This window comes from Ceratosolen solmsi, unplaced genomic scaffold, assembly GCF_000503995.2.
Source record: "Ceratosolen solmsi marchali unplaced genomic scaffold, CerSol_1.0 scaffold4, whole genome shotgun sequence".
Classification (NCBI taxonomy): Eukaryota; Metazoa; Arthropoda; class Insecta; order Hymenoptera; family Agaonidae; genus Ceratosolen; species Ceratosolen solmsi.
In genome coordinates this window covers 884,516-1,013,739 of record NW_011948449.1, presented here as the reverse complement: position 1 = coordinate 1,013,739, position 129,224 = coordinate 884,516, and the positions used below count along the sequence as shown (strand labels likewise).

The 129,224-nt window shown below is 22.7% G+C and overlaps 4 protein-coding genes across 6 annotated transcripts; 2 read left to right on the top strand and 2 right to left on the bottom strand.

The window, feature by feature from the left end:
• Positions 1 to 40,222: 40,222 nt before the first annotated feature.
• On the bottom strand, positions 40,223 to 42,999 carry LOC105366496 (uncharacterized). The gene is made up of 4 exons (XM_011504954.1): positions 42,762 to 42,999; positions 42,370 to 42,693; positions 41,406 to 41,790; positions 40,223 to 40,383 (listed from the first exon to the last, which is right to left on the bottom strand). Exons 1-4 carry the CDS (start codon positions 42,997 to 42,999, stop codon positions 40,269 to 40,271), a joined length of 1,062 nt encoding a protein of 353 aa, XP_011503256.1. The 3' UTR covers positions 40,223 to 40,268.
• An 11,995-nt stretch (positions 43,000 to 54,994) lies between these two features.
• Tk (tachykinin) lies at positions 54,995 to 67,993 on the top strand. Its single transcript, XM_011504911.1, has 5 exons — positions 54,995 to 55,149; positions 56,927 to 57,181; positions 58,819 to 59,025; positions 60,609 to 60,741; positions 67,642 to 67,993. The coding sequence occupies exons 1-5, from the start codon at positions 55,030 to 55,032 to the stop codon at positions 67,653 to 67,655; spliced, it is 729 nt and encodes a 242-aa protein (XP_011503213.1). The 5' UTR covers positions 54,995 to 55,029; the 3' UTR covers positions 67,656 to 67,993.
• Positions 67,994 to 74,119: 6,126 nt separating this feature from the next.
• On the top strand, positions 74,120 to 75,606 carry LOC105366461 (COMM domain-containing protein 4). Of its 3 annotated transcripts, none has more exons than XM_011504909.1 (7): positions 74,120 to 74,236; positions 74,310 to 74,373; positions 74,454 to 74,522; positions 74,588 to 74,627; positions 75,027 to 75,227; positions 75,292 to 75,438; positions 75,508 to 75,606. In XM_011504909.1, exons 2-7 carry the CDS (start codon positions 74,371 to 74,373, stop codon positions 75,549 to 75,551), a joined length of 504 nt encoding a protein of 167 aa, XP_011503211.1. In that variant the 5' UTR covers positions 74,120 to 74,236; positions 74,310 to 74,370; the 3' UTR covers positions 75,552 to 75,606. The 3 variants fall into 3 exon arrangements, with proteins under 3 accessions (XP_011503211.1, XP_011503210.1, XP_011503212.1); XM_011504908.1 differs by having other exon boundaries at positions 74,302 to 74,373; XM_011504910.1 differs by having other exon boundaries at positions 74,310 to 74,522.
• A 5,907-nt stretch (positions 75,607 to 81,513) lies between these two features.
• Positions 81,514 to 103,487, bottom strand: tinc (transmembrane protein tincar). Its single transcript, XM_011504907.1, is given in 13 exon segments — positions 81,514 to 82,032; positions 82,640 to 83,364; positions 84,097 to 84,323; positions 84,951 to 85,083; positions 86,746 to 86,959; positions 87,468 to 87,973; positions 88,095 to 88,291; positions 88,411 to 88,598; positions 88,796 to 89,085; positions 90,130 to 90,442; positions 101,197 to 101,328; positions 102,125 to 102,349; positions 103,167 to 103,487. Coding segments are annotated over 13 exon segments (3,897 nt in total). The 5' UTR covers positions 103,486 to 103,487; the 3' UTR covers positions 81,514 to 81,604.
• Between the last annotated feature and the right edge of the window lie 25,737 nt (positions 103,488 to 129,224).

Here is a 129,224-nt window from a genome sequence, read left to right as displayed (position 1 = left end):
AGTTAATGATATTTTTCAAGAATAATAAACAAGTTGATAAAAATCATATAATAAAATAATCAAGCACTATAAAAAAAAATTATAATCAATTAAAATTCAATGACATCACACATAATTAAATAGACTTTTATTTGTATAACATTTATAATTATAATTTCAAAAACTATATTTTTAATATTTTAAATACGATAATTTATTTCAAATATTAATTATAATAATATATACGTTTGTAAATTTATTCATTATAATTCCATTTGGTTATTTAAAATTTCTAAATTTCATGAATCAAATATTTAATAGTTATATCAACCAAGATCAAGATTTAATTTATTATGTTTCCAATTTGTAATTGTTTTATTAAAACATTTTAATGAAAATACACTTTAAATAGTTCGTTAATTTTTAATATTAATCCAAGAGTAAAATGATCATTAAATCTCATTTAATGCATTTAAAAATATTTTAAATACGAGCATAATGATATTTTGATGTAGATTATGCGTTTTTATAAATTAAAAAGCTCGGCATACATACAAATGGTATTGCACAATAATGTTTTATTCTAATTACTAAATTTGGAAATAAATATGTTCTTTTCTTTAATTACTAATTTATAACATAATCATAAATGTTTATATTAATGTATGAGAATCAGAATCAGTTTTAATTATATATTTTCTTTTAAAATATGTAACATGTAAAAATACATCCATCCTATAAATAAAAATAAATAATAATAATAATAATAATAATATAATTACATAAATGAAAATAACTAAAATTCTCAAAAGAAACAAATGTTATTCCATTTTTATGAATTTTCCAATATATACCGAACTATATCTAGAATTGCACAGAGAGAATTTGGTATATACTATATTTTTATATTGAAGATAGTGATTAGTATACTATCATATTACAAACGAAATAATACAAAATATTTAAATAAATATAATATTAAATTTCTCATACAAAATTATTAAACATATTTTACATAGCCTCATATAAATTATGATAAGATAAATACTTTTTATACATAAAATAAAAACTTTTGTAGTATGTTAGATTAATAATACATAAGTCAAAACACCATACTCATTTATAATCCGGTTATCTAAATCTATAATAACATCTAAAATCAATTAAAAAAGTTTCCTCATTTTGTCCATGAAATTATCAACTCAAAATATTAAATAGCTGGCCAATATAAATGTTAAAAATACATTTTGAATAATAAATAATCTGTAATATATATAAACTCTATAAAATATTTATTATATATAAATGTAAAAATGATAGATTATATCAAATAACCGAGTAATTCAGAAAGCTCCGTAACAAAATTTTGGCTTCAAATTGGCTTTTGATAAGTAGACACTAATAAATTTCTAAAAAAAATTTGACCAATTTATGTATACTTCACCTATATACTCTAGTTTAATTTTACCGTTATTTAATTTAATCATGTTCCTTCAATGCCTCTTTTCATATGTTATTCTTTTCAATAATGTAACATTTCATTTATTAATTTTTTTAAAAAGTTTTTACTGGAAAATGAATAAATATGAAAAAATATGTTATTTTACAATCTGTTTAACTACTAAAGAAAATGGAATAAAATTTAATTAGAAATTTCAAGTCCTAATGTCCATTGTATAAGAATACTTTATTTTAGTTCTGAAGTTTTAATTTAAAAGTTTTTTGTAAAAGCATTTCAGTTAAAAAAAATTGTAAACATTTTATTAGTGTTACTTTATTTCTCTAATTTTTTATTATTTTAGATGTGAAGTCAAATATTATTTCGAAGGGATGAATAATAATAAACTTTTGTAAGAGTAAAATTGGTTGATAACTTTTATTCGAATACACCAGGATAATTATCAATTTGGGAATAAATTTTATATTAAACATTAGACTATATTTACACTATAATACAATTATGTTTTACAATTTTTAGTGTTAAAATATAATTTATAATAAACATAAAACAATGAAATTAATTATAAATAAACGATTGTAAATATTGTTACTAATTTTGTAAAACAATCGTAATATAAGTTATATATAATACAAATAATAAATAATAATTATGATATAATATAATTGTATTATAATAATTGTGATATATAATAATATAATATAATTAAAGTAAAATAGAAGTCAAATAAAAGATTAGAAATAAGTAAAATAAAATACTCAAAAGATGGCAATTACAATTATTAATAATATTATTGCGGCTACAATAACATATTGTAATGAAAATTTTTAAATAAAAGATACAATGTCATTAAATTATTATATATATCTATTTAAAAACTTTTATATAAGAAATATATCAGACATAATAATTTAACGTAAGACCGTTAATGGCAAATTGTTCCAATATTTTGGGTACATGGTAATTAAATTCTTTATTGAAAGATGCGGTGTACAAGTAGCTGTCGTTTGAGAACTTTATGTATATAGTTAATTCCGTGTTTGGTTGGGAAACAAGTCGCGCATAATGGAAGTGCTCGAAGAGGAAACAACGGCTTCCTTTTTTTTTACAAATAAAAAATGAATAGTAGATGTCTTAGATCGTTTGTATTATCTAAGTACTAGGTAGTCACAAGAATTATATAAAATTACTTTGCAGCTACACACTTAGAAGTAAATCCGGCTCCCGCGTTCATTCGATTGAAAAGGATTATCAGAGTTTATTACACAGTTGTGCTTATTGCGACTATATATTTTCTTTACAATACTAAAATACAACTCCAAGCTTCTGATCCATAAGTCAATTTGAGGATACTAAATAATATTTTAGTACTATAAGAACGTAATTAATCATGAGTAAGTTTAGGTTAAATTTTCGATTAATAAAATTAAATAATCATAATGCTATGCATAAGTTATGCTCACTAATATTACGTTTACACTATCATTTTGTATATTACGATGATTCAATTATTCATCAGTATATTTATATAGGAAAATACAATTTATTAATAAATATTTAATCATTTGCACTCTAAATACTGTATACAATATTTGAAACTTACCAATAAACATCCATGCACTCGGACTTCAGATCTCATCTAAATTCATCTTAAGCTGGATTTTAAATCAATTTATTATTTTCAATTCTCTTTTGAGATGTAATATTTATGGCTGCTGCAATAAGACGCAATATAGCATAAACTATAATATGCTATGATAATACTCACCTCTACCCCTTTCATAGCTTCAGTCTTCACCAACAAATCTCCTAGTATAAAGATTTCGAACAATGCAATTCTCTATTGTAGGATAAGACATCGTTTCTCATTTCAGACTATAATCTCCAATAGCAATAGCGTCGGTAAATCCAAGACGATGCAGACTTTATTAAAGATGCCCGCTCTGAAGGTTTTTTGTAAGCGTAATTTTTCAAAATTAAACAAAATTGTCAAACATAAAAACTCCCAATATAAAAACTCCCCAAGCACATTTTATTCCAATAATCACATTCTTCATTTCTTTTTATTTATTTTAACTGTGTGGAGCTACTGAAAAAAGTTTTGAAATTTGTATTGGAAATTATTGTATTGAATGTTTAGTATTCTTAAAAAAAACATTGAAATACGAGCACATTTATTACATATTGAAATATACATTTTCTAAAAAAATCTTTTTCAATGGAATAATTAAGTTAAGTAATAATGTACAATGAAGATTTAAAAATTTAAAACAATTATAAAGTCATTTTAATATATTGCCGATATCCATTATAAATTGTAGGTGAAGCTTAATATTTTAATAATAAAAAAACTAGCAATATGAAATACATGATTTTTATCTTTAAAATTTAGAAAAAATTTATATTTATACGACACATATGTGTAAATTTAATATATATTTTTTAAATTATACAATAATTAAGTTAAATGACTTCATAAATCTATATAATATTGTATAAGTTTACATACATTTAACTTCTTTCTATTATATTTTTTGAAAAAATTACCAAACAATCAAATTCAATTTGTATGAATAAATAATCAAAGTATTTGCCAACATCAAAGTTTTTTATTAATTCGAAATTTTTTTACACTTCTTGTGGATTAAAACGTTAAACTATACAATATTTAATATTAAAGACATTATAGAAACAGTTATATATATACATATATCTTTACCATAACAAGTTAAAAAAAAGTGTTAAAATCACACTTCCTTGCTTTCAACGATAACAGGGATAATGAAGGATATAAGTTATATCTTTAATCAATAAAAATCAGAAAGATTGAAAAATGATTTGAGAACCGAATAATTAATAAAAACACATAAAATATTTCATAGATTGTAAGAATACTGTTTGAAATCACTCAAATGTACTTTTGAAAATTAAATGTAAGTAAACAAACGCAAGTAAGTGCACATGCAAAAAAGGGGTGATGAGAAGAGATTCTATTATATTAATTTTTTACAACTGATATTTTTCACAATTTTACACGAATTTTGCCAAATATTATTTCATAAAAATAAATAATTTTTTTACAAAAAGGTCTAAATGAATTTATAATAGATTTATATATATATAATAGTAATTAATAATAGATTTATAATATATTGATTTATAATAATACATAGGTATTACATTTTGTTTTTAAATATGGAAAATTTTATGAAAAAATGTTATTTTATATTGTTTATAATAGTATTTATAATAATTTTTCTAAGACTGATATAATACTTTAAGTAAATTTTACAAAATATATAACACTGAAGTTAAATTAATTGTTAATTATAAATAATTTTCCAAGTTTAGATTATTAATACATTAATATACTGTATTAATTTTCTAATATTTATTTTAATATTCAATTTTTCTATTTAATACATTTTATAGTATTTCATTCAAAACATGTATGAAATTATAGTTTTTACAGTTATAACTTTAAGTATGTAATTTTCATTAAAGAGAAATATTTAAATGGATAATTATATAATTTAATAATTAATTAAATTAAATATCCAATAAAAATTGTAATAAAATTAATATGCAATTAATTGAAATAGCTGTATCATATTATATAATTTATCAGTATTTGTATCTTTATTCTTATAATTTCTTCTGTAATGGTTTAAATATTTTTTTAGAACTAATCAATCTTGATTTAAATAAGAGTCATAAAATAATATAGATAATTATCAAAAGGAAACGAAAATCTGACATATTAACAAAAAGAAATTGCATGTTATTCAACTAAATTAAGATTATTGATTAAAGATTTATTATCGAATTTTAGGAATAAAACTTTTTCTGAACAGTCATTGTAGTTATATACAAAACAAGTGCATATCTACAACGTTCTCATTATTAAAATCAATGTATATAGATTATATAACATGTTGAAATATTAATATTTCGAAAAATGAAACATAAATCATATACATTTAAATAAAATATAGACATTTTTTAAATAAACAATTACGTTTAATGTGTAGGTAATATAAAAATTTCGATATCACTCCGAAAATAAATGATGTAAACAAGTACATAAATAAAAGACGATAACAAATTTTTTTCAATCGATTATGATAGTAATCATTAAGTTGGACTGTTAGGCGTTAATAAAATTGATGTAATAATGGTATCGTTAATTTGCGTTAATACATCGAAATCTGCAAAGCAAAATGAACGAAGGATGATGATTCATTACCAATAAAATGACGTCACATTCAAATTTATTAATGAATACATTTAGTGATCTATTTATATCGTTAGGCTCACGTCATGATATTTGTATACCAAGTTTTCATAAATTTTTTTACAATTGAAAAAATCGCTAATATTACAGTTGTAATATTGTAAAAAATATAATTACATTTATGAAGTCAAAACAATCAATGATTTCAATGTTATACCCACTACAACATTACTTTATCAATGCCTATCTATAACCATTTATTCGCATATTCATGACTACCCTTTGAATTTGAAAGCATAACGAAGAACATGCTTTAAGCAAAAACGATAAAGATCTGTTCGGCATTAAATGTACATAATCGATTAAATATCTATTAAATATACAAGGACTTTAAATATGAATTAGAATTTTTTAATATTTAATATGGCTTTTTTGAACTAATAGCACTCAAAATTATGTAATGGTTAAATTTCATTTTAATATGAAATAAATTCATTATACAGTTTAAATATTATTAGTAGAAATTCGAAACTTTTTAACTTTAGCTAATTCTGTTTGTATTTACCTTCATATTGTGATATAAATTTTATATTGCCGGTCAAAAGCACATTACAAGGTTGTAATTCTATTGTTATTATGTACACAATATTACAACGACTGATGATTAGTCTATAAATTAAATACCTATATAAGTACTGATTTAAATTAGTGTTATAAAACAAAAGATTCTTATAGTTTTTTTTCTACTTTTCATACTTATAGTATAATTATAGTTATAGTTATAGTTATACTATAATATTATAGTATAGTCTATATATTAATACTATAGTAATACTATAATTATAATCATACTTATAGTTGCCCAATAATTTTTTATTTATAGTAGAAACAGTAAATAGTGATCCGAAAATCAATAACTTGCTTTTATATAAAAAATATCAGCTTACTTCTGAATATATTTATAAAATATAAGATTTTTATATGTTTCCTGATTAGTAATATTCTCTACTTAACAATAATTGCATTGGATATCATAAAATATTTACCAATTAAAATATTTTATCTACTATAAAAACATATATTAATAATAATGTAATTATGAAACAACATTTCATATATGTAAATTTAATAAATTTGATAAACAATTTTATTTAATATAAAGATTTACTTTATATTAAAAAATATTTTTTAAATTTTTTGTTAATATAATATGGTATAATATGGATAATATGATAATTCAATATCATTGAAAATTGTTTAAGATTATAGATGTTTAACGTGGACGTAATTAATAAAAAATTAATTATTTTATGTTAAATCTTTATCAAACTTCAAATACTGAGAAAACAGACTTATTATTAATAAAAAATGCAAAACTGTATGAATATTACAATATTCATTTCAAGAAAAACTATACATTTTTATAATTTTGATTGATTTTTAATAGTAAAGTTACATTAATTAAAAGTAACAATAAAAATAATTAATTATATGAAAAAACTTTATCATAAAAAAAGTAAAATAAATATGGTTTTAAAAGGATATATTAAATTTCGACCTCTCATTGGATAATAAAATAAGTCTTTTAATAAATTATATATTTTTTAATGAATTTCATATAAACCTATAAAAGTAGTATTATAATAAAATTAAAATCATAATAATAAATCTAAACTGTTTTTTAATTAATAGAACTTTCATAATTAAAAATTACATAAAAATTAAGTTTTATAGAAATATTGAAATTGAAAAAAAAACAAATATTTATTATTCTACTTGTATTGGAATATGATAAATTAATCATTCATCAAGGAATATTATTAGTAAAAAAAATAAATGAGTTTATATTTATTGTTTTCCTTAAACTATTGTTGTATGAATCATTATATTGACTATGTAAATCTCTAGTTAAAAAAAATTTACATTGTGAATTATTTTAATTTATAGAGGTATTAAAAAGAGGTTTAAAAATGGTAATTTTATTTGGAATACTTGAAAAGATTAACTGGAAAGTAGAAAATGTTAAAATACATAATATTATCAATGTCGGACTTTATCCTGATTATTTCTACTTCGTAATACCTATGTGTTTATTTAATTAGAGCTTTAATTTTGAAATGTATTTAAATTCGGTCTCTAAAAAGGCATTTGTTATAATAAAGTTCATACTTAATAACAAAAATATGCGCCTTAAAATAAATAAATATAATCAATTTATTTATTTCAAAGCTTTGAAAAATATTTAAAATTTCTTTAGTGCATAAATATGATTTTCAGATGACCTATTATAAATTTTAATAAGTGTGCATACGCACGCATTCACACAGACGCAACTATAATGTGGATACGCGCGTGTGTGTATGTGCTTGCATGATCCGTGCATGTGTGTGTATTTGTGTGTGTTACTATATAAACTTAAATGTTTTATCGTATAAATAAAAATTATACAACTTATACATTATTATCACAGATACATATACGCATTATTCATATACAACGTAATATTTCATAAGTATACTTAAAATTATAAATTATCAAGTATTCGGTTATTCTGATTTTATATCCATGATTTTCTTCTTCAAATGCATACTATATTGAATTATTTTACAGAAAGTTCTAAAACATCAGTAATTAAAAGTTATGAAAATGCAATGAACAAAAAAGAAAGGGAAGGCCTTGGCGCAATTGAGGAGTAGCGAGGGAGAGGGCATGTACAGGGGTGCGCAACGCCTGGTGCTACTTGCGTCACACGCGCAACCGGTTCCATATGTATGGGCGTTGCGAGCACGCGGATTCTCAGTTCGCCTTCGCCCATCACGCAGGTTCGTGATTAAGTGTGGTGCTGCTGAGAATTTTCCAACACCGCAGCGCCTGGGTGTCCAGACATCTGATTTAGTTAAAGCCGATAAGAGCTACTAAAGATCAAGGTGAGTATGAAAAAGGAGTTCCGGTATTATTCAATTTTCATTATTTTATTTGATCATAATATTTATTAAGTCTTTATAAAATTTCTATATGATAATTTAAGAAAAGCATTCAGAGACATTTAAATTTTTATTTATATAATAATAATAAGTAAAAGAACATTCTCTTTAAGTGTATCTATATAGGGCTGCATTATTTGCAACAAGAAGTTTTTTTTAAAATTTTAATTGTATCGCATTAAATTACATTAAACTATAGTATGAATATAATGGTATACAATTCATTTTATTTACGATAATAATGTATTTTGAAGATTATTTTTAGTCTCTTACTATTACTGTTATGACTATTGATTATCAATAGAATTGATAAAATTAATATCATTAGTCATATAATAAATCTCACCAACAAAGAAAACAATCAAAATATGAAATTTTATGTGAAATTTTCAGGATTATGCACTATAAACAAATTAATCATATATCTAATCATGAATATAAAATTATATATCTGTCTAATTAATAATGATGACGGAAAAAATTCTATTATAAAAGAAAATTGGAATTTAATTATTTTAGTTTCAATTGCTTACCATTCGAAAAAAATAATGAAAAGAATGAAATAAAATTAACAAAAATATTCAAATTGACATAATATTCGTTTCACATTTATTTTTATTCCAGTATGTGTCGTAATTTCTTCTTCTACTCAATATATAAAATGACTGAATATAAAAATTAAATTAAATTTTTCTACTAAATTTTTTAATATTATTGTTGGAATTTTTTATTTTTATAATAATTCTTTGAATCAAGCAACATATTTATAATTTTTTTATTAAATGTTGCCCTACTTAAATCGTAATAATCAATATTAAACTTTATTAATATACCTTCTTTAAAACTTCAATTTTATATTAATAATATTTTCTGAAATTATAATTTTTAAATAATTTTAAAATATACAAACTTAATTTATTATAAAACTAAATATAATATCATACAAATGTTATCAAGGCTTTGTAAGTGTATTAAAAAAAGTTACTAATTCGATTTAATACATTTCGGTTGACATTTAATGTTATATGAAACAATTTAAATACAAATATATTGTAAATTTTGATATTTGTTATAATATTATATGTGGGAATTAACTGAAAAAGAAATTATTTTATTTTATCATATATTTTTAATTCCATCAGTTATACTATATTTAAAAAATATTATTTATGTAACAAATAGTTTTGGAAATTGTATTCTAAAGATTTGTTTTGACCATTTAAATTAACATATATTTTTTAGATATATTTAACGTAATATTATATGTTCATTATTTTATTAAGTATTTTATTAAGTATGATTTATTAAGTTTTTATTAAGTGCAAGTGATGTAATTTTGTTATAATTACAAGGAATTTATTTTATGATTTTTTATAACATAATATAAGAATAAATAAATTTAAATATTTGTAAAAAATGTTCAATAATACTTTGATTTACATATTTCCATGTTATATTGAATAAGAACAAAAACAATAAATATTATAATAATATAACAATAGAAATTTTTTAATTATTAGACTTGTTTCCGTACATAATATAAAAAATCTATGTACATTGTAACAAAATAACTAAAATGAGTGAAACACGTATTAGATTTTAAAAATGCAATAAATATGAAAAGTGCTATTCGTACAATTTTTTCTATTATTGCAACCATTTATAAAATTATATTGTAGAATATATAATAATTATCTATTTTTATATAATTAATTATACATTATACATTCCTTTTCTTTTTACATTCAACAAGACAGTTTGAGTTTTTTTAAAATGTTAATACTTCATTAAGATATATTTTAGAATCGATTTACGAATCCTTTTTCCTTAAAATTAATTCATTCAAATTAACACATCATTCAAAATTAGTAATCTAAAATTAAGTTATTTTAATAAATAATTTATATATCAAAATTTAAATAAAAATGATGAATATTTTACAATTGCCTTAATTTTTAGACAGAAAGTCGATGAATTATTTTCTTTCATAAAAGGAACTAAAATTTAACAAATACAATTCAAGACAAATCATAAAAAAATGTGTAACTTACACGAATGAACTGTATTAAGTTAAATTATGAAGACATCCATTTAATTTCAATGTTTTGAAATAAGTAAAACTGTAAAATGATATAAAAATGGTACTGATAATTAATACGGGCTTTTCTTCTAAATAACTTTAGTCATTAAATTCGTTAACAGTGGTGGCGGATGATGTTCTAAGATTCGCACACTATTTGTAACTTTAAAGAGCTACAAATTTTCTAGTAATTCCTATTTGTGAAACAACATATAAAACAATTATTAGTAATCTTCAAAAAAGTTTCTAGTTTTAATACTTAAAAATTGACCTTTTAATGCTTTCTAAAACTTCAAGATATTTCTGTCAAATGATAATATTAAGATCATTGTTATAATGGTAAGTAGAACGGAAATTTACTCAATCTATTCCAAAAGTTTCTTATTTATTCTATTTAATTTTATGATATACTTTGTAATACAGATATTATCCATTTAAGTAAGAAAAATTTATTAATTTATTTTTAAACAAATATTATGAAATTGTTTATTCTTCAAATAATTAACTCTTTTGTCATTTCTAAAATTTCTAAAATAAAAAATAATAGACTTAACCAAAAGATATATAAGAATTATGAAAAATCATTAGTTTTAATAGAAATGTAAATTAAAAATATGTATTAACATACATATTTGCACATATTAAACAACTTTTAATATTTTAGCTTATATATAACTTTTGTTACCTTAAATTAGCTATTAATTTTCTATCATTTAATTGAAATGATTTTCATATTTAATTAACAAAATTAATTTTTTGTAGATTCTGTATTAATTTCATCAATAATAGAAATAATGATTTATAATTAAATGTATTAGAAAACACATTTAAAAAATTAATGTTTTAGAATTTGTTTACATTTTGTCATTTCTCTACTTTATTATCCTCATTTATATACAAACATATATGCATGTATACATGCACGATATGTAAGTTAATTATTTTAATAAATATGTGCATAATAAGACCTATTTAAAATTTCGACATAATCAACTACAAAATTTTAATGTAAATAAAATTAAATAATTCTATTTAAAAATATAATATTGTAAAAAGCAGCTTTTGAATTCTTAAAATATAATTTTTGTAGTTTTACCTAAACGACATTAAATGAAATAAATTAATATTGTATATATTATTATAATAAGTTTATAAAATATTGAAACTAATTTAACAAAGACATCTGATTAGTTATGAAATTCTAGCATTTGGTCAGATTTGATAACGTCTTTCAAATGTGAACAAAAGAGAAAGTATTAAAAACTTTTTGTATTTGATAACAAAATTATTATGAATTTCAAATTCCTGAAATTAAATGTAAATTTAAATTGCATTCATTTACATACTTTTTTATATTTTGAAATCATATTTAAAGATAGGAACTTTTTTAAAGTATACAACTCAATATTAAAGATAATTAAGCTAAAAATATCTTCAATATTAAATATATTAAAAATTGATTATTTAGACTTGAAATAAGAGACAGCTTTAAAAAAATAATAATATTTATATAAATTAATTAATAAATTAATTTTAAAAATAAAATCTTGTTTAAAATTAACAAATTACAATTACAATTTATATGAATGATGAATTTTAACTCTTGAACTAAGTGTAGAAATTTTATTTTTTTAAAAATAAAATTCTTAAGATGTCTAACGGATAATTCAATAACAAATATTTTAAACTGTTAAAAAAGTTAAAAATCTTACGATTTTTTAATTTATGTGACATAACTTAAAAGATTTAGTTTTGAAAATAGTATAATTAAATGCATGGAAAATATATATACAAAAATATAGTAATATATTAAATATAGTAATATATTAAAAAGTTAGTAGACAGAAAACATTTAAAATCTCTAAAGAAAATTTGTTATTTTATATGGATATTAAAATTTGCAAATAAATATATAACTGAAAATTTATTATAATATAATATTAATTTTGGAGTTTAATCATTGTTAATATTGAGTTTTTATACATCTAAGTAAAAATGAATAATCTATTAACTCTAGAAATATTAAAATAAAATTTTAATCTACATTCTTCTTCAATTAAAAAAAATTTATTATAGCATTTATAAGATTTTATTGATATTAAAATTTATGAACTATTTTAAAAAATGTTAGAAAATAAAATGTAAATGAATAAATAATGATTAAGAGAAAAAAATAAATAATAATATTATAAATATTATATTTTAATATTTATTTTTCGTATAAATAAATATTAAAAGGTTAAGTCCCTTCTTTTATTTTTTGTTTAGAATTTTTAAGTAGCTAGAAAATTATCATATTTGACAATTTATAAATGTATGCTTGTAAAACTATGTATAAATTATTATTTATACTGTATAATGTAATGTCACTTTAAGAAATTATTTTTCTAAAATTAAATATCTTATATATAGCTTTATTTTCCAATATTTTCATATATTTAACAGTACAATATTTAATATAATAAATATTTTTTCAATTTTATTATTAATATTAAAATTTTATAAGCTTAACAGGTCACTGTATAATAAATAGAGTGCTCGTATTTCATTAATAAAAATAATTCTATATTTATCGTACAAACAGTACTAAGTTTATTTCGTATTTTATATAAATTACTTTATAGAACTAAAAGAGTGTTTTAGCTAATTCATTAAATATTATCTTTTCTAAAAGTATATCAACTTTTAATCCAAAACTTAGTCGGCTGCTTGTTTTTATGTACGTGTCATTTTATAACACTTCTAATAATCTAAGATTTGAAATTTGTTTTTGGAAAGAACATCGATGATCTTATAAAATATATTGCAGAATATATAATATACTTGCAAATAATAGATGAATACTCCTTAAAAAACTTTATTTCCTTTTAAATTAACATAATTCTTATAGTTTTTAAAAAAATTGTAAATCAATATATGTAGTTTTATCTATTTATTTTCAGAATATGCCGGATTTAATGTATAGTTTAGGATTTTCTGTTGTAATACAATAATTAAACAGAATTAGTTTGTTAATTTAAATTGTCAGTTATATTCCGTGTATAAAAAAACAAATTCTTCATATACTCTCAATAAAAATTGTCTGTGAAATTTTAAAGAATCAGTATATTTTGAGTTAAATATTCTTATTTTTATCCCATTTGCATATTATACTAAATTCAAAAATTGTTAGTTTGTTCTACATTCCATATGTATTGAGATGTTACGTTCAAATATTTATACAAATGAAGTATTTTTAAAAAGAATATGATATTTTCAGTTTTTATGTGATTTATTACAATAGATTTTGTTTTTCTTCGTGAATTCAATACTTTTATGTTAGTATTGATTAAAGAATTATCATCTTAATATTTATTTTCTTTTTCTACTAATAAATGTAAGAACTTGTAGAAATTGTAGTCTTACTTTATCATATGTGTACAAGATTTATCCTAACATTATTTTGATTTATTATCAAACTTGTATTTATATTGTAAAAATTAATTGGATTTATTCTATTCATAAATACCGATAACATTTTTAATAAAAATTTATGGTTTGATCATTAATTATGAATAATATATTTTATATTATTAATTTTTATATTGTTTTTATTTGGTGCATTTTTATTTAATTAGAATAAATGTTTATTAGATAGTATATGACTTATTAACACAAAACAAATAAAAAATTAAACTTTTTTTTTGTATTTAGATATATTAAGTAAATAAGAATTTATATTAGTGTACGCACTTATTCTGAATGTGAACGATAATTTGTTATATTCGAATGTTAAATATACAAAATTTATATCATGTATACAGAGTTATGTAGAAATATACATTTTTATCCTTAAAAGTTACGATGCATTAAACTATTATATATTTAACAAATTGATCCTAAATTGTTCATTTTATAATCAAATATTTAATTGTTCAGATTGTGAATTTAAATAAATAAACAAAAATTATTTGATTCATGAAAATAGCATGATTGCATTTTCAAATATTATGGAGTATAAGCAAGTAACTTATCTATTATCAGTTTGTTATAAACTTTGACAATATAGTTGTTCAATTATCTTTTTCTACCTATTATACATCGATTCGATTAAGATAAAAGTGGAATAAACATTTTCAATTTAAATAAGTTATAAACATTTTGATGTTTTTGATATATACATACATTTAGAAGGTAATGAATATTTTATTAAATGTATTAAATAAATTTGTTTCATTTTATTAAAAGATTTTTCAGAACTATTATCAATTCTGTAAAAAGTTGAAAAATATAAAATCTTTATTTTTAAATATATATTCATACATAACAAAAAAATAACTTTAATACTAATCTGTACAAGCATTATTTATTTAGATGTCTTAGAATTAAAATACTAGATACTATTTAAATTTAATTTGAAAGTTTTTTTTAGAAGTACGTGATTTAAAAACTCAAAGTTTTTCTAACCATTATATAAAAATTACATCTTTAAAAAGAAATAACAGAGCAAAATTTTCCATAATTAAATATTGATAAGTGCAGTCAAATTTTATTTCGATGGCTATAAATTAAAATAAAGAGTTTTGTGTAAATAATAAGAGCTTTGAAATTTGTATAATTTGTTTTGTGACGAAAAGATGGACCGATATTTTTGTAATTATTGTAATGAAAACGATATAAAAGAGCAATTGACGAAGAGCATAAGCTCGAGTGTGTTTTAAAAATAATTATAATAGACTTATAGCATTGAGTACAATATCAACGAAAATGACTTGAATCTAACTTATACGGTGTATAGTCACAAACTTATTGTTAGATGATTTTAAATGAAACCATTCAGTTACATTATTATCATTCAATTTTTGTTTATATTATTTAATATTAACAAGTTTATATACTATTAGTACACATTGCACATTGTAAGTGAAAAATTATATAAAAATGTTAACTTTTAAATTAAAACGATTCAGTCATTCATTTATTTATTAAATTATTTCTTAAATTCATTCAGTTTCTAGGTGTAACATTATTTACCATACGTTATCACGGTTATACGGTATACATTATCACGTACATACGCAAGTACAAGTATTTTTTTTTACTCTATTACAAATTTCATTATTCAATATAATAAATAATAATTTCATAATAATTTAAGAATAATATAATTGTTTTTTTAATAATAACATTTCTTTATGTTCAATTCGATCTAACGTTTTTGCACATTAAATTTCATAGTATTTGTATGCACATGTATATAAAGGTAATGATAAATTTCCATAATATTATATTTAATTTTTTACAATTATTCTACCTTAAAGTATGAATCTCCACCTGCGGTTTTAACAAGATGGATTGATACAACAAATCAATAATATAAACCCGCCGTAACAAAACTTGTCGATCAATTACATGTACAATAATACTCAGAGAAAGAAATGAAATTTGAGTAGTAAATTTTTATCGAAATCAATATAAGCAGGTGGTCGTAATCGATTTTTTTTTTGTAATGCCTGAAAAATATACATAAACGCCATCTGAAATATTTATGAAGCCGAAGATGCTTCATTGGGAATCCCATCGCGTGGGTTTATTTTCATTTCCCCTAGAAAGTAGGATCTATAAATGTAGTTTTTTTCTATATTTGCATTAGTTAGTTTTCAATAAAAAAATAATAATAGAGTTTTGTAATAAATCGAAATTTATTTAGGCTATGTTTGAATGTTTAAATTATAAAAAACTTAATTTATAGCAACAAACAGAGAATAAGAATACCAAATTTAAATTCCATCGAATGTGATAATTTATTCAATATTTTATAAAATATATTATTTAATAACATGATAATGCAAATTGCGACTTTTCTTATATATTTAAAAGATTTAAAACAAAAAAACTTTTAAATTAAATAACGTCTTTTCTTCTACTTTGGTTGTATACACATATAATGGAGGCAGCAAATGAAATGAAAATGTTATTGCAGTTATATATATATATCCATATGTGCTGAAAATGAAATAGCTATAATGTGTAGGCATTAAAAAGAAAAAATTTACATATAAGATATCGGGGATTTGCAATACTTTATTAAAAAAAGCTTTCAAATGCATATTATAAATATATAAAGAAAGCATAATGAATCGAGAAAATATTCGCAATTAATAAAGTGATCATGACCGTAAAATAATGGAGCTACGCATCGTTATCTAAAAATAAAGATTTTGATCGGTGGTCCTTGTGAAAGAGAGGAAATAATCCCAAATATTGATTCCGATCGTGGATTTTATCAGGCTATCCGGACCCTCTTAACCAATGGCAATTGGTCTAATATTGCCATTGGACGGCTTCTAATGTATCTTGGATTATGAAGATTACAGAAATCAAGGTTAAAGAGACTTTTAGTAATATACAAAGTGAAATCAGATACGAATAACATCTGAGAGAAAAAAGTACTTAAGATAAGAACGGTTACTTCTTTCATTTGTCTCAAGATTTATTCTTGGAAACTTAAATCTTTGTACAGCAGAACAAAAGTTCAGTGAGCCTACAATGAGCTAATTCACTTCAATGAGCTAATATTTTCAAATAAAACAATTTTTTAAGAAAATCAAAGAATCTTTAAAGGCTCTTATGAGTTTATATTTATAATTTTATAATTTGTCAACTTTAAACGTTATTCATCGAAAAGAATTTTAATAAAATGAAACGTATTCAATAATTTATATAATCGCAAAAAATTACAACTCTTATTGATAGTTTTAAAAATTATGATAAGTAGGAAGAAGCTTTTCAAAAATGATTAAATTAAGTCAAAGATAAATAGTATTTAAGAGAAATAATTGCTCAGTTTCATTCATTACAAATTATGAAAATAATATATTTTATATTTATTAAAAAGTTAATTTTTCTATCCGTGTTATATTAACTATGATTAGTATTATCAAGAATTTATTAGATTAATTAAATTTATACTATAAATAATTTAATATGTAAAAGTTTTTTATGTTAAATTATTCATTCATAATACATAGTCGTATATACGCGAAACTTTTGTGTCCTTATAAATAATTATTTACCTTCAGACATCAGTTTCATGTGTATATATTTTAAAATATAAATAAATCATTTTTCTATGTGGAAATTGCCATTTTCTAATCTATTATTTAATTACTATATATTTATAAGACGATTATATTCAATAATAATAAATTACCTTTTTATTGCTTTAATAACTTTTCATGTATTTAACATTTATTATATATGCGAAAATAAAACTTTTTATTAACTTTTTTTAATAACATAGATTTATATTAGATATTATAGTTCTTTAATTAAAATAATGCAAAATATATAATATTTAAAAACAACGCCTTCAATAAAAATATTCGTTGTATGTGTACTATTTTTACAATTATTATACCAGAATATTCTATAATAATAAAAGAAAAGTTTACAAAGTGTATACAATTTTTGAAAATTGTCACAAGAGTAATATATATATATATATATATATATATATACATATATATATATATATAAAAGCTCAAGTAAGTGATACAATATATATTTTATCAGCCGTAAACGTATACCCGTATATATAAACCTGTGCAGTTTCATGTGATATTGGTGATGCAATATCTAAATTCGATGAATATTTTTCATCTTCTGTTTTTGTTTTACGTTGTTTTTATAATTTTATACTCATGCGATATATAATTACACTTATCATAATTTATTTTGTATTTGTTTCTTTAATTATAGTAACTTTTAGCCATTTCAAATATTGAAAAGAATATAGTAATAATTATTTACTAAAATTTACTAATTTGAATGTTATTCATGTAATTTAGAGATGCAAGCTTAAAATGTAATATGTCTCTATTACAAAATAAGTTTATTTTAGTCACACTAATTAAAACTTTAATGAATTTTTTTATTTATATCATTATATTAAGAAGTCAAAAAGATAGAGAATTTTATATTCATTGTTTCAGAATAACAATGAAAAAGTTTAAGTCACAAATATTATAATACCTATAAAGTATAAAGTATTATCTTACAATTTAAATTTCTTTTAATATTTATTTTAACATTTTATATACTTGAATTTATCCAAGTTAAAGACTTTTATATTTAAAAATCTGCATTTCAGAGATTTAATATATTATGCTGTATTTAAAACATTGATGTACTTATAATTTACAAAGTAATTATAAGTTACCCATCTTATAATTATATAAAAATGGATAGTTTATATTTGAATACTAAAATATTTACATTCAAAATAAAAATTGTAAGTAAATTTTCACAAATTATAATTTTTAAAATTTAAAACGAAATAATTATAAAATACGACTATAATTTAATAAACAATTTGAATAAGGAAAAATAAAAATATTATTCAATAAATTGTAACTTAATATAAATTGGTCATGAATTTAACTTTTATATAATTGATTATGTTAACGTATATAAAATTAATTTTATATAATAGAAAATAACTTTCTTTTACAAATCATTTGTTATGTCACATATTAATCAGTTGTTAAACAAACTTTATCTCAAGTGTGAATCTTGCACAATTATTATAATTTTTGTTCTATGCAAATTACTTTTATGTTCTTATTAATAATTTAATTAAATATAATTACATAAATATATTGTATGTTACTCATGTTTGATTATATGTTTTCTTTGATTATATGTTATATGTTTATGTATGTTAGTTATATATTTATATTTCAAATTGTATTATAAATGAATATATAATTTCAGTACTTCATTACATTCTGAATTGAAAAATATCATAACATTCATGTTAATTTATTCTGATTAGAACGATGAAAACATTTAAAATAATATTTATTTTATTATTAAGTTATTATTATTATTTAAAGAATTATATAAAAGCAACTAGTTACACACTGCATACCAAATGCAAATTATACGATTAAATACAAACGTAAAATATTCTACTCAACTTCGCGTTGTTTTTAAGTGTAATTATTCTTCACATTTTATTTCTTGTTTGTTTTTATCTCCTAAAATAATAATAGTAATGTAATAAACAAAATGTCTTCAAGATTACTATAGTAACTACGAGGAACATAGCTATATATGAATATATAAAGTACTAAATCTAGGTACAATTGCTGAATTATATACGTATTTTATTGAATCATTTGTTTTTTCCATTTTAATACTCAAATCACATGATAAAATATTCAAATATTGTTAGAATTGTTCATATTTTGAAAAAATATAAGTAAATTGATGATTCCAATATAAAATCTTTTGTTTATTTTGCTTCCAGAAAATAATACGCTTTAAAAATAATATAATAATTTAATATTTTGATTATTCTAAGATTATGTAAAATATTTAAATACGTTTAATTAACGGATTGTATTTTTTCTCGTACACTGTACATGAATTTTCTACTTTTCAAAGCTGAACTGTATCGTCCATCAGAATATTTCTATATTTTAAAATGTTAGTACAACTACTGCAATACTGAAAAATGCATTTTCTGTATACGTATGTATACTCATATGTAAGTATAAAATAGTATAGTGTTTTAATATATTTATTTAATTTAAAACCTAATTAATTAATGGTACATAATACACATTTAAAATGTAAATTTAAAAATTTTTAATATCATAAACTCTGACCTTTTTATACAATGTATTGTAATAAATAAAAAGTAAAAAGTTTATGGTTCTACATAATTGGTTTTTAACAATTTTTAATTCAATTATTTTATCCGTATCTTAATAATATGGTATGTTTTTTATAAACAAATTATTATTTAAACAAATATAATGTAATGATTAATTATTATAAAAATAAAAAATAATTAAATATTTTAACCTAAAATAAAAGTGAACATTTTTTCTTAATATAATAAATATAGAAAAATAATATAAATGATAATATAAAAATATATTTTCGAAAAAATAAATCTAAATATTACGATTATTTACTATTATTTTTCATATTTACTTTCTTCTTACGCTAATATACAAATCATATAACTACATAATATTTGTAAAAAAATACAATCATAATCTAAGAAACTTGAGTGATCATTATCTCTGATATAAAACAAAATGTGAATCAATAATATTATTTACAAATGGTATAATTAGTCAAAAATCATAGAATTATTACCAATAAACAATAGTATAATTAATTTTATTATGTTATATAACTTAAGTAATATTATTTTTCATTAGAATTTTATGAAACTAAATTAATTTTATAATCGTAATATTTCATTATAGAAGCCAATAATTATGAATAAAATTCAATCGAAATTAAAATTACAGTTTGAAACTAATACGTTTAAATATATTTAATCAATGGTTAATTAATCCATTTAAAATATTTTAAATATATTTAATCTATAATAAATTACAATATAGTATTTATAAATTTATAAAATATAATCATTTATAATATAGAAGTCTTTTCATAAATAGATATTTTGTATAAAGTAATCCATTTAAGTTAAACATTTCATAAAATTATTTAAACTTTCTATGGTATCCCATAGTTTATATAGTATATATAGTATATATTGTATAGCAGGTGAAATACTATCTGTAATATATTATTTAAAGTGCATTTTAACTAAAATCTGAATATGAAAAAAAAGATAATTAATATAAAAACATTCTTCTTAAGTTTTAAGTAATATATTATATACAATTCTATAATATTTTTTAAAAATAATTATTGTTTAAAATAATGTGATTATGATTAATATTATTATTATTTATTTCAAACAATTACAGCTCGAAATATTCTAATTAATAATTATAGTTAATTTATAATTTCTATTTAATAATTTTTTTATAATATTTTTGGCATTTTCTTTTCATTATCTACACAAATTTGGTAAGAATAGCAATATACAGTATATAACTGTGTATACTTTATGATTATATATATATATATATATACATATAATTTTAATAAAAATTAATTTTATTAAATAAGCGTAAGCTAATTAATATAATTCATTTCTATGTATATTTAAAATATTATCATCAATGCATCTTATTATTTATTTTATTATGATCCTATTTCATACATATCCTCACTATTATTCTGTTATTCAAATAAAATAATGATCAATGATAAATACGTAAGTTTATCTTGCATATTTACACACTTCTCTATTTTTGTTACCAAGTTTTACCTTTCAAGCGTTGTGTCTGTTTGACTATGTTGAGAGTTATTATCTGCTTACACGTTAGCAACTAAATTAGATTGTGTAGATTTATTATAAAGGTTGATCGGCTAATAAAGTAAATTTTCAACAATTATATTGTCAAAAGTTTATTTTTGTGATTTACGGTAAACATTAGAATGATTCTATATCAATTCATAGAATGATTAGTGGCAATATTTTTTATTGTCTTTTTGTTAGTGAGTTATGTGCCTCAAATTCCTCGAATTTGATGTGGTCATTGAGAAAATAAAACCACCAGTTTTGAGATAAGCTTCAACCAAAGAAAAATAATGAACCTTAAATCACAAATCTAATGCCTACATTACATTTAAAAAATCAAAAAAAAAACAATTTGACTGTGCAAGAGCCGATAATTAAGCGATTTCAAATATTATTATTATTCAAAACAATCAAGAGAACTATTAATAATTTTTTTTTAAGCAATAAATGAATATGCAACATTTTTTATATTAATCGATTCCTTCTGAATTTCTAACGAAGCATCACTAGAATACCAATTAATGAATAATCAATTATAATAATATAATATAAAAATAATATAAAAATAAATAATCAATACTTGTATAAAAATAGCAAAAGGAATAATTGTGTGAATTATCAACATTGAAAAAGAAAAGTAGTTAAATGCATTAAATTAAAGTAATGAATTAAAAAATTTTAATTTGTAAATTATTTTAAATCAATTATATGCATTAGATTAAATTATTAAACTTTATACAAATTTTAAAAGTACCTCATTTTGTTTGTTTAATTTTTGTAATAATGATTTTTGTATTATCATAAATAATGTTTCAACCCGAAAATCATAATACCATAAAAGAATATAAAATTGATCGCGAAACAAAATTATTCCCTGATCAAATGGATAAAACACTAACCAAATGCTATAAATATGCTATAAATTATTAAAACTTTACAAACCATATACAATATTACAGATAATTCATTTATATAACAAATTTAATAACTAACGTCAATTTTAAATAATAAAAATTATAAATATAAATAAATATATAAATAAATAAAATAATAAATAAATATATAAATAAAAATTATAAATTATAATATTTCAACGTAATAAAAGACTTTTCACAGCGAGTAAAAAATATATGGCACGCAAATTCTATAATAAGAATTTAGATATAAGTCTTGTATATAAAGAATAACAAATTTTGTTATTTAATTTTTATAGAAACATTTTTCATTCTTATAAATAATTAAACATAATTTAGCATAAATTTTTTTATAAAAAGTAATCTATGTATATATTTGATTTAAATTTTTTATGTAGATATAAAAAACATAAATAACTTATAAAAAAAGTTATACATTGTTAAATCGATAAAGTTCACATGAAAACCAAATAAATACGACTTCTTTTTCAGACCAAAAATAAATAAGCCTTGATTATATTTGATAATACCAACTACTCTTCGTACGATAATAATAAAAAATGCATTCATGTATTAAATATTAATATAATTATAAGACCGAGTAAAAAATTATTACAATAATAATGAAAATATCATCCAGGGAAAAAAACTTGAAATTTAAATATTTATGTAATTAATATAACTGGTAATTTAATATTTTTCTTGAATATTTAATTTTTCCTATTTCATACAAAATTTACTTTAAAAAATATTAAGAAAAATCTTCAAAGATAAAAAAATAAAAGTATTGTTATGAAAAAAAAGTGAAAATATTCTTTAAAATAGTATTTAAAAATATACAACTTTCCTGATCTAAAACATTAAAATTAAATATTAATTTATTAGCTTTAAATATTACAGTCATTAATATGAATGTATAAAGGTGAAATTCTTTATTATAAATCATAAATATTAAAAAATATATAATTTAAGTAGTAAAGTGTAATTTTTAAATAAAAGTTTTTTAATTGAAATATATATGGAAATAAATTATAATTAATAATACTAATTATCTTTTTTTTTTATTTACTTAAATATAAATAATCGTTCTTTCTATTAAGTTAATGTTATTGTATTGTTGTAATCTTAATTGGGTTACATTTGATAGTCTGATATAAATATATTCAAGAATTTCATTACAAACATATAAAAAAGAATTGTAACTGTATTGTACAATAATTGTAATTGTTATGCAATAAAAGTAAACAACACTAATTTTGTTAATTCAATTCTAAAATTTAATCTTATTATCATAATAAGATATAATGATTATACGATATTAATCATTAAAGATTTTTTTCCACGATACCTACATACAATGAATAACTCATTACAATTCTTTTATTTTGGATAGTGCTGTTATATATTCACGTTTTTATTAAATATGCAATTAAATATGAAATACATTCTGTTTATGAAATGTAATCGATTTATGAAAAAATTTTGTTATTTTTATATGAAATATTTCCCGGTTTCAAATCAATTCTAAATATTACATAAATATTTTACAGACTTAATTTTATATAAAAAATGCCCTGTTTTATTAGTTATAAATATCTTATTCGCTAGTTAATCAACATTTGTTTGTATTTATATAAATGAATTTAATACATTAAATGAATTTGCAAATTAGAAACCTTTTTGTACAATATTTTTAAATGCAATCATATTGTTTATTTTGGGGAGGTAAATTCATTGTAAAAAAATTATCAGAATAAAGTAATGTGTTTCGCTATATCAAACGGTAATCTTCAAATACGCGTATTATGTCCAAACTTTGGTTACTGCTCTTTACTCCCATTGTCTGTTGAGGTTACTCCTGAACTAATGCTCTCAAGTTTCTTTAATGCTGATTTCTTCTAATACTCGATTAGTAGATAGATTATCTTATATTAATTAGTTTTATATTTATACTCATATAAATTGATTAATTAATTTCTTCTACTGATTCTGATGACGACCTGATCCGATTGAAACAGTTTCTATATTATTAATTTTTATTCAAAATTGATACGAAAATAATTATCAGTAAAATTTTTTAAACATTCTTATCTAAGGTTTATGTAATAGATTTTCGCAGAGAAATTAACATAATTAATTAATGATGAAAGAAATTACAGGAATTGAGAATAAATTGTTTATCAATTTATTTTTAAAATTGAAGCACTTTGCTTCATATAAAATCAATGTCCCAATCACTTAATATATTTTTCTATTACTTCAATGTAATCAATGTAGACGATCTAATAACAAAGGATAAAAAATAATTCCTTCTTTTTTAAAAAACAAATCTGTAATTCTTTACGTACATAAGCACTCTTACTCGTTAATAACCGTTGATTAAAGTCAAATACATAATATATAACTAAATCGTTATATTAAGAAACCACAAGATCAAAAACAAAATTAGAAGGTCGACAAATAATTAACGCCGAGGTAATTTTGTGAGAAAATTGAAAAAGGAAAGGTAGTTTTAATTCAGAATCCCCGGTAACGCCGACAATTTCCTGTTCTGAAATTACATCGAAATTAGGCCACAAGTCTAAATCACGTTCATTCGTTTATCATCAAGGTTACAATTACTTTCAAACTCTATACCTAGTTGTTGACTTGCAAAACCTTTAAGTTACCGCATTGTTGTACTTTTGTTTCTATCGCTACAGCAACTTTCACTTAGAAATGTACGTAATAAATTATTATTAATTCAATTTTACAACTCCAACCAGTAGAATATATTTAATCACGTAATATATTTATTTGGAAAGAATTATTATTTTTCGAAGATGAGTTATGTAAAAAATATATATAATTGAGAAAAATGTTTTGATTATTATTATTTAATCGTATGAAATTTCAAAGCTCTTTTTGGTTTATGTTCTTTAATTTTTTGTACCTATTATACATCGATATATGAAAAACAATCATTAAAATCAATTAACTGTAGGTAGACAACTTTTTTAAAAATAGAAATAAAATCATGAATAAAAATAAAAATAAAAAAAAAATATAATTAAGTAATCATTCAATATATAGAAGCTTATTAAAAAATATTTCATCCATAATTGGTTAATGGAAAAAATTAAAGATTTTTTTTAGTAGGTGGAATTCAGTGTAAAAAATCATTAATACTGTTATATACGTTTGTGAATTCAAAATTTTTTCTATTAGTTTCTATTAACTTAATATATAATTTTAATTTTAAAAAATTATGGAATTGTTTATTTGTACTTGGTTAATATAAAATTAATTATGAATATAAAAATTAATTTGATGGAGAAACTAAAGAAAGTTTTAAAAAGTTTTAATAACGTTTATTACTTTTTACTGTATTAAAACGACTACACGTTATTAAGACGTTAAATTATATACTAAAAACAGATTTTTATACCTGATCTTTTATATCTAATTGAAAATATATCTTTTGATAAAAATTTTAAATGATAATAATTTTATATTCTATTATGTAAAGAGTGATAAACAAATTTACTTTCATCATGAATTTTAAAAAATTCTATATTTAAAAAAAAATTACTTTTTGAAGACATTTTTACTTTAAAACATATATAATTAGATATTTACGAAATACTTATTATAAATGCTTTCAAATATATATGTGTCAAAAATTAGTATACAATAATAAAATGAGGGTTTATTCTCAGTAAATATAGTATTATATAACTTTTATTATCAGTTATTAATTAGACCTGTGAATTTCTATTTTTAAATTTCAATATAAATTTCAATCTGCAATAATACTTTCCATTTTGTATAATTAAGAAGAATTATTTTATTGTACGCCTCAAGTCTTTTTATTTTGCAATACAATTATCCAATACAAAGATTAAAATAGACTTTATAATCGATATTCTAAGTTTGAAAAGAAATGTATTTAATTTGTATTTAATTATTTACTCTTATATAATACAAGGAATAAATAAAATAATTAATTTAAGAATATTTGATCTCGACAGATCTATTATATTAATGTATGATTTTTGTTAAATTAAATAAAAGATTTATATTTTATAAAACGATGTGAATTATTAATAAACAACAAATGTTATTATTATTTATTCATTTCAAATTGTAGTTCTTTTATTTATAATAATTATAAATCGAGTATTTTAAAATAATTTGCAACCACGCATCTTTTGAAAATAAATACATAACAAATAGCTTAAGTATGAAATATAAGCATAATATATTATATAGAAAATTTGAGGTCACAATTTCGTAACTTATTTAGATATATTACAGCCAATCAGACTCACTTGGAAAAGAATTAATGTATTAATTACACACCCAAATAAATGATAAAAAAATGTATAATTTGCTTCTTCGTTTTTCTTACCTAATTTCCCAATACTTATGTTATATGTGCATACATATAAATTCGAGTAATACTAAAAATGAAATTTGTTTTGCTTTTACATAATAAAACTAAAATGATACATTATTCAATTAAATCAGTATTATCTGTAAATTCAAACAGCTATTGAGTGAATTTATTTGAATAATTTTTTATTTAAAAAATGTGCGAGGAAAAGTTTTTCTTTAGCAAGAAATTGATAGCTCTAAATTTTTGAAAAATCGAGTAAAACTTAACAAAAAATCATTTATATAGATTTTATTTATTTTTAATTTAAAAAGGTTAGGAAATCAATTTTGTTTCACTAGGAAACGTTAATATGATACTTATGGGGAATTTTTATACAAAGGCTAAAAGTATTCATTAATACGTACGTAAAAAGTGATTTTTAAAAACTTTATAATATATTAATATTTGTTACATTACATAATATTTATTTATTATATAAAAACTGCAAATAATCTATCAAACCTGATATTCATAGAAAATTTAAAATAAATTAGTTTATAAATGTACAACTACAATGATTTATTATCTAATATTATTTAAATATACTTTTTTAACATATATCTGTGAATATTACCCATACCAATTTTGTATATGATCAGAATACTTATTCACAATCCTGACTATATTGTTATTAGTATTTTAATTCATTATGAGAGATCATAATAGGTTTATTCCAGACTTCTTTGTAAACAGTTTGACATTAATATATATATATATATATATATATAATTTATTTTAACTATTAATTTATCTATATTATACAAAAATATAATCATAATGAGGGTATAGTTTTTCATTTAATTGAATATCATTTTTAATATTTTTATTTAAATTTAAACTTTTGAAAGCTACATTCTGTAATTTGTACAAATTTATTAATTTTATATAATATTTACACTAATTGAATATATGTAAGTAAACATAAATAAATTAATAAATAATTACTCATGTGTATTATTAATGAATTTATAATTAATTCATTATTGTGTGAAATAATTTCAGCCTTAAAATATTAAAAATATCTGAAATAAAAGTTGAATATATAATTGATTATATACATTCCATATATAAACTAGAATTAAAAATTATTTTGATATTAAACAAAATCTAATATTAAACATAACATAATCTAAAACAACATGATAAATAACGTTGAATTTATTATTCATTACTAATACGCGTTTTAACCCTTTTTAATGCATATATATGATTTCTTAAATGGTTCCAAAATCGAAAATGTACTTGTGATTAAATGAAAAAATCATTAAATGGAATTCAAATTTAAAAATCATAAACGCATTTCGAGGAGTTATCATATATGGTAGTGATTCAATGAAAATTTAATTTAATTTAATACTTGAAGGTATACAGTGATAGTCATATTCGTTTTGAACACACGTTCCTGTAGCTTCTAACACTATATTGAGTACATGATACTTCTTCTCATGCAAATTAGTGCTCTTCTGGCTACAGATTTCAGTTTTCTTATACATCTTTAATGTGAGTTGGTACTGAATCGATTAGAAATGGGGTCATATGAATTCATAAATACACGATATTAAAAATTCAATTTTTAATTCTAATACCTATTTTTTAATGAATATATCAATAACTACTTTCATGTTTGGAATGTTTGTTCCTTTGTTCTTATTAATGTTTTTTTTGGTAATATACAAAAGATACCTTTGATAATATTAAAACTGTTGATATGTAAACATATTGTTATTGAAAAAAATAAAGTAATCAAATAATGATTACATCAGACAAAAGACTGATTTTAAATTATTAAATAATTGTGTTTGCTTATAAAAAGACAAGTTATTTTGTAAGGAAGCAATTCAATTGATAAGTGAACTTGTTTAAAAAGTAAAAACGAAAACTAATCAAAGAAACCATGTTTTTTATTCAAAAATATAAGCTTGTGTATATTCTGGTAATATAACTACAGATATTATTTATTAAATCAAGTACTATTAGAAATTGATCAGGCTTCTTCTTTATTTAAAATAAAGAAATATATTTTTAATTTACTTAATTTCTTTATCATGTAACTTCATAATTATTATATAGAATCTTACATTTTCATATCTTAAATATGGAATTTATGACTATGCAACTAAATTTAGTAAAAATTTAAAAATTGAATAGATTTTAGATACTGCTAGTAATTAAATATTACTATCTATACTTTCAAGTATAACAATAAAACACGTCATATACTGAACATTACTTGTGATATACTGATATTGTGGAAATTATTCAAATAAATAATCGGGATAGCTTAAAAATTAATTATTGCAAATTCAAATTTTGATACAAACTTCGTTTACAATACTGTAAGAATCAGAAATTATTTTATATCAATTTATATTACTACGCTATTTTACTATAACCTATCATAAGATTATAACATATCATATAACATATCATAAGACAAATTATTATTTTATTTTATTCGCTAATTGAACTATATAAATAAATAATTAAATATAAAGAAATAAATAAATTATTAAATATAAATAATTTAAACAAATATTATTTTATGTTTACATGTATCCGTTATACATTAGAAAAATTAGTATATGTGTATTAAATTCTAATCTACAATTTTATGTTGCTAAGAAATCTGATAGTAATAATTACTAATTTGAATATTCACGAACTTGAAAAAATAACGATCATAGGAAAGTTCATTTATGAATTACTTTCATGATTTTTCCATTTAAATTTTCACTTAATAATTTGAATAATATATATAGTTATTCGATTAAAAATGACATGTAATTTTTAAATATTGAAATATATTTAACATATATATCTTTGTAATTTTATACGAATACCAAAAATTTAAGAATTCGTACTTTTAATGTAACAAAATATAATTTTCTGTTATAAAATAAATGGACTGATATTATAATTTAGTCTTATACTAGTATATATTAAAATAACAAATATTGTAAATAAATATTTCTTTTCTAAATATATTCATTATTAATAAGATTAAATAATTAAATAATATATCTAATATGTATATAAAACTATAGAATAGAATAGAGTATAAAGAATGATTCACGCCAAAGCAACCTTAATGCTTAATCTTCAAGAATAAAGAGAAAATATTGAAGTGTATTTAAAAATAAAGTATGTTTAAGAAAGCTTTTGATTTTTATTTTATTTTTATTTAAAGTTATGAAATCAGTGTAAAAGATTCATAAAAATACTAAAAATATTTACTTAATATTAAATTTTTTAGATATTATGAAAACAAGATTTTTAAATTCAGTTTTATTACTGGTTTTATTTTTTATTGCGAGCTTACTGGTTGTTATATTTAAAGATCATCAAGTCTATATTATGTATTTAGTCTTGAACTATTTCATTCTTATGCATATAAATACAGTAGTATGGATTTTTTAGTAGCCGCTCTCTTATATATTAAAATCAAATGCAATAAAAATTACAACTTTTTATCCATAAATCAAAAACATTAATTCAAATAAATATTTATAAACAAAAATTTAAATCAGAAGAAAAAAAATGCTGTAGGTATACATTAAACTTATGAAATATACCTTCATATTCCAAATATTCAATAAATATATACTTAGTTGAAGTAAAAAAATAAACAGAACGTGTAAATGCAATATTAGTAAGAGTATTTTAAAAAACAGTATCTTTAATAAATAATAAGATATTTAAAGTCTGCAGATTTTAGCCAAGTACATTACAACACTGAACTAATAAAATTTGTGATTTAAATATAGCAGTCCAAAAATAACCAGATATACATTATAAAAAAAAGAACGACGTTCGTACCAGTAGTCAACATTGTTAAAATTGTAAGAATTTTCCTAAAAATAATTTTTTGTTTTTGTCGGGAGCTGGAAAAATCTTTACCTACAAGCATTATTCTTTTTCTTATTTCTTACATTCTGCAAGCATCCGCTTACTCCTAGTAGTTTACTTCAGGGTGGTCAGACACATATTGTTTCTACCTTTTCTTCTTTTATCAGAAGTTTTCATACAGTTTATGAACATTGGACATACTAGATTAAGTTTGCGCTCTGAAAATATAATATATTTAATTAGTTTCTATCTGAGCGTCAGGCTTTTTTTCTCAAGGAGGATATGGTAAAATACGATATTTTTGATACATTCTAAAATATTAATATTATTTAATATTGTGAAAAAATCGGTTACAAATTTATCGAACGATTTATTATAGAGTATATGGATAAATTCTTAAACTAAATAATTTATTGTACTGTATTTATGAAGATTTCTTTGTATTCATTTGTCTCTTTACCTTGTTTATTAGATACTAATTAAACATACTTTTTAACCGCTTCATTTTTTTTATAATATTACGATTAATAATTAACTATTCTGATAGTACACAGAATGAGAATTTAATTCATTACAAAGTTCAGAAAAAATTTCTGAACCATTGTTATTTATGTATTATATAATAAGTTATTTTCTACATTTATTCAATAAATATTTCATAAGATTAAAAAATTAACCCTTATTTGAAAAGTTATAAATATACTAAAATTTATAATCCTTACTGAATTAATATTATTAAGTTATAACATTCAGGGCTGTTTCTATCTTTTAATAAATAGGTTAATTTTATACATATTTTAGCTAATTATTATATCTTTTTTCTCAGTTTAATATAAAATTATAGGCTTGTATATTATTACATAATCAAAAATATTTTTAGTCTACTGGTTTACTAAATTACGTTATTTAATTTATTTGTAATTTATTCAATTCATCGAAGAACTTTAATTTTGTCGAAGTTCATTTAAAGACCAATTGTTTATTCGCAGTGTCAATCAATGAAATTTTTAAATACGGTATAAAAAATTACATTTAATTACAAAAAAAAACAAGGTGAAGTAGATGTGATGGCGTCAGTATTTTACGAGAGAGACGTGCATCTCATCATACTAAAAAGTGCGCGTGATTAAAGACGCGCATAAAGTGCAAAATATTTACTTACACCTTTATGAAGCTCGGTGTGTGCATTAACTTAATAAAACCACTTTTCGTGCTAAATTTCTCATTACACAGTTTGATGATCCATCTTCTGGTGTAAATCTGTTAACCCTTTTTATTACTTTCTAAATTATTTTCGATCATAAATGCAAGCAGTGATAATTCTAAAATAGATTAATTTTTGTACTCATTTTTACTGCATCCCATTGAAAGAATTAATTACATATGTTATAATTATAATATGGTTTTAAATATAATTATATACATCATGAAATACATGTAATTAATGTATATTCATTCTTTTAGATAAAATTTAATTCAAATTATAAATAAAGTTCAAGTATTAATTATTTATTGTTAATAAAATATTGTGATTTTAGCTAAGAATTTTTACTTTATATAAAAAATTTAAATAACATGACATGAATTCAATTTATCATGGAAAAAAATAAAAAAAAGATAAAAAAAATAATGTTGCAATGTAGCACATCATATTGCATTATGATACTTTAAATTATGTAAGTAGCAATTTCAGATTTAGTAAGGAATATCTAAAAATACTTTTCTTTATATTGAATAAAATTACCATGATTTACATGAACTTGAGTTTCAATAGTTTTTATCATCTAATGAAACGATAGTAATCAATGTATACGAAAAGAACAATTTACTTTCTTTTTAAAAATATTTTACATTATCTTGACTTGTAGAAAATTCATTAAGAAAAAGTATATTTCTTGAATTTATTTTACTATAAATATTACATCGTTACTATTATGCTCGGTATAACTGAATTTGAAGTAAAGAAAATGTTGACATTTACCTTTCATAAAAAATCATTTAAAATAAATTATTCTTTTGACATATAACTATAAATATTTATTTATCGAAATTTTCCATAAATAATTAATTTGTATACATTCTAAAAACAAATCCATATACAAGTAAATTAATGTACAATATGATTAAATCATATCTATATTGTGTTTTCTATTAATATTATTCTCTTTATAAGGTAGGTTTTGTGAATTTGAAATATTCACAATTTTATTTTATTCTTTTCTTTAAGAAAACTTGTGCTCTAATGAAATGTAAGTTTCGTGTAAGACTTTTTATTTTCATAAAAATTTGAACTTTATATGCAAAGTATGAAAATATATTTATTATATTTTTATACATTCAAACTTTACGCAAATTGGAACGCTAAATTTGATTTGGATTTACACTCATTTTACTTGTAGCTCAAGAAAAAAAAGTATATTTTATTTAAGAATGTATAGGAAAGAAATAAGTTTGAGATAGAAATACTGAAATCAATTTAGTAGTGATGTACGTGTACACCATCTCCAATATAATACTATAGTTATTCTAAACTTATTGCGCATATAAATTTTTAAAACTAATGCATGCATTTTCTAAATAATTGTTTATCATAGTATATTGTTTTTTCTAATTAAATAAATAAACTAAATATTATACAGATATAAATTGATTCCTTAACTTTCTAATAAGAATATATTCTAAAAAGTTTAATATTTTTATATGTATTCCAACTATAAGTCTAAAGTAAAATCTACTTAAACTATTCATTTTCATTTATTGGTAAATTGTTATTGTAAACCTAATAATTTTTATTGTAATAATGGAGATTAAAGATACTTTAAATTTAAAAACTTAAACAAACGTATTAAAAAAATTTATTATATGTGTGTTTAGTAAATTTATTATATGTATATAATTTATTAAATTGAATAAATATCAATTTGAATACGAAAATATGTTAGAAAAGCGTAAGAAATGGAATTAGCTTGATTACAAGGAAATGCAATTATTTAAAATATTTTTTATTGTATTTTAATTAAGTAATACAACTTAAAAATATATACAAATATATACATACCATTATGCAAAATGTATATTAAAGAAAGAAAAATGAATGTTCAGAATAAGGATAGATGTAATTTTTTACGTTTTTCAACTATTATTTTAATATATAACCTCTGGAGATCTTTAATAAATGACACTTAATTTAATAACTGTTTATTTTCAATTCAAATGAGTATCTCATTCAATTCGATATAAAAATAATTGATTTTTATTTACATTGTCACTAAAGATAGATAGCATATAATAAACATTTTGTAATATATGGTTTGAAAATTTAAAATAATATCATAAATGTAGTATTATTGTTAATAAAGCTTTAAAATAAATTTTTACATTTAATACGTCAAATATTCGTTCAAATAATTTTTTTTGGTTAATTTATTTTTAAAAGCTATACAAAATTAATGATTAAAAATTTATTTTCCTTTGTAAAGCTTAAAATATTCAAGTAAAAACAGTGTAATTATGAAAAATTTACAATTTTTTTTGCAAAATTAAAGATAAAATATATTTGTGCTATTTTAATGTTATAAACCTTAAATGTAACTGTTTAAACATTATTCAAAATTGTTAAAAAATATAAATTAAGCCAAATAATAAAAATTTCAATTTATAGAACAAGATATTATTTTTATCTTGTCATATACCACTTTCATTAATCAAATGTTTATGACATAAATTCTGACCATATTACATATTTTAATTAAATACTTTTTCCGTAAGCGTTGATGCTATTAAAAACAATTGCATCGAATCTTTTTTAGGAAAAGTTAATCTAGAGAGATAAGTATTTTTTGAGACTCTTTTGAAATCTACTTGTCATTTGTCAAATGGCATTGCGATAGCTTAATGTAATGACTATGAAGTTAATCGATTCATTATAATAAATTTCAGTCTTTTATGTATCATAAAATAATTCAGATAAGTATATTTCCTTTATAAATAGATTTATTATAGCAAAGTAAGTAGATTATTATTACATATTAAATAATGATGACATGCCCTTGCATTCTGTGATTTTATAAAGTAACACAGTGGTTAAAATATTTTTTATGATTTAAAAAGATTTATATTCATGAAAAATAAATATTCCTGTTTTCGATATTTATTTTCAAATATTTTACATCATTCTATAGAGTATTTTTTGTTTTATCTCTTTTTACCCACATACATGCTTTAACATCATTTTAAAATTCAAACAGACAAAAATACTAAAATGTTATATCTTGCATTTAACTGATTTATGATATTTCCATAAAGAAAATTTAGAAAAGCAAATTTAGATATCGTATTTTAATAAATGTTTTTATTGACTTTTGTATTGCTGTCGGATATCACGCAACTAGAAATATTCGAAAATTATTATAACTTTATAAAAAATGAAGAGTTTATATATATATGCTTTATAAAAAATAGTAGTAATAGCCTCATGAGTAATTAAATATATCTGAAATTCGATCTTTTGTATAATTTTATGATTGTTTAGTCATTCATTTAGCTATTTTGTTTGGTTTTCAATAAAATGTTTTCAATTGTGAATTTTCTCTTTTTCTTGGAATACGATATTTATATATTCTAGAATAATATGAAATATCAATGAGAAATTGGTAATAATTTTCTATTTGAAAGTATGAATTTTTTTCAATGATTAATAAGATTTTTTAATAACGTTATATATTTTTCACAAAAATAACAATAATTTTATTGATAATATATCAAACTTTTATTGTTTAAATATTCACAGACCTAATAATATATGAATAATACAGTATTCATAAAGCATTTTAATTACTTAATAATATAATTAATTTATAGAATAAATTGTTTCTTTTAATCTCTTATGCGTCTGATAATACATTTTATCTTTTTAAACTAACATCCTAATTTATACACGTCTGGCATACTTATTAAAAATAATTCAAAAATTAAAAACATCATACATTTTATGTAATATTTAATGTAAGTACGTGTTTAATGTAAGTATATTTAACTAAAGAATAACATAATTTTATTTCAGTTAAAAATTCGATTATGTGAATCAATATAAATTAGCAGATGTATCAGAGAATTATACTACATTAAATTAATTTTAAATAGAGTTATTTCATATTAAAATATTGAACTTATTGTAATAAAATTATAGTGTTTATTTTAATAAGGTAAATATACAGTTAAATTTAAAGTAAACTCATTATTTTGTTAAATAAATAAATAACTTAAATGAACTTTTCTTTTACAGGATATAAAATCAATTTTATAAACACTAGTTACCTACTTATATATTGTATTCTAGCGCATCATTAATATTAAACCTATTAATTTTATTTTAATAATAATTTTTTATTTATATTTATCTGACAATATTTTAATTTGCTAAACTTAGCGTATTTGCATTAAAAAAAGTTGAAATACTAACGAACCAACAATTAATTTTAAACGCTTACTTTTTTTCAATTTAATCACTTTATATATATTATAATTAAAACTCTTAAATAAATTTACAGGAGGAGCATCTCTTTGATAAAATTCTTTTAATCGCAATAATAGTGAGCATAGACTATTATATTAAAATAGTGCTTGAAATATAATAAATTTTATTTTATTACACAAGCTTATAAATATTTTTTGAGTTCCTACTATATATTAAAATAATTACAATAAGCTTTTCAAACGTTAATTACATGTTGCAGTTTCAAGAATGTACATCACTATAAAAATACTTTTAATTATTTTACTTTAAATGATATATTATTAAAATATTAAAACATATGAGAAAGACGTCACTATTATAAAATTATTTATTAAGGAGATAAATTAATTCTCTTTTTATATTTGAAAAATTGATCATAATATTAAAATTTATTTCAAAAATATATTTTATAATAAATTTTTTATCTTGTTATTCATAATAGGAATTATGTAATAAATTATAATTAAAATAATACATATTTGTAGAAGAAATAAATATTTTATTAAACGTAGATGAGTGTATAATCTTTTAATATTTTACATTATTAAAATTTAAATATTATTATTTAAATACTTATTTTATATTGTATTTTATTTTTTAATTTGTATATTTTGAGACTTAATATATTTGTACATAAATAAATATATTTCATTAATGTATTTTCAATGATGAATTAAAAACTCAATTGGAAATTTTCCTTGTCTATATAAGAATCTTGAATTATTGTAAATAAATGTGGAATAAATACAAAATGTTAAACTAAAATATATTCTTTCAATTTTATCGGCAATTGGTAAAGTAAATGCAGTTAGTAGGAAATTTCCTTTTAGCTTTCAATAATCAAACCTTAACTTTTTCTGTATACAGCAACGGGTCGCGTGACGGTATTTTTCTAGCGCCATTCGTTTTAGCTTCTGTTTTCTTGTAGCACAAGAAAAAAGTGAAAAAAAAAGGAAAAATCAATGTTGAACTCAAGGGCGGCAAAATTTCTCATTCAGTCACAACTATTATGATAATAATCAGAAAAAGTTTCTATTGTTCAACATATAGGTTGTTATTTCAATATAATCTCATATATTTATACAAATGAATTTCATCAAACGTTCAGAAATTTTTTTAATTTCTCTTTCCAAAATTAATTAAAAATAAAATAACTTATTGACATTTCTTTATTTATAACAATTAATTGTGTTTTTGGATTAAATCCTCATCAATAAAGGATGTGGGCCATGAATTTTATAAATATTTTTCGACCATTTATTTAAAAACTAATTATATTAATTATATAAAAAATTAAGTTATCAAAGTCATCTGAGAAGTAATGATCATCTAAAAGAAATTATTTTAGTTAATTTGACAAAATAACGAACATGAATATTTTAATGTTTTTATATAAACTACTTTATTAAAAGCTCTGTTTAAATTTTTATACATATTTAAATAATTAATTCTTATATTTTAAAATATTAGCAATTAACTGATAAATAGTACCGCAACTAAAATATTCATTAAATTAATAATCCACTAGTTTCTGCTATATGTAAAAAATTTGAAATTTCTAAAAAAAATATACATCTGATACACTTTTTACTTGAAACGTAAATTAAACGATTAACAATAACTTCACCGTTCAAAAAAATATTCAAAATAAGATTGAAGAAAATTTAAGATACAAAGCTAAATAAAATATGTCGAAACTTAAAACTTCTTATATAATATATATCAATACCGAATTGAATTTACCGAGTCTGAATTTGTATCAATCAAGCAATGAAAACAGCTAATTTTTATTAGTAATCAGGCATCGTGAAAGCTGTCACTAATGATGTTCTCGATGCAAACTGTATTTTCACTTCAAATAGAAATAAGATTTTAAAGGAAACAATTTTCCTGTTTATTTTCATTCATCTTCATATTAATCTTAATAATTACATATTTAGTGCCATAATTGCCTAAGAAGAAAATTTAAAGTTAAAAGTTAAAGTTTAGAGTTAAAACTTTGTTAAAACTTTTGAAGACAATTCTTAATGAAGAATTGATCTAGTGTACAGAGTAAGTAAGATAATTTGTATTGTTTCATATTATTATAAATTTCATAATAGTCGGCAGCACTTATTATTTTTAGATTATTTTTCTTTTTATAAAATGAAAAATAACATTATTATATGTACATAGATAAATAATGAAAATTATTTGTTATGTATGCTCGTATGTATATATACATAAATTAATGTGATTACAACTTGTCAAGTTTTCTATGGTTCAGAAGCATACCTTAATATTTTATATACAAAATATGTTATGAAATTTTATTTATAGATATCGCCATTTTAAAATGTAAAAGTTATCTTTAAAAAAATTTCAAAAATAATTGAAATAGATAAATCTTAATTTGAGAGTAACAAAACAATTTAAACATCATAAAAACATGTAGTTCTTATTTTTCAAGTAATTATTTTAAATTTATATAGAAATTACATTTATGTTACAATATATTTCAATTACATTTATATAAAAAAATTTAAATAATATTAATATCTTATGTTATATAGATATTACATAGTTTTTCATTAATTTTTCAAAGTAATCGGCTTGATTGTATGTTGAATATATATATTTTTTTTATTTTTCATGGTTTTACTTAAGTTTATGACAGTAAAAATAAAAATCTTATATAATATATCGAAAATAAAAAGATAAAATTATACATTTTCTAATTATCACTAAATTTTTATTTCAATTTAATTTAATTTAAACAAATTAAAATATAGGAAAATTATATCACGATCAAATATTTTATGAAACTTAAGAATTTAAAGTTTTTCCACATATTTAAAAAAATAAACAAATAAATTAAAAGACTCAATAAATAAATACCTAAATCTTATTTTATAAATCAAATAAATACTCGATGAATCACTTAATTTGACTATGTATTAAACAGAAGCATATGAAAAAATACGGAATGTAGATTATTCATATCACAAATTCAGAAAATAATAAATCCAACCCACCGTGAATACCAAATAGACTAACTTTGCTGCCATTGATTGCTTCACATATTTATAGTTCATTCTATGTTGTATGGTGTTTATTTACAAATTCAAAATTACTAGTATAAACAGACCATCCAAAAGCTAACTAAATATTCACATTGTATCTTATGAATATTTATATTTTTCAAATTTTACTTCTTCTGAAGTAAGCTGTATTTGATCAATACAATTATAAATAAGAACCTACGTTTATTTAAGACGTAATTTATAGTTAAATTATTAAATTTAATATTTTTTTATCGTTTTATATGGTTGTACAGAAAATACTTTTAATATAAATTACGATTTCTTTAAAAATATCAATGAGTGAATAAATAATATTTTTAAATAATGAACAATCGAGAAAAATTCACGATGCATGCAAGTTAGAACAGCAAATGAGGTCTCATATTATCCGAGTTAAAAAATGTTAACAATAAATCATTCTTTTTTTTTTAATTTATTTTTATAACTTCCGTTTAACATAAAATAAATGCTCACTTTGTCACATAATAAATAAATCTCATAACAAAAACATAGATATCAATTCTTTTTTTGAATTTTAATTTCTAGAATATAGATTATCGTCAGCCATAATCCGTCGAGCAATCAGCATCGTCTTTTTTGCGAAATGGATTTCCGGTTTTATCGTTTGGAAACCACTTATCGCTTTCGAACTTTTGGATATAATATACTTTGTACCTGCAAAATTAAAAATCTGTTTAATTATAATATCAAAAACAGATTTGATGTTTCAACGACAATTATATAAATATTATTTTAAGATATATGCAATAGTAAGTTATGTTAATAAAGAATAAACAAAGCTAATGTAATGAATATGTGAAAATAACAGGTTATAGAAAAGAATATAATAATAAATAAACATTAATATTGTTATTTATTTTTAAATAATTAAAACAAATCGAATTATTAAAATATAAATATCGTCAAACAAATGAACTTGCAAAGTAGTATAAAGTAGTATACATATCTAATGTAGTATACATATTGATTAGTGAGAAAAATATTGTGTAAATATATATGCGCAAGCGTATAATTTCTATAAATTTATGTAGTAATGTAGTAGTTTTGTTTGTTTCTCAACAATCAGTAAAACATTACTTATTATTTAATCATACATTACTTATTATTTAATCATACAATATATTAAAAATAAATATATTAAAATATAGAAATTAGTATAGTTTATTATTTCATCTCTAAAAAGATTCTGAAACATTCTTGTATTCAAGTTATATTAGAATATTATAGGAAGATTATAAATCAATAAATGATGAAAATCAATTTTTTAAATGTAATTTGCTAAAATATATTATATATTTTACTAAAATTAAAAATATTAACAGAAATATAAATAACAGATTAGCGTATGTTTCCTTTGTTTTAGTAAATATAGGAGCATTCGATACTCTTCTTTTAGCTACTAGAATTATACAACAGGATTAATAATAAAGTCTATCTTCAATTCAAGACTTCACACTTACGTCACGAAATACAAAAAAAGCAATACTTTATATCCTGTATTCATAATAAATTAAAGTTTTAGATTAACCTCCTATGATGACCACGCAGAAAGTTGACGCACGCATGTACACACATACAATTTTCAATTTTGTGTGTAAAATTTTTGTGTCAAATTGGTCTGAGAGGTTGTTTTGCATATGGTTTTGTATTTTAATATTAAAGCCTTTCAAACATACCTGAAACCTTTACTTGCACTACCCCTGACCTGACAGTCAATGTTCGACCAGGTCTTAAAAAGGGTCAAGGGTGAACCCCTTTGACCCTCAGGTGGGTAGATAAGCATTCGTTTGAGAGCTGCCCTCTTGAATCCGTCGCGTGGTTTCATTACCCGAGGCTTCGGAGATATTTCGATGTTTACTGCTGAGGAAGAGCATACACTTGAATTCAGAGACATACGATTGAGGACCTGCTCGAGGTCTTCGTCGACGTTCGTACCCAAGGATGAACCGGAGGAAAGATTACGATGCGATTTTAACTTGGTTGACTTCCTTCTTAACTGCTGCTTCAACACCGATTCAGTGAAAGGATGCAAAGGACTGCTCATTGCTGTTATTTCATGAATTTACTTGATACAAAAAAAAGTGCAATTAAGGATAATTAAAGCGTGATGTAAAATCCTGATCGATGCTACATTTTTTTTTGTTGGGAATTCAATAGTTGTACTTTGTTAATGTTATCATATGCTATGACATTTCATGCAATATTAGAATACATGTAATTCGGTTAGTTTTAACTATACAACGTGTAAATTACAATTGTTATTGCATTATAAATTTAATGTTAATAAACAAAAATATATAAGAAATGTAATTTGAATATAAAATTACAGCTTATGCCATTACGTACAAAACTGTTTATTTAATGCAGACATTTAACATACCGAATAACATCGTGTAAAACTATGTTTATGTTAATGTTTATGTTAAAAATAATTTTTTCTATATTAGACATTATAGTAATAAAATATTTTCAAAGTTTAACATAATTATCTTGACATTTGTTAAAATATTTACCAAATGAATAATCAATTTGAGAGAAGCACGTAAATGAATGTTTTTGTAATTAGTTTTTGTAATTAATTTTAAATAAAAAGTTGTTTTTCAATTAAAAGTTAAAAGAATCTTAACAATATATTCTTACAAGCAACAATGTTTTGGCATTTGATAGGCTGTCTTGTACTCTGTAACACATCGTTCTTGAGTTTCTTCGTAACATACTTCCTAATAATTGGTGATCGCCTAAACGAAAGCGCCTTCTCAAATGGTTCATCGGGACTATTTAATGCACTCTTCTTCCAGATACGCTTGGATTCGCACAGTTCCTTGTTTATAGTACTTGAACTCTCATTTAATAAATTATACTGCGATGGTTCATAGTAACTCGAGGAATTAGAAAATTGAGGTGAAACTTGCTGGTGAAACCGTTCATCATAGAAATTAACCCGCTTCTCCAGGCCGTTATTCTCTGTCACGCAAATCGAACCAGTTAAGCTATAGGTTTTAAAATCGATTTTATTATTTTACTTTTATTACTGCCGATAGATTTTAGACAGGAAGTCGGTGATGGTAAGTCAGAATACTGCTTTCGTCGTTTGAAATTTTGAATGATTGCACTCGAACGGAATAGAGCCTCACGATCACTCGATTGTGCAAGTGGACTACTCGCTATATCGCGTTTAACCCATTCATTTCTCTCATTATTCAACGATGAATAATTCCACGAACAGTTCTTACATATTCTATTGCAAAAGGGGTAAGTAAATAAAGTCATGTCCAAGCTCAGAAGTCAATCTTTCATTTAATTTATAATATTTGTACCGATATATCTAAATATATAGTTACAAAAGGATTTTAAGTTCTTTTTCATTTCTTTCCGTAAGAAATTAATGTTTATCGAGTAGTTCTAATTATTAAAAATACGATCAACTTAATGTATATCGCATTGTACACAGTATTATCTTTGTATTGTAAATCTAGTTATATTATTATACAGAACTTACGCCAGTAGGCTGATAAATATAAGATACAACTTGATTTTTATTATATTTTTTTATTAGTTATTAGATAATTTTTTACTTTAAAATATTAAAATTAATTTATTAGAAAAATGTATCGATTAAATTATAATCAATCTAATGAATTCAAAAGATAACTAACCTAGAAACTTTCCACGGCAAATTACATAATTTCTTGTGTTTATCACAATGACTACAGAGTGTTCTAATGGACGAAAAATTATCTATATGATTTTTCTTCATATTTGAAATTCTAGAATCTCCAAAAATTCATCATTAGCTGAGCTGATTTTCAGTAGAAATATTTTTTATTGCCATAACATGGTGATAAAACTATCGGATGATTGATTTAACTTTTAATAAAATATTTTCCTTAACAATGAGAATTCGTATAAATAAATATATAAAGAAACTTCAAACTTATTTAAAAATTAACCAAAATGTATAAAACTAGGCACATGAAACTTCATGTGTTCATGTATGATAATCATTTCCTTTGTTTTTTTATTTTGTAAATGAAAATATACCATTTCTATAGTTAAAGAAGGACAGTAAGTAATGCAATAAGATTTATTGATCTTTACGGCTTTTTTTATTTTAACATAAAAATGCTATTTAATTTCGAAATTGTTATGCGAATGGGGAAAAAAGTTATGATAATCGTATAATCATAGCTGCAAGGCTTCCATGATGGAGAACGCATATATTTGCAGAGACAATTTTCTTGAACATTAAAAAATGGTAATAGAGATAAAGATTTACGACTTGTAGACAAGAAACCTCATTAGATCCTTCTCTGCATCATAATAGTTAAAACTAGCAGAGGTAAAATTTGCCATTTTACAACATCTTTAAGATGAGTAACATCGAGATTGAACTCATCCTTGTCATCACTATGTTCTACTTTAGTATAAAAAAGAACAATGAAAGACATTAACTGACATTCTACTCTATCTCAGGTTTCAAACTCTCTTCGACTGTTTTTTACTGTTATGAAAATAGAACTTTTATTATTATAAAATTTTGAAATAATTTCATGAAAATAAACTAGTTTTTCTTATTTATTCTCAAAACTATAAGCGAAAAAGTTTCTTTTAATTTCAAAGTAAAATTTAATCACCATGTATTGATAATAATACGATGTCAACATTCAATCGTGATTTTTTGCATAAAAAATTTCTTTTACGTGTTTTCAGCGCATCGATTGTTGTGTCTAGTTTTAATATATCTATATATATATGTAGGTACGTACAGCTCTGCTTTATGTAAAATCGAATACATAGTTTATAATTTATGCATGCATTCTTATAGGAATTCGGAAGAAAATTTAATATTAATAAACAAACTAATGTTAAATTTAAGATAAACTTAGGAGATGATGTATTTTATACCATTCAATTATATAGATTATTACATTTATAATGTAAACGTCCTATTATTAAGAATCCAACCTTTTTTTCAAGATGTACTTAAATATCAAATAAGGGAGCTGTAAATTAAATCATTCTATACAAAGTCTGTTCAGCCCCGATACGCTTATGTCCTGAAGTTTTATTCGAAGCTTTAAATTTTATAATTATAATTAATATACGTATAGTTACTTTAAGGAAGAAAGATTTTCCCTTACTCGAGCTTCCATCGTATACAATAGTACTTCTAAATCTATTTTTCTATTTAAACCTATAAGAATATCTTACAATCTACGATAAAAAATAATATCATTTTAAACAAATTTATTTTGAATAGAAATTTGTACTTTCATCACTTTATTTTATAAGAAATGTATTCAATATATATTTGTTTGTTATTTGTTTTGTAATAATTTTTTTATAATAGAAAAATTATATTTTTATAAGATTTATTTATAAATTTACTGTTTTACTTGTTTAATATAGAAATTTTATTACATTCTTCTTAATGAATACAAATTACAAAATCTTTTGTTTTGGTAGGTTTTATCTGCTTAATGTTATAAAATAATTATTATTTAATGTTTTCATTAGTCGAAAATTTCTACATTTTTTACTATTTTATTGTCTTAATCTTTTATAAACAATTTCAATTTCCTTTTTATATTAATATCATATTGGTAAAATTAACAAATAGCTCCAAAAAAGAAATATTTTCATATTTTTATCATTTTAGCATACAATATTTTGATAAATAACGCGTACGATTAAGCAACATAATACATATTAATAATAGACATAAACAAGTAAATAAAACGCAATCACAATTCGTTGAATGCACCTCATACAACTTTTGAAGAAGCCTGAATTGATTGATTTCCATATTGCGGTTTTGATGTTATCGGTACGAAACAACTAAATTGACGAACTTCAATATATAACTTTATGCAAAATAATAACCATTTACTCACTCCCTTCTGACAAATCTTTGATTTGCTTGATTTGTGGCCATTATCTCTTTCTACCTACTTAGTTTTGCTTATTGAATGTTTGCTTAATTTTTTTTAGAAGTTTTTACTTTTCAATGTAAATATTTAATTTATTGAAACAGCTATTTTATTGATGATCAATTCAATAATATGCAATAAAACTCCAGCTTGCAATATATGTTTTAATAAATGTATTAGAATTTATATTAATAAATATTATATTAATATATTAATAAATATATTAATAAATAACAAACTGTGTATAATATTTATATACAATCAAGTATTTTTTTATTTAAACATTTAAAAATTAGGAACATTAGTATTTTCGAAAAAGTAACAAAAATGATAAAAAAATTTTTTAAACTTATACTCTATTTCATTCGTTGAGTAGTAATCTTAACTATTTATGAATAATATGATATATGTTAAGACAAAAAATTTCCGTTTTAATAACAATATCTACAAATATATTAAATATATAAAAACCTATATAATATTTTCCATTACTTAACCTAAAAGTAGTATTATGATAAAAATATCCCAATGAAGCTTCATAAATTTTAATAAAACGTTTTGATTTGCAACAAATTCTCTAAAACATATATAAAATAAATAAAAGAATTATTTATTTTCACAAATCTCGAAAATAAAAAGAAATTACGTTCATTTACTAATATATATTCATAACAAAATTATATATTTTAATATTTATTTTCACAAGATTTTATATTTACTTTAAATGTTAAAAGAGATTAGAATAATATTACAATATAATTATTTCTAATAAATATCCAACTGAGCCCAGAAAGGATTAAAAATATTAAATTATTTATTTTTATGTGTTTGAAAGCTAAATTCTATTATATCTATTGATTATAGATATAATTAATTTACTCAAATATTATTTATATTTTAAGTAACATTCTCAAAGTAATATTGTATGTATTATTCAGAGTAAATGGGAACTTAATTTCAATTAATGATTTTTAATTTAGATGGTAATTAATAACATCAGATGGTAACTGCGATTCTTTACAAAAAATTATGAAAGATTATGGAAGATCAGAACGTAGAAAAACTTAGAATTATAGCTAATATAGTTGGATAAATAAATTGATAGTTTAAGCCCTACATTAAAAGTCACTACACAATGATAAATTTATATTTACAAACATTTATACACTGAATACCATTTAAAAACTATATAATTTTATAACATTTATTAATTATATATTATAATATTTTAATAAAATTTCATTGTTTTTCAAATAATATTGCTCATAAATTTATTTATAGAAAATGTTTATTAAGATCTTTTTTCAAGATTTTATACTGTCGCACTTTGTCAAAGTTATTTTCTATTTAAATTTCAATAAATATATAAATCCTTGGATATCTTTTATGTTTTATCCTTTATTGGATTAATCTGATTATATCTAGAAACAACGTGAATTTAGTCTGAAATATTTATTATGCAGTTCACCATTATTTTGATAAGTTTTCAATATTTTCTAGGTACAAGTTGGTATAAATATCATACCAACTTCTTAATTCAATAAACTTGTAACATGTTTCTAATTGAATAAAATGTTTGCATGATGATTTAAAAAACGATGGAATTGTCTAATGAAGTAATTATATAGATAAAATAATAGATGATTTTGATAATAAATATTATGATAAAAAATTGTAAACGAATATCTTAGTAAAAATGAATATGAATTATTATTTTAAATTGAAATTTCAAACAAATAATTTTGTTAGTTTTTTATAATGTATTTTCAATAATTTTTTAATCAGCCATGTCTGATTATAAGCAAATTATAAATATTTTAAGATGAAGTGAAATGTTAAGATAAAATTAATTCTAAATGTGTTTATATTCCTTCTTAATAATCATATTTTTATAAATCATAGATAAATTAAATAAACTTTGGCAATTAAAATATATTTTTTTATGTTTAAAAAAATATTATTTATAATTTTATACATAACTACAAATATCGCAATAAAGACTTAATCTTAACTTTACACCTTAATAAACAAATTTTCTTTTATTATTTAGTCATAAATATTTAATAATTTAATTTGTATTTTATGTAATAATTAGTAATAAAATATACCATAATATGGAAATATGCTATACAAGTATAACGAATAAAAAATATGTTTATGGAACCCAACTTATAATAATATGTAATACATGGTTCTGTGATTCAGTTATGCAACACTGTATATTGGTAATTAAATCTATAAATAACAAACTGTATGTATATCAAATGTGTGAATACAATATCTTTAACTCTGAAATCATATAATTATAGATATTATTCTGTCTTTTATCTTTTTTTTATGTGAAGTTAAAAATAAATTACTGTTTCATAATTTATGAACTTTTTATTTGATAAAAATTTTATATATATATATATATATATATATGTATATATGTAATAAAAATTATGAAATAATATTATGTCTTAAGCGAATATTTTTTAATTCGCTTTGATTTAGTAAAAATTTTAATTCGATATAATTATGCTTTGTATCTTTGTAAGATACAAAATAAATAAAAAAGGTTATTAAAATTTTCTATTTACATGGAAATACGCTTTGTAAATAAAATCAAAGCTCCTAAGCGATGTAAAATTATACGTACTTTTAAAACAATATAACATGCAATTCACATAGAATTAAATTTATTTTCAATGCAAATATTTGTATATACAACATGAAAAGTTAATAATTTTGAGATATGAATTTGGGACACTAGTTAATTTTTAGCCTCTGTTCAATAGATATGAAACGTAAAAAAGAATACCAAAGAATTTTAATATATATATTATTTGAACATATAAAGAAGCTTTTATATACAATGCACCAATGAGTTTGTAATAAATGTAATACCAATGCAAAGAAAAAACTATGTAAGACTATGTAAGAATCAATTACTGAGCAAACTAAAATTATTCAAGTAAGTGATTCAAAATTGTCTAAAGATCAATTTAACATCCTATGTATTAAATTATTAACAAAACAACGTTCATCTTTTTTTATCATTACAATTAATAAAATTTAAAATAGGATATATATATAATTAATTACGATTAATTAATATGTTTGAAAAAATTTATTTATCCATTTTATCGTACGTTAAATTATGATTTCAATTGAACTAATACTAATAAGTAATATATTAGATCAATTTTTACTTAAAAAATATATAACATTACAACAATTTAATTGGTTCATTGATTTTTATAAGAAAGTATTCGATCGCAGTAACTGCAACCAAATAATATAAATGGACTATTCATTTTTGCTGTTATATCTTTTTTTTGTAATTATTGTAAGTATATCTTTATTTAATCATATATTAATGAAATAGATTATAAAGAATATACATATATTAAGCGAAAAATAAATTTAAAACAAATTGTATAAATATAAATGATTTATCAACAAATAATATGTTTTAATAAAATAATTTCTTTATAATGCTTTTTGCATTCCTATTTTATTGCATCTTAATTATCATCTGTCAAAAAAAAATTTATTTATTCTATGTTATGTTTTATTAATTTATTATTTTATTAATTTATTAATTATTTTATTATTTTATTAATTTGTTTACTTAATTGTTAATATTTAATTAATTATTCAAATATCTGAACAAACATTTATTTTATCTTAGATAATATAATACTTCTACTTCAATTTTTAATTAATAAAATTAAAGATTATAAAATTAAAGATATATGAATACAGGGTTATATACATTTCACAAATAAATTTTTGAGATATATTTGAAAAAAGACAAAATTTTATGTGACACAAATATAAGAATTCAACTTTCTAATTTATATCTACCAATCAAATGATATAAATAATAATTTACCTCAAAGAAAATGATTTTGCAAATTCGTTATTATATACTAATAACACTTAACGAAATTTGTGAAAATGCTGCTTTAGATTTCTATTTTGTCTGTAACAACAATTAAACTTAAAAATAATCGTAATAGGCTAAGTAATAGATTAATATCTATCATCAATTAAAATTGCATCAATTAAAATAAAGAAAATCAATATCTCTATAATTTTATTAATAAGTTAGAAGACTATCTTTTAATAATAAAAGAAAAAGTCAATCGCTCTGTAATCTTTAAAAACAAACATTTTTATCCAGACATAATTGAACTATGTTGAAGCATGAAAATTTGTGATCACCATCTTTGTTTTCACTTTTTTTTATTTGTTGCATTCACAATTTGTGATATAAATTTCAACATCGTTTTATTCATTTGATATCTCTTCAAAATATTCGAAAACTCCTCTACTTATACCTTCATTCAATTCAAAAAACGTATTCAAATTCATGAGCATTATAGAATAGTTAAAATTCAGATTTTATTAAACAATATCTGAATTTAAACAATTAAATGATAATGTATATTTGAAGCATACCTTTTGAAATATAATAAATTACAATAAAGTCTCGATAGTACTGTATTAACAAGCTTAAGAAAATCACAAATGTTTATTAAACTCACTATTCACAAAACATGAAATATAGATTTCATTGTTTCTATGCATTATATTAGTGTATTGATAACTATTATATTTATATTATAAACAATTTTTCTATAACATTTAATTGTATTTTATCACTCATTTAATAATTAATAATGATATTGTCTTACCTCAAATGAATTATATATTAGGTAGAATTATATATTATGAATTTAATAAACGTACAAAGAATTCTTAACACTATTTTTAACAAAATATTATATTTTTATGTTTATCTGCCCATGTCCTTAAAAGTAATCAATAAAATCAAATGTATGCAAAGATACATTGTTATATTGAAAATATTGTTTTAATAATCGATAATACTTCAAAGGAATTTTTATAAATAAGGCCATTGTATATAATATAACTTATGTATCCCGTTACAGGTAAGTAGTAAAAAGGTTCTTTCCCAAAATTTCTAGGCGATTAATTATGCGAGATGACCTTCGAGGAGTGAAAGCTGCATTGTTATTTGTCTGCTTCTCTTCCTTGTCACTCTACTTCGAAGTGATCTTTTTGCATAGGTGAATGTCATTATTAATTTTAATAATAATATTAATTTATAATTTAAAAATAAATTTTTTTATTTCATGTAAGTATTAGGTTAATTTACATATAGCTGTATACAAAATATGACTTAATGTATATTTAATACTTAAAAATTTACGTAAATACCTAAAGATATAAATAAACTTAGTAAAATGATATCAATAATAATGTATCTCTATATGACCCGTTGTGAAGCTCATAACATACTCCTCTCTCTCTCTCTCTCTCTCTCTCTCTCTCTCTCTCTCTCTCTCTCTCTCTCTCTTTCTATCTACAATTCCTTAGTTTAATATCTATGTATTTATTGTTTGGATCTCTTTTCCTACATGTACGCTTGGCTGCCGTGAAGCTGTGCGACTAGGCGTGTTAATAGCCTATACAGAATGTCGCTCCAAACATCGAAGGTATTCTGTTTTTTTATCAGAACCTCTTTTTTCTACAGTAAATTATCAGTAAACTAATTAATCAATTAATTATTTTAGGCGTTTTGTTTAAATTAATTTTATAATAAATAAAAGCAATAGTTTTATTATGACTTATCGTAAAAATGCATATCTTTCTTATTATTGTTTTATAATATATTAATTTAACTAAATGAATAACTAGTAAATCCAAAAGATAATGATATTAATAAAACTATTGCCAACTAATACTTCTAAAGTGCACTGACATTTATATTACTTTATGTGTGTTACTTCATAATACACGCGAAACAAAATTGTATAAATTTATATAATTAAATCACAGGCTAAGAAAAAACCGACCGATAAAAATTTAAAAATAAAAAATTATTTTCTTTATTTTCTTTGGTTCATTCTTACTCAATTCATTCTTAAAATAATACATACTATAATTAAACTTTAGAAGATGAAATAAAAATTAGTATTCATACTACCATAATCTATAATATATATACTTAAAAGTATAAAATTAATACTCAAAATTTTTGATAAGATACATACATATGTTTTTTTATTTAACTTATCACTAATTGATCTTTATAGAAAATTTAATAGATCATTTAATTTACAAGATACTTTAATAGTAATAATATATTTATTGCATGAGCAGTTTTAATTTATATTTATATTTTAATTTATACTTTGTAAATGTAATTTACCCTTCCGTAAATTATCAGCTTCTATTTTTATATTTTAAAGGCCAGTAAATATCAAGTTATACATTTTATTTGCTCCTTTTTTAAATAAAATGTTGAGCTTAATTTTATCCACCATCTTTTATTATTCTATTATTAATCTATAACGCTGAAAATACAAGTTATTGATTTTATTGTAAAATTCTACGATAATAATTATTATACACGATTAAAATTTACTTTTAGTAAAACTATATAATTTTTTTTTATACATTTTTTTTTAAAAAGGCCATTGAAAGACAAAATTGATGGTACAAAATTTTAAGTGTAATAAAAATAAATAAATGCTTTAAATAAAAAATCTAAAAACCCTTTTATTTAATTTAGAAATATTTAATACTTATACTGGATTATAAAAATAATGCAGGAATCAATATAAGATTATCTTTCTTATTATTATTAGTTTACTATTAATAAATGAAGATAATAATCAAATTATTATTTAAGTCCTAATACTTTACTAACAAAAATGCAAACATTGCTGAATAATTTTTTATTTAAGATATCCATGTATACATGATATTAAAATTGTAAATGAATATGTAGTATAAGAAGAGAATAAAAATTTTTTATACGTTTATAATTAAGAAACTAATCTATTGTACTTATTATAAAGTATATATTGAATACATGTATTAACCTTTTGTTAGAAGCCCACCATATTAACATTATTTCATTCATAATACATAATTCCTTGTACTTATATCACTTCACTATAAAACACGCTCCAATATATGTAATTAAATAAATGACATTGTAAAACACTTTAGCCTTTTCTTTTTTAAATATAAATTATACATATACATTTAGAAAATTAACCACCGATTTAACATAGTCTCAGTTTTTTGTATTATTTGAAATTTATTTATTAATTTATATTTATATAATAATATACATGCATAAACATGACTATAAAATGAGCGTAAATTATATATCTATTTAATTTTATAATAATATATAAAGTATGTGAAAATTTTTATATTCATTACAAAAGATAAATAATAATATTATTTCAGGTATTAAATAATAAATTATTCAATTAATTAATATTTTTCTCTCATAACAGTTTTTGTAACAAAACTTCTTTTATTTACTTTCTTTGCTACTTTTAGAATCTATTTTTCTCTATCATCTATCATTACATGAAAATTTCTTAGCTTATATAATTTAAAGTTAAATATTCATCAAGGTAACATCTATATTGCATATATTATTATATAGAGAATAAATATCAATTATTAATTATTTGTGTACTATAATACATATGTACTAACGACTTACCCTTAAAGTGTTTAAACTTCTTTTAAACTTATCAATGATATTAATTATACTTTTGAAAATAATATATTTTTTGAGAGTAATTATATTTCAATAACATATCATAATAAGTTAACTTAATATTATATTGTTAATAATTTACAATTAAAAAAGTATATTAACTTAATTTAAAGGCGATATTGAAAATCAATTGATATTTACAACCATCATTCTGAGAGCAATGTAATTCAATTAAAATATTAAATTACTATGATTGTCAAAAATATTTACTACAGTCAAAATTTACTATTTATAATAATCAAAAATCCAATTATTTATTTTATTTATAAATGCTTTCATGATTATTTGTTGAAATTTCATATTATGATAAAGAAATTTCATGTTTATTTATAAAATATCCTTTGATAACATAATAGATATATAGTACTTCTTTATTATTAAAAATTTTAATTTAAGAAAATTGTCAAAGCAATAACATTATTTCTACATTATTTCAACAAAGCACACTAATTATTGTGTTTATTATTAACTATTTATAAAACATGAATAATATCTTATAAACTATTTTATATTATTTATAAAATGTAAAATGATCAAATTTAAAATCTCTAGCGTTGGTTATATATTTTATTGTTAACTCCAGTCATTTATGTTTGAATGTGTTATTATTATACTTAAATAATTTTATATTTCTATTTACTCAATTAAATAAAATATGAATATATTTTTGGTTTTACTGTACTACAATATTATTCAGTTCAAAATAAATTTCTTATAGACAATTTTACGTAGAAAATTAAAAAGAAATGTTATATTATGAATAAATTCCTTCAAATTTCGATGAAATTATAAAAATCGATTAATAAAAAATTAATCGGTATATTTTACTTGGCATATGTAACTCTGAAGATATAACAATCTATATAATATAATTAATTACCATTTACAAGATCAACTATTTTATCATTGATATTAATTATAGTTGGAAGCAATTAAGTCGGAATAATTGCCAAATAATATCAAAAAAGGACACGAATATAATTGTATTTAATGTATAATTTAATATTTAATTTTTCATATATTAAACACATAATATAAAAAAAACTGGAAGTTCTAAATTATCTATTTCATGATACATTAAAAATTGTAATAGTATTTTATTTTAAATTATTGAAACAAATAAATAATAGAACAAACATATTTTATATATATAAATTTTATATAAAATTAATTGTATTGATGTTATATAAAAAATATCTTAAATAGAATAATGTATAAAATTGAAGTGCATATTATCAATACTTTTCTAAAATTAATATTCTCAATAAAATAATTGTTATTTTAATAATTGACCAATATTATCAATAAATAATACTGAATATATATATATATATATAAACTGCGGTTTTATTATAAAATAATAATATATATTTGTTATAATAAAAAAAATAAAGGATAAGTCTAATTGTAATTTATTAAATACAAATATTAACTACAAATATTAGAGTAACTTTATTTTTAATAAAGAAATTAAATATAATTCAAATTTTTTTATGTATTATAAAATTTATTACTGAAGTCATTATATTTTATTAAGTACTTGAAGAATGTATACATTTAAAAGACAGTAAATTTGATTTTAACCACTAATGTATTATACGGCATATCTTTTATTTGGGTTGTATTTACTTTGGGTGAGTAAACTGTCGAATGCAAATAATAAAACGCATTATGATAAAAATACTTTTACAAGACAAATAGAGTAATCGTGTATATACTTTTTACAGAATGCACATCACTGGTACATCGTCTCTTACGTTTGTGGTTTTCATGGCATCTGCCCTCGCTGAGCATTCAGCGCCACAGATTGTCCAGAAAATCACTAGAGACCTCACTCATGTCGAAAGCAGCAAGCTGCCCGACCCCAGATTCGATCTGAATAAGTATCAGGTATCTGTTTATTTGACCTTTTTCCTTTACCCTGCAGTTGTAAGTACATGTTGAAAGTATTATGGATATCAATTTATATTATAAATAGTTTATAATAATTTATATTATGAAATAGTTCACTACAGTATATATGTGCGTATTTATTTATTAGAGTGAATATCATTCTTCTTTTTATTTTTATTATAGAAATTTCTCTACAATGTTTTTAATTTATATTATAAATATGTCTAAACTTTTAGATTAGAAAATTAAAATTAAATATATTGAATTTAAGACATAAAATTTAATAAACCATAATGAATTGTGAATAATAGTTTATAATTATTATTTTGAACACTTTACCAATAATAACAATTAAAAATATTTGCTTATTTAATTTCATACATTTTCTGAAATAAAATAAGTCTTTTTTCAATATTATTATTTATCTTCCACTTAAAAAATTGTTTAAATTTGATTAGTAAAACTAAGCTCTATAATCTATATATATATTACTCTTGAATTTCATAATTTAACAATTAATAATATATATATATATAAATCTGTAAAAAATTACAAACCAAAAATTTTACATAAATTTCCAAAAACTCCATCCAGTTTAAAAATATTCTAAGATATTTTTAAAGTTAAATTCTATATGTTGTGTTCTAGAAAAATTGTCCTGAATATAACGACATTTTTCTATTTCACATGAAACTAACAAACTTTTTTCAATTTTATAATAATTATAATATAAACAATATGTAAATATTTGTCATTAACTAAATATATAAAAATATAAATAAAAAATATATAATTATAATATTCTTGTTTATATTTCTTGATTATTAAAATAACGCGCATTGATGTTATTTTTAATTATTATGTTGATGTTAATAATTTCATGAAGAAGTGAAATTTATTTTTAAGTATATTTTAAATAATTCAAATATTTATTTCTAATCATCAATTTATTGATCAATCAATCAATCATTCAACTTCATGAACCTTTCAACAAAATATTTAAATTTACAATTTTATAGACAAAAATATTAAAAAATTAAACTTTGAATTCAAAGTTATATATAAAGTACGCTTTGTATTTTTAGAGTTGTTTTCTTGCGTATTTTATAATTTCTTTAAATACACATTTGGAAAAATATTTAGAATTAGTTTAAAATATTTTGAATTTGCTAATTTAAAATATCTTTCAAAATTAAGAAAATGTTTTAAATATTAAATTTAAGCATCCAATGTAAATTGAATTGTATTACTTTCTTTTAATAAAGATATTTAAATTTTATATTTTAGTTATAATAATTAAATAAAATAATTGAAATAAACAATAAATTAAATAAACTGTACGTACTTACATCTGAAGATTTTTAACTTATATGGTGATATACAAAATGAATACTTATTTCTTTAATACTTTTACTACGTAGGAATTAATTTAGTGACAAATAGAAGCCAAAAATCATAATAGATTTTGAATAATTTATTCTTGCGCCTTATTTTTTGAATTTAAATATCTGTATATTTAATTAATTATCCAAAAAAAATTAAAGGTATAATCTTGATGTTGCTACTCCGTATAAATACTGAGTAAGGCAAATAATTTTATATCTTAATTGACGTAATTAATTGAGACTCACTGACTCGTCTAATATAATTAGGTACAGGTTTTCCAACAAGCCCTTCGCCTATGCATTATTCATTATGCAGTTGATAAAGCAGATGAAACGAGATTGAAAAGTACAAAGCATGAAAAAGAATCTGATGCGCTGGTGTTAAATAGGAGCTGCATGAGGCGAACAACAAGCACCTGAGAGTCCCGGACAGCTACCTGGAACGTCTACTCTTGGAACGGATGGAGAAACGATCATCCATGCGTGGATTCCAAGGTATGCGCGGCAAAAAGAACGAGTTTGATTTGCCTCCATTCTTCGCTGTGCAGATTCCGGAGTCTTCGTACAATGGTCTCGGAAATTACTACAATAAACGAGCACGTATGGGTTTTCAGGGGATGAGGGGCAAGAAGGACCTTGAGGAGGTACGTTTATCTACTTCGTTTTAACTGTATATAACCCCAGTTATTTTTTAATGTATGTCAGTAAATATATAGCTATTCTTTAAGAATGCAATAGCAATTTTGCTTTGTACTAAATGTATATATATATCGTAAATCCACGTAAACTATTCTTCGTGGAATTTCTAAGTAATACTATGTCAAATATATCAATTCGGTTCATTAATTTGAACGAGTATGTGTTTTTTATTATTTTTGTAATCTTGGCTTGAACTACAAATATTGTAGAAATAACTATTAAGTAATGAAATTTTTATCTAATACTAAAAATATTTATTATTAAATTAAAAATTTCTCTAAGTTAAAAAATAAGTAAATCAAATGTGTAAATATATGTTGTATATTATAAATGTTTATAAAGCTTCAAAGACAAATATTCATTTTTAAATTATACTAATTCAATTATACAGTAAAAAATTTATATATATATATATATATATAAATATATGCATATATGCTAAGGTACATAAAAAATAATGTTAAATTTTACAGTTAAATCGTATAGGAACACAATTATAGTATAATATTGAATTTTACCCATGAAATAAAAAGATAAATTAATTAATAAATTCAATCAGATAACCAATAAATTAAATTTGTATAGTTTCAAAGTTAAACATAATTTTTAATTTATTTGTTTTTCAAAACCTTATATATACGTATTTCTTGAATAATATAAGCAATTATATTTTCTTAAAAGCGTACTCGGCATATCTAAAAAAAAACATAATATAATAATCAATTATTCACAATTTTATTTTAACTATTCAATATAAATAATAAATTATTTATGATTTTATTTGAACTAGTTAACATAATTTAAACAATTAACTTTCTTAAATTAAATTTATTTATTATTTATTTCATTTTATTATATTGATCTTAATGTTTTTCTTCAAATCATGTCTACATAAATATCGTTCTTTGTATACATCTTTAGACATAACTCAAAATTCTTTTAATTTTTTGTTTACTACTTTTTGTTTAGCTATATAATTAATTTATTTAATTTAAAATAATAAACATATACATTCCTTTAAATCGAATCAAAGATGTTTTTAATTTTATAACATATTTTAAATATATTTTATAAAAATATAATAGAACCAATGTGTTACGACATATAAATAGTGATTATATAATTAGATGTATAAAATATTTTATATTTTAATAATAAATTTTATCTTTTTTGCTATATTTTTTAACGTTTTATATATGTTTTATTCACGTACATCAGTTAAAAATTTATCTATATTAAACGAATGAATGAAATTAGATAGATGTAATCAATAAATGTAATAAAAATTAAAAATTTTGTGTAATTTTTTTATACAATTGCTAAGTATTTTATTTATAAAAAAAATTAAAAAATCATAATTTCCATTGAAAATGAATACAATTAATCTTCAGACTTCCTTCATAATATGATATATGATGAATATTATATATTATTAGCCTTTATATTGTATACAATGAATGTGACATGCACCGAATCAAAAGATCTTTTTTTTTACATACAATGAAGAAGGCGAACTCAAGAGATCAAATACTTGAAAATTGAATGTTGATAATATAAAAATGAATATAATTCGATTCCACAGATGCTGAATGAGATGGAAAAACGTTCAAAAATGGGATTTCAGGGCATGCGAGGAAAGAAATCTGAAAATTACGAGGAGCAGGAACCACAGATCATCGAGGAATACCGTAAGCGAGCACCTATGGGTTTCCAGGGTATGCGAGGTAGAAAGAGTAGCTTCCTCGAAGAGCTTGATGAACTTGAGAAACGAGCACTACTCGGATTTCACGTAAGGATGATATTAGTTAATAACTTTTTTACGACTGACTTTTAATGTTATTATCTTTCTTTTTATTAATTTGTAGTTTCATTGCTGCTAATGTATGCCGTTTCAAAGCAACTCTGAAATAGGCTATGAAGCTATTTATAATGGTTACTTTTTAAAAATTCTATATAGATACTCATATGTAAACTGAATGAATAATTTATGACCACACTTATAAAGAATTTTTTATATGAAATTTCATATTTCACAGATAAATACGGTATAATCATTTGAAAATTGAAGCAGTATGTAATAAAATGAAAACTACTTCATAAAATTATATACTTCTATGAAATATGAAAATTCTATGAAAATGAAAATATGAGTTCTTCTTAAAAAATTAATATTTATTAATAAGAATTATGAAATGTGGTCACACTAGTATATATATGTATGTATGAAATGATAAAAGTAATAGGATAAAAGTAATAAGCATATTTATCATTTGTATAATATCATTTATATATAAATTCATTATTTTTATGTAGATACATTTATAAGGAAAAATTTATATATATATATATCATAATTACGCAGCATCTTTAATTTCATTTTATTTTTTAAGATTTTCTATTCATGGTACTATCTACGTTCTTTGATATATTTGATTTTTAATTCTGATTATAATTCAAGAATCGTATATAAGTATTTATAAGTTTTTAATATAATGCAATATGTATTCTGCAAAAACAATTTAAATGTGATGTAAATTACATCTTAATAATAATATTGAGTTAAAATAATATTGAATTACATAAGATTATACACTTTTTATTTAATTTAATATTTAAAATAACTTTATGTTATATCAAGAAAAATATGGTTTCTTTGTAATATAATGTAATAATTATAATAGAGAATTAAAATTTTTATTAAAATATTGTAATGATGTAGTATAAGATATTAAAATTTGCAAATTAAATTTATTTTTCATATTTCTTTGTATTTATTTATTATTAACTACTTTTATCTACTTCTTTTTTCATTTTTTCTTATTTTTTTGATCATTTTGAAGATTTAATTAATTTCTTATTTGAAATCATTTTTTTTAATTTTCTAAAAGGTCTAATATATATTTTTATATAAATATTAACATAAAATAATTAATTACTATAGTATTCATATATATACCGTATGCAAATAAACTTGGTTACAAAAATGGAATTGATATCGATTGTATTACTTGTTACACGGAATTTTATATAGAACAAATTGCATTTAAAGTTATAATCGTAAATTAATCATATTACATACTTTATAATTACGTTATGAAATATGTTATAAGCTGTATTGTCATTAATTTCATTATTTTATTTTTAAGGCTGGAGAAATAGTTATTTTAAATTGAGTGTTTTAATCTATAATATCGAAAATTATATATATATATAAATATATAGATAGATAGATAGATAGATTTAATAAATAATATTGAAAAGTTTTAATATTCATTTAATTATATTAAATTGAATGCTATATGTAATCATTAACTCTTAAACGTTTTCAAAATACATTACTTACAATAATAACCGGAATGATTATTTTTATAGGGTATGCGAGGTAAAAAAGATATACCATATGAGCGAGAGCAAATACCAATGGATATTGATGGTTATGTAGAAAAACGTCCAATGATGATGGGCTTCCATGGAATGCGCGGCAAACGAAATACAAATTATTACGGTAAGTCTGTATATTGATATAAAATAATAGATTTAATACAAATTTGAATTCACAATATAATTGAATTTCATAGAAAGAAGTAAAGCTTATTTTAAAAAATTTAAATCAATTAAAAATTATATTAAATTTTTTAATTTATACCAGTATAAAATGAATATTTAAAAAAGAACCTTAATTGTATTGATTAATTGTTCAAGGGTTTACAAATTAAAGCATACTCTTAGATTGTACTATAAGCAGGCATAAATAATTTTAATAAAAAATGTATGAAATATATATTTCTTTATGTTTTTGATAATTTTAAATTAGTTTTAAAATTTATGTCAAATATAGAGACAAAATATATGAAGTGAAAATATATTCAGAATTATTTTTCAGTTGAGCTTCTCTTAAGTAACTTAAAATGGTATATGTTTAGCAAATATTGTTAATAAAATTTTCTTTTATCATCTTATCTTATATTATATTTATTCCAATATAAAATACCGATATTTCAATTAGGCTATCTTAGTTAAACTCATATATTAATTTCTCTTATTATTGATTGTCATAGTTGCATGCTTACATTAAACATATTTGTTTTAAATACATCTAGTATAATGAAAAAGCAGTATTATTAAAGCACTATTATATAACTGTATGCAAATTACACTTCTGTTTAAAATTTCTATTTAAAGCAACGAAAAAATAAACTACGCAGTTAATTGCTTATTAATAATCAGAAAACAAGAGAAAAAGAATCGTTGAGCGAAAAATAAGCAATTGGAACTTTGACAATCACGAAGTTGCTCGGGCGCGGCTTCGACCAGATATTTAAACAACATATAGCGAGAATGTGTTTTGTGTACCTCGGACGCTGGACCTGGCAGATGGCCGCAGGTACGAAAAACGTTCGCCCTATCGTTATTTCGGCAACCGCGGCAAGAAAAATCCGCGCTGGGAGATGCGCGGCAAATTCGTGGGTGTACGAGGAAAGAAGTGGACAGGGTCACCGAGACTGACCGTGCCGGTGAACATCTATGAAGAGCTAATAGAAGAGCACTAGGTAAAGCGAGTTAACGATTTAACCATTTTGTATTCTTTGCCAAAATGTGGCATCACGAGATTTTATTTTTTTCTGATAAACCATTGTAAGTCCTCAAGAAACGTATGTACAATTTTTACCAAGCATGGATTATTGAGCTCTTGTAATTTGGAGTCTTTCTGAACTTTTAAATACCAATTTTTTTCTTTTAGTAGATGGCGTGTAAGTGAATAAAAATATAAGTAATAATTATAAGTATAACAGTAGTAGTATTCTGCTTCGAAATCATTCGATAGGCTGCCCATTACTTATCGAATTTTATGTGCATTTACTTTTGAAAGTTAAAACGCTTTTAATACTTGGTAAATCTTTAATAATATACAACTCATTGCTTTATAGCGCCATTTTCTTCCGTGAATTTGCAATATTCATTTGATTGGCTTATTACTTTTAGCTATATTATAAATGTATGATTTGTATACGACTATATACACAAAAACTGAAAGATAGATTTTTAAGATAGGGCCGGAATCCCATGGTTAAGTGCTTTTTACTAGTACCTTTTCATTAAAATCTAATCGAACTTTTAATAAATAATAGTTTCATATAAGCAAAACATTATTCATAAACCTTAATCATAAAAACCGAAAGTTACTTTAGAAAAATACGAAGAATCTGATTAAATATTTCAAAATATTTCGTTGTTGCCTATTATACAACTATGAGAAACTCACCGTGCTACGGTTCTTTAATGCTTCTCATAAGCTGTACAGTCTAGTTACTTAATTTAATTATTGTATTTATAAATAGTAATACCCTATTTCGAATGCATTATATGTTATAACTTTGCAAAATAAATAATGTAACTAAATCCTTACATATTCTAATTTTAAATATATAGCCAGAGTAATGAAAACTAATTCAAATTACTGCACTTACACGACTGAATAACATTCAAAAAATTTAAAATAGGAATAAATTCCATATAAAAAATAAAAACTCGAAGCGACTTATGTATGGCCCAAAAGAAATAAAAGGACTCGCATTTTAATACAGAATTGGTTATCGATTGTCCACAAATGTGGCTACGGAGAGGATTGAGTGCCAGTAAGAGCAAGTGCCAGCGTGCGTCAGACATCGGGCGCCGTACAGTCGGATATATCTTCGCCAAAAATCTTTGCCCTCACATCATTGTACCAATTGACCTTCTCCTGTGTGATTCCTTCCTTTCCGTTCCCTTTTTCGTGCTGTTCTGTGATTCTTTACAAATACATGTCAAATTTAAATGTTAATAGATATATATGTATTATATTCTCCCTTTTATTGACCTTTGGATCTTTTTTGTAATCCAACAATTATCTTTGGCTTTTTTAAAAGATATAACTCAAATGTAATCAATTTAGTTTCAAGTATGTTTGATGTTTATTTTTCGTAAAAATGTTCTTTAATTATAATATTTATCTGTAAAGTTTGTATTTTTAACAAAGATTATTTTTATACTCGATATCCAAACTCGATAATTGATCATTCATTAAAAAACAAAATGTTCAATAATTTCTATTTTACATTTCCTAATATAGAACAATTATACTATAAATACATAACGATTATGTTATAGATATATGATATATTTTGTTGGCAGAAATTCGTAAATTCATATTTAATTTTACTTAGTATAATATTATCAATTATGTACAATAAAATAATATATAATATTAATAATATAAAATATATGATAGAAAAATATTATATATATAATACATATACAATTTATATTTAATTTATATTATGAATATATTATAATTTTAATTAATATTATATAAATAATACTTTTAATTCTGAAGTATTTTTTAATAATCCAGAATTTTTAATTACATTTTATTTACATTTCATGTAATATTAAAAAGTTTTCATAAATTAAAAAAATTATATTATATATGAATGAACATAGATGTACTTAAAGAAATAAAATTATATGTAATAAATTAATTTATACTTAATATATAATGGCAATTTAATGTGTCTATAAAAGTTGAATATATTAATATCCCGGTTTAAGTCTCCTAATTAAATAATATCCGTACGAAATCACTACTTTCATAATTTTACAAAAACTAATTTAATTAATGTGTTACGTATTTGTTAAACTAATCTTATAAATGTTAAGATTAAACTGTATTTAATCTTTAAATTTTATTTAAATTTTATTATTTCTTAACGATTCAAACTTTTATCTATACAACAGTCTATTTATATTTTTCTTCTAATAGTCTTATGCAATTATCATTTTTCTATAAAATCTTAGTTAACATTATTAACTTAATTAACATTATTGTAATTTTAATATTATATTAATTTTATTTCTTTTTAATCATACCCAGTTCAATTAAATATAATTGAAAAAAATAAATATATTTGTACAATGAATTAATGAGTAAAATACAATAAATGAATAAGAACTTTTAATTGTATATTTACTTGTATACCGATCTTTGATTACAAATGTTACATTTTTCATTCATGCAAATATTAAAATAAAAAATAAGTTTTAAATTTATTTATAAATTTATTCTTACGTCTATATATTATATGTTCCAAATATAACATTTTTATTTATAGATAAGTCAGATTTCTAACATACGATTCAAATAATGAATAGAAATAACGAAAAAAAATATATTATAAATATTTATGGAAAAACAAAATAAAACAGTAATAATCAAATATACCTACGAACTATGTAAAAAAGGTAAATTCCATTAATTTTAATGTACTAAAAATTTATTATAATATTTAATTAAACGAAAAACCTTATATATTAAAGTATATTACATAAAATTTATATATTATTTACAAAAACTCTACAAGCATATAAATCGAAAATTTTATTTACAATTCATTTTCTATAATTGATTTTAAGCATTTACTTAATAATGAATATTATTACATAATATGTAAATAATATAAACATTACACATAATATTTTTATTTCGTTGCAGTAATTTTTATTGTAGCACAAAATTAATATGAAGATTTTTCATTCAATATACAAAGCATCTATTAAAATAGTTTTTAATTTTATTTCAAGGAATGTGCTTGAAATTTATTATACGTATTTTGCGTGTAATCAAATAATACGTATTGTACGCGAGAAAATTTGATTATTTGTAAAAAAATAATTATTATTCTAAAATATGCTTCTGAAGTTTTTAATTTTTACAGAATAAAAAAATAGTTTTATTATTATTATAATTTCATATATATAGTCTCATCGATTTCTTGCCATTCGGAAAATATAACAATGAAAAGTAAAATATTTAGATTTGTGTGTTTAATCTATACTAGTAATTATAGAACTATATTGTAAAATAATTGAAAGAAAAGTATAGACTATATTAACTTATAATACATTAATATACATTTAAAGACAATTAAAAGATTTGGACTAAAAATTAATTATAAATTTGTATAAAATTAAAAAATAATCTAAATGGAAAAATTCATGACGATTAAAATCTATATATGAATTTTACTTATTATGGTATTGACTAAATACCTGTATATTTAAAATTATTTAATCTGGGTTGGAAAAGAGAAATGTAAATGTTATACCCGGATACAAAAATTCCATATAGCTTTTGTTTTTATATGTATCATTATTTGTCTGCTAGATAAAATTAATATATTAAACATACTTTGATAAAGAAGATCAATAATATAGTATTGACTATTCTTATCAGTTTTTTTATTAGATAATAATTAATAATGGGTTACAGTAAAAATTACAATAATAATTAATATTAATATGACATGAAAATTCATAAGATTTTAATAAATATTGCTATATAATACTTGAATTTAAATTTGTATGAAATTATAATGCAATTATTTATTTTGAATAGTAAAAGCATCACAGACTGGATAAAACACTTAAACAATAATTTTACTACTTAATGAAAACTGTTAACTGTTTTAAATAATTCTTTTTAGTAGATATCTGTTTATTGTATTAATTATATTTAAACTTTATTTTTATATTTTTTATGTTATTTATAAAATATGATTTGTATAATAAAAATAAGTTAATTTTATTCTTGAATTCTTTAATAAAGAAAAACTTTTCAATTAATTGTTGTACAGTCATTATTTAAAAATATTTTTTACTATTTAAATTTTGATAAAGACTTTTAATATCTATCGTATTCATGGAAATTTTAAATATTTAATTTGAATATTTTATTATTATAAATTATAATATTTCCAGATATTTTGCATTTATTTCAGCTCCATTTGTGAAAATAGAAAATATCAGTAAAAAATAAAATATTATTTCTAAGTACTTCAATAAATTATTAAAAAATAATAACTACAATATTTCTTGGATCATTTTATTTTTTCTGAAATCTTTGATTATACGTAAAAACTTTTTTCTTATCTCTAATTATAGATAACTATTAGATCAAAATATCTTGTAACTGTAATCATTTATCTCTTGATTTTTTTAAGATATCAAGATTTTTTGTTAAAAATGTTTATAAGGCATCAGTTTCTTTTAAATATAACTAAGTTCCATCTAATCTGATTCATATTCTGAATAAGGATTCATGTATTTAAGGCATTACTGGTTAATTAATGCTATTAAGTATAATACTGAAAATCAATATTAAAAAGAGTAATTATATTATTTCAAAATTCGAAACAGTGATTTTAAAATCGTAACTTAATAGTCGATATTTAATATATGTTTTCAGACTTTTTTTCAAAGAATAAAGTATAATTTCTAGACCATTATACTTTGGAAATAATCTTAATATTAGTCAAGTATTTTTAATTATTAAATTTCCACTAATTTTTTAAATAAATAATAACCAATATGATGTCTATAATTATTTAAAAAATTATAATATTATTTATAAATGAAAAAGAAAAATATGGAAGAAATATTAAATCAATAAAAAATTGTCAGAGATTTATTTTTATTACAACGATTTAAATGTCCATAAGCGATTTTAACATTTATTTCATTAGATAATTTGCATTCTAAAATACATCTGCACTTAATGCTATTGATAAGGCAGTTTAGTAACAATTTATATCCGTGATATATATTTTATAATAAGCAAGCGATCGTTTATTATTTACGTGAGCGTGTGTTATGTATAATCACGAAAAAGTTAAATTAAGTCTTACATATTTTTATTTATGAAATGTTGATATAGAATCATGCTTTTTCTATGTTATAATCTACATTGTATAATATTATTTTTACATTTCTGAATTTAGATCTAGTTATACGTTAAGAAGAAAAAATTAAATTAATTAATAAAGAAAATATTTTTTATACTAGTTATTCTTGCTTAAATATATGAAACATTTATTATCATTTTAAGAATAATTTACATTAAAAACTGAGAAGGCAATTAAGGTAATAAAAATTTATACTTTTAATCTATTTTCATATACAATATCTCTTTTAAATAACTAAGAAGTATAATAAAAAAACCTCTTAGATGCATCATTGATCAATAAAAAAAAATAAATAAAAAGTAAATGAATACTGATAGCAATAAAATATTTCTAATATATGTAATTTATTAGATAAAAATTGCTAGTAATTATGATTTATTACTGAAGGACACATTTATAAAATGTTCAACAAATACTAGTAGTTCAAAAGTAAACATTTTAAAAGCATCATTTTTAACATTTTATAAATCTTATTCCAACCTTACTTGAAGATAACAACATACTTATATCCTTACTTGTATCCTATTGAAGTAATAATGCTTTTAAAGAAAATGCAAACAAACAAAATCCATGGAGAATGATGAACATGCAAATAATTAATCCTCGTTTACTCTATTTTTCTGTTATAGAACAGCAGCAGTGAAGTTGCACTATGGACGGCTCTGAACGATGAGTAATGGCGCCGAATTTAGCACTGATCCGGGAGGCAACGACGTGGCTGGGGGCGAATTACGTCACATCCGACCCCGGCCTTTGCCCGCTGCTCTCTCAACGACCCCTTATAAAATATGTTTTTTAAAATTTCAGTTTTTTTGTTAAAGACTTTCAAACACTATTCACATTCGATTCTTTATAAGTCTTTTCCTTTTGTGCCTCTGAACTTTTCTTTGAGATATCCAGTATTATCATGATTCGTCGTCGATATATATTGTTAATATGCGGTTCAATATCTACTTGAAGTATTAAATTTCATAAATGACCTCTCCCTCCATGCTTAATTTTATTTTTTATTCGGTTCTACTTATTATTTTTTCAAAGATAATATGTGTATTTTGATTATTAGACTGTATTCGCATCTTATTGAGTTTATTATAAACTTAATTTATTTTATATCATACTTTGATGAAACTGAATAAGATAATTTACTATAGAATATTATTTCAATAAAGAATATATCGGTTTAACATGATCATCATATTTCACTTTTTTATTTCTTTATATTTATTGTTAACATGTTTTTAAAATATAATTAGATACCAATTGAAGCTAAATTTTGGAGAACAATATAAATAAAAATTTTATTGAAACAATACATAGTTTTCTTTTTATGGTGCGTGATTAAATTGGAAAATATTTTCATACATCTAGTAAAATTATTTTAATAAAAACAAAAGTCAAAAAGATTTTTTAGTAAACAATACATATATGCTGATATATCATTATTGAAAACTTAATTTATAATTTCGTATCATCTTATTATGTTCAATTTCAAAGATTAAATAAACCGATGTATCATTTATAAGCAATGCAATGTGAAATATAATAATCTAAGTGAAAAAGTTTATAACTTAAGCAATTAAGTTTAAACGTAGAGAAATAATTTATTAAACACATGCACACGCATACACACATAACTGTTATATGCATACATAGACATGAAACTATAAATGTTTAATGATATATTTTTCTCTAAATGTAAACAACTAAACTACATCCTGTAAAAGAATTGAATTTTTTCTACACAATATCATCAATGCTAATCGCCTTTACCATATTTTAATTCTTTTTATCCTACCGAATATGATAATCAGAGAAGAACATTTTTAGTCATAAACAATGAAGAATAAATAAATAAATAAATAAATAAATAAAAGTATAAATAAAAGAAGAAAGCATGGAAAAAGAATATGTCTATTCATAAATAATTTATTTTATACAAATATGTATATTTTAACACACTTCTGTACTTTAAGTTTTAAAAGAATTATGTCTAATCAGGCATTACTAAAGTCTAAAACATTAATTCTTTTATTTCCGATTTTAAAAAATTTCGATTAGAAAAATTGAATTGATGATTTTAACTTTATTGATAACTTTAATTTTAATATATATATATATATATATATATATATATATATATATATATATCAAAATTAAGGTCATCTATGTATTTTCCATTTTTTAAATAGAATGAATGAATTAAAATTATATAAGCTTATTTATAATGATATAACATGTCCCATATATGAAATTAATGGTTAACATTACATAGTCGGTAAAACCGTTATATATCCTTTTACTAAAACAGTATATCCTGAAATACACAAACACTTTTATAATATCTAATATTAATTAAAATATTTTCTAAATTATTTATTTAAAATATCTTTAAAAAATTGAAAAGCAATGGCGAATTATACAAATTCACAATTAGTAATGGAATAATTACATAATTAATTATTATTTTTATTTTAATATAATCCTTATTTTGTTGTAGGAATATATATTACTCAAATAAGTAAATATAATGAATATATGATTAATCTATTAGCATTATTTATATTTCAAATCTAATCGAGTTTTATGAGCAATAAACATTATTATTTATAAAAGGTTTTTAAAAAATATTCAAAATCATGTATCCATAAATGTAAATGTTTCTATAAAAAAATCAATTCAGTTATTTACGTATTATCTTTTGCATTTTTTAGTTAGTATTTGTCCAAGTGTAACATGATATAAAATGAAATTATTTGGTTTTACTAACAAAAATTACAGATTTATATTTAAAAAAATATTAAAGATACTTGAAAATATTATATTTATAATAAATGGTATTTTTTCTCATATCTGAGCCAAATCAGTACTGGATAGCAACGTTTTATGTTGTATATGTTGTAATATTCAAAAACCATTTGAGTGGAATAGTTTTATCCACTTTATTTTAATTCGTTTTAATTTATGATATATAAACTACAGAAAAAAACAATATAAGTTCATAGAATGAACTAGAATTTCACAGAGACGTTATTTAATATTTGAAAGTCTAGTAAAATCAGTAAATTTTTCTTAATGGTTCCAATAAATAATTATATAAATAAATGTTATAAATTCTGTTATATATTTTTAAATTATAAAATATATCTGTGAATATTTCGCCAACAGTTTGTTAAACCATTTTACATTTATTTGAAAAGTATATTGTTTTAACATTCGTAACAAACTAGAATGAATAAAATAAATTGCAATTATTAGATATACTAATGCATAATTATATCCAATTTCATACTCATGATTTCACATTTTTATTCATATTGTAAATTATCCATTTAAATTCACTATATCAGTGTTTGAAATCATATACTAATAATTTATTATATTATAAGCAGTTGCTACTGCAGCTTTAATACATGTAATAAAATAAATTTTACTAATGCCTGATATAATATATGTTATAATATATGATATAATATATGTTAATATATATATAGGATTTATGATAAAAATATTTTATTAATTAGTATTTCCCTTATCGAGTTGTTGATTAACATTTAATTTTATATATGGAAGGAGGAATTAACTTAAAAGAAAAATTCGATATACTTAAAACATTATTTTAAATATTAATAATGATATATCTCAATTATTCAATATTTCATAGTTACATATTAAACTATAAAGACTTAAACAAAAATCATTAACTAGATCTCCAATCTAATAATTGAAGTATCACAAGAAATAGAAAAATATTGAAACGCACCAACTGAATTATAAACATAAAAAACAACGATCAACAATGAAAATTTCATATTATTATCATGCAGTAAATAATTAAAAGAAATAAAATAAATTAAATTAACACTCTTTAACTACTCTTTTTAATGAACTTCTTATATATTTTTCCAATGAATGAATATGAAATAAAAGCGAATTATCATTTATATATAAGAAATTCTCACTTATCAATTGAATCCAGTACCTGGTTTATGAATGAATTTGTATTAAGGCTTTTAAAAATATATAATTTCAATATTTTTCTTGTGAAGCTAAATATGCTATCGAGTTTAGAGCCGAATCATGAGTGCAACATTCTTCTTTTCAGCACTTTCTCACTTCACTCCAAACACATATGGCTATCAATTATTGTCATTCATTTCAAGCTTTCCGTCCAATGGATACCTTCATCTAAGCTACTGTGAGAAAATGAACAATTTAATAACAGATTAAAATTTAAATCAAACTACAAAGTCATGATAGAGGTGGCCTCTGTAACGTGCATCTATGAATCGAATGCAAATTAAAATTGCCGAATGCGTTAGTATAAATAAAATATGTATAAGTGAAGAACTTCGTCAACTGCACAATGTAAATACAACCACGCTTATTCGACATATGATGCGACGGTAGAATTTCAAGAACCCATATATCAAACAGTAATTTTTATTTTCCATTCTTAAAATGCATGCAGAAACAAATAAAAAACGTAAAGATACATTATTCCTGTTCACATATCGATGTATACTGTATAGAAAGAAGTGAGAAATATATGTGTCTACAATACTTCAAATGTTTTATACTGTCTTTGTATTTTTATTATCTCGGCCCTAATTATAACGGTATTCCTAGATCGTAGATTTGCCTTTTATTATTATTTTCCTTTTACAGAATCTGACTTTACATACCTTTAATTGACATTGTAAATATAAGTAAATTATTTGAAATTATGGATCAAACTTAATCATGACATAAAACAAGTTTGTACATATTATCTATGAATATGTTTAATTTTGAATAATACATATACATACAATTTTTGATATCTCAATAATATATTCGTACATATGTAATTAAAGTATTTTCATTTTAAATATTTAAAATAAAATAATTTTATATTTAGACACTAACATTGAATATTGTTTCTTTTTGTAAAATAAGATTTTTATTTTTTAAAGATTATAAAATAATTATATACACACACGTATAAATGTATAAATACACAAACAAAATGTATAAATACACAAACAAAATGTATAAACAATTAAATATTACAAATAGTCTAGATACTAAATGTATGTAAAGTTAACGCACGTCACACGCACGGCACGCGCGCTCGGACCGGGACACGCACTCGGACGAATGTTTATAAACATTACTCGACAAACCCGAGCAAGTTTTACGACATGAAATCCAATATACTATCAGATCACACAAAGGAAGAACGCCTACGAAACTTCTAGAAGTTTCGTTTTCTTACCCTACAAAGAAATTTTCGGCATAACAATAAACGGCGGCACTGTTGCCGGCGTTACATTCCGCTGCATGTATATTTAAGAACAGCTTGCCATGCGGCGACGCTCATTGTAATCCTACTTCGCGCTTACTCAACTGTAATTGCCGCTCAGTGTTTAGTATAAACGGTGACGAAGACACGTGGCCATAAATTCAGCAGCCTAGTTAAAAATACACGTGCATAATTAAACAGGAAATCGGCAGATTTTAGTAGTGATTTACAGTGAAGCCAGTTGGAATAGTAATCAAAGAGCACATCAGCTACGCAGCAAATCAACACACCTTGTCAGTAGTTTATAAGGTACATTTTTTATATTAATAAATAAGCTAGTCACACCTCGCGTAAGAATAGATAGGGCAAACTTACGCTCTCTCGAACTAACACTTCGAAACCGTACAGGCCCTCAACAGTCGATACAAGTGCCGCTATGCGTTAAGTACATTGTCAAGGACAGACAACAATAGATCGACTAATCGACTATAAATACTATCATTAAATCATTCAAGAGCTCGAAGGATTATCATTAATGACTCTTACCTGTGACTAGACTTTTTTACGACATAATTGATTACTCACCAACTTCCATAACCATCTTCACCATATCAAGTATAATTATTCCGCATATCAACATACTTGATTCAAACACCATCTTCTCATGCTGTCACATGAGCATGATTGACTACACAGACTAATGTTTACATCAACATAACCTCAACTTCAAGACAGTCATATCCATAGAATCTACGATAATCAAGACTACAAGGACACCCCCTCATTACTACAATAGAATAATCTTCTCTCAACAGCATTGCAATATTATTATTATTATTAACAACCAATAAACATTGTTTTACTAAAATACATAATATTTTTCAGCCCTTCCACTTATTATTTCCTTTAAGGTTATCATGACGAGAGACTAATCCACTGAACTATTGAATTCGCAGTTCGAGCCATAAACTAAATCTTTAAAATCGAACAATAGATATATATATTAAATTTATACTGAAAGTATTACTATTTAATTTTAAACTAAAGTTATTTCTAATAAAATTTGTTACAGTATAATTTTATAAAATGTTCACCCAGCACTCCAGTGCTTTAACATCAATGAATAATTAGCAGTGTGAAAAGTAAATGCCTATTGAAATATTATCTAAGAAAATCGTTATTTAATTTCTTTAAACAAGGTTTTCATATTGTTTATGTATCAGAAGCGGCTTCCCTTTAATTTTTGTCCTATTATTTCCTACTTTTTTCTAGTTATGTTATATATATAACTATTATGAGATTTTGAGCTGTATCATATGATACTTTTTAGAAATAATATATGATAAATTCAATAAAATAGCAATGTAGCATAACTATAGACTATATTTTATGTACTATTTTAAGACTTATTTTATTATGCATTTACAGTTGCTTTTTATATTTGCAATTGCATGTGTATATATGCAAATTTAAAAAAATTAATATGCACACCTTACTAAGGCACATTATACAATATATATATATATATATATATATATATATATATATATATTGAATTTTTAATGAAATACTAATTAATTTAACTAATGCTTATAGCAATTTGATATATTCATGGAATAACAAATTATGTAATAATAAATAGTAATTTTCGATGTAAAAATTTTGAGTATAGTTGCAAATTCATGACACAGTGGCGTTGCTTAACAGTGCGACCGCGCACACAATATTTAGATATCAATACATGATAAATGCAAATCGACAAATTATCATTATTCCAGAAAACTGAATAAATATTGGTATTTTATAATTTTTAATACGAGAAAACGTTAGTCAAATAATTATTGAAAAAATTATTTTTTTCTAAGCTGCCAAATAATTTAGTTTATGGAAACTATAAGAATCTATTAGTGTAGGTTATCAACTATTGTACATCTTTTAAAATGGTACGAAATTTTATATTATTTATTATCTTACATAAATAAATTATTTAGACACAACTATTATTTAGAAATTTAGATTTCTTGGAGATGTTGACTGCCCTGATTGGTTACTTGCTGAAATTTACAATCTGTCTCAAATGGTATATAAATAATTATTTATCTATACATATTTATCATATGTATTACTCATTTCAAACAAAGAATATCAACTTTTTTATAGTCAGCCTCAAAAATGAAAATCATAAGTAATGTTGTAATTAAATCAATTACAGAGGAAGAAATTGTTGGTGTAAGTTATTTTAATATTTGGACCAATTAAAAAATAATTTCTGATTTTTGTTTAATTTTTTATAGGAGGAGCAGATAAAAAAACTTGTTCATGATATCAGATTAGGTAAGTTGTAAATACCAATCATTATTAAATACTGTATTAGTAAAATACTGATTAAATCTTCTAAATATATTCCAAACAAATAATTTATAAAAAATTATATCATAGATTTTGTTATAAAAAAACTTAATTTTTGTTACTTATAAATAAAATTATGAATCAATTGTACATGAAAAAAGTATTATTATTTTAAATCAAAATTTGGTTTTATTTAACTCAAATAAACTATGGTTTAGTCAATAAATTACATTTTTAAGTATCTTAAATATGAAATTAGATATTTGTAAAATTACATTCAGAAAATTATTGTGATTTTAAATTCCATTTAAAATATAAAATTTATGATCTAGAAAATTACCATATGATAATAACTTATCAAATACCTTTATATCTTTTATGAAGAAGTTGGAGAGATAAAAGCAGTTATTGCTGCTTTGGATATGATATTTACTTCATCAGCAAGAAATAGTGTGTCTTCTACAGATCTTAGTAGTGAATTACAGCAATTAGGATTACCAAGAGAACATAGTACAGTCATTTCGAGGCTGCACACTGAAAATTGTGCTCAACTTGCTGCAGTATTAACAATGCAGTCTTTAAGATGTAGGTTTGATTTTATTAGAAAATCATTTAATTTATCAATGTTATAATTATTTTTTACTTTTAGTAAGTAGATTGTCATCAATAGAAGCTATACCTTCTGAACCTACAACTCCATTTGCAAAAGTTGCATTAAAGATAAAAACTTTAGGATACAAGGAGAAAGAAACAATAATTAATATACCAAAAGATAAATTGAGTGAATTACTTACAGGTATTAAAAATCATTGTTCTTTATTATTTTTTATTAAAACAATTATTTAAATTATAAACATGATTTCAGAATTGAAAAATGTACGAACACTAATGGAGGAAGTACTACAATAATTTTATAGTACTTTAATAAAATAATAATTAATCTAAGATTGAAATTATTGTGTTTATGGAATATAAGAAATAATATATATAAATATTTAGCGATATATTTATTGAAACATAATTTTGATAAATCTACATTTAAATATAAAAAAAATTGCTTGACATTCTCAATAAACAAAATATATATTACTATTATATACACTTTTACAATGTATGATTGATATTAGATGAATTAAATATACATTAAGACACATCTGAAATAAAATTATTGAATAAGTTTATTTTATTTTTGGATAAATGAATATACAAAGTTTACACTTAGTTTTCAAGTACAACGTTCAAATAATATTAAGACAATATGGATAGTATCGCTTCTATTATAACTACGCCAGGTTACATTTTCTTCGTACTTTTCACTCTAAATTAAATAATTTTGTTATTATAAACAAAAAAATTTAATAACATGAAATTATGACACAATTTTCCACAAATAATCTCGACTAGTTTTAATTTAACTCGTTAAATGGCTATAACATAAGCAAAAATAAGAATTCCTAACAAAATTTAGTATATAATTTTTTATAATTATATTAAAACCTAAACTCTAGAAATACTTAAAAATAATCAATAATTATTTAAGATGGATTTGAGTATTTAAAAAAAAAATTCATTTTTTGTATAAATGTGTAAGCCATCAGTATTATTTTTATTCCTAACAAAATCCAAATGAATACTGAGGCTAATCTAATCAGTCTTTATACAATATTTTATTAACTTTCCTTTACTTATTTACTTCTACAAATTATTTACATTCTCAATAAATATAAATAACGATATATTTTTCGGAATCACATAATGCTGAGTGATTTTTTAACGTTTGCATACATATTTTTTAGTAATTTTATTTTAAATATGATAAAATTGGTGTACAGGCTAGTGATCTGATTCTGATTTTTTTCATTAATAAAAACATAGAAAGTAATTTGAACAACAGTCTTTCTTTGATAGACATTAACATCTTTTGTTATTTTAATTAATGTTAATTAAATTGTTGTTAGCAGTTCAAATTATATGAATAATTAATTTATACACTAATATTACAAAAATTTTCTTATCTGATTATAAATAATGCTATTACAAATATATAATATTTATTATAAAAAATAATATTTAAATTTATAATTATATAATCTTAAGCATACAAAAAATTTATACTTTATAGTTATTCTATATAAATTAACTTATAATTTACATAAAACAAAAAAGAATATAGTCTATATAAGAAATTAATACAACTTCATTTTTTCAGTTTTCAATTAAATATTCCCATGTATTACTAGACTTCTAGTATAACTAAATATAAAATCTATTAAAAAATGACTTCAAAATATATAAAATGCACCATACAAGTACAATTTACTTTAAAGTAACAAAGTGCTGGTTCAAGTCATAATTAAAAATTTTTGTTTAATAACAAAAATAAACTACATAATATAATTTTTTGTTAGCTTACAGTTCAATATAAAAATTGAAATAGCTGAATATAGATAGTAAAAAAATATCTCTGCAAAAAGATAGCATGTTCTCTTACTCTCCTGTTATTTGTTCATTCATAGTCAACAAATTCTGCTTTTTCTTATTATGATTTACTTTTACGATAAAAACATTAATCAGCTCAGATGTTTTTACTGATACGAAATTCAATTTAATTGAATATTACGTATGCTATATGATGATGATTTATGATGATAAATTAAGGTACGCTCGATTTTCGAGGTAGACAATTTTACATTTCTATTGTCATTTTTAAGGTTAAATCTCCTGACTTCTTGTTAAATTACAACTATTGGTTCTTAAATCACAATAAGTGGAACTTGATTATTACTTGCAATTTGACTTATTTTTTTATGAAATTTATTCTTTGCAAGGAATGTAAAATTTTTTTTAATATTTTTAATTATATTCTTACTAAATATTTTGTATAAGGTAAAATACACATTATGAGTTGTGCAAATGAATAGATTGCCATAAAAAATACTTCAATTTATGCAATATTTCATTTAACTTCATAGTTACAAATAATTTCAATGTAATAATATACCATTGCACGGTCGTGTTTAACACATTAGAATATTTTAACGCATGAAATTCATAATTATATTGGATATTAAATATGCCTTTAACAAAAATAGACTTAGAAACTAACATTTGCTTCGTGCGTACAAATTTTTTTTATTTTGTATATATATAAATACTGCAGACTTTACTTTGTTATTATATTAGTTAAGAATCAATATAAAAATGCAAGTGAACTTTTCTTCGACATCTTCTAAAAATAGAAGATTTATTTCCAAGAAAATTGATATAACATATGTTCGTGCACTGATATGGAAAGTTTGAAAAAAGTTTTGATTTATTTTTATTAATTTAATCCTAAGTTTATTAGACTTTAAAGTCAGAATTTATCTTTATCATTTTTTTTAATTTAAAAATTATCTAAAACAATAACCATAAACTTGCATAATTTATTTAATATTTATATAATTCATTTATATAAATGACTAATTATGATAATTATTCTTTTTTATTGATATATATGATTAAGTATATGTAAACGGTATTTTACTACACTGTAATCGAATTTTATATTTATATGTTCCATATTCTAAGTACTTATCAACTAAAATCTGTAATTATTAATAAGCAAAAAATATATAACATATAAAGTCCAATATTTCACATTAAATTTTTTATATATTCAATTATTGAATTGTTTTAATTGAAAAAATTAATAAACGCTTAAAATTTTAATTCACAACCAACTGTCTGTGCTGATAATATCGTTCTATATAATGTTAAAATTGATCAATCATAAAATTTCTATTATCGAAAATTGAGATCGATCGAAAGCTGTCCAGTATAATCTTTACTTTTAAAAGCTTTACGTTTAATCAATGTGAATGTTTTACCACAATCATAATTTCCATACAAACTACGAAACCTTTCATTGCTATTTGATTCATACATTGACGCTGAGAGATTGTTTGCGCTGGTCCATTATAGTTGATATGTACGATCAACAAGACATTTTATTCATCATGTGATGAATTTCGTGTTGTCAATCACTACTTATTGGTCATTCTCCAAGTATCAATCAAATATTTAAATTTCATCAGTTTTAGTTTAGTTATTTCTAATCCCAATAGATATATATTGCAGAAAAAATTTTAAATATTAAACATATCTATTACATTTTCGAGGATTTCAATACAGTACTTGAAAAAAAACTAAAAAAAGAAATTTTTTTTATATAAATACTTTTATAAATCATAATTTTTAAAAAATTGCATGACAAGAGCAATAAAAATTTTAAACATATGAAGAATATGAATTTTTATGCAATATAACTGTAGATAAAGTAATACTTTTGTAATTGTGCAATATTCTTTTTCTATTATTTTGAATATACGTTATGAGTGCTATAAATGCATGTATTATATTGTGTTTTATATTTTATATCAATAGGATTTACTTGTGATGAATCACAAATACATTTATTTGCAAAAAATGTACTAATCAATGATAAAATAAAAATATTAATAGTATTTTCTTTTCTCCTTTATTAAATAAAATAATGACTATACTAAATGTAATTACTTGTAAAAGAATCTCTCTAAGTTCTTTCAAGAAATGGCAGTAATCTATTTATAAATACTGTACATATTAAAATGTTTGAAAGTTTCATTTTTTTTTAAATAATACATTTAAATATTGAATAAATTTTTTTATTTTAAAATTCATTTTAAAATGGTTCATCAAAAACATAGCCATAGCAATTGATTTTTGCATTAATCATTGTATCTTAATCTAGCCTTAATTTCATCTATTATTTTATCACCTTCAAGGTGATAAAAAGATTCTGACGCATATTATATACATATTAAATTACTCTAATATTATAAAATATTTTTTTGAAACAAAGCATTTTAAATAAGTGCTTACAGCAATGTACATAGATTTATCGCAACAAAATATACAATGCTTTTTCTCGATATATAAAAAGCTTTTTTCCAGCCATTCATACAAAACGTTTTCAACTCAGTACCTTACAAACTACTTTCACTATTAGACATTTTTAATTTCTGTGTCTTCGAAATGTATACTTTTTATTTATTTGTAAAAATATTCCGATTTATTTTAATTTATCTATATTGTAATCTACGTTTTATCTTTGTTAAATCTGAGATTAATCTTCGTTTTATCGTAAATTTGAGTTTATTTGTTAATTTTTATCGTGTTTTTATAATTCAGTGAATGAGGAAAATAAAAGAATAAATAAAAAGTAAGTATTTCGAAGTGACAAAAAGTGTACATGTCGCTTCTGTATGCACGAACCTTAGTAAGAGAGCGATAGACAATGATTATATTATAATCATTAGAATAATTAAATATTTTCATTTTATTATTTTTACTTAAGTCTTTTTTGCTATATAAATACTACGTTTGTCATTACATTGTATAGATCATTTAAATAACAATGACATAATTTTCTTTATTTATGTTTCAAGGCTTTTATAAGTTATTATTAACTTTCTATCATTTGCGAGAGAAAATGTTAAGATTCTCGAAAGTGTATGATATATTCTGAAATAACCATTGCATCAAAAATGAGAAAAGGATTTCTTAAACAGATTTTGATATGTATTTTTTTTCCCAAGTCTTTATCGATAATTGTTTAATTATAAGTTTCAAATCCTCTTTGCTAAAAGTACCACTATTATCAAATATTGGATATATACCTTGAGCGATTAAATTTCCACATCTAATTTGAAGTTAATTACCATATCATCATCTGGGAAGAATATAATATATATCTTCATTGAAATATTTCCCTTTGAAAAGAAGGCAGTTATAATCCTATAAGAAACTCTTTATAGTCGATACAGATTTTTCAATTTCTATGATTTACATTATCAGCAAAAGAATCATTAGTCTTTCCTTTTAAAATTTAATCATAATAGTTTAGTATAGTTTTAGTATAATTATAATATTTAGATAAAATTTTTATTAAATTTAATAGTTTAAATTAAAAATTTATCCCATCGAATTTTTATACCATGCAATTATAGAAACTTAGTATTTAGTAATATACATTGTTAAAGATATTACTTAAACTTTAGATAGTAATTTTTAAAATAGCTTAACAATCAATGAAAAAAGTTTTTTGAACAAACTAAACATTGTTTGAAAAAATGGTTTTTAAAAATATATATAATATTATTTTATATAACATTCTATGTTTTATTTCGATTCTTAATTAAAAATTTTGAGAATAATAACTTACTAACATAATATAATTTCAAATAAAGTGTAATATAAAAATTGTAAATAATTCTAGATGATTTTCTTTTCAACTATTATTGAAAAAGCAAGATGTTAACATATATAATATGTTTATTAAATTAATACTATACCAATATTTGGCTTTACTCCACAGAATATAAAATTAGCTTTTATATTTAAACCTCAAATTAAATTATTCACAAATATTATATACTTGGACTCTATTTAATATAAACATTTGAAAGTTAATGTTTTCAAAATAACTCCCATAGAAGTTAAAATCAAATATTACCCAGAATATGTTTTTATTTAGATACTAGAGAAATTCAATAATTTAAAAATTACAAATATATCCTTAAGTAGGGTGAGTCATACTTGTATTGAATGTTTATTCCCATTGAAAAATTATTCTTATAATATCCTCATAATAATATTTCTGCTGTCAAAATATATTCAAACTATAGCAAATTACTTAATAATCGAATTACCTGTAGTCAAATTAATACTTAAATTTATTATTACATATCTTATGGTGAAGGCGAGACTCGATAATGCTCCATGGCTCAAACTACAAGATATTTGCACGCACAATAGTCAAACAATATACAAAATACGATCATTACATAGTCTTGAATAAAATCAACTGTTAAATTTATGCTGAATATTATATTTAATTATAAAACTCATAATTATCTGGTGATCAAAAATATCGTCACCTTTTAATGTGGTAGGCATGTATCGGAGTCACCGCTACTGGCCATGGAAAAATTTGCAGAATCCCGGTCAGACTGTCTCCCAATTGGTTGAGTAGCTGGGGTGAGTTTCCCATTGATAATCGGCGCTTGTGGAAATGTGTGATGATGGTGATGGTGGTGGTGAGGATGCTGCAGGTTTGCAGTACTTGGAAGAACTGCAGTCCATGATTGCTCTTGCTGATGCTGTTGTTGCTGATGCTGTTGCTGTTGTTTGGAAATATGACCCCCGATAGGTTGCACTGATGGGAAACGCTTGAGGAAGGGGTTCGTACTGCTTTGGGGCATCAGCCGCACCCCATTATGGTGGGAAGGAAGGGTCGTGTGACTTGGCACCGTCCCATGCACCGGTGGCGGTGGCTGAAGATGCTGCTGCTGAGATGTTTCGAGATGACCTGTATACATATAGTTTTTCAGATATTTGTATCTTACTTGTAAGTATTTTTCCTTATGGTAATGAAATTTTAATTTTGTAACTGGGCAGGCATTTTAAAATAATTTTTGAAATGTAATACTTTATGTTGTTTTTTTACATGTACAGATTACTTATTTCATCTAAAAATATCGTTCTAGCTGTATATTAAAATCTGATAAAACAAGTACGCGACTTCAGTAATTAATAAAACAATAATAACTAATACACAGACATATATTCATTAAATCAACCCGAAACTCTTGAACTCTTTATAAACAAATTTCTTGTGATCAATATTCTAAGTCAATCTTTTTCTTTTACAATTTAATATTATAATTAATATCACAGTTTTTTAACATATTTAATAATATATATAATTGAAAGATTGACATAAAATAATGTTTGTATTAAATGAAAGATATTACTTCAGATGAAATAATTTAATAAATATATAAGTTTCGACTGCATAATATAATTTAGAAAGGAATGTAAATAAATTCTTCTACATTTTATTGAATGCATAACCCTGCGTGACTTTAGCTTTTTAATATAAGATCAGCAGATTGAGAGCGAAAAACCTGGCACACCTGGATATCGTAATACAGAGCCGCAACTTCCACTGGAACCACTCATATTGGTATTTCCGAGAACGCTATTGCTGTGACTGGTGACATGGGGCAGCGGCATCGTAGAACAATGTGGGTACGTAACGACTGGCTGGGTGGGGTAATGTGGAAGTGTCGCTGAGGAGGCTTGGTTCGTCCTGAGATCATTGGTCTCTGTGAACGAAGTCATGCGCATATTGGTAGACCTACCGAAAGGTTCTTCACCTAAGGCTAAGGGTTCTTGAAGCTTGGGCCTTGCGGCCTTGCGTCTGATGACTACTGTTGCCTCATTTGGATTCTCCATAATAATCGCGGGGCATCCACCGGATAATAGCTCACCATTTCCGTAGACTGCCGCATAGCTGGGAGTTGCATTCATCACGAGTCGTGAATTTTTCGAGGCCATCGTACCTACACTCGGCCCCGGTGGCTGGATTCCTCGCTGCAGGGAACAACTGCGCCACTGTGCCTCCTCTTTTGGTTCACCACTTCCCAAGTCTTCGACACTGTTTGCGCGCCGCTGAGAACTCGCGTTGCTACCGTTGCTATGAACACCACTTGAAGAGGTTTCACTGTTACTACTAGTGCTATTATTGCTCGGCCCAATCACATCTAAAGGCGGTGAATTTGACGAGTCCGATCTGGGCGTTAGTTCCTCGTGAGGCATTCCTAAGTCTGCACGACGCAGACAACGGGGAATCTGACCACTCGATGTCTATCCATACATTTACAGTAATTAATCGGTATTGCAAATAGAAAAAATAGTGAATAGAAACATTTAATCGTACGATTATTTATGAATAATAATGAAAACATTGCATACTGATAAATAATCACGAGTAATTGTTTATTAACTATGAAAAAAAAAGAGATAAAAAATTTATATATAAAAAAGAGTATTTTATATAATACGCCTAAAAATATAAATCTAACAATTCGCATATTCAGAATCTGATTATATTAATTCATTTTTAAGTTACAAATAGATATTCTCTTTTAACTGAAAAGATCTTATGTAAATGATTATCACTAATGTTTATAACGAACTAACTATAATACAAATATAATTTTGTTGTAATTCTTTTTAATTTAAGATGAAAAGCAGCTTCTTTTTTGCATCAATTAATGATTTTTTTCATTAATTAATTTTTCACATTTTAATTTATAAATTTATTTTATATTTACACACTTCATTAATTTAAATAAAGAATTTATCTATAGTTTAATTATCAATAGATTGTTAATAATTAACACTTTATTACTATTTTTTATTTAATTTATCATGAATATTAATGACATTTTAATAGTGACACAAATAAATGAAAAGATTTACAAATTTCATCTATAAAGTTGAATTATTAAAGAAATAGAAGACAATGTGACTTAATAATAATAATTCTGCTCCTTGAATAATACTACTTTTTAATAATAAATAATACTGTTAACAACTAACAGAGTGCACGAAGACATTATTCTCAGATCCAACAATAGGCGTCGGGGGTGGTATCGGTAATGGGAGTCTGTTTTCCACTAGGCTGCGAACAATCGATACTTTAGGAAGACCCTCAGAACTCGACAGAATCACGGACTCATTTTCCGACGGCTGCAGATCGTGGTTACCACTTGCATAATATGTTACTCGATCGTCGTTTACACACTCCAACAGCTAAATTGTTAAAAGTAGCCCAAATTTAATTTCGAAGAGAAAGTAAATTAAAATGAATAATTTTTTTATATCACGATGTATTAAATTTATACTATAATAAATACGTTTACTTCGTACATTATTCTAACAAGTAACCTGTGATTAAAGGTAATTTAAAAATAAAGAAATAACGTAAAAAATTTTTAATGACTTTTGATTTCTAAAAGAGAATAATTTATGGAGCATCATGAAAATTAAAGATTTTTATTATTATAATATAACTTTTAAATTTTTGTAATATTTAATAAAATTATATTACATATTTAATAAAATATTCAATTAATGTAATAATTAAAATAGTTTAAAAAATGTAATATGCGTCATGAAATAGATCTATTTCTATTAAAATAAAATTTTAATGCATTCATAATCTCTTTTTATTCAAAATTAGTTGTACTTTAACTAGAAATGTTTTATTAAAATCTAAATAAGTTAAAAATGTAATATTAATAATTTCAATAATTTAAGAATAACATGTTTAAACTTTTATTCCAAATGCAAAGATGTCAACTGTTTTTATATAAAAAATAGTGCAATTTAAAAATACAATAGTTGTAAAATAAAATAAAATATATTTTCTATACTAACTTTATTTTCTTCAGAGATATTATCATCAGCGATATCGTGAGAGGCCACAAGCGGAAGTTCGCGTAGTGTTGCATAGTCTCCATCATCCTCGGGCCCACCATCAGCAATGCCTCGTTTGACTTTTCCCTTATTACTAAACATTAAAACGAAACATTGTCAATTAAAATTAGTGTTTCATCCTCGCAAACTTTGAAAAAGACTCGAAATAAGCCCTAAAATATCAAGCGTGCAGAACAAACAGCGAAATTTATATTATATATCTGCATGTTGGATAGCAAGGATTTCTTAATCACTGCAGTATAATGATTGTACTTACTAAATCTGAATATGGTTAACTGAAATTAATTTAAACACTAAAATTTATCACCACTTACTTATACTATAAAATAAATAATAATTTTATTCTGAGGAAAAATTTTTTTATTGATAAAATTACAAATAAAAAATGTATATTATTTAAGTAAATAATATTTATGTATGAGATGAATAATAATACCTTTTTAAACATTTAATTGAATTAACATTAATTATACATTACAATGTACATTGACAATGAAAATTAAAAATAAAAGAAATATGTGTAAGAAAAAAGAACATTAATTATACTTTCATTAATAAATTTTGTTATCATAATATTATTAAATAAGCTGAATTTAATATTTGCAAGAGGGAAATAAGAAACATATCAAAATATATGAAAGCTTTTAAATTAATTTGATTACAAAATTTGTTTTAGCTACATATTCGTTGAAAGAAAAATATGGATGTCAGTGGCACCAATACTTCTCAAAAGATAGCTAAGGAAAATTGGTTATTCGGAGGGTGCGGGCGGCGTGTATACAAATACAAAGGACAAATGGAATTACATCATTACAAATTTATCGAACTTACAACTATACGCAAATTAATTAAAGTTGTGCTTACCAGAAAACAGGTCTGTTACAATTTGCACTTGATGGATATTAATACGGATTATTACATAATTTCGTGAATCGCATAAATTATTTATGAATATAAAAAATATTTGCTTCAATTTATATTAAAACTACATTAAGATACTATTCTTAAAAAAAAAGTTTAGATAATGTATCTTACAAGATACTCTGCTTAATACTTTAATGTAATATTATTCAATTTTCTACCCTAATATTAAAGTATTGTGAAAAAAAATTATATAATATATGACATTAAATTTTACTGTAAACGACAATAGAATCAGATAAACTATAATTAAGACCTAAACTTACTTAAGATTACTTATAATGCTATAATTAAAATTTAATTGGATGCATGCTTATTGACAAGGATTACTTCTAAATACAGTTTACATAAACATATATTTATTAGAAGAGATTTTTGGTAATCTTTAATCTATAATACGAAACTATTCTCGGGGTAATTCTTTTACAAATAGCGAGACTAGACATAACAAATAAAATTACAACTTGTTTGAGTTGAGATTTAGTTACATAAAATAAAGTTCCTTATGTAAACATCAATACATCCTGTTACACTCGAAAAGATAACTCCTAACCGAGTGAAGCTTCGGTATCTGAAAAAATCATCTTTTAAATTCAAGCTAACATTCAAAAAGAAAAAGAAATATTGTTTAAGAAGCTCCACTCGGCTTTGCAACGCATCGATTAAATTTAATGTGAATTGTTATTACGTTAATAAGGTGTATCTGGAGTATGTATAATTAAGCGAAAATAAGTGAGAACAAACAGATACAAGGTGACAAAAAACAATAACAAGAACAAATGACATCAAAATAGGAGGGAATGGGAGTAGTTACCGCGAGCCTGACGTACTAGGTAGATCGTTGAAAGTGACTTTCGGTTTGAGCTTCTTGTTGAGCCAACCTTTGTCATGAATCTGGTTAGAACCAGGGCCCGTCACACTGTCCCCCGACTTCATTGGCGAGGACCTCAGCTTCGGCCTCAGCCAGTAGATTTGTTCATCACTATCTACCATCGACTCCCCATCCAATACATCCATGTTGTTGATTCCTGTCGCGGAATAAATATTAGATTAATCGTATTTATGTATTTATTTTTTATTGCAACAATCGTTTATTATCATAATAATAAACAACGAAAACGGATAAAAATGCATGAAAATGGATATTGGATATGCTTCTGTTAAGTGATTGCTACCAAAAATATATATATTTATTATATAATAATTATATTATATTTTTTACTTTTATTTGAAGGTTAATGTTAATATTTTTATTCATACTTGAAACCAATTATTATCCATTTTAAATGCATTTAGAAAGAATAATTATATAAAAATCAAGTGTAATGTTAAAAATATAATCTTTGTTTTTTAAAAATGAAATTCGGACTAATATTGTTAGCTAATTGTTATCTAGCCAAGTTATTATTAATAATACGGTTATGATTTGACACTTATAAGTGCAATGAAAGAATTATGCTAATTAATATTGTGTTTAGTAATCTCAGTGATCACAAAACATGAAATTATAAGCAGTAAAAATAATGTTATAATCACCTTGCAATCGAGCCTTTCGTTCCATAGCTGCTTTTTGAATAACGTTTATAATGGCCTTCTTGGGACTTGTATCACTAACTGTGTACGTTCTACCATTACCGACTACTAGCAGTGGAGTACCACTTCCATCATCGTCATCCCGCCCGGAGACGAGATCTACATCAGTCAGAAGCTTAACCGAACGAGTGGATTTTACAGTTGCTCTACCTATGGTCACACGCAATTTGAAGGTCCAGCGATGCTTTATCGTAAGGAAAACCCAGAGCATGAGCCAAAGTATGAGGTGAAGTACCGTACTAACAATGCACGCAAGAATAGCTCCGTCGAGGCTTCCGCGGTATACGACTGTATAATCATAGAGCAATGGTGCACTACATATGGCAATTGCAAGAAAAAGACAGAGGGCTGTGGGATGAGTTATATATATCCAACCAGCATCCTCCGATCGTTCATCTTTGGACATAATTACACGGCGCTCACGTTCTTGGTTCAAGAATGCTACAAACCTATGCAAGAAGATTACTTTTCATTTCATAGTACTTATTACCATTACTTATTATTATTATATTTATAGAATTCAAATCCTCAACGTGAAAAATATTCTTTGTATTGGTACTCGATACATACCTACCGTAAGCGTACAGGTACATGACCATACTCGAGCATAGCACAAGAAGTGATGAAAGGACGAAAATACCCAGAGTCACGTGTGGATTGAGCAAAAAGAAACGGTCACCAAAGAAACTCGATATCGCACTAGAAGCGGCAGTGACTGTACGATGTCGCAGCAGTGGTAGCACCTTTAATGGTCCAACTACTTGCACCTGTAAATCCAATACTACCTTGAATGATTGCTTTTTCAAAATTTACTTAGGCCCGAATATATTACCAATTAATCAAAGTTCATACTTGGATTCAGGCTTTCATCGTTATAAATACCCACCTTATAAAGAACTGACATGCCAGCATAAGCTAAGAGGCTTTGTGCGGCATTTGCAACCAGTTGAATACTGAAGATCGTACCAAGAACCTTGTTGCTGGACCAAAACACTGCAGGATATCTGACTGAGTAAACACCCAGAGCGACCACATAATTAAGATATTCCAGAGTGATCGGTCCATAATCTTCACCTACAACCATATTCACTCGGTCTAATGTAAATAATTCATTCAATCTTAAATCTTAATACATGTTCTAGATCATCTTATAACATCGATATTTTTTCGCAACTTTTTTATACTTTTATCAATTATTTTCCAATACAATAGCAAAATGAAAAAAATACAAGTTTTCTTGTACCCTAAATATCAAAAAGATTAAAACGCACCAGCCTCATCGGAATCCAAATTGAAATTTTCTGGATGATCAAGGTCAGCGAGGCTATTAAATGTTAAAGGCAGGCTCTGAGCGCTCATATTTCCAGCCCAGGTGCGATCCCCACCTCCACCACCATTGCTCGTTGGTTTAGATTTTGATGCTGCCAAATTCTTTTTTGCTTTTAGACGGTTGCGTTGTATGTTCCGGACATTCATCTTTGAAATTGGTCTTTTAGATGTTAATTGTGCAGATGTAGTTGGTGAAATCGGTGCGCTGCTTACTAATGATGACCCTGGTAAACTGTTAGTAAAATAATATAAATAGGTCTTTTTAATTATAGTACATTTATTAAGGATAATTATAATTTTTATTCAAGCAAGTAGCTCTTTTAAAATAATATTATTTTTTTAATTAATTAAATATTTTATATAATTTAAAAAATTCTTAAATTATAATATTTATTATATTCATGTCGATTAATATTTTAGTAATTGTTTTTTTAATAAAATGTACATGTCAATAAACTACAATTTAAAATATTATAAATATATGTGAAATATGCAAATTATAATTCTATTAAATGAAAATGATAATTACGTTATTTTTATACATAATGCATAGCGACTAAAAGAACAAATCTGATAATTATTAAAAATTATAAAATATTAAAGTAATGAATATTTTAAATAATATTGCAAAAATAATTGAAACAATAAAAAATAATCTATAGTTAAAAGTTTTTGTATACGGAACACTGAATATTTGATGTTAAAAAATTACCAATATAACGCTGTTCCATATTTTTTAAAATCTTATATGCCGAATTAATAGCTCGTTAAATTATATTTTTCGATCACGCATGAATTCATTTAATGAATTGTCATCTGTGTGTTTCTACACTCACACACTAAAACATAGGACTTTTTCCATAACTATAAGATACATATAATTTTTTATATACTCCATTAAATATCCTAGATATTCTACATCCCGATCTGTATTCAATCCAGTTTGTATTGAAGCAAAGTGCAATTTATTACAAATTAAGATTGATAATGCTCAATTAGATCATCATAAAAATATTAATAATTCTATTTTAAAGCTTGAAAATTAAAATAAGAGTTTATAATTGAAATTTAATTGTACTTAATTGTAAAATTAAGAGGTAAACAGAGATGCACATGTTAATAATGAACTAATATTTTAGATTTACTCAAAGTAAAATTTAAATGCCATGTTTTCAATTTAAAATTAAAAATAATTGAAATTCTGAAAATAAAAGTCCAACATAAAGGACTCTTTTAGTGTAACTTAAAAGAAAACTTCTCAAATTCTAGAAATTACCTTCCAATAAAGAAGTCAGAAGGCGCTTCAACTTCAGCTTTGGCTGCGCTATTCGTTGTCGAGCGGACTGCCGATGTTGGACCGTTGCTCGTCTGCACCGACAACAGAACTGATGAAAGTTTTGTCGGTATCAAAGTACTACTGTTATTAGTGCCATTGATCAAAACATCAATATCATCGTCTAGAGCCGATTGCGAGATTCCGTAATGTCCAAGGTTTAGGCTCAGATTCTCCGGAATGTTCATAAAACTGAGCACTACAAGACGATCGCGATGAACTACTACCCAATCAAGGTCTGTACGCCATATTGCATCTAAGAGGGTGCAAATACGAATACTGATTATAATTTAGAATTTATTACTTTTGTAGAGTTATTCAATTCTACAATTATTTATTATTCGATGTTTCTTTTATTCTACAAAATATATTTGTAAACTTTATTTTCAACTATTAAGTACATTTCTTTAATATTATATAAGCACCTCATTTTAATATTATATTAACATAATATTATAATATATAATATTTTCTAGTTTTCTTTCATACAATGACTTTTATATACTTGGAAACCTGATTCCATTTATCAATCCTATCTTTATAACAAAGATATAAGAGTAACAATATACCTTATTAATATTACATAAGAATTTACATTATCTATTAGTAAATTACATTTGGCCCTTCGAAGAAATTTTCAAAAATAAAAGCTATCTTTAATTGAATCTCGGACCTCGATAAGCTTGATTCTATCTCATCTCAAGTTTCTTTTAACGCATTCATATTTATTTCTAGACATAGAAATCAGTTAGAAGCTAAAAATAAATATATATTTATAAAAATTAATTTTAATTAAAAATTATTATTATTTAAACAAAAATTTATTATTTTTTTAAATATATATTAAAAAAATTTTCATAGTTTTTAAAAAGATTTATATTTTTTAATATATTTAAAGAATATATTTATATTGTTTACTATAAATGTTTACTATAGATTCAATAATTGCAAATCTAGTAATAAAAATACCTTCTTTGAACGAAATATGAATTAAAACAATTATAAATATAAAACTATTTAAGTTTTAATATTGTTTAAAAATAAAATAACTAACAAAAATAATAAGTAATCTTTAATAATATTCAGTATTTATAATTATAGTTCAATTAACATTATTAAATTTCTATTATTATGTAGGCTGTTGAGTTCAATAAATAATATGCAAATAAAAAGTAGTTTTTAATAAATAAGTATTAAATTTAAGTAATATTTTTTTAAATAAATTTAATGTGCTTCGTGAATAAATGGTATAACATTTACACATTTTAGTTATTCCGCTATACATTCAAATCAATAAATTGTGCTATTAATTTGACAGGTTTAAATTACAGTTAATATCATTTAAAATAATTAAGTATAAGGATATCAAGCGAAGTTTAATAAATATCATTAAATATCGTTAAATATCTATTTTTCACAGATGTTTGTTTATAATTATAAAGGAACAAATATATAAGGGAAACTGAACACCTATTTATAAATGCAAGTTGCAAGTTGACTATTTGTCTGAGAATGTACCTTCGTTATCGAGTTAATGACAGGAAACGCTTATTGAATAATACGGTGGTGAATAAGTAAGCAAACAATCTATAACTCCTCCGATATAAACATCTTCAAGAATCTTTATTATTTTTCATCTTGCTTTCTCTTTTTTCAGCTTATTTAAAGAGAAAAAGAAAAAACAGAAGAGAATCAAATTATTTAATTCTACCGAAATAAAAAAATTTATCTTAAAAAGACAGTTAAAAAACACCGACTTTTACTGTATGTAATCCTTTAGTTTTATTTTACCATGTACTAAACCATATAATATGAAAGGCAAGTTTATTTTAATGGATTTAGTGAAATTATTTAAGAAATAATTATTTTATTTTTCTCAAATAGCTTTTAGAAAAAAGTAGAAAGTTAAATCAATTGATACAAAAATGACGGAAATACAGTCGAATTTAATAAGTTACCTATATAACGAATTCGTATTATTTACAATAATTTTAAAATAATGACACTGGACCACTGTAAGCATTAATATAAAAAATCAAGAACGAATATTGTATAAACCGAAAAGAGAGAAAACCATAAAAGTAAATTTTGTATATAATTATGCATTGTATATTTTATATATATTTTCTCGTATAATTAGAAAATAAAACAAATCAATTTATTATTGTTATTATAAATCTGTTATTAAAAAATATGTCAAAAAATAATAAAATAATATTTTCGTTTATTATTTCAGATGCTGATGGACAACTAAATATAACAAAATATTGTTTTTATATTTGTAATCTCTAAAAAAGCATAGCTTCTTATTCTCGCTTTTAATCATCGCGTGGTAAATAAGTTTAGGGGAGAAGAAAGAATATTTAACTACAATGATAATCAATACTTCACTAAAGTTAGTGAATCTTTGAATATGTTCATTATACATCGTGTAGTTCAGATTATTATTACAATTCGTATTGTAAGGAATTCCTCTGATTTTTTCGTTGATTGTATATTTAATAATATTTTAACTTCTATATTTTATTGTACTGTAATTTTGTCTGAAACAAATTATCAAATAAATTTCAAGTGGCTATTATATATGAATATTATTGTTTGTCATTTTAATACATTTCTATTTTGTTTTTGTTAATAAAAATTTTTTATAGAAATAAATTCCATTAAAGTTTGAAATAAAGTTAATTTAGTGATTTATTCTATGTTTTATATTTTATTGAAAATTTACTAATCGTGTCTAGAATACGAGTAAATAGTAAACTCTAGACAACTCACATATAATACCTATAACTTTAATTTTCTAGTTTATATTAAACAATAATTATGAATTTTTTAAGCATCGAAAATAAAAATAGAATATAAAATCAATAATTCATTTTTCTTATCGTTGAATAATTAATAATAATTAACACATTGAAAAGTAAATTAAATTCATCTATATTTATATAAAAACATTATTTCAATTTTATTCACACGGAATTACGTTTTTCACGATTACTTTCTTCTTTATAATAATTAAATATATAGATATATAATACGTGATTCTCAATTTTCTTTTAGAAATTTTATTCTTTTAAAATTATATATAAAGTTTTATTTTATATCTACAATATTTTTTAATACAACAGATTTTTATAAATTTTTAATTAACACGAATTCTTGAAAATATTTTTTAATTTGATTGCTTTATTGATTTGATAACAAAATAATAATTAAATTTGTTATAATTAGCAAAAATAATAATTAAAAATATCTCAAACATTATTATTCAAATCGATTTATAGGCTAATTCGGCTTATTAAGTGTTATAAAAGAATTTTCATTTTAGCTATTATAAAGATATTGTACCATTTGATAACCTTAAAGTTCGTAAATCTGAAATAAGAAATTTCTTATTATTTGAAATGTTAAAGTTCTTTGTAAATTCAAACTACTTAATCTAAAAATTTCACACAATAAAAATTATTATAGTTTTTTTGTTGAAATGGGTTAAATTACAAATGGTAGATTTTAATTAAATAGGACTTAACAAAAATATAAGTATCAAACTTTTTTCTATGTCCATGTATAATACCGTATTATTATTATTTCCACCTTATATCTTAATTAATTATCTATCACTGGAAGTGTCACAGTGATTTTATCCAGTTCTTCTATTCGTTAAATGTTAAAATATTTAAAAAATTTAAAGATTAAAATACATTAGTATATGCTACAATCTTTAACATATATGAAATTATTTGTGATTGCATTATAAACTTATAAAAAGTATGAATACTTTATAAGATGTAATGCTACAACAACTTTTATACAAAATAGATTCACTAATTTCTGATATCTAAACTTCATTATGAATTTATGTATTATTAAAAAATGAAATGAATGCTTGAAAAATAGAAAATAAAATCATTACGATTTTTTTATATGGTTAAAGCACAAAGTTTTTGCTTAAAGTTCGATTATTAAAATACAAAGAAAAAATAAAAAAGAAGTCAACTAGCAGAATAACCCAATACGTAGTACATCTTTGTCAATCGGAACCCTTATTTTTCTTTACTAGATTTTTATATTCTATTTTTGTATGATTGCAACTGCACTGAAAGTCAGTTAAGCTATTTAAATTTAATACAAGTCCGTTACACATTAATAATTTAATAAAAACCAGCTGAGAATATGATTTTTTATAATAAAAGCTTGTAGAATGAATTATTTTAAAATTCATAAAAACTAAAATTTGATGCAAGCCGACGTATCATATTTAAAATATCCCAAATAATCAACGTACGTGATGAAAAGAAATAAAGATCATCGTTTAAAAAATTTTTACTTAAACCAAATTATTTATTATTTAGTTTATTATTTATTATAGACAAATACGATATATTTGTCATCTGTACATAAATTATTAATTCAAAATGGAAGAGCTGAAAACATGAGCGCACGAGATGACTAACGCATTAATTAAAACGTATAAAATTTGACAGTTGCATAAGACGATGATTGTTGTTGTTCTTATTTAAAGTATAAAGCATATCTCATCGAGGATATTAACGTATGTTTGTAAGATAACCTCAACCACCGAACAGTTTAGCAGTACAAACTAAAATAATTAAATATACTTATATCGTTATTTGAAAGGCAAATGTTCTATATACTCGTATATATATTATATATTTGAGTACATATTAATAAATTAATATTAAAAAGGAATTTTTTCTTTAACACATAATTCTTTAAAAAAGTACAATGGTTGTTTACACATAGATATCCATAAAACATTGCTTAATATAAATGACTCCATGAATATAAAGGTTATTTTTATGCACTATTTTGATCCATTATTAATCTAAAATTACATTGATTTCTAATAATTGTTTAATATACAATGCATTGAAATACGAGATGAAATATGAGATCCTTTCTTTGCTTCCAATTTAGATCACTAATTATTGTTCTGTACCATGTGCAATTCATATGCATACAAATACGTCATCCACTTTTCATTTCTTTGAACTTCAGAAATACTCCAAGGCTTGCTTTCTTAGATTTTACAATGAAATCAAATTAAGATTAAAAAAGAATTAAATTATTATTTTAATTAATTTTTCAATAGTAAAAGGATGAAACAGCGCCGGTCGAACTGCATATTCGCTTTTTGTGAAAAATACAATAGTTATGCTGCTCTTTCAACAGAATTTTCACCCTCTTAAAATGATTGTTTATATACGAAATAATTACATGTCCAAGTCGCCATACCAAAGTAATTTAAGCAAGGGGGAATTCAGATCTGAATGATACTATTTAATGATAATCTATACACAATATCGCTCTATAATTTTTTCATTTGATTCCCATAGCACGAATAGACTTTATATGCTAACTAAATATATTGCAGTCTCCCCAAGTATTGAATTAGTATGTACTATGAAAGGGAGAAAACATGATAAAAAAAAGTGGAAAATTTATTTCGCATGTTTTCTGAATTTTGAGAAGCTGTTAGATGGTATAATGTAATTCAATTGTGTAACTTAATTATTTAGTAATATTTTAAATAAAAATATTTTTAAAAGCATGTCTTAGAATACTACTTTCAAATATATATTCTTACCAAATTTTGAAATAATTGACTTAAAAAAATCTCATATTAATTTATTTTATTTTATTGTTAAAAAAATTATGTATAAAAATGATTGTAAATATTATAGATTTTATATTAGTTATAATGTATTTTCAATATTTCAAAACTATTAAGATATTTAAAAATTAAATAGAGTATAAAATTTTATTTTAATTCCCTTATCGTTAAATAAAACTTAATTCCTATTAATATTTCTTTGCAATATAAAGAAAAATTTTAACAGATATTGATACACTTTTCGTTGATTAGATAATAAAATAAAAATAATACAGAATGTATTGTATATTATCTTATAGCTTAATTTTACAAATGTATTACAAAGCCCTCACCTTTGGTAGGCAATTTAGAATATTTACTTCAAATCTTCCCGAACCTTCGTATTTTTTATCACGAAATAATGTCAAAGATATCTATCATGCCTCCGTTAATTTAAAGATCAGTATTTAGCCAGTAATAATGGACCTAAAAACTGAACATCGACAAACAGTACTACGTAAAAATATATCATAGTTTTGTTTTTCTGTCACGTCTTAAGAAAAATCAAAATAAAAAATGGTGATAATATTGAATTATAAATAAAATATATAATAAATAATATAATAAAATGGATGTAAGTTATGCAAGAAATAATGGATAATGTAAGAAATATTGTTAAACTTTAAACATTTTTATTGAAAATATTACTTTATGCCATTTGAAATAAAAAAAATATATATATATATATATAAGAATTAATTCAGAAGCTTAAAAGTCTATAAGTACTTCTATAACAAAAAAGTATGGACATTCATTTCATGTTTATATTTTTCTCATTAAAATATATAAATCATAAGACTATTCATAAATAAATATAAGCGATCAAGAGGTTTTAAGTAATGATATTGGATGATCTTTACAACATATATTATTCTATAATAATTATATCTAGTTTGTTATTTTGTATCTAGTTGTATACAATCACGCAACATATTAATACAGGTAGTAGGGGAATGTTATAGAATGATTGAGAAAATTAGAAAACACTGGTTTTTTAAAATCAGTTTCAAAGAATCAAGAAATTAAATGAGAGTATTGATGACGGTTGATATTATAAATCTTCATGTAAATATTTCAAAAACTAAATGAATAAGATTTATATAAGACAGTTATTTAAAAAAAGGGCCAATTCTTTTATAAATAATAAAATTGAAGTTAGAGCTGAAGTCCTATCACAATACGCTTTTATAATATAACAAACTGTAATTTTCGGCACATAATTTCTTTATAATTTTTATATATACTTCAACTAGAAAATTTTGTACATTGTACATGTAACTAAAATAAACTTACATCAATTGAAAAAATAAATTTTGTTAATATGAAATTAGAATGTGTGCAAATTAAAAAAAGGATTTTTTATCAATACATTTATTAACACTTTGCACATGCTTAGTTGCGAAGAGTAAAGCCATACATGTATACTAGCGCATACACGCAAACAACATTGAATTTGTGATATTAAAATAAAAATTGTTCAAGAATTTCATATACTCATCACGTGAATATATTTATTGTTAAGATACATACCTCCATTAGAGGTATTGAGCAAAACATCTTACTGAACAGATTCTATTAGAAAAAGAAAGCATTCGTCAAACTATTAATTCAACCCTAACTTTTTATTAAGAATAATTATGGATATGTCTTAACCATTAGTAATAAAATTATCTTTTATAATGTATTTAATTTGAATTATATTTTTAATTAAATATTTAAAAACAAATTTATTATCTGCTAATATAATATTAATTCTGTACTCATCATTAAAATGATTTTTTTATATTACCTTCAAGACTAATGTTTATAACGTCATGCATTTAAAAACTTTGAAAATATCTAATTGAACAAAAATATTTATTATTTCTAATAATAATGCTGATATTAAGTTTTATAATATAATTAATTTCTACTTACATAACTTATAATTAAATATAAAAATAAGCATATGTTATAAAAACGTGAATACAGAAGGATACTATCAAATATAATTTAAAATACTATTACATTTAAAAGCATAAAAATTAAACATTAAATTTACTTGGTTTTAAACAAATATGGACAACTTCTATATTTAATACATTAAAAAAGTATACAATTGCATTATTTTTATACAAATATTGTTTAAAATTATTTTGAGAACATGTTTTAATATTCATTATATTTACTACCTATAATATATATTATGAATAGTTTATAATGCTCATAATATACTAATTTGTTAGTAAAATATATTATGATTGATTTATGAAATATTTAAATTAACTTATAAAATAAATTATTACCTTTTAATTTATAAAATAATATAATAATTATTGCAATTTATTGTATAAAAAATATTGTCATTTATATATAAATAATAATCATACCTTAAAATTTCTTAAAAAATGCTTACTAATCAAATTCCAATATTGCAAAACGTAACAGAATACTAAAAGGCTGGATTTTCGTAAGATGAAATTACCATGCTGCAGATATATATTAACATAGATTATATTTTTTATATACAATACAAGTATTAAAATATAAATCAATATATAATAAAGTAGATTAAATTTTATTTTAAATTGACAGGAAATATTTCGATAAATCTATATTCTATAGATGATTATTAATCATACATAGTTTTAAATAAGGACAATTTTATTAAAATGTTAAATCAATCATGCATTTAAATTATAATTTATTAATTTTTAAACAAACCCTTCCAATTACAAAAATGTTATATGTTCTAAGAAAAATTTACAATTTGAAATATTGTTATACGTTCATTTCAATTGCATCAATTCAAATCAATTTAATTGATAATTAAATTCATAATGCCTAAAGTCCATAATAGGATAACAATTTTTTTTTATAAATGTTAATGCAATCAAACAAAAATAAAATATCCGAAACCGTAGTAGTATATTTTTATGTTTAATTGTTTACAAAATAATAACGATCCTTGTTCAAATAATTTATGATAAAAATACCAATTATAAGTTTAATATCAAAAGAAACATAGAAGAATATATAAGATAATTCTGATATTTCTAAATCTAAACCCGAGAACTTAAAAACTATCTAAAAATTTTAAATCTAAAATAAAGATATAGAATATATTATTGAAAATCCATTTGAGAACTATCGTGTAATTCAACTTATATTAATTGTCTAAAAACTAACTAAACTAAATTACTAACTGTAATTAAAAAGACAGAGCCGTAGAATAGAATAAAATATACACAATAAAATAAAATTTCGCTTCAGTCGTTTCATTGGGATATAAATATAAAAAGGAGTAAGAAAAATCAAGCTATTTTCTTCAACACTGCCTTACTGTACGTGGTCTTGTCAGCGTGCGCACTAAACAGTATCGATCCTCTGGTCCGTCGGCCGGCGCATATAAGCTGCGCAAAGCTAAATAAACAGTTTTCTCTTTCTTCGTTTCGTGATTTTTCACAATACATATAATTCCACAATCTCAATAATTTACTTTCGAGTCTTGTAACCAAGGATTCGACGAATTCATTGATGGTAATAAAAAATTCTTTCAAGATCAAAGTTATTACATGAAAAATTAAGGAGGCTAATCACTAAGCCCGGTACATTGATTTATAAAAGAAATCTATATTTAAAGATATAATAGTAAAAAATTATCAAGAGGAAATCTGGATTCATGTAACGACAATGGGTTCTACTCTATTGAAACTATAAAATTAAGATTTGTGGTTACCAATGATTTTACACGATCAAAGATGTGACTAAATTTTTAATTATATTATCCAAGTAAATAAGGTTTGCTCGATAGCGTAAAACAAAAGACCAGATTTTCCACTAGTAAATAATTACTTTTTCCTCTATCCAATTATTAATTGTTAATATATAATTATCAATTATTAATATATTAAAGTTTCCAATTACATACGAAACATGTTTATTTATAGAATGTAACATAGAATGTAATGTAGAATATCAAATTTTATTCGTAATAAATTGTTTTACACTAAAATAAGCTATTGTATTATTTAATTGTATTTGTTTAGAATGAAAGTACTAAATGCGACAGATGAAGTCGGTCAGATGAATGCGTTTCATTGATCAGGAAAAATCTTGTTTGTCAATAGAAATTGAATTGACAGCAGAAATACTTACTCCTGTAATTTATTTATATATTTTAAATGTAAAATTACAATAAAAAATTTTTTATCTATCTTTCATACATAGTTTCTCGAACAAAAAATATCTATTTTTGTAATAAATCATAAAATAATAGTTTTATTCCGTAAAATATAATTTTATTGAAAACTGTCAAAAAAATTATATGCAATTATAAAATATAATTTTTTAAATATAATTTAAAATAGAAGATTCAAAAATACATAAGATAAATATAAATATACGAATTGAAATTTGATGCATATCATTTATAAGAATTGGAAATAATTTTATAAGATGAAGTGAATAATTTTAAGTTAAGTTGACTGATTTAAACATGTTTACTCATATTTGTAGGGATTTAGGATAAAGTATTAGCATAATACCTTAAATAATTTATATAATAACGATTTTTAATTTTATTATTGTTCGAGCATTTATACTAAGAAATCGCGACCACGTTTACTAATATTATAATAGCTGTAAATAAAGGCTTGGTGTTTCACACAAAGGCCTTGAATTCTTTCAGTAGAAGCATAGGATAATTAATAAAGAATAACAAAAATTATTATTTGAATAAACTAATTAATTTATCATATTTTATTAAACTTAAATAATTATTATAATATTGAATCAATATTTTAAAGTTGCTGGACCGTCCGCGTGAAACGAATTGATACCAAGCTAGCATGTGTTTTCTTAATCAATTATCTATTAGTTACTATGATAAAACAATATAGAGTCAAAGAAACAAGCACAAAGTCTTATTACTAGCATAATAATTCATAATATATTAATATACGAAATCATTCATTCCTGCATTATCTTTGATGCACTGATGTTATCTGATATTGACTTCATAAAACATGAATTAGTGGAAAAAGGAAAAAAGTCAACTATCTATCAACTAGCCTCTAGGAAATATCTAATATATGCAAATATATTTTAAAGTATTTATTTGCATTATAGAGTTTATAATAAAAACCTTATGAGTCTTTTTTATCAATAAGGAAATCAATACTGTTTCATTTATCTTTGAAATAATAAATCAGCATAAAGTACAATTTGATAGGACAAATCATGAAAAGTAATATCAAATGTAAAAATCACAAAATTTTAAGGGCACTTTGTACTGCTATGAAATACTTAAAAGTGATACGTTAACTTTGCGTAGGGAGAAAAAGTAAAGAACTTACCTTTTGGTAGGAATCCAGCATGTATCAAACGAGCTTCCATAAGAAGTGATGGTAAGAGAAAGCACATGGCTGTGCATAGATGGACGAAGGCTGCAGTTGGGCCTCCATGTCTCCATAAATTATTTGCCACTCCTGCGAATGCACGTAAAATCAGAACGCAAACTCAGTTGTATAGCCTATAATTTTTCTTCTACTTATAGACACCATTTTCTCTTGTCTCTAAACTATTCTTTTCCTTTTATATTGAACGCTTTTGTTTATTTATCTCACACATCATTGGTGTTTTATAATTAATGACAACGAATTAGCATAACTTAACACTATTATCTGTTCAACATAACTTTTTGTACACATACAATATATATTTTTTATTTTAAATAAAAGGTAAATAATTTAATTTTATTCAATACTTTAATAATTTTGACCGTAAAAAATAACGTTATACTAACATATTCATTTATTAATTCTAAATGAAGAATACTATAATATTTACATAATTAAAATAATATTCTGTGCTTAATTTATGGATTCTATTTATAAGCAAGTTTAAAATTATCAAGTTAAGTAAATTAAAATAGTCTTGAAATTTTAAACGTCTAACTTTTGTTATAATCTAATATAAGTGATCATATTTAATTTTATTTAAATTTAAATATTATAACTCACTATCTACATGAAAATCATTACCTTCATGAAGATTATTCTAAAATACAATATTATTTCTAAAATATATAATTTCTAAAATACTATATAATATACTTTGGAAACTAAGGTAAAATTTGTTCAAAATTGTTAAATCGTATAAACAAATATGCACGCATCGTAAAACTGTATAAATCAAAATTATTATTATCTGTTTAATGAATATTCTAATATAATAAATAATCTATAACTGAATCCCTAAAAAAAGAAAAAATTTAGCATTCACCAGACTCAGTGTTACTGCCAAGAAGCGATGAGGAAGGATCGCGACTGCATGTGCTCAAGTGTCGCCCCAACTTGATGCCGTCATTGGCAAGATTACCAAGCTTAAGAAAGGCTGCTGCAAGAAAAATTGGTAGCAGGAGCACTCCTGCACCTGCTAAAGCTAAACACACATGTAACTCGATTTTTGGTGGTGGAGCATCCGCAGGCCAGGGCAACGATAGATAAGCTATGGAAAAATGAGAAAATTGAAATTAGCCCGCTGTTAAATGTAATTTATGTTTATGAATCCACTCTAATCTAACAAAAATCGAAACTTCCAAATCAGATATGCATGCTTCAATTATATGAAATATTTACGTTATATCAATATTACATCTAATAATATACGAAATGAATGTTACTTTCAAGGCAGGCGATATATATATATACGTATCTGTAAAAATAGCTTATGTAACATACATTTTATTTGATAAATTTTTTCATAAATTACAATTTTTATATAAATCTTAAATCTTTATAAATTTATCACAAACTCGTAATATAGTGATACATTATACATGCCAGGAAATTTAATCGTAAGTTAAAATATTATTTAAAACATTTTTATAAAGATTTGAAATAGCATCATTATATATAGACGTTATATTAATTAAAAAAAATTAATAATAAATAATATTGCTAGCTTTAGTCATATAATAAGTACAATATACATATCAAAAATTCGCATGCATACACATATAAATAAACCGTGTCTGCATTAACTGGATAAACGCATTTAAATTTTTTAGAATGTCCCATTTATTAACACAATTTTATATTGACTAAATATATAAAAATTAATTAAGCTAATGGTTTTAATATTTATATATCATAAATGAAATCTAAATCTTAATTATCCAATTATAAACAGCATACTTCTTTTAGAAATTAGCGGAACTAGTTGAAAGTATCTTTATAACGGAAAAAAGATGGAATTTATTTTATCAATAGATATTTAATACAAATAATATAGAATTTAAAATAGATTAAAATGAGTAAATTACCAATAAATCTTCTGGTGCACCTGATAGCAATGTAAGCTTGAAAAACAACGGCAATAATTCCATACCAGACTGACCACAGGTTATTTACATGGCCGCGGCTGCAAGATTCGCTCTTTCGAGATGTCACTACAGAAGTCCTCAATCCTGACTTACGAGATCTCCCTGCAGCGTGGATACCACCATTTTCGAACCCCGTTGATGTTACACCAGCCGTGTTTATACTCGATACCACTGGTAGTGCCTTCAGCGACTTCCGGCACTTGGCATGGTTCACGTCATTATTATTCTCATATCCCATTAGACTACCGCCCATCGACATTGTGAGACCTATCAGAAAAATTCGGTCTTTACTTACTATTTTAAAATTTATAAACAAATGACTTTCGAATATAATAACTACATAATTATTTAGTATCATTATGTCAATTCCATAATTATGAGCTAGTTAAAATATTGATCGGCATAATCATTTTCAAGATTATTTTTATTTTGCAAAAATTTTTCTTTAATTTTTCATGAATTTTATTTTCATCTTTGTTTGTTTTATACTTAACGTAGGTATTTACTTATCTGCATCTAAAGTTCGATGAAAAATAAAAATATTTAAATTCGAAAACATCGAAAAATAGTAAAACTTAGATACAAAATTTTTACGTAAATTTCATTTGTTATTCTTGTCCACTTCTTTCGTTTTTATCTGGCTTCAAATCATAAAATTCTAATCCTGTATCGTCCATATCTCTTAACATATGATTTGTATATGAAGATATTGTAGTAATATATATTTTGTAAATACAATCCTCAGTAACTTGCAAAAAGAGCTACGTTTTTGCAAACATAACAATTCTCTAAAATTATCTAATTTTTACTCTACATTCAAACTTTTGCAAATAAATAATATAATTTTTATAATAATATATAATAATATAATATATACAATATAATATAAGTTTCACGTACTCCACGTTATAGTTCTTACAATGTTCAAATATTAAATAAAAATTCCTTCAATATTTGTTTCAGAATGTAATTAATTACAATTTTGTATCTATTATTAGTTGGATAACAAATACTTCAATGTATAAAAGAATAGTTTAATTAAAATAAATTATATTCATTTATTATTGCGCTTAAAAAAACAACGGTCTATAATTCGTACTATTATGCATATTGATGTATAATTTGGTACTGAATAGTGTAAAGAAAAGGCATGATCTTCCTCAATTATTCATACAAAAAGAAATAATGTGAGGTAATTAAAACTTTCAAATTTTCTGCTTAATTTCCTATAAGTTCATATAAAATTGAATATTTTTTCACTATTTACATGATATCATTGTTTAATTGATATAATACATAACATATGCATTTATTTCCGTTTTTCATTTTCATTTCTGAAAATATCAGTCTAATGTCTCTAATTTTATAACTCTTAAATTAAAATGAAGGTCTAATGAAATAATAAATTACCACAAGTACAAATTACAAATCATTTGCCTGAATTTTTTGTATTTTGTCTGTCTTTCACTTTGAAGAGAAAAATATCAACCGCTGAATTGCACTTGAGTCTATTATTTTAATTTATCTGAAGTAAGAAGTGCAGTGCAGAAATCTCCGTTTTGATTATTTAAACTATAATTTAAATATACAATTATGAATCACAATTTTTGTTTTCCAAAAATTTATCAACTGTTCTTTTTTTTTTTAAAACAATAATTCCAGAAAATTCAACTATATATCTTGTCATCCGATTAAACTATTTTCATTTTGAGTATTAAGTATTTACGTTATTTAATATAAATGTTGTTGAATCTATATATATTTAAATATTTGCATTAATATATAAAAGTCATATAAAATTTTAAAGAGGTTAAAAATCACAAATCAATGAGAATTTAACACATTCACTTAAAATGTGTTTTTAGGAAGTTTTATTTAAAAGACTTTTCAGTAAATTATTTAGCAAATCTGATTTATCCAGAAAAGTCAATATTATTAAATAAAATTATCATATAAATATTGTTAATTTCACTAGTAGTTATCAATGTTTCTTTGAACGTATGTAAAATTGTTATAGAATTTTTTGCAATTTTTTAATCTTATTTATGCGTAGTCTATTTAATTAGAAATATTCGATAAGAATTCGAAAAACTTAGATTAAATTCTTAATGAAGTTTAACTTTAATTGAAATATTGTATGGTAAATAAAAATATTTATAAATCAATCACTTATTATAAACTGTATTTGTTTTAATATGCCCCAACTATCATTACTGATAATTTATTATAACTAATTTATTCTGACTGATCCAGATAATTATAGAAAAGCGATTTGCTGTAACACCGATAACGATATAGCGATATTATATTACATAGTACGATAATATATTACCAGTACAATATCTAAAATACTTACCCGTGAAATGGTATAGTGCAAAGTCAGTGCTATCTAATATTTTAAGTGGGCTCCTTCCAAATAATTACTTCGGAATTGGAACATCTTTAACGACTTTGATAGTATCTGTGTATTAAAAAAAAAAGAAGAAAAAGAAAGATCAATTATAACTCGTATAATCATTAAACATTAAAATATTAAATAATTGAAAATTGATTTATATTTCGATATTTATATTTATATTTATATACTTTTATTAATTTTAACACTCCTTTTTGAAGCAAACTTTTATGGGTTTTTGTCTTGTCGTTACTAACTTTTACAATTAATAGGGAATCCTTATGCTTTCTTTTTGTTCTCGTAACTTTTACAGTAAGTGTCAAATTAAGTAACTTAAAATAGCGATTAAAGATAAAGGAATACGAGCACAAATTATGATTTTTTTTACAACAGATTATTTTAAATTAAGAGGTTGCTCAAAATGTTATCTCAAAAACTTAATTAATGTCCGTATGTATGTTCGAGATTGAAGCAAGTTTTAAGATCTCCGATTGTCGGCATCGCCGGCCTTTTAGATCTCAGATTTCTGTAAACACTTGGACGAGAATTTTCGTATACTCGTTATGTTTTAGTTGCAAATGGCCCGTAATGTTTATATAGTCTTCGGGTAATAACATCGCCCGAAAATCTCTATCGTTATTACGCCTTATTTCATTTTTTTTTCTTTCGTCGAATTCTCGAAACATCTAGATTTTTCTTTTTACGCCTCATGTAATATTCCAGGGCAGCAATGACGATGCTTCGTTGCCAGCTAAGTGAGCCGCCGCGTGGATATATAAGGCAAGCACGCGGTGTGCCTCGTTCTCATGTTGAACCACCCTTGCTGAAACTACCTCTTACTTAACTGCGCTTGCTGCTAATATCTTGCCGTGACCCGATCTGACCCTCTACCAGTAGAAGCCATGGCACGAGTTTCGGTCTACCTTCAACAGGACCGCCATGGAACGGTCGGTACTTTCAACAAAGCCGCCACCACGGAACGATCAGGCCTTCGGTTTTGTGCGCGTATTCAAAAGGCTTAAAATAAAAGCTCATTGTAATTCTACCTCGCGCTCACTTGACTGTTATTATCACTCAGTGTTTTAGTATATACTGTGACGACGACACCCGGCCGCATATTCGGCAGCCTACTTAAAAATACACGTGCATTATTAAAAGGAAATCAGTAAGAACAGGTAGTAATTTAACAGTGAAGCCAATTGGAATCGTAATGAAAAGGGGCACACCAGCCACGCAGTAAATCAACATAACTTATTCACTAAATTAAAGAATTGAATTGAATAAATAAAATTGATTTTACATATGTTTTTATAGTAGACATCTCAACTGATACATTGTCTATAATATATATATTATATAATACTACTTTTAATTTTTGATTAGTATTCATTAGCTACTTATATTAAGTTTATTAAGAATGAACAGAAATATTATTTTTTGAATCCTCTCTATATTTATTAAAAATCCTATTATGACAAAATTTTGTAATGGCACAATAATTTTCTTTTATTTATTATACTAATCAAATGATTTTACTAATGAACTTTATAATATTCCAAAAGGCACTGTTGTCATAAACTGATTTTATTGATTAAATTCACTGTAAATCGTTTAGGCCACTCAAAGAACATATATATCAATCGGAAAAGATAACGGAAAAACCTTATGTAATCGAAGTGTTAATAAGGTAAGGAAAAAATAATAATTTGGCAATAACGAAGCTATAAAAAAATATAAGCACAAAAATTACAAAACAAAAAATCTCGGCAAATTTAAAACCGGCATTTTCTTATACATATTTTCTCATTTATATTTTCTAATCCATTAAATTGAGCTATTTCCCATTACCCTGCACTGCTAGAAAACCTTTGTTTTATTACCAGAGTATATATAATCTGAATATTAGGTTTATCGAAGTATAGAATATGTACATTTAATTGTATCTTTATTAAATCCCTATATAGCTCATTATCTTTTAGAAGCTTTTTATCAATGTAGAAATTTATATAAACAGTAGTAGGGAGATTAAATCAAATTTAACAAAAACTCTTGAAAAGACTCGGGTAGCTTTTATATATTAACATTTATTTAGTTTATTGTATCTTTCATATATAAAATAAAATTCTTCCTCTAAACAAAGGTAATGCGCATTCTAAAGATTAATTGCTTAATTAATATAAATTAATCGAATTATTTCATAATCATCTACGTTAATAGAGTTACTAGTATTTTCAAAACTATTGCAATTTCCTGAAAAATGATAATAAAAGACCCAAAAGCAAAAAATTTAATACTATTCTAAAATACGGAATTATACGGATGCTGTTCTAATATAATCATAATTCAAATAAAAGAAGAAAGAAATAAAAGTATACTGAGAAGAGATTACCCTACAATTATGCTTATTTATCCAGCTACCTTTTTATCTACAAAATATTGTAGTTAATTTAATTAATTAAACTCTTTAGGTGGAAATATATCACTACTAAAAGAACCAACATAAAAATTGAAAAAAAAGCTTCGACGCTTAAATTAAATTTTACTCGTACATAAAATGTATATTCTATGTATAATAGAATTTATAAATCTTGGCAAATGCGTCACGAAAAACTTACCGATTCAAGATAAAATTAAGATTTTAACTTGTTAAATATTATCGCAATTAACATAATAGGTAAAAATAACGCATCTCTGTTAGTCCTACAAACCATTATTATTAGATTTCCTTATAGATATAAATAACAATTGAATAAAAATTATGCAAATCTTTAACTTCATACATAGATAATATTAATATAAAATTAATGAAACCGCAAACTTTAGTTTACTTCTTTCTACTTAATATCGATTAAAGGTTTATAATTTTAATGAGATTAATTGATACATTATGAAAACTACTTTCAGCATAAATTTCAATAAAAAAAATTTTTTTACAATTTCATAAAGAATAAAACAATCGATAGAATTATAAGCTTTGGCAAAAAAAAATCTGTGTAAATTCGTAAATCTGTTTCATATTGTCAATATGTGATATAAGTTTCCATATTTAATGTAAATTAAATGAACACATCACTCCATCATCTTTTTATCCTATTGAGCATATAATTCAATAGTTGTTCGCATTATAATCAACAAAAAATTATCGTGTTTTTTAGACAAATGACCTCTATAGGCACATTAATAACAATAAACATTTTTCAATTCAAAAGTTCAATTACAAATTTATGTTTCAACACGCAAACACGTTTTGCAATACGCTGAAAAGAGAAACAATAAAATAATTATAGAATTATAGAATAGGATAAAAGTTAAAATACATAAGAGTGCAGCAAAGTGGGAGAGGTTCCATAATAATTTTAGAGCCCTTACGACGAGAGGCTCAAGTGCAAACTCGTATAATTTTTTTTTCCTTTTTTTTCTCGCAAGCATCCTTAACAATCTAGGAGTCTATCATTGCAATCTTCTCAGTGTAATAAGATTCAATTGTTTCTAAAATTTTTGCTAGATAAAATCTGAAGCTCAAATAATCATAATAATTAAGAATTCATTAAAATGGAGCAAATAATTACAATGTTAAATATTTACAAGCGTATATGATTCGACTAAAAATAATTGGAATGTGTTTCGTTCGAATAATAATTGATCTTGTAAAAAAAAGGATCGTTGAATAATCGAATAATAAATTTAATAAAGAAAAGCTAACACTTTATTTCAATATTCAAAATTGATTTGAGAATTCATTAAATCGGATCACTAAAAACATTAAATTCTATATTTTACCCTTTCACCAATACAATAAATGACCAAGGATTAGAATAAATACTTAAAATTAAAAAATCTTCTTAAACGAATATATTATATTCTTAATTTACTGTACAAATACGTTAAATGTTGAAATTTCAGTCTACAATTAATCAACAAAATTTTGAGATTGTATTTTTAAGCTATTTTAACTTGTTTAATTTTACTATCGTAAATTCATATTTATGAACTGAATATTTGTTCGCTTTTTAATTAAATTGAACAAATTGGAATTCTTTTGTCTGATATGCATAAAAAGGTACGATTTAACTGTTCTTTTACCTACTCGTAAATCCTCACAATATGTAAATAACCATATTAATGCATTAAGCAAATGAATTAAAAAATACTATCTTTCCTGAGGATATTACTTTTTATTTTCTCACAAAGCAGCAATGCAATTGAATCAACCACAATATTTATTTTTGTAACACTGTATCTTGCTAAAGATTTTACGAAGCACAAGTTCCAATAAATTAACAAGAATTTATATTAAATAATTTAAACAACAATAATATCGAATCTATTTTTGCAACTTTATAACTTTGCAATTATAAATTTATAGTAGGAACAACGGCTTATTACAAATTTCTAAACCTCAGATAAAATGATGAAGAAAATACATTAGCATTATTTATGTATCTCTTATAGATATGTTCTTGGAAACAAATACATTTTATAATAAAATGGGACATTTTTTTATTTTCTTCATATTATTACACATCAATAATATGAGCAGATTAGCGAACTGTATATATCCTTAGATTTTTTACCAATAGTAGTTTGAATAAATGTGTACGAGTGGTTATTCCAATTCCGAACGTAAGCTACATCCGTATATGTACAGTAGTACTTTCATGCTTTGACCAGACGTTAACGCCTGACGCTATTCATATTTTCTACTTAATCTCCATTATAACTAAAAAATTCTTCAAATGGAATAACTTTTGATAAACGCTACTTGAAATGTTAAATCATTGATTATGAAAATTTCAAGTTGTAATAATATATTCATAGCCATAATGGCTATGAATCTACGGGAAACTGCTAATCGTAAGAATACCTACAAATGATATATAATTCAATTTTCCTTATCAATTGTTAAATTTTACATACGGTATAGTAAAGTATAATACATATTTATTTTATTTATTTTATTTATTTTAAGTGTGTAAATTTATGAGGAGCATATTAGTCTTATTAGAATTGAATCAACATCAATATATAACTTCTTTTTTATTTTTATCGCTTTATTTAGAAAGATTTTGATTTATTAAATTTATTTAAACATTGTGATATCATATGAATAAAAACAAACATTAATAAAATAATAAAAAGATGATAAATAAATTGATTATTTTTATTAATTAATCATAGATAAAAGAGCATATATTAAAATATATCTAGAACATAACTTTTCTACTATTCTGGTATTTTCTAAATCCTAATCTATACTAATCGACATAGAAATAGTATTCTTACTCATTTTTTTCTATTTTTATCATTCACGACTAAATATAGAGATGAATTCAATAAATGGAAAGTAAATAGAATATACAATGTTTATATCTAGTAGATTCTAAACATTTTATATAAAATACGTATTGATGTAATCATTCAATGACTAGACATTCAGAATATTTTGATGAAAATGATATATTAGTTTATAAAATTTAATATTATTTTATAAGATTTAATAAATGAAATATATATTGTTTTATGTATATAGAACAAAAATTAAAATAAATAGTTCGCATTATATTAAATTTATTAAAAATTAATAATCTAATTATTTTTTAAAATATAATTTAATAATGTTACAATGTTTGGATAAATTGAATTTAAGTTATATTTAGCAATACAAATTCCTGTACAACGCAACGATCTCTAAGCTTTTAAATCACTTAAAAATGAGTTGTGCAATTTATGTGATAATCCAAAAGCCTTAAACTATCATTCGGATATCAATTCAAAATACGTAATTAGCGCTGGTCATTTCAAGAGAAAAAGAGAAATAAACAAAATATAGAGTAAAAAATATAGCGTATGGTGGCCTGAGAAACCAATAAGATGAAAATACGTTACTTTCGAGGCTAAGATTAAAGATTATTGCACACATTCAAAATTGACAGCTGATATTCTCCTCATTATGGAAATTCAACTCAATATGTCTAGTCTACTGACTGATTCGCTTCTTTATGTCGCAGTCAATCGACCGTTTCATTCACCTTCAAGACATAAATATTATTTTCACAAGCTGCTTTTTAATTATCGTACCCTAAAAATAATTTTAAATTAAATACTTTGTATTTAAATTTCAACCATTTCAAATTGATTTTAATGGAAGTTAAGTTAATATTACTTTCAATATTATAACATTAAAGATATTATATTTTAAAGTAATAAGTTTCATAATTGTATATTTTATATTAATAATATTATTTAATAAAAAATACAGATTTCACCTAAATACAATATTATTGTCTAAAAAACAAATTATAGAAAATTGTCAAGAACAAGCTGAAATTTCGTTTTAACATTTATTTCATCATAAAAATCATACGTCTTGTTTATAATTAATTGATACTTTTAGTAGGGAAACTTTATAAATGGGAGCTTTGCTTTTATAAAAACTATATGCAGTCATTCGAATTTATGCTGTACAGATATATAGTCAAATAACACATCGATTACATTGAACTAGTTATCATTCGACAAAGATTTGCCATTTCTTATTTTAAGATTATTAATTTTATGAAAACGTTTAAAAAATTAATATTTTTATTACATTGATAAATATTTGAGTATTAATAAATTCGTATTTACCTAGTTTAAACTTCTTTGATTGATTCGAAATTTCAAATTGTAACCTTTATTAACTGCAAGTGCTGATTTTATAAAAAATAGGGGAGCTAGAACAAGCCAATTTAAAATATTTAAAGCACGTAACAAAACAGAATCTATTAAATTTACGGCGATACTTTCTAAAATTTTGCTGTTATACAAGTATTATTATGTATGTATGACGACGACACTTTAAACTATCGATCAATAATTATCATAACGACATATTAATAGTGGGGTATGTATAATCGCTAAGCGAATATATATATATATATATATATATATATATATATATATATATTCAGAAACATAAATGACTAATTATAAATAAATTATTCTTCCTTTTACTTATAATTCAATATTTTTATTCTGAAAAAAAATGTATTTAAAATTAATAATCTGTTTTGAAATTTTATTCGAACGTATTCCAAACAATAAAAAACCATACATCTGTGAACAAATGTAATTTTATTAATAATATTAGTTTGAAAGATTTAATTCAAATTCGTATTAAAAAAATCTATTCAATGAAAAATATTTTATTACCAAAATTACAATAGGCACTAAAAGTTTCCTTACGTAGTTCATAAAATAAAGAGTAATATATATATAAAATATATTGTATATTCAGAAAATATTCAGAATTGCAAATAAATAATTAGTGAATAAGAAATATTATGCTGTGTAATATATTCAATATTACATTTGAACATGTAAAAAAATTTAAAAAAAATATTGCTTAAAACTTATCGTGTATGTATATCCTTGTAAGAGTAGATTTTGCGAAATTCCTTTTGCTGACTTCTATCACTACATTATTTTATTCATTATATGCATTATGCTATTCGAAGAGTTGCTACCATAATTTTAAAAAAGATTATTAAAGCAAGGATTTAATGTCGAATGATGCTTATAATAGCCGACCTTTTTTTCATTGAAACCGTTGGTCTTCATCTTTAATTTTAGATATATAACCGGGTGATTAAAATTAAAATACAATTAGATAAACTAATAGGATAATAAATTTACTACGCGTATATCCACAACGAATAATAAGTTGCAAAGTATTACAATCTAATAAACCAAGTAAACAGCCATCTTTTATTAAATCGTAGTCGAATATTTTAATTATTATATAACGTCATTTTTTAACTTCTTACTTCATATTTCTTAGCTTTTGAAATTTGTCTTGCTTATTTGTTAAACAAAGTCGCGAAATAAAGATACGAATGAACCAATATTATTACTTCTTCTAAAGTATCGGTGATTTCACAAGAATTCTATTATTTCCTAAGCATTTAGTACGGCGTGCACTAATAATGTTACATAAGTACAATTTGACATTGTACCATCAAATATTGCATTAGCAAGAGTTTTGTTTCATAACATCTATTATTATTTTAATATTTTAAAAACGGAATTTCGGTGAACAACAATAAAAAGTTTTATATATTCAACTGATTTAGTAAAAATTTATATAGTTTTAAATTGATTAGGATAATGAAAATTATATGTATCAAATATTATACTTATTTGTTATGACAATTTCAGCAGTACTATAAATTTATTTATTAAATCTTAGGTGTGAGACGAGGCTATGACATAAAATCGAATGTATCATATTTCGAAAACAAATTTGGTATTTTCTATATTCGACTACCTCAAGCTAAGTGTACATTCTTTGACATTGCTATAATAAATGTTTATATACTAAATAAAATATTTTCAACTAAAATTTGCCTTCTGATTTTATTAAAAATCCCACTGGGTTAATATCAACTAATGGTAATGTGCTTCTAAGTATATAGTTTAATAAATTCAATATTACTGCATTAACATTTTATCATTACAATTTTATCAAGTTTAATGCCATTTTTATATTAATTATCTCTTGGATAAGCTTGCAAATATTAATAATTTTCTCTTTTAAAACCAAATTATTTAATTTGAAATATTATTTATTAATATTTTATATCAAGAATTCAGCAATAACATTTTGCACTTTTAAAATAAAGTATTAAAATATTTTATACAATTTTCTAATTAGAACTTGTTTTAGTTTTCACTTATGTTTTGTAACGATGCTACAAGTATTTATAAAAACCATTGATTCTTTATACGATCGTACTTTCTCAATAGAAGTAAATGAAATCGTAGAAAAACACAGAGAAAATAAAAATTATTTTTACTAAAAGTATACTTATTTCACTGATGTAGTGCTAGCAAGCCTTAAACACGTGGTATATTAATTTATATTCTAGTTCAAAGTCATACTAGACACTTTTTAATTATGCGGTAAGATTTTTTATTTAATTTAATCATTTATGGAATGTATATTTCCAATGTTTATTTCTTTATTATGTGAACGTAGTAATATGTATAAAAGTTCAATATCTTCAAATATCTAATTTTTTCAAAAAGAAGCTGAATGGAACAATTTTTACACGGTAATTTTTATAAATACTAGGGGAAATTAGTAAGTTTCCAAGTAACTATTTAAATTTTATTTTATTTCATACTTTTTCGTATAATGATTTTTATATCATCGGTTTTTATATTTATTTCAGATTTTTATAGGAAGTCTTAAACGTTTTAAATAAATAAAAGAAAATAAATTTTCTACTAAATTCCAAAATCTAATCTGTAATGGAGAATTATTTAAATTATTATTAAAATTACCAATAATCAAATTTTTACTTTTTTGGGTGTAGAAATATTTTAAATATTTAAAAATCATAATGTGGTATTGATCAGGCAACCCATAATATCTTGTTTTGACTCACTAATTAATTGCATATATCATGAAGCTGAAAAGTGTTTTACATGTAGTGAAAGAAAACATAAACAACGTAATATAGAAAATATCAGATACATTTTACTATAAATATTTCCTCCGAACTCATTGATGTGTTAAACCTATCTTGTTTTCAAAAACAGTTTTTCATTGCAATGCATAGACTAAATACTATGTACAAGCTAAAGCAAATTAAAATTCTATTCAGATCGATTTAACAAATTACGCCAACTATTTTTTTTATTTCAGCGCACATTTGTGCTGATTTATTTTAACATACATACATATAAAATTATAATGAAATCATAAATAAACTATAATAATACTTTAAAGTGAAAACATTCGAAGTAATCAAATTGTCTTTTAATGAAATCTGCTGGTAATTAAGTAAATAAACTTTTCAAATATAAGATTTTATTGTGCATAGATTATCAATTGTAACTAGACTATCAGTGAATTAATGAAAACTATTTTAGTGTTATACTTTACATGATAAATACGTTGCTTACTCAAAGCATTACTTGCAATCGCAATTAATACAAAAGTTATATTTAGAATATACTCAAACGATAAATATTTGATATACGTAGATTTTTGTAATGGTACACGCTCTACGCTCGCATTATATACTAATTATTAAGCATTATAGAAAAGTTAAGTATATACAAAATTATATTACAACGTTTTTCATTTAATTTATATTAAATTATTTTATAGTTACATTAAAAACTTCAATAATATATATATATATATATATATTAAGATTTAACTACAAATTTTCAAACTCAATAATTTAAATAAATACTACTCTAAATAACAAACGTTAAAAAATATAAGAAAGGTAAAAAATGGGGAAATGGAGAAACAAAAGGGCAAATAAGGAAAATTGAGCGACTGGTATTTAACGATAACTTACCCAAATGAGATCGCATCCTCATTCTCTTTTTCTCTAAATCACTTTTATTCTGAAAGTCACCATATACAGAAGTACTTAGATACTGTAGGCAAAATGCTCTGCACAGCTTTCACTTAGTTATCTTCATTTAAAATATAAATGTAGTGACAAGTATAAAAAATCTGTTGTTTTATTTCATAAGAATTCTTAAAAAATATTCGAAAGATAGATTACGTAAGTGTTCCCGGACAATTTCCTTAATTGAAATACTCATTTAACGTCAATGCATTTGAAAACTTAAATAACTATAAACTAATACACAAATAGACAAAAGGCAATTCATCCCAATCCGTATTTCCAATGTAAATTAATCCATTTTGCATTAATATCATGGTTAATTATTCTGTTATGGTGTAAAAAGAAGGATATAATATAAAGAAAATCAAATTAAACGTCGCCTTTCTCTCTCGCTCTCTCGCTCTCTCTCTCTCTCTCTCTCTCTCTCTCACTTTTTCTCTCATTTTAGCTCTCAATAAATTTATATTATCGTTCTTCTTTGCGAGATTTTTGATATTAGCTAGGCTTAATTTAATTTGAATGTTGTCTGTGTACAAAAAACAAATTGAGATAATCATGAAAGGACTTGAAAAAAATAGTAATCAATATTGTTCTTAAACTATACAACTTAAAAGTACGGAATATAGAAATATGCTACATAATACCACTTGTTTTACAATTTTGCTTTCGCTCAAATTTTAAAAATTTTTGCACTAATCGCGACATTCCATTTTATTAATAAGGAATTTGCTATACATACATTCAGTGTCTATTACCTGAGAAAAAATATTTTCTTGCTTCTACTTTTATTACAATATTTTATTTTAAAGAATATATATACTTCGTTACGTAAATTGAATTTTCATAATAGTTTTTGGTTTTCATAAAAATGAAACGTAATACTATAAATAATTTAAACTGTTTTCAATTGTTAATATTTCTTTAAATACTTGACATCCAGACTTTTATCGTGCATCTATATAAATATAACAAAATATAAACGTTATTTGAAATTACGGTACAATACGTAACGAATTAAAGTATTGTTGTTAAATACTTAATTTAATGTCCTTCTAAAATAAAAAGGCTTTACTAATATCATAAATTCCATTAAAAATATAATAACTAACATTTAACTTTTACATATTTTATAATTAATTATAAAAAAAGTCACATTTTTTCATAAGGTAGACAATCATAAAATTAAGAACATTTGTTTACATAGCTAACTAAAGTGAAAAATATATTAAATAGCATTATTACTTTAAATTACAAATTAATCAAATTATAATTAGTAATTTCTCTGAGACAAATATACAATATTTATTCACATTAATCTGGAAAATTATAAATTAAGTATTAAATATTTTTAAAAAATCAGCATAATGTAGACTTCTAATATGCTTAATATCATATGAAGCATCAATGAATTCTCTTTCGCGTATTAGAAAATAACTAAACAATTAAAAACATTTAGAAAAATTATATCAAGATAAGGTTTTTCTCTTTTCAATCAACTTTACCAAACGTCCTACAAAACGATTATACGTCATAGTCAGAAGTGTACACTTTAATTTTCAGTCCTTACAAATGAAGGCTTTACTGTTTGCACTCGGAATCAGTATAAACTTAGCACAACTCAATCTAAAATTAGTAAAACCATTTTTTCGATGAGCTCTCCCTCTGCTGTAGTTTCGTTTCTATATTATTGCACGCGTCTCGACTCTTTGACAATTTTATCCTCTTGTATGACTAAACGCAGCAAAGACTCATGCATGATTCTTAGCTCGACCCAACATTTTCTAATATTAAGCCGCAGAAGTTTCGCTAGTACCTTACAAAGTACAATATTACTTTATGCTCGATGCTCCCTTTTCATTAACTGGAAGCTTCGGAATAAGTGCGCATCAGTTGTCACGTCTCATCCGAAAATAACTAGTGATACTACGGTGTAGCAACGATTTTCCCCTCTATTTTCCTAGAATTTTTGCCTGCGGACTCATACACCTAAAAGAAAAGAACAATCGATTTCCAAAGCTCCAATGCTAAAGTTCTAAATATACGTTGTTAATTTTACTGTAGTCGAAAATATTTTCATAATCAGTTTACAGATATGTGTTTTGCAGAATGCTTATAATTATTAAATATCTACTTAACTCTATTATATGCATAAATGTTTAATTAAACGTGTAAATAAAGACGTATAACTATTTCTACCAACATATATAGATTCTATTCATTAATAGTTTACACAAATATTGCTACCTAATTACCTGGTCATATATTTATTACAAATACAGTATTTTAACACTGAAAAAGTACAAATTAATACTGTAAAATGTATAAAATATATCTATATTGTATATCTAAAATATAATAAGATCAGTTTTTACAAAAAAATTTTGTCTATTAAATATTTATTTTATTGAAGATATATAACCACATTAAATTTGTCTCTTAAAATTTAGCAATACCAAAACAACAATCGCTCAAAATAGACAATAGTTGGTAAGAAAAAAGAAAAAAGTAATCGCTAAGTAAAATGACATCAACCTAAATAAAAAACTAGTATTTAATGAATAATCCAATTGAATAAAAAGTCTTATGTATATTTTCATCAGTCGACCAATCAGTTTCAATCGAAACACCTCTTTGTCTCAAATCATTTTACACCATTAGATTTTCCTTATTTTTGAGTTTCGATATTCTTTGCGTGAAAAATTCTGACAAGCAGACGTTTTCAAGCATATATATCACAATGAGTAAATACTTTATATGTATTCCAAAAAATAAATAAATGAAAAATACTTTTTCATTATTGAGGACTCACTTTTATTTAAATAATAAATTTAATATTATATTTAACTTTTACTATTTCCCGTATTTTTTATTTTAAATTTAAAGCTCTGATATCCCTTTGGATTTAAATTACTTTACATATATAGTGAGCAGGAGAAATTATATTCACTATTAATATATTTTTACATATATGGAATTAATGGAAGTAGGCGTTTTAATGAACTAAAATATGTAAAATATTATAAGAAAGTATTGGAAATTACTTACTTTTCGGGTTATCATTGCATTTTCCCTTCCTCTGCGAATTAGATATTTGGCGACTCTTAATATTGGAACTTACGTTCTTCAGCCCTGCAATATTAATATAAAAAATATAATAACGTGTGATAATGTTATACCTTTTCATTTGATGAATAAATCTATATCCGCATCCATTTCAATAAAGAATATATATATGCAGAGAGAGAGAGAGAGAAAGTAGTTATCAACGAATAAAAATAAAAATGTAGAACGAGAAGGGAATTAGTACATGAGCTAACTCACAAAGAAAATTCGACACATATATAACATCAAAAAATAAAACTGCCGATTATCTTGACCTTAAAATAGTTCTTGAATGATTTTTATCTAGTTCATTAATGTCTAGTCCGTTACCACACGTCAAAATCTATCTATATTTATTAGATTTTAATGACGTTAGATTAATGGAATATTGAAACTTTTTTATGCAAATGTTAATATGTGTCCTAGATCAAACAATTTCATTTATGATATTAGAGTAAGCATTGAATTGTCTATTGTTATACTAAAGAGAATAGAAAATATGTATACAAATACAATTGCTTTTTCGAATTAGCATACATTTTTTGAATGCAGAAACATGAAAATTCCATGGAAAATCGAGTCGAGCACCATAATTTCATTTACTTTTATTCAAAATGACCTTGCTATTATGGAGAGTCATTTAGTCCCTCGAAAAAACTTGCTCAATACTCCATTTAGAATTGTAGTTTGAAATAGTAAGAAAGGATGTCAACAAGTGTAAATGTCAGTGTTTACACTACACTAAAGTATTACAAGCATGGATAAATTTTAATGACACTTATCAAACTTTATTCACATGTTAATGAAAAATGTAAAAACATTGAACAAATAAAATCGAAATAAACGAGCCACCAGTATAACTTATCGTAACATTAGTAATAAATGTTACAATAAAATTATATCAGAGCAGGAATTTTACCATCGCGATCCAATCGATAAAAGGGTGTGACAAGTCAGGCATCTACCAGAGCGTCATAGAGAGAAAGCGACCGGTTTTCTGTTCTCTACTGCCACACTATCAAGAAACTAGATGAGTTCAAAGGGAAGGAAAAACAAGTTACGGCGGTGGCAGTTTCGGTGTTATTGCTCTCTTTCTCTACAAACTGCGTTGGATACGACTGCCTTGTTCTGCTCAATCAATACCAGATGCCGCTAAGATTGCATAGAATAGAACGAGACGAAACATTAGTCTCTTGTACTCCCTTAAACCAGATCGGACGAATGTCACTGCTATAGTTCTTCCTGATTTCACAAGTACATTATCATTTATGGACCATCAATCCTTTAAATAATATTTTACCATGAAACTCATTTATCTATCTATCTATCTAAGAAAACTTTGACATTTGCTCATAAACCGCTCAAAGGCTTATTAGTTTATTTTCAAAAGTAGAAATTTTAAAAGTAAAAATTTGTATTTGTGCACAAGCCTTATTTTGAACGCAAGGGTAAATCCAATGAACAATGGTAAAAAATGTCTCGAGGGCAAAAAAATTCATCAAAATTTGAAATCTATTTCTAACATTAATGTCGCAAAAAGATATTGCAATGCAAAGTTTTTTTTTGTACTTTGTATAAAATGCTTGACAAAATAACTATTAAAATTTTATATCATGTAATATATTAATCATAAAAGTGCTATTATCCACCTTACATATAGTCATACATTTTCTGTTATATATAAAAAATAAACGCTTATATTATAGATACACAGATTTCAGAATTGTACATTATTCAAAAAACAAGATAATGAATGAAAGCTAACATAATATTTAATAGCAATTTATCCTTCATAGATTTCATTATGATAATTTTATTTAATATATACTTTTCAGATATCTGAAAATTTATTTAATGCACTTATTGAAATTCTTAATAAATTTGTTAAGCACCACTAATTGAAAAATTTCGTCAAAAAATGAGAATTATGAAAAATGCAGGCATTAACTATTACAGCATAATTTAATTCTTAAATAGATGTTACATAATAACAAGTTACGAACACTGTTGCAAATTGAGAGGTGAATCAAATATGAATAAGTATCATTTTTATCATAATGAATATGTTGTGAAATGAACTACTAGGGGAAATATTTATCAGTAGCTTTACAGAAAGCAAGTCAAACAAAAATCTACGCATTTTCATTCATTTTAATAAAATAATACATAATAAAATAAAATTACTTATTAACTAGAAAGACATTAATATGACATATTTTTGACCGCACACGTGTAATAATAAATTGCAATAATGAAAAGCGCAAATTGGAAAAACACAAACCATCTGTCACATAACAAAATACAGAAGGAACATTTTTTAAAAAGTGAAGCAGTTCTTACAAAACTACAAACCCAATGCTCATTAAAGATGAGAAATATTTATAAAAAAAATGGGTAATGACGCTTTAACTTTGAAATAATTTTAATAGCTTTCCAAAGATAATTTATTTTAATAATCATCTGTTTTGAAATTCTTTATTTCCTTCTTTTTCTTCTCTTTATTTATTTTCTTCATTTTATCGTTTTTATATCCGCATGCAATCGTGTCATATCTACTTCTTCATATTTCTCACTCGGTCGTCATATACATATATAAACATTATCTATAATTTATTATATATCTATAGAATAAATAAATATATATAGGTAAATTTCTATAGAAAATATTAATCATTTTTTTATTTTCAAGCTTCGGTAAAATGCATAAATGCAAATTGTAGATGATCAAAATAACAAATTGATTTTTAAAATACTCAGTCAACTAAATTTTAGTTCCTATTATATTAAAAAAATTAAATAGAACTTAATTGATTGAAACTTCACGTTTTAGTAAATTTTAATTTTTTTTATTACAGAAAGATAATAAATAAAACAAAATTGACGAAACAATAGTACAAAATAAAACAATTGTCAATATACAAAAGAACATGTATTTTTTAAATTTTAAAAATATTCAATATATATTTTATGTTTAACTTTATTTTTAAAAAACATATTTTGTAATATTATAAGTATTATCTAAAACAGTCATTTTTATATCAAAATTCGGAAAACTGAAGATGAATATCATACTATTTTTAATCTTCGTTATCTTGATAAATATAAATTATATTAATTTCATATACATTTATTTTCATTTCTAGTATTTTAATATTATTTAAATCAAAGCGAAAAATAATTAACACAATTGTTATTATTGATACTATTCATCCATGAAATTTTATTTGGAATTTTATCATTATTATTGCTAAGATATCATAACAGGTGTCATAAATCAATGTTTAGTTAAAGACATTTTTCAATTAGTTTATTATAATGACAATATAAAAAGAAAAATATTGTATGAATAATTATAATTTATTCATTTTATATGCATATTTTTTATATGCATATATTCATTTAGACACGCATAGACATGTCTTTGCGTAAAGTACTATATGAATATGAACCTTTGCATATCATACAGAATCATCATTATTCCTTGATAAGCAATGAAAAAATTACTGTAATCTTTTAACTTCTAACAAGGACTTAAATATATATGGTAACTAAAAAATTTATGTGGTAATACGATATTACAAACTATCTTGTTAACAATTTAATTAACATGTAAAAATAGCACTTCATTAATTACGAATTATGGACAATGTATATGGTTATTAATATGTTATTATCATGGATTAAAGTTTTTTCATTTCCGCTAATTTCTATTGAACCATGTATTCAATCTAATGAAATATTATAATGTCTTTATTATATCGATAATAATATAAGGTCATTTATTATTATATGATTTATGATATACAACTTTGTATTTATTTAAATAATATAAATGAAAGGCAAGAAATTGGTGCATTAGTATAAAATATATTTTAATCTATAATTACAAACTTTTTAAGATTTCTTTAGCATTGACCCCGTTTTTGCAATTCAGACAAATAGATGTATATTTATTTACAAACTGCAAAACACCATTTGAATTTATACCTGAGCACAATGTATAATAATACTGAAGAATATAACTTGCCTTATAGTATAAGATAAGTGGGTAGCAATCATTCTCTTGAAAATTAAAAAGATCCATACCGTGCAATTATTTATTATTAATATCAATTCCCTAATGTATCATAATTTCTAGAAAGGAATACAAAATTAATAATTTCCTTTATTTCTGGTACTATTTTAGTATTTTAGTACCTACTAATACAGCGTTTTAAGCGAAACATAATTTCAGTGAATATTTCTGTAGTACAGTTACACTTTGCTTTTGTTCTATATTAATCAATGATTTATTTTTTAGTTTATCAAATAAAATTTTGAGAAAAAAATTATCATTATCATCAGGAATTTAATAAAAAAATTTTTAATTTGAAATTAAATACTAAATATTATATTTACGTGTAAATAACTCAACCCAATATAAGCACCAATTATATGCATCCAAAACGAAAACATGTATGCCATAGAAAATTATATTATTTAAGAGCTATATAATAATGACAATTTACGAATCTTTCATACCTTTCAATGACTTGATCACGATCTAATATTTTATCGACTGATTTCAAAATACAATGAATAAATACAACTCGAATATTCAATTTCAATTGCTCAGTAACACATAAACATCAGGTTTTATTTAAATAAGCAAATTCGCCAAAAAAATTACATAAATTAAAAAAAATGCATAATAAATTTATTATATGGAATTTATTTATAAAAAAGTAAAATGAATATTTAGACGTATATTTTTTAAAATATGCTCGTTATATTATCCAAAAGAAGTAGTAAGTATAAATAATAATTCAGCTTTTATTTTACACTATCTTTAAATTAAAGATGTAATATATTGCATTGTTTTTTTTTTAATTTTCATTGAAAATGATATCGAGGCGATTCATACTGACACTTTAATCGGAGATAAAATGATGCGAAATAAATTCCAATTCATAATAATTGCACATTTGCGATAAAATTATATTAATGAAGTTAATTTTAAGATACAATTAAACTATTATATAATTGAGCAACGATTATTTAACTTACAAATAATGTCAATTTATTCGTACTGAACACGGAAATTAAAACTCTCTAAAAAGAAACTCTCTAAAATAAAGCTATTCTTCGAATTATTCTCTCTCTCCCTCTCTCTCTCTCTCTCTCTCTCTCTCTCTCTCTCTAAAACTGAAAAAATTAAAAAAAATTGGTTATAATAAAAGTTTCTATTATATTTAATTATTTTGGTAATTATTTTTATATATGTTGGAAAAAATTAAATAACTGAAAAATTAAATTGTTACTAAATGTTTTATATCAAACAATATATAACCTTAATAATTTCAATAATTTAAAAAAGAAAAACTTAAGAGTTCCAAAGTACTAGATTGTTCATAAGGTTCGCAGTAAATAACCGCTGTACTTAATCATGAGATATCATTTGGAAAAAAGACGAATTACCCTAACAATGTCTAACTAAAAGAATATGCTTTCTTTCTTAAGGATAAGTACTTTAATAATTGTGCGAACACTTTGCTCATTACAATTCATCATGTGGCCCTTCAGCTTTGTTTCTATAAGTGATATAAATAATAATTGTAGCAACATTAATTAACGTAATATGATTTTCAAATCAAATTGTCTTCACTTAAAAATTCTTGCTTAACTTATGAAATTTGAATTACGAGCATATAAAGTTCATTATTTTCTAGCCTGGAGTTAATAAATAATTATTATCGCTATAATTATTTAAATTTAATATTATATTTTATAAGCATGCTAGGTTTTATCTTATGCTAAAGTCCACGCAACAGGAAGAAGATCAATAATTATTTTTCATATTTATTTAAAATATCAAAATAGGAAAATGGGAAATATAATCAACTAGGAAGTATACTAGTATATAATATTATTTATGATAAAATTTATAATATTATATATGAATAATTATGAAACTATCAATCATAGTAATTATGAAAATTATTATGATCTTAATTATAGTTTCATAAATAAAATAAAAAAGTGTAATTACTTGCCAATATTTAGTAATTATGTACTATACTGAACTTGTACAAGAAAACTAACTGTTTTGAATGCAAGTAAATTATACAAAGTAATTTCACCCACAACATGATCCATACATAAAATTGATCTCTATTCCTCTATTGATCTGTATTCCGCATTTCAAGACTAGGAACCACACATGAATTATCAATAATTATTATTTGCATAATTTACGATTAATATCTTTCACTCGATGACTGTCCCTATAACTATTGATTATATTAATGTGCGTTATACTTGCTTTTGAATGATAAGACATTTTTCTTGTGTAAACGATTGTAGAATGAACACAAAATATCTTTTCATTGTCTATATTATTAATCAATGTAAAGCAACTACATGATATGAGAAAACAAAGAAATCTTAAAGTTTCTGAATGCGTTTCTTCGCATCTTCAGTGATAAATACCAAGGCATTGGTCAGTCTATTATTTTGAATTTTTTCATCATTTATGCTTATACTGTGGATTAGAAAGGTGTTGACATTATGTATTTTCCTAATAATATTAAGTAATTCTATAACTAGAACAGCTACTAAATAAAAATTGCGTGTGTACGAAAAATATCAACAAAATATGTTTCAAAATTTTAATTATACAATCTAACTTAGTTTTGAAATCCCAGGCAACCAATAAAAAAAAAATGTGGAAAAGATCTAATAAAAGTCAGATACACGAGCGAGCATTTTATCACTCATAGAAATCAATACCAATCCTGAGTGAATATAAAAATCCAGAACGAATATAAATAATAAAAAATTAAATTAGAATTTTCTTTTTTAAAAACCCAAAGAATTTAACAATTTTTAATGTAATTGACTCAATACTTTTTATTTTTATATTATTCATGTGTTATTTATTAATAATAAAATTTATTTGTAGTTGAATAATTTAGTTTAATAAAACATAAAGATAATATTCGCTGAAACAAAAAATACATGTATACTTATATAACACTCGAATACATTTTTTTGACGAAAGATTATGCTAAAAAATTTATGCTATCTATGCTATCTAAAAAAATTATGCTAAAAAAGCAGAGATGTTAGTGAATGGCGATTATTATTATTATTTTAATAATATTTAAATTCATAAAATCATAAAATGAAAGCTTCGATAATAAATGCAATGAGAGTTAAGAAAGTGGTTTTAAAACAAATGTTATCTACAACTGAGTATTAAAAAAATAAAATAAATCAATAAAATGTTTATCATTTTTTGATCAATAATTTATTCCAACTCCCAAAAATAATATTTACAATTTTGATATATAAGCAATATCAAATACAACAATTTATTAATTTCTATACTTAAGGGGATATAGTACCAGAATAAAAAACTTCTAGTTGAATGGATGTATTCGATAAGTAATTAAAATCAATCTTTTAGATAGGATTCGTCAGACATTACATAAGTACATGTCATTTCATTTATTCAAATATTGTCGCCACTTTGTATTTTATGTATGCATCCTTATGTACACACGCGTGTTTTAAATGGTGCAACTAACACAAAGAGAAGAATTAAAATACATTTTTCTTCTGCATTTATTTCTATATCTCTTTTGTATTTTTCAACAAAGCATTTCAAAGAGAAATGAAGTAAAAGTCTGTTAAAAAGAATTGATATCAATCGAAAGATTGGTCAGGCTGCAAGAACCAAGCCACGTGGCTTTATACATTTCATTAAATCTGGAAATGTATTTATTGTTCAGTTTTTTTTCATAATGGAAAATGTTCCTTACTCTATAATTTTATTCTGTCCATTTTATTATTCAATATTATTGAATAATATCAATTTATATGACGATTATTTTTTTAATATTAGGGGAGCTTTTAACAAATTCTTTTTAAATAATTTAAATAATATTAATTTTGTACTTTATTAAGTTTCAAATAAAATCTTTTCCAATTACTTAAAATAAGTTATTTAATAAATTCTCTAATATACTCTAATTAAAAAGTAAATTGAGGAAGAAGTGAATATTTATAAATATAATCAAATTACTTTAAAATTCGAAAACACGATTTCTAAACATAGTAAAAATAGTCTATAATAATATCCTTTATGATTTTTCATTAATATTTCATTAAGCAAGCAAATTCGAATATTCAATTTAAGATCAAACGCTTTACAGCATCCTTTATTCTCTGTCATTATATTCGAAGTTCTGGCGTAAATTGAGTTCTGCCATTGAAAGTATGTCTATATCCAGAAATATTTGCATATATTTACAAACTTGCTATTTTTGAATAGCAATTTACAATAAATTAGAAAATAAGAACACTTTTACAAAATTTACTTTTGAGAAAGTAAGTATTTATTCCAATAATTCAAATTTATTATATATTTATTATATAATAAAAAATTTTGTTTGACATGTATTTGAACATTGAAAAATTGTATTTTATTGAATTCTGCTAAATAAATAAAAAATTATTTTAATTAAAGAGTATGTTATATTTCTTTATAAGTATAAGAATTTCAATTATTTGTATATAAATAAGAAAAAAATGTTTAACACTACTTTTAGTAAGTTAAACATATTCGTTCGTATATTTTTATTAACTTATTTACATTTATTTTTAAATTCAAGTACTTAAGCTGTAGGTTCTTAAAATTAAATACACAATGTCAATAAATAACCGTAATCTAGAGAAAAAACCTTTGCAAAAATAACTGTTTTAAGCTTGAATGTATTGTGATCGCTTTTGATCTAAATATATCAATCAGCAGTACTGACGGCTTCCTTCCTCTTCGGGATTTTCAATTTATATTTTGTAAACAAGAATGGACGGAATGGAAATGTGGCTTTATTCCTAAATACAATGAAAAGCCAATAATAACATTTTATAGAAACTGTCCAGATCTGTGAACATTGTTATACTTGATGTGCATGTAAATTGATAGATACTGATTGATAATCGGTGTAATAATTAGTGCCATGTCTACCGTAACATATAACATTACGAACTTAAATCGAATTCAAATTTATTTTAAGATGAAATTTTATGGGAATTAAACTTGATTACACCTTAAATATCCCATATCAAATTAATTTTACATAATATATAATATAAATATAGTATTTATCATATGATAATATGTGGGATCCAATCAAAAGAGTAAGTATTATTGAATTTACTAATTGATAATTGATATTAATTTAAAGTTAATCATTTAAAATTATCCTGTCGGATCTTTAAAATTAAATATTTAATAAAATTAACATTTTTTAATTTCAAATAAAAAATCTGACTAGCACGAAAAGTTAATTTCCCAAAAATTTCTGTAGGTTTTAATATTAGCAGCTGTTAGAAATAAATAGAAGAAATAAGCCAGTACTTCTGCTATTTATACATCAGGTTAAGTATAAATAGATGGTAAAATAATCTTATGATAATGAGCTGAAAAATGAACCCATCCATATACCTATAACCATCGTATTTTTAATATCACAAATAAATCTTCGAAACTGATTGCAGAAAAAATGCAGAAAAAGTCGTTAAAATTAAATGTAATATTCTTATTTAGAACATTATAAATTTTAAGAACGATAAACATTTATTACAAGTTTTATATATTACAAGACAAACTAAATTACAAATATTATTAGCAACAACCGTACAAAATAAATGTAATGTTCTGATCTAAAATCATTTTAATCAAACGGAATTTCTTTTGATTGATTAAAATGAGCAAAAAATCGAATTTATTAAACTTCATTCTTGCATTATACATCTTTGTTGTTTTTATAGACATCACTTTCAAAAAAATAAATCGTCTTTCAAAAATACTATTTGATATTAATTTTACAATAATATTAACAAATAATATTAACAATAATTAATATTTTTTATTTTCATTATTTTTTTTCAAATTTTTAATTTAATGAAATAACAAAGCTACGCATTTAAAAAAACTAGAAATCTCAAACAAATTTTTATTATACAGTGACATGGTTTTCCATTACAGAATATTAGTTGTTCATAAATTGTGCATAAAATGTACTACTAAAATTATCAGCCAAT

What these genes read in the sequence shown, in the direction of transcription:
- LOC105366496 (XM_011504954.1), bottom strand. Translation starts at nt 42,999, where the DNA reads ATGACTTTATTTACTTACCCCTTTTGCAATAGAATATGTAAGAACTGT. An exon ending in CTGTCTAAAATCTATCGGCA is followed by an intron (nt 42,694 to 42,761) that starts GTAATAAAAGTA and finishes TTTGCGTGACAG; the next exon opens with AGAATAACGGCCTGGAGAAG. An exon ending in AGTGCAAGTAAAGGTTTCAG is followed by an intron (nt 40,384 to 41,405) that starts GTATGTTTGAAA and finishes TTAATTTTGCAG; the next exon opens with GTACAAAGTATATTATATCC.
- Tk (XM_011504911.1), top strand. Translation starts at nt 55,030, where the DNA reads ATGGCATCTGCCCTCGCTGAGCATTCAGCGCCACAGATTGTCCAGAAA. An exon ending in TCGATCTGAATAAGTATCAG is followed by an intron (nt 55,150 to 56,926) that starts GTATCTGTTTAT and finishes GGTGTTAAATAG; the next exon opens with GAGCTGCATGAGGCGAACAA. An exon ending in GAGCACTACTCGGATTTCAC is followed by an intron (nt 59,026 to 60,608) that starts GTAAGGATGATA and finishes TTATTTTTATAG; the next exon opens with GGTATGCGAGGTAAAAAAGA.
- LOC105366461 (XM_011504908.1), top strand. An exon ending in TTTACAATCTGTCTCAAATG is followed by an intron (nt 74,374 to 74,453) that starts GTATATAAATAA and finishes ACTTTTTTATAG; the next exon opens with TCAGCCTCAAAAATGAAAAT. An exon ending in AACAATGCAGTCTTTAAGAT is followed by an intron (nt 75,228 to 75,291) that starts GTAGGTTTGATT and finishes TTTTACTTTTAG; the next exon opens with TAAGTAGATTGTCATCAATA.